The 142852-nt window shown below is 43.6% G+C and overlaps 2 protein-coding genes across 3 annotated transcripts; both read left to right on the top strand.

Annotated features, from left to right (window-relative positions):
* The first annotated feature begins 507 nt into the window (after window positions 1-507).
* LOC147452757 (chlorophyllide a oxygenase, chloroplastic-like) lies at window positions 508-4196 on the top strand. The gene is made up of 8 exons (XM_086518357.1): window positions 508-1418; window positions 2143-2247; window positions 2371-2655; window positions 2740-2887; window positions 2985-3169; window positions 3253-3365; window positions 3451-3745; window positions 3834-4196. The coding sequence occupies exons 1-8, from the start codon at window positions 903-905 to the stop codon at window positions 4017-4019; spliced, it is 1833 nt and encodes a 610-aa protein (XP_086374483.1). The 5' UTR covers window positions 508-902; the 3' UTR covers window positions 4020-4196.
* A 46585-nt stretch (window positions 4197-50781) lies between these two features.
* Window positions 50782-131984, top strand: LOC147452756 (mitochondrial import receptor subunit TOM20-like). Of its 2 annotated transcripts, XR_015188924.1 has the most exons (7): window positions 50782-50999; window positions 109841-109919; window positions 110035-110204; window positions 130401-130448; window positions 130526-130612; window positions 130967-131135; window positions 131638-131984. XR_015188924.1 is itself a non-coding variant. In XM_086518355.1 (6 exons), the coding sequence occupies exons 1-6, from the start codon at window positions 50901-50903 to the stop codon at window positions 131081-131083; spliced, it is 600 nt and encodes a 199-aa protein (XP_086374481.1). In that variant the 5' UTR covers window positions 50783-50900; the 3' UTR covers window positions 131084-131444. The 2 variants fall into 2 exon arrangements, 1 of the variants encoding a protein (XP_086374481.1); XM_086518355.1 differs by lacking the exon at window positions 131638-131984 and having other exon boundaries at window positions 50783-50999; window positions 130967-131444.
* The last annotated feature ends 10868 nt before the right edge of the window (window positions 131985-142852 follow it).

Here is a 142852-nt window from a genome sequence, read left to right as displayed (position 1 = left end):
GATCAAAGAGGATATTCTGACGGTATCTGGCTTTGAAATTGGATTTCTTTTGTAATTACATATAGGAAATTCCCAAACCACCCCCCGCCCCACGAGGCTCAGTCTTGTGTTGAGGAACTAAAAAAGGACATTAGCCTCACCAAGTAAATAGGGAATTTTAAGGGACAGAAATACCACGTGGCAATGTGAAAGCCACGCAAATGGAGCAACAAATGAGGGGGCTCTGCAAAGATCCGGCGGGGTCCAGGCAGGAAGCCTTGCGTGGCAGGCGCGAGTCGCAAGAAGGTGACCTCGTGGCATCCCTTTCCTGGCACAAGGAGAAAATCGTCATCCAAATATACTCCACGTGGCAGAAGCCCACAGGCTTGACACCTGCGTGGAACGCCCCTCATTGGTCATTCCCTGCTCCGTGCTTTGCCCCATTTTCCACGTCATTATCTCAATTACTTCGAAGTTTGATCCCCCTCCTAAACATGCTCTGCTTGAATTGACTCTCTCTCTCTCGCCCTCGCTCTCTCTTTCGTATTAGTGCTTTGGGCAGCTTGCTTTTTTTGAATAAAAAGCAGCCCATTTCTGTGTACTGCTCAATTAACAAAACCAGAGTTCTTTTAAGCAAGTGTTTAATACGCAGCCTTTACCTGCTCCTAAGGGGCTTTGGGACCCCTAACCTTATGGTATCAAGCGTTGAATGAAATGGACATCAATGCTGACCCTCACACAGAGGCATCGGAACCCATCACTCTGCCTTGATGCTCGACATCCTCTAGTTTGCAGTCCAATATATGTCAGTCCTCCAGGCTTGCTGTTTCTTTTCCTGAGCATTGAGAATTTTGCACCTACAGTTGCCTCACCTCCTGACCGGTGTCCGCAATGATCTGAGGATCACATTGCAATGCAGCTACATGTCATGTTGCTGGGCTCATGTGCCTAACATGGCAGCCCCACTCACTGGGTCGAGTCCCTCGACTGGCAGAGTAAAGGTGCACTGCCTCTCAACAGGCGAGCGCCAATGTGCCAAGAGAACTGCGATCGCCTCTGCTGAGTCTCCGCGTCTGTTAAGGAGTGACTGGAGTTTGATCTTGGAGAAACCTCAAGAGTCAGCATTCAATTCCATTAGTAATCGAGAACTAAGAGGCTACAGGTGGGATGAGCTTTACGCTCGGAAGTATGCAGGTTGGAGGAGTAGGAATGCCATGGCTCCGATTAATGCCATTGCTAGTGATGATTCGACCCACCCTCACAGTGACATGACAATAGACAGATGGTATGATGCACAAGATACTTTGGCCAAAGACTCAGCAATCAGAAGCAGGGCTTTAGAAGGCAATCTAGCATGGGACATTCTTCTTCAGGATATACAGTTTTGTGATTGGAGAGCCCGGCGAGATGTCTTAGCCATCAAGACATTACATGACAAGGTAGTGGGTGGTTTCTGTTTCTTTCATACCATGTTTGTTTTTATGTGGGAGTGAGTGAGGGTCTCTCGCCCGTCATAATGTACGGGTGCTGTGGAGGATAGGATGGTGCCTTCAGAATGTATAATGGGTTATGTCATTGTCATTTTTGATCTAGAGTTGTCAGTCGGCAGAAATTGTGGGGTGAGAATCCCTGGTTGCATTGTATGAGGATTCATGAATAATGCGATGTCCCTGTCACACACATATCCTCTGTAAGGGTAGAAGGGTGCCTGATTACCTCAGAAATGAGCTATTCCTGTGATGATACTCCGGGACTCTCAAGATCCTTTTCAGGTCAGTATTTCTGCCGATGGTCTTGTGTATTGGCTCCCTATGCTCTCTTGAAACGTACATGTCCCTTCATTTTGGATGTGCCCTGAGTGAGCTTGGAGGTGTTGGATCACTGTCGATTAAACCTGTTCTGAGATGTGGAGGACTCTCGTGGGTTATAATTTCATTGTGATTTCTTTGAGTGTCAATATCACAGTGGCAGTGATATTACCATGAGATAAACTGATGTGTAAGCGTGAGGTGACTTTTGTTCATGCACAGTTGTCGTCCGACTTGGTGGAATTTGTGTTGCACAGGGTAGTGCAGGGGCTCTGTGGGTAGGTTCATGTTATATTGTTGAGATGTATGTTGGTCAGGTTTCTTTTAAGTTTATAGACATGTATTTGTTGAACAGGTCGTTGATGTGTTGAATCCCATGGCAAGAGATTGGAAGTCTGTACAGGAATTGAGCAAGGAATTAGCAGATTTGCAATCCCAACTTGCAAATGCCCACGACCAGGTATGTGTGTGGACTTGGAATGTTTCTCTTTCCCTGCAGACAGGCTACTTTACCTCTGGGTCGGCATGAAAGAAATGAAGGAGGTTTCTTTTTAGTCATACCACTGATAGTATTGCTGATCAGGTTCATCTTTCTGAAGCCCGAGTGTCTCGAACTTTTGAAAAGTTGTCAGAGATGGAATCCTTGGTTAATAAGATGCTCCTCCAAGAACCTGGATGGGTCACCCATTCAAGTAGTCAATCTCACTCTGTAGCAACGACCGTAGCCATCGGCCCTAAATCTACAGCCTCCTCTTCCAAGAAGAGTCAGGGGTTAGTAGTTGCAGGCCCAGTAAAGGAGTTTTCTCCATCCCTCAAGAACTTTTGGTATCCAGTGGCTTTCACTGATGATATAAGTAAGGACACAATGGTAAGCTCGTGCGACGAGTGATTGTAGATTATGAAAAGACTGTTGGTTGGCCAATAAGTGAGATAATAGTGGCTTTTTATGCAGGTGCCATTTGAGTGTTTTGAAGAGCCTTGGGTCCTCTTTCGTGACCAGGATGGCAGGGTTGGATGTGTGCAAAACTCGTGTGCTCACCGGGCCTGTCCTCTTCATCTTGGGGAAGTGAAGGATGGCAGGATCCAATGTCCTTACCATGGTATTGCTTACTTTCTGGCTGCTTTACTCTTAATTTCCAAGGTGTGCTTCAGATTTTGCTGAAGAATATTCTGATGTTTAAAAGGATGTCTTCCCAGGATGGGAGTATGGTGCAGATGGGGTCTGTGAAAAGATGCCTTCAACCAAGCCAGTGAAGATTAGCATACAAGCATTGACCTGCGTAGAGCATGACGGCATGGTTTGGATTTGGCCGGGTGATGGAGTTCCTGACGAAAACTTTCCAGTGTTAAGTGCACCTCCGGGGTATACTACTCATGCACAGGTGAGTCGAATCTTGTCACTTCACGTAGCATCAAAGGCGGCAAGGTCAGTTATTGACTCTTTGTAATGATTTCCTTGTTCTAGATAGTAATAGAGCTACCTGTGGAGCATGGTCTGCTGATGGAGAACTTGCTGGACCTTGCACATGCTCCTTTCACACACACCAGTACCTTTGCAAAAGGCTGGCCAGTCCCAAGGTATGCATTGTGGCTGGCTCTGTTTCATCTTCTCTTTCTAACTATGGGTGCAAGTAAAGCTGCTGATCAATATTATGCTGTCTAGTCTTGTGAAGTTTTGTACTCCTGCGACTGCCCTACAAGGCTACTGGGACCCATACCCAATTGATATGGAGTTTCAGCCCCCATGCATGGTGCGCTCCACAATTGGCATTTCCAAGCCAGGCAAGCTGGAAGGAAATAGCACTCAAGATTGTGCAAAGCATCTTCACCAGCTACATGTCTGCCTTCCATCTTCTCGAGGAAAGACACGGTTACTGTACCGTTTGTCTTTGGATTTTCTCCCAATTTTGAAACATGTGCCATACATTCAATCTCTCTGGAAATACTTAGCCAACAAGGTGGGAGGGGTTGATCAGAACGTGACGCTCTACTTGTTTTATAATTTCCATGGTTTACAACTCCGTTTTAACAAGCTTTGGATGACAGGTGCTTGATGAGGATTTGAGACTTGTACGCGGGCAACAAGACAGGATGATCAGGGGAGCAAATGTGTGGAACTTGCCTGTGTCGTACGATAAGCTAGGTGTCCGCTATCGGAAATGGCGGATGTCTGTTGAGCAAAGGGATTTGATGCAGAAAGATATGCAGACACATAACTCATTGAACAACTGAACCAAGCTGATGTTGACAGTACCCAAACTACCTTGTGAGCTTGCTACATTTCAGTAGCTGTATTTGTCCATGCCTCAAGGCTTCTTTGTATTATTCTTGTTTGCTCATTGGAGTGTAATTGGAGTGTAAAAATCGCGGATTGTGTTTAAGAATTGAAGCAGAGATAAATTTGGGTTGTGTTTTTTTCTTTTCAAGAATCTAAGGTGTTTGGGAGTTATACAAAACATGTGCGCCGTGTGAGCCTTTGCAGGAGGTATGAAAATGTGGGCTCTATGTCCGGTCGATGTCAATTATGGAACAGATCTACCTTCTTCTAAACTGCCCATCTCCGTGTAGGTGTGATGTCAAGGTTTAACACCTTGCAACTCACACTAAAGCATGCTGAATTGGTATCTTATGAGTGTGAAGACCAGAAGAAGAAGGATATGATAGCTGAACATTTATGTGGAAGAGTTGGTAATGCAAATTCAAGTGCTAACCAAAAGAAAAGAAGCTCATGTCAAGGCTTGTGGAGGGGACTTTGCAGATGTGGAGTGTACATTTTGCTACCTAGTAAAAGATTTAAATGTGGGGAGCCTCCCTCTAAATGTGGGTGCTAAAATAAAATCGACCTTGTCGATCATCGACAAAGAATCAACCTTGTTGAGTTGTATATCATAGTGCAAGCATAAAAAGTGCATGCAACTAACGCGGCATAATTGAGCCCCTGACAAAGTGTACCTTAGATTGTCCATTGTCGAGAGTAGACGCATAGAATATGCTCTACAGACCTTGAAGACATAATGGGTCCTATCTCTACGGACCTTTGATGGCCTAATGGGTCCTATCTGCTCCCTGCAACCATGCGCTCAAAAATTAAACATAGTAGAAATCATGTGCGCTCGGAAAGCTTGCTCCTTGTGAAATTAATCTCGCAGTAAATGGCTGACATCTGCAAAAGCATAACAAATTAGAGAGTAGAGAGCTTCAGCCCGTGGCCCCCCTCCTGTAATAGCTTGGGATATGTAAAATGTGTCTGCGCTGCAGGAGTGGTAGAGCAATTCCCCATCAAGTAATGGTCGAAGAGCCGCTTGATTATCTTCCTCTATACGAAGAAAAATTCAGAGATTTAATGCATTTTGGCCATGTTTCTCACGGAGCGGAATTTCGCATGCGAGGCCTTCTGCATGTGGTTGCTTTTGTTTTTCTTTGCATGGGGCGGCGAGGTGACCATAGGGCACCCTTTGGGGAATGATTTAGTTTGAATGCTCTAGACCAAAGAGTGTTAGACGTATAGGTTAAAGGGCAATCCCTTGGGAGCCCAATGTTTAAAAAGCATATGAAAAGAAGCTTTGCCATGGTGTGCAAGGGAGGGAGAAGGAAATATCACTTGCCCTGCTTGGCCACGTTGGCTACAAAGCTGGGCGACCCCATTGATCCCATTTGATGCAGCTCCGATCATGACCTTGTGTGCAAGAATGCGGTCTAGCGTCTTGGCTTTCAATGAGACGTGCCATGGCCTTGTGTGTGTGTGTGTGTGTGTGTGTGTGTGTGTGTGTACATATACATACACACACACACACATATATATATATATATATATATGAGAGAGAGAGAGAGAGAGAGAGAAAGAGAGAGAAAACCCATGCTTGCTCCATCTCCACGCTTTTTCCCTGTCTCCCTTCTTTCTTGAGCTTTGATACTAGTCTAGGGCATGTTCTTCTTCTCCCAAGCTACACTTAGATAGCCCTTGGCTATAGAAGTCCCTTGAACTGCATGCCTAGTCCAAGGCCCTGCCAGTAATCTCAAAGCAACGGTAGAACCAGGGGAGCAATGCCTTAAACTAGGCATGCAACTCAAAGGACTTCTATACCCAAGGACTATATAAGTGTAGGTTGGGAGGAGAAGTACATGCCCTAGTTTAGGACCTTGTCCCCTAGTCCTACCTTTGCTATGACATTATTTGTCTTGAAAAGTGGCCTCTAGCAGCACCACAATGAGCTTGCAATAGCACTCCTTTTTTATCCCCTTTAGGCACATTTCTTGATGATTTGGTGTATATCTTTCCAATAGAGTGCCCCTACAATCACCAAGAATGGTTTCCTTTTGAGTGTAAACTTCCTTGTCTGATCTATGTTGAACTTGGGTCGTATGGTACCATTAGTAAGACATGGTAGCATTTGGTCACACCAAGAATCCAATGGTATTCCAATTAATGTAAACAAGTCAGCATTTGATAGTCGATCATTGATGCCTTTTGCTAGCTCACCATTTTAAATCCTACGTAAGAAATCTACAATGGCACGTTCTTTGCCTGCATTATGCACTATGACAAAATCAAACTCCTACAAGAGGAGCATCCATCTAGCTAACTTGCCCTGCAAGTGTGGTTTTTTTATCAGGAATAATAATGCTTGGTGATCTACATTAAAAAATGACGTTTCTCAACAAATAATGCCTAAATTTGGTTAATGTGGAAATCATGCCTAAATCTCTCTCTCTCTCTCTCTCTCTCTCTCTCTCTCTCTCTCTCTCTCTCTCTCTCTCTCTCTCTCTCGCAGAATAGTCTAGTTTTGTACCAACTTTGCTACGTTTCCTTCATCAATGCTACTCCAACAACAATCTCTACTGCATTAACATGAACATGAAATCGTAGTGTCCATTCTGGGGTTGTAAGTTGGGTGCAACTACCAACATCTTCTTGATTATGTCAAATGCCTTGGTTTGAGCTACTCCCCATATATACTCAATACCCTTCTTGGTTAGATGTGATAATGGAGCAGAAATATCACCTAGGTACCTATGATACATTTTGTGCCACGACTTGCCCATGCAATCTTTTCAATTCCTTCGGGTTTTTTGGTCGTGGTACATTTTGTATGGCATCAATTCTCTTTTAGAATCAATTGCTAATACTTCCTTTGAGATTACATAGCCCAACAACTTACCTCTTCACACCACTATGCCACACTTGAAGGGGTTGAGAAACATCCTGAATTGTTGGAATTAGGGTTGCAGGAAAACATACATCTTGGAGAAGACGAAGGAAGCTCAAGGCACACTACAGAGAGTATATTACTTAGTGTGCAATGGAAAGATAAGATAGCCCTAGAGTGATGGGCATATATACAATGCACGGGGGGAAAAACCTCCTAGTGAGGGAAAAAATGTCTCAGCGGTCCTAAGTGTGTTCACACACATCACTACCACGTGTATATGGTAACAAATCTCCCCTAGGAGTGATGCAGTGAACGAGAGCTAGCACATAGAGTATAGGGAAGTGCTATGCCTTGAGGACATGATCAGTCCACAAAGGGGAGTAAGCCCCAAGGCTTTGCTGAAGGCTTCAAACTTCTCACGAGACCATGCCTTTGTGAAAAGATCTGCAAGGTTGTCCTGTGTTGGCACATAAGCCAAGTTGATCTCTCCTGCTGAGATCCTTTCCCTGACGTAGTAGTAATGCACCTCAATGTGCTTTGTGCGAGCATGAAAAATTGGGTTCTTGGCAACCCAGTTTCCTCGCAACTATCAATGCGCTCTGACTGTCAGTGTAAACAGTGTTGGCAGTGTCCTGTCCAATACCCAAATCATCCATAAGGCGTTTGAGCCATAACACTCAATTGTAGCTGTGAAGATTACCTTGTACTCAACCTCACAACTAGAAATGGCCATAGTAGGTTGCTTCTTGCTAAACCATGATATGCATGAACTGCCGAGCATGAAACAAAAACCACTTATGAACACTTGTGTGTCAAAACAACCAACCCAATTTGAGTTCGAAAAAGCTTGCAAATCTGGAGGCAATGATCCCCCCTTGAGATAAAACAAGCCAAGATGTAAAGTGCCACTTGACTAGCGAAAAATCCTCTTGACAGCCTACCAATGCTTAGACCCTGGGCTATGCATGAGTTTGCTGACCTGTGAGACTGCAAACTGAATATCCAGCCCGGTGTTGCATACAATAAATGAGGCATCCAACATTAGTTTGGTAAAGAGTGACATCGACAGGATCACCAGCATCATGGAGACTCAATTTCAAACCTGTTTCCATGGAAGTGGAAATAGGTTTGCAATCCTCAAGTCCAAACTTACATAGCAATGTCTCTATGTAACTTGTCTGACACAAGGCAATACCACCATCACACTACTTAAATTGTATATCCAAGTAATGATGCAACATCCCAAAATCTATCATCTTGAAAGTAGCATTCAAATCAGCCTTAAAATTAGCAATATGTCTCTCGTTTGGTCCAGTGATCAGCAAATATTCTACATATAGAACGACAATGAGATGTACATCACCCTCACCCTTTACATACAGTGTGCTTTCTGTTGGATTGTTACGAAAGCTTCGTTTGAACAAATGAGTATCAACTTTCTCATACCAAGCACAAGGAGATTGCTTCAACCCATACAAAGATTTCTTACATTTGCACACTTTATCCTCCTGTCCTTTCTTCACAAAACCGCGAGGCTACGTTACATAAAATTCCTCAAATACGTCACCATTCAAGAAAGTAGTAACAATGTATGACTGATGTACATCCCAACCAAAATGAGCTTCCAATGCAAATAGAAAACGCACAGTAGTCATACGACAAGTGGGAGCAAAAGTCTCTTCATAATCTATGCCTTTTTGTTGTACATAACCCCTTGCAACAACAAATCGAGCCTCATAGCGATCAATCTCACCATTTAGCTTGCCTTTCAACTTGCAAATCCACTTTGTACCAATGCCTTTTTGCCAGGAGGCAAATCACATAAAGTCCATGTGTCATTTTCTATAAGTGCATCATAATTTGATTGCATGGCAGCCATCCAATTTTTTGAATTTTGTGCTTCATAAAAAGATAGAGGTTATTCAACATCACATAAACTAGACACAACCAAAGCATAACAATCTGATGCATAAGATGCATGGCGAGAATCTGAATGACTACGACTAGACAAAGGTGCATCCAATTTAGTGTCACGCAAAGTATGTACCAGCCATTTTGGCATACCTCTAGCCTGCTCATTCTCAGCCCTTTTCTCATCAAGTACATTATGTACATCTGCATCAGTAATAGGCTGATCTATAATACTTTTAGAAAAAACCCATAGGCTATACATTTGCCTCATTGGAATTTACATTCTAATTTCCACCACTAAAAAGAGGCAACAAAGTGTCATAAATGTCATGTGAGCTTACATTACTGTCTTTAGTACATGGCAGCAAGGGCTGAACAGAATCTTCCACAAACACAACATCTGTGAGACCAAGATACACTTTGTTCGCGTATGATACAACCTGTAACCTTTGCTTTCAGCACTATAACCAACAAAAATACATTTGACATCCTTATCATCCAATTTTTTGCGTTCCGTTTGTGGCACCAAAGCATATGCCATACAGCCAAAAACATGCCTTGCTTCATATGGAGTCATAGACTACAAAGCTTTTGTAGGACACCTTTAAGTACATAAGTGGCACACATGATGGCCTCAAGCCAACATGAATGCAATAAAGCTCGACCTTTGACTATACATCATGCCATTTTCGTAAGTGATCTATTTTCCCCCTCAGCAATGCTATTTTGTTGAGACATATATACGGTAGTTTACGTTGGTGTTTTATCCCATGACTAGCCAGAAATTTATGAGACATATACTCTCCCCCTTGATCTGAACGGAGGGTGCCCATAGTACATTTTGAGACATTTTCAGAAACAGCCAAAAACTGTTTGAAGCACAAACACTACGGACTTTGCTTTAAGCGGATATACCCATGCATTCCTGGAGTAATCATCAATGAAAGTCACGAAATAAAGGTAATTGCCCAAGAACGGAGTTTACATGGACCACAAACATCACTATGCACAAGCTGCAACCTGCATGTGGCCCTAGCTGAACCATCCTTTGAAAACACTGCATCTTACCCAGAATACAACCTTCACAAACATGTTTTTGACAAGTGCTTCAAGAGGCGGCAAAGAAGCAACCATATCAGATTTTTGCAAATGCATTAAATTGGCAAAATTCAGATGCCCAAAATATGCATGCCAAAGTTTTGCATTCGAAATAGCCTTAGAATCCACAACTGCATTTGCAAAATGCCCACACTTGTGTCATACAAAGTGAGCTGATACAACCCACGACATAAAATGCCATATGTAACAATTTCATCACCAAAGCTGAGTCATGTCTTGTACATCTGCCATCCACAAATTTGACTACAATTCCAAGTTTAGCAAGTGTCAATACAGACAAAAGATTCTTCTTGATCCCAGGTACATACACTGCATCAACAAGTGTGAAAGAACTACCATTTGTAATAGTAAGCACAATCTTTCCAACTCTAGTAATCGGATAAGCGACATTGTTGGCACAAGTGACAGTATTCCCATGAGGGACAATCTCAAGAGAGGTAAAAAAATCATGATGTGAGGTAATTTGCTTTGTAGCACCACTGTCAAAATACCACACATGTGAATCTACAGCAATTGACATGCATGCATCATGGACATTAGGATCACAAGTACACTTTGCACTAAAAGCCCACTCTACATCTACATCAACATCACAATCTGATTTCATAAAAGACCCTACAATAGCTGCACTTGTATTGGACCCTGTAGTTGATCCAGGCTCTTTCTTCTTAGCCTCTTTTGCCTTCAATTTCGGACATTTCTTGATCACGTGATCATTAGCTTTACAATAATGTCAACGCATCTTCTTTTTTCCCTTATCATCAGAATTCCCAAACGAAGTGTTGTTAGTAGAAGCATTAGGAACATAAGATTTTCAACTCACAAAAGAACCATGAAAAGTGGTTACACTGATGCTACCACCTTTTCTTTGAGTAGCAATAAAAGCTTGTTCAACTACACGCGGTTTAGCCCTGTTTTTTTTTTTAAGTGGCTCTTGCAACAGCAATGTGCATAACGCATCAAACTTGACAACTTCAGGATTTCCTTGGGTCATAAGTCTCCAAGCACTAGCAAAAGTCTGATAAGAATCAGGCAAAGCATCCAAAACAGTCTACACAAGGGAGTTGTCAGAAATGACCGCCTACAGAAATCAGTTGCTTACTTATATCCTTGACACCAGCAAGAAAAGTGTCCATCTCATCTTCCTCATGCATAATCTTTGACTCTAGCTCTTTACGCAGTAATACAATTTTAGCCTCATTGCGACTTGCATAAAGACCAACCAGAATATCCCAAGCGTGTTTTGCAAATTTTTTTGAATGAATAATAGTGCGCTTCATAGAAAATGCAATCAATGCATGAGCCTACACATCTTCTACATCTCAATGAGCTTGCCCATTTGTAGACAAAACAACTCTTGCAGCAACAATCCTTGCACCAAAACCTGCAACATTCTCAACATCGCCTATATCTTCAGAACCAAGGCGTACATCAATGCCCTACACAATATTCCAAATGCCCTTTGACACAAGAACATGTTGCATCATATAAGCCCACATAGGGTAATTGTCCCCATCCAATCTATCTTCAGTAGCAAACATCTTGAACACATTTGTGTTGTTGTCAGCCATGGCAAATGATGTACCTGATGTGAGAACGAGGAGAAACGAAGTGTAAACAACACATGCTATATAGCACAACTCGTAGAAGATTGTAAGGGACTTGTTATGCAAAAAACCACATTAACAAAAATTTTGCACAAAATGAAAAATTAGCATGTGTTTGGAAACGGAGGCTAACATTAGCCCGAATCAAAAATATGAGCAAGTGAGCAGACATGTGCCAGATCTGTTGGCGACTAAGCCCGGGAGGATGCAACCTGCTCTGATACCAATCGTTGGAATCAAAGTTGCAAGAAAACACACACAGCTTGGAGAAGATGAAGGAAGCTCAAGGCACACAACAGAGAGTATATTACTTAGTGTGCAATGGAAAGATAAGATAGCCCTAGAGTGATGGGCGTATATACAATGTACGAGGAAAAAACCTCCTAGTGAGGGAAAAAATGCCCCGGCGATCCGTGTGTTCACACACATCACTACCACATGTATATGGTGACATGAATTGCCTACATCTCTCAAAACAAAGCTTCAAATGCTTTAGGTGTTGGCTCTTATACACACTTAAGTCATCAATAAACACTTTCATAAAAACATTATAGGGCTCAAGTGTCTTGAAGGAAACCTCTGAGAAGGAAGCTCATCCATCAAGTGTCTTGAAGGAAACCTCTGAGAAGGAAGCTCATCCGTTTTTTAATCCAAAACTCATTACAGTGTACACAAATGCTCAACATTTGTGTACAGTTTCCTTCAAGTGTCTTGAAGGAAACCTCTGAGAAGGAAGCTCATCCGTTTTTTAATCCAAAACTCATTACAGTGTACACAAATGCTCAACATTTTGTAATGAAAGTTGTCTTATCAATATCTCGTAGGTTTGTATCTCGAAAACCCATCATGAAAGCTTTACATTTCATGCCTTATTACTGTATCTAACAATGTATCCATAAATGGTAGTAAGAGAAGATTACTTTGTGTTGCAACATTCGATTACCTGTAAGCAATACATACCCTTAGTTTCCCATTCTTCTTGGGAGCAATGAAAATGGGGTTAACCAAGCTACTTTGCTAATTGGTTTGATAAACCCAACTTTTAACAATTTGTCTCTTCCTTCGCTTGTTGGTCATAGGAAGAATTCATTATGGAGCCACTCAGCTTCTCTTCTATTACTTGGTTCTTCAGCGCGATGTATGCATTTTTGGTTTTATATTGTTCAATTGCTCATGGATCTTTCTTCTTATCTTCTCATGGTTTTCCCACTTTATGGGACCCTTTTATCTCAAGCTAATGCTCTTGCAACTGCTAGTACTGGTGCTACCTCCTCTTGCTTCTGTTGTTGTTTTGTCACACAATGAAAAATGACAACTCATCATTTCCTCTGCTTCTCCTTCTGGGGTTGTTGATTCTTAGGGAATTTGGTGTATACTTCTTGGTTTTCCTATACACTTTGTTTATGTTGGACTTGTTGTTCCTGCAATTGATGAATCATGACTACATTGCTCTGCACTGTTGGTTTTGGAGATACTTGGCTTTTGTTTGTAATTTTTGGGTGGAGGGTAGAACCTCTGAATGGACATGCTTCTCTCTTCCTTGTGTTTGTACCATAGTGCACAATCTGGACCAACATTGTGTCCATATTTGGCATAGTAGTTGCATCTTAATGAACTTGCATTTTGTTGTTGTACCCTTGCTAACACCATGGTCTGGGAAAGTTTATGGGTGGTCAATTGAGTGGTCTAGATTCTTGTGTGGGTAGTGCTATCCTTGGTGGCATATATCCCATCGTGGGGTTGGATATGTTCTTTGGATTGTACCAAAATGAGAGATTAGTGGCCATTGTTTTCACAAATTAAGCAGTGAGGTTTGTGTTTTTGGGAATGGGGTACTACACCTAGAGCTTTTAGCTTTTCTAGATATTGCTCTTGGTTCTTCTCCTTCCCTTTCTTAGACTTCTCCTTCTATGCTTGGATAGTTTTTCCTTCTTCCTCTTCTTCGTGGCTTCATCCACTGAGTTCGCCTCCTCATCTGAGCTATCTGTGTCATGGTCTGAGCTATCACTATCATCTAGTGCTACTGCCTTCTTGTCAGGACACCGGCAAGGCCAGACTAGACAAGGGCAAGGCTGAGCTAGTAGGCAGTGCGGAAAGGGAGTCCAACTAGGGCAACGGGCCAGGGGCCAATGCTATATAACGGTGGGTGGTTGGGTGGTGGACTCCTAGGTTCTAGTTCCCCTTGTCTTACACTGGTATCAGAGCTAGGGGAGAGGAAAGCCATGGAGGAGGGAAGGAGAAGGGTCCATTTGCTGTTTGCAGGTGATTGCATGACCTCTCTCTCTCTCTCTCTCTCTCTCTCTCTCTCTCTCTCTCTCTCTCTCTCTCTCTCTCTCTCTCTCTCTCTCTCTCTCTCTCTCTCTCTCTCTCTCTCTCTCTCTCTCTCTCTCTCTCTCTCTCTCTCTCTCTCTCTCTCTCTCTCTCTCTCTCTCCATGGATATGGGTCGTGGGCAAGTTCCCTTGGAGGGAGGAGCAACCGGGGAGGAGATGGCCGTGTGCAGGTCCGCTTGCGAAGGGTAGAGCCGAAGGGAGTCGATAACGGCATGGGCAAGGCCACTAAGCAAGGGAAGGGGCAAGCCGTCGACCAGAACAAAAGTAGGCGGTTGAAGCCTCATTGAACTCGCCACGCCGTGGAGACTCTTTCACGTCACCGGGACGGAGCCTGGTTTGGCCAAGATCGCGAAGGCAAGGCGGTTTTCTCCTCTGCGCAGACCACGCAGTCGGCCATGGGAGCTTCTCAACGTTTTTTTTAGTTTTTTTTTTGTTGATGTTCATACAGTAACACCCACGGCAACATTTGGGCTTGCCTTCAAGGGCGGATGCCCATAGGTAGGCTCTCTCCCCATCCTCTTCTTGCATGATTCAACGGGGTTGTCCAGGCACAGAGTTGTGAAATTCCTGCAACCTCAGCAAACTCAAAAAATTTCACAGATATGCAGCAATTGCTTCCTTTACAATTGTGCAAGATGAACAAAGTACCATGCCCCACAAGGCTTCGTGGACACTGATGATCAATCACCATGTCAATTGACCAAACTATGCAAGGATGGTGTAGGTCCTCAGGGCCGCATGCACGGACCATGCAACGAACACTCGAGATTTTGCACTGTGTCAAGCTCAAGAACAACATGTCGCATATGTGAAGATCACAAGGTTATAAGATGCAAAAAATGGCCCAAAGAACATTTTTTCCAACGGCATGCCAATATGACATAAGGAATACATAAGTGCATGTTCATTTGAGGTTACATTTAGTGGCAAGGGTACCACATCAATTCTTTGAACTCTGAAGGAGATCGGCCAGGCGGCCCCAACCACGCTACATGGACTTCTACGAGTCGGTAAGCTAGTCAACTTTAAATTTTTCAAGTCTGACTTCATTGAATCTCGCAGATTTCTCTACATTATAACCACGGCAAGCAAAGGCAAGCATAATCACTTTTTCTTGGGAGATATTGTCCTCAACATAGGGCAATTTGAGCAATGCTCGGGTCTTCCGCTATGGATGCCCAATTCCCAATTTTGGCTTGGAATTTTTTGGTCTTAGGCAATGTTGGCTCCTCTAGTGTAGCCAAGGCATGTGGCATGCTAGTTGCAAACCTGCATCAAGCACGGCTTGAGTACACACAGTCTTGATCAGTAGCATGGCTAAAACACAACTCGTCAGCAGTTCAATGGGATTATACGGGAGCAAGGCTCATCAAATATGCTCATGAGGATGGTTTGTGTAACACCACTAGAGCATGGAATTTTCTCACAAGCTTCCAAATTGCTTACAAATCGGGCAAGGCCCTTGGTAGCACGAAATCAAACAGCTGTGAACCTTAATTCCAACTCATTCGATTTTTACGACGGCCATTTCATCGACAGGTGTACTTCATGAGGTACGCAATTGGTATTTGTTTATGGCACATATAATTCTGCTTTTCCAGCAGATCTACAAGTAGACAAGGTCGATTTTTTGTGCATGATCGACAAGGTCGAGTCTCTTTGCTATGACATCTGTCGTCAATAGCATTTGTTGGCAATAAGGCCATACATAGTTCTATGAAGCAAAGCTTCAATTTATACATCTTGCATTGAGGCTGGCCCATTTGGCATATGCTATGAGCATACAAAATTGGGAAGGAATAGGCAATGTGTTTGCAGGTTATTTCCTATTACAGGTTATTTCATTGTGTACGAGACGGGTGTACAGGATATACAAGGGCATCTGTGCAGATATGGCTATGAGCCGTTTCGGAATGAGTTTTTCCATCCACATTTCATGACAACTGGTTGCAACACCAACTACCAGGTTAGCCAAGGTTAAGTTTTTCTTGTTTTTCCCTGTTTACACTTTACTTGCCAATTACTGCCATTGTGCAAAGCAAAGTGCTTTGGCAATTTTATATGAAGCAAGACTTCTCCCTTGTGCCAAGGTACTGCCCAATGACTTGGCATCACGGGCAGTGGCACACAAGTTTGGGGAACTACCAAAATGGGAATATCAGCTCACAGAATCCCTACCAGTCTAAACTGTGCAAGGCACTTATGGTTTTGGTTCTCACGGTTGAGGCCATCACTCTCCACAAGGGCATACAATTCCACCTGCAAGGCATGCTAGTGTGGTGGATTCAATTCTACCGCTTCATGCATTACGCTTCCGCTATCACACTTGCAACTTTGTCAACGATAGACTAAGGATGGATTGTTTAATATGATTGTTGGTTGCTATCAACACACAACAACACTAACAGGAACATAAATCGAGGACTTATTTTCCAGGAAAAGTGTCAATGCTAAGTCGTCCTAAATCACGACCCCTACATCGTAGGTGGGTCGCAATGAGTTTTCTGTTTTTTGGTTACCTCTCTCGATGCGCCAATCATATCGGAAAATTATAGAATGCTTATCCGATAAGCTGCAATTTAGGCATAAGATGCGTAAGAGCACACAGCCTGGGTACACACTCCAGAAACTTAAGGAAAGTTCGTTCGCCCAGCATGCTCTTGTTCTCTTTCTCTCTCTCTTTAAGGGAATAATGAAACTCTTCTAAGAAGCTTTTGATACATGTTTTGCTCATGAGTCAGCCTGAGCCAAGGTGCTTTACCTCTAAGCTAACACGTGACTAAGATGCTACTCAAATTAGTCTTCATCGGTTCGTCCACTGAACACTAATTTGCATAATGGATATGCGCCACACACGCTGGCTAAGAGCCATTGTTAAATCTCGGGTAAGACCCAATTGTTGATATTCCTTTGATGATTGTTCTCAAGATCAAACAGCTCTACAAGGAAGTACAGATCGACATTACAGGACAAGCAAGAACCTTGTCATTACGGATGTCTAGGGTGTCATTTTTGCACTACATGTTTTCAACACTCAAGTTGAGTTTTTGATAATCTTCAACTCACAACAGCTGATCTCTACCAGAAAGTATCGATGCAGCAATCAGTTGAGACAACATGGCTATCCATAAGAGCTAGGCATTTCACTTTTGTTGTTTTCTAGCTCCTTCTATAGCACTACGGAGTGTCTATGGACATACTGTTTTGGGATACAACCCCGCAGATGCTTACTAAGTCACCCCATAGGCATTGAGGATCACAATTTGATCTAATTCCGTTGTACTTTTAAGGAAAGAAGTCCGCAATCTACAAGGGGGTACTGGACAACTATAACTTTTCAAGTTGATGTTCATCATTCTGTACACGGTTAACTATGTTGGTTACTATTACTTGCTAGTTGAGCACTTTCAACAAAGGGTCTTACAAAGTGGTTGGACTACGTAGATTCTACCCAACGGGTTTCGATTGCAAAGGCAACACCCAGGGTTTCCAATACAATGTCGCTTGATTTTTTCACACATGGGAGATGTACTCCTGTGCATTTGAATACGGGTAACTGAACTTTCGGTTCAATCCCCAGGGCCATACCAAGGGCATGTCGAAACAAGTATTTTGGGCCGCAGTGTCCAATGTACGTTATGCTATTATGAATCCACTTGTAGGATTCGATTTGGCACATGATGTCACATGGGATACAACATGGTCTAAGGACTCAAGGAGTTCAGTTTATCCAGTGTGGAGCAAAGAATGAGGGTCCCTCTCACTCTTGTCGCGGCATGTTTAGAGTTACCTCCACACACAAGTACATCTTGTACTTGAAGGATGTTCTTTTTTACACATCCTTACATAAGACATATTCCACACGTGGAGAATATGAGTCCCTGGACTGACACTGGCGCCATTATTTCAATTATATGTCACGACAAAGTCCCTAGGTGCTGGTCAAATCTGTTTTCTAGACCATTTTTAGCACGATGTATCAGGAGCAATTTCAGTGGCCAGAAATTGTCGGATACTTAGAATGACTTGTTCAACTACAAGTATTGCTAAACAACATTACAGATGGTTGTTCATACACATAAAGGCTCTGAGTGGGTAATGTTTCATCTTCTATTATGGTTCAACCATTTCAGCAAGGCTTGAAAATGATTGCCACTGCAAGTATTTAGTTTCTTTTCGGAACTATTTACATTCCTCTTTACTGTGTGCTACGCACATCACATTCGCCATAAGTACTAGCAAGGAGGATCATGGATATACAGGTTCGGATTTGTTTTTTGCTAAATGCATGCACACTAGGTGTTATGGGCCCTAGTGTTTAGCAAAGCCTGATTTGGAATGGCATGCATATTCCTCAAGTTATTGCTTATGAAGCATTTTGCACTCTATGTGCAATATCTCTATGAGATTACTTTTGGGGTCTACTAATCACCAATAGAGGTCATGGCTCGGTTTGGGTGTTTGTGGATTTTTCAAGTTCACCACGATGGTTATTTGATTCCTCGACAATGTTATACGATATTGTAAATCCCCGTTTACCAGTCGTCTGGGAAGACTGTCTGTAAATCGTGGGGGAAACACACCTCAGTACTGTCAGTATCCAAGGGGATAAGCAGATTACAAAGTGTAATCTTGGGCTAAAGGATATGAAAAGTTAGTACATTAGCACCAAGAAATCCAATTAATAAGCATTTATTGCTCTTCTTGGAGTTTACTTACTATCAATTAACGCATGTTGCGACTAGGTAGTATAAGTCAGGTTCTCAACCTTGACACTCGTTAGGGTGGGGTTGTTTACTGATGAAATTTGAGAATAAGTCAAGGACTTACACGGTTGATAAGTTAGGTCAGCAAGTTACTTTCACAGAAAGTGAAAAGCGGTACTCTTTCAGGTACATCTTTGTCATGATAACTCGTTTAGCATGCTCGTGTGCGTTCTAAATGCAGTCTACACCCTAGATGGTTGCAAATGGACAACAATGTGGAAAATCAAGATGTTACTCTTGGTTTCATTGAACCTCCTACGGAACCGTGTTCCGGGAAACCAAACAGCTGGATCCATGAGGGATGCCACTTGGGAAAACATTAGTGTTCTTAAGAAGAAGTTCCCCACTTTTGTTTTCGAGGATGAAAAATCTTCTTTAAGGGGGGAGTAATGTTAGGACACCGGCAAGGCCGGTAAGGGCTAGGCAGTGCGGAAAGGGAGTCCAACTAGGGCAAAGGGCCATGGGCCAATGCTATATAGTGGGTGGTTGGGTGGTGGACTCCTAAGTTCTAGTTCCCCTTGTCTTACACTTCTATTCAATGGTACTAGACTTAGTATATCCTATACTTTTTTCTACCCCAATGGCTGATTCAACAAGATTGTATAGGCCACCATGCAAGTCTACATTGGCTACTACTGTCTAGATGGCGGCATGTAGTCCCTTCAAGAAGAACTACTCTACTAACATTTTAACTACTACTTTATCTGGTCCCTACAATCTCTCCATCAAGCTCCTAAACTTTTGGGCACAGTCCTCTACTAATTGGTCTTCTTGTTTGACCTTCTTGATCTTCTTCAAGACATCTCTAGATGTGTCCTCTATCCTGAACCTAGCAAAAATGCTTTGGGTAGTTGATCCTATGTAACAAAGTGTCCTTGTTGGATGTGGCTATGGGCCAATTTATGGCTGCTTTCATTGGTGAGGTAGAAAATTGCCTCATATTAATCATCTCTCTATATATAGCATCATATCCATTGGTTGTCCATCTAGCCTCAAATTGGGCTACATGACAATCCCGGTCTTCATCTTTCTCTCCTTCAAATTTTTCTACTTATATTTTTGGTTGTCTCTTCACTGGTGCGAATAATGCTAGTCCTGCCAATGGTCTTGGTGGACCCGTTGGTGATTGTTCTGGTGGATCTAATGGTGGTGATCCTATTGTAACTCATGGTGGTGGACTTATTATAGCTCTTGGTGGTGGACTTGCTATGAATGGTCCCACTTCGGTTCGTGATATGGGTCCTCTGGGTGATGCTATAGTGGAGTTATGTGTGGAAATATTGATATCTCTATGGGGCAAGTACTGGTGCAACATTTAGTTGGTTGAATTGTAATGGAATTGGCCTATTAACCTGAGAATAGTGGAAATTAATGAGAGTACTTTTGAGAAATTACTTTGTGAACATAGCGGGTGAACATAATTGAAGATAACAACATAGGCATAGCAATTAGTTAACTTGGCATGAACAATACTTTTGCAAGAAAGAGACTTTAGAGAACATGACAATAGTTGAGGACCAAATTTAGGTGGAACCGGTCCCCCCTCCAATAGGCATTTGTATTATGATTTCTCCCATTAAGAGAGACTTGTTACAATACAATCTTTGTGTTCCTTGTGACCTATGTGATGCAATGAAGATGGAAAGCTTCATGCATCACAAGCATAACATAAACTTTGAAGAAAGCTTTAACTATCCCAAGCCTCAGTCCCAAGACCTCAAACACCTTCGAAGGTGGAGAGAGCTAGCAGGGAATGAGGGTAGGGAAGAGGAAGAAGAAACATTTCATAGAAGAAAGAATTAACTCCTCACTTATCATAACTCTTCTTGCTAGCATACATAATAGCATAGTAATGAAGATGGAGAAGATGGCAAGCTTAAGCATTGAAGCATGGCTCTTGGTTGGATTTGCACTCCATAGCCAAGAGTGTTGGTGTAGGCTCTCAACCTCTACTTGCTTGGAGAAGGAGAGGGAGCTCTTGCACTTTGCACATTGCATAATGAGAGTGTGTGTGAGTGTGTGTGTGGGAGAGTATACCCCCTAAGCAACCCCCTAGGTTGCTTTGGTTGACCCCCCCTTGTAGCTCATGCTTGAAGTTCATTGGACCCCTTCAGGCCTAGCCAATCACAAGCAGGAGGCATTACAAGCAACAAGGGTAGCCTTGGGACAAGTGTCCCCCTTTTCCCTTTGAGAGAGAGGACTTGATAAATGCAAATATAATTAATTCATTCTTCTAAGTTATCATTGGACCCCTTGGGTAACCAATAGGCTTCAGGCACACCATGAGGGCAACATGAGGAGGAACTTGACAAGTGTCCCCTTTGCTTTCTTTGTACTAGGCATGCCTTGTGTGAGTGTGTGCGTGTTCTCTCTCATCCCCCCTCATGTAGGGCTCGCCCCCTCCTTGTAGGGATTAGATATTTGACTTTTGACACCTCAAGCCCCTCAAGCCTAAGCTTAGTTCCCACCACAAGCTTGGCCCTTAAGCACTTCAAGCTTGGGTTGGGTTCTCGCCTCAAGTACAGCCCTAGCATCCCAATCATGTCAAGCACCTCAAGCATCTCAATCATCAAGCACCTCAAGCACCTCAATCATCAAGCACCTCAAGCATCTCAATCATCAAGCACCTCAAGCACCTCAATCATCAAGCACCTCAAGCTTGGGCCGAGTTCTCACCTCAAGCTCAGCCCTAGCTTACCTAAGATCAAAGGACTTTTACACTAACTATTGGAGGTCTTCAATGAAGCTAACCCTAAGGTCTTATGCTCCATTGGTTAGCCTTGCTCTTTGATAGACCATCTCTCATTTGGGCCCCTTTACCATTGGACCCGTGTTGAGAGAGATCTATAAGCACATGTCTATATCTTAACCCTTGTTCCTATTTATTCTCCCACATTAAGTGATCAGTTTAACATGAGAAAATCATTTGGGTTGGTTAGATATTAGATTTTATGACATTACATCTCTCTTAAAATTATAGTCATCCTTGACTATGATGTAGAAGAGATAAAGCCTTAGTCATTAGTCAATCTTACTTAACGGGTAGAGGATCCCTTTTTACCCTACGACATCTTTTCAAGATGGATGACTAATCCATTTGGTGCTTGGGAGACATAGCTGTCGCAAGCATGTCTTCTCTTTAGTCCATTTCATTCTCCCAATGTAGAGTGACTAATTATACTTGGTGTTTGAGAGACATCGTCATCACAAACACGATTGTAAGCATGCATACTATTTAAATTTGTGCACAATTAAAAAGAGAACTAGTCTTATAAGACAAAAACATGGGTCATTTAAAAGAAATTTGTACATTTGCTTACTCTAATGTAGCATTGTAAGCATTGACAAGGTTCATACTATCCTTAAGTTGTATTCCTTGCATCCATCTAGCATCTTCAAAAGGATAATTTTTGAACTTAATAAGATATTTTCGGATAATCTTACCATGTCGTAGTACCTTGTCTTCATGCCGAAGGATAGCTGCGGGTTGTAGCACCTCTTCTTGGTCTTCAACTTCGGGAGGGTCTTCAATAATTGGTTCACTTGGTGGCTCTCCTTTGTAGGGATTAAGTAAGCTCACATGAAAAGCATTGTGTATTAGCCAATGGTTGGGCAACTTGAATTGGTAGGCCGTCTCATTGATAGGCTTCAAAATTTGGAAAGAACCATAGTATCTTTTTGCTAGCTTAGCATAATACTTTTGATGGCCCATAGGATTTTTGCCTATCGTTTGCCTTAATCGAGCAAGACCCAATCATTTTCTTTGAATGTTCAGTGCTTGTCAGCGGCAGCTTTTTGCCTTTGTTGAGAGATGGATATAACCTCCTTAATCTTTTGAGCAGATTCTTGTAGGTCACGCCTATACTCATCGGCTGCGAAGATCTTCCCATGTACTTTGAGTAGCAAGGGACTTTTAGGTCTTCCCTCAATGATCTCAAAAGGTTCTTTTCCCGTAGAAGTATGTACAATATTATTGTAGGCATACTCTACAAGAGGTAAGTACTTTTTCCATTGTGAGCATTGATCTACTGCGGTAACATAAATCTTGAGTAGATCGAGTATCGTAAGATTGGCTATCTCACTTTGGCCATCCGTTTGTGGATGATAGGCCGAAGAGAAATTCAATCTTGTTCCTAGATTTTCAAAGAGACCTTTCCAAAAATTACTGGTCATTCTAGGATCTCTATCTGACATGATGGATGTTGGTAATCCATGGTGTTTGAAAATCTGTGATATGAAGAGAGTTGCCATTTGGTGTGCCTTAATAGTCTTTTTAACAGGAATAAAGTGTGCTTGCTTGCTAAACCTGTCGACTATTGTCCATATTCCCGTATTCCCATGGATAGACTTGGACAATCCAAAGATGAAATCCATGGATATACTTGCTCATGGTGAATTTGGGATATGCAATGGCTGGAGTCATTCAGGTTGCTTCCCTCTATCATATTTGGTCTTTTGGCATACTACACATTTTGAAACATACTCTTGTATGTCCACTTTCATGGTAGGCCAATAGAAATACGTCTCTACTCCTCAAAGAGTAGGTTGAATACCTTTATGCCCTGCATCGGGAGGAGCATGGGATTCATACATAGCTTTGTCCTCACGAAGGGAATGGGTAACACATAGCCTATTGCCGTGGAGAAGATAACCATCCTGCAAGGTGAACGGTTCCTCTTTCTTCCCCAAAGCAAGGGCTAACATTATGTCTCTAAAGTCAGGGTCAATAGCATACTCATCTATCATAGAGGATAGATCATTGTGAGTAGCTATAGACATCGCATTAACTTTTGGTCTTTGTGGAAGTGCATCGGCCACTTGATTGTGCTTACCAGCAATGTGAGCAATATGGAAATTAAATTGCGAAAGAAAATTTGCCCACTCCATTTGTTTGTCGAAAAGCTTGGTTTGCGTCATGAAATACTTGAAACTTTGGTGGTCAGTGCGTAGAATGAATGGAGTCCCCAATAGGTATGTAGAACAGCTAAAAGCTCTTTCTCATAAATGCCCAAGACTCGTTTATCCGTATTGAGCCTTCGGCTCTCATATGTCGTGGCATGCCCTTCTTGAAGCAAAACTGCTCCAAGGAAATCACCACAAGCATCACATTGGACCTCAAATGGATTTGAGAGATTCGGAAGCATGAGGAATGGTTGGGAGGTAAGCTTCTCCTTGAGCTTATCAAAAGCATAAGTTGCTCTTTAGCAGTCCATACATACTTAACGTTCTTCTTACTTAAGTCATGGAGTGGTCCTGCTACTTGAGAGAATTTTGCTATGAAGCTTCTATAGTATGCACACATACCAATAAAGCTTCTTAGCTCATGTAGATTTCTTGGGTTAGGCCATGCTTTTATTACCTCTAACTTCGATGGATCCATACGGATACCATCTTGAGAGATAATATGACCTAGGTATTGAATCTCTTGAAGGGAAAATTTTGCTTTTCTTTTGGTTGAGAAAAAGCTTGTTCTCCCTCAATGCTTGAAAAATCACTTAGAGATGTTGCTTATGTTCCTCCAAAGACTTGGAGTAGATGATGATATCATCAAAGAACACTCCAGTGAATTTGCGATAAGGTCTAAAATTTTTCTCCATTAGACGATTGAACGTAGCTGGTGTATTAGTCAAGCCAAAAGGCATGACTAGATATTCATAAGACCAAACGTTGTGCGAAACGCGGTCTTTAAAATATCTTCATCCGCTATCCTTATTTGATGATAGCCACTTTTAAGGTCAATCCTACTAAAGTAGGTAGAGCCTTATAGCTTATCAAACAAATCTTCTACCCGAGGCACGGGAAATCTATTTTTGATAGTGATATGGTTTAATGCTCGATAGTCCACACACATACGGTATGTACCATTTTTCTTTTGCACTAAAAGGACTTGAGAACAAAAGGGAGAGGAACTAGGCCTCACCATCCCTTTGTCTACCAATTCCTGTACTTGCCTCATGATCTCCTCTTGTTGAGCTTGTGAGACTCGATAAGGAGGCTTGTTAGGCAGTGAGCTTCCTGGAAGGTTCTCAATGCGATGGTCAGCATCCCCTCGTTTTGGAGGTAAGTCCATAGGGATATCATCAATGAACACATCTTGGAATCCTTTGAGAAAATTAGACAAGTCTAACTCTTCTTGATTCCTACCATTTACATTTGATGAAACATTAGGATCTTTTAGAGACTCTTTGACAAAAATCATGTACGCAAAAACTGAGCTCTTCATTGACTTATCAAAAGCAGGAGGATTTACAAGTGGAATAGTGCGACTTCGCTCACTAGCATCTATATATATGTTCTCTTCCCCTGTGGATGAAATAGATTCTCCTTTCAAGGAACTTCATATTGGTAGCCATGCGATCAAATTATGGTGCCCCTAGGATAGAATCCTCATGTTGGAGAGGAGAGATGAAAATTTCTTCTTTGTCGACATAGCTTTGGACATGAAGCCTCAACTTGCCAAACAAGGGAGTAACGGAGGCTTGTTGTCCCTTGAAAGCTTTGTCAACCGTTACCTCAAAAGGCTTGTTGTCCCTTGAAAGCTTTGTCAACCATATCTCCCATCTCAAAAGCTTGAATGCCCAACTTGGTGGCCAACTCCGTTGATATGAAGTTGTGAGTAGAGCCATGGTCCAACAAGATGAAGGCATCATGCTCTCTTACCTTTCCCCAAGCATAGGAAAGTGATGATCCTTTGTAATGAACATCCTCTTTTGGAGCTTCAATGGTGGAAGCCCTAGGAGTCTCATTGTGAGCATTCTTCTTGGGGCAAGAACAATAACCATGTCCTTGCTCCCCACACTTGAAACACTTATGGTCTTTACGAAAAGCTTCAAGCTCTTCAGGAGAGAGTTTGTTTTTGCCTTTGTAAACTCCCTTCTCCTTGGACCGATTGTTGTTGTTGTTGTTGGAAGTGCCTTGGGAAGAATTTTGAACATTGGTTTTCCCCTTTGCATCATTTTTGTCTTTGTTTTCCATGGGCTTGACATTCTGTCTAGCCCTTTGATGGAAATTGATGCGTGAAGCAACCATGGTGTGATGGATTACTTCACTAATAGAACCAGGCCATTGAGAGTTGATGGATTCGGCCATCTCTTTAGGTAATCCCGCACAAAATTGATGCCTTTGCTCAGCAAAGTCTATCTTTTTAAAGACAGTAGCCTTGAGATGTAAATCCCAAAAATTTTCTACGTACTTGTGGATAGACTCATGAGAGAGAAGCTTCAAGCTGCACCATTTGGTAAACACTTTGTCCTTTGCATCGCTTGCAAGGAATTGATTCATGATGGAAACTCGTAGAGTTTTTCATGTCTTTGGTGCTTTGCCGTTGCCACAAAGGCTAGCCCACCATTGACGAGCTGATTTTTGGAAGTGCCTAGATACATGGCGTAGCTTGGAGGACTCCGTGAAGCCCTCATCTCCAAAGGCCGCATCAAATTGTTGGATGAAGGCCAACACTTTGTCATAGCACCAAAGGTGCCATCATAGGTGAGAAAAGAGATACTCTTTCCTCCCTCCTTGAACTTATTTAGCTCTTGTGACCTTCGCCATGCAGGGTATGATTTGTGATGTCCTCCCCTCCTGTATTCTCTAGGAGAATAGCCATAGCTTTCGTCGGAAGAGGAGGAAGGTAAAGAAGAAGAAGGAAAAGAGGGTGACCTCTTTCTAGCCCTTTTCTTCCTTTGTTTCCTCTTTTCCCTTTCAGAATGACGAGGAGAAGGACTGTGTGTTGATCTTTTCCTCTTGGGTGGAGTGGGCGATCGTCTAGATCGTCGTCTTCATGAAGCCACATCTTCAGAGGAAATTAATGTTTCATTGCTTTCTTGCTCTTTGGATTCCTCCTCTCGAATGGGAGAGAGTCTTGTTTTGGGGGTCTCTTCAAGAGGCCTCCTAAGCTCTCTCTCTCCTCTTGGGGAGGAAGGGAAATCCCATAAGCACGAATTTGTTGAGTAACTTCGGCTTGCAAAGCAGGGTTGCCCATAGCTTGCTGCAACTTGACGAGATAATTCACAAACATGGGGGCATCATCATTAGCACCTTCATGTGCAAAATCAAAGCTATCAATGTTCATTCTACTCTCTTGATTATTGTCAGCCATTTTAATAAAATTTATGTATGTACTTAATGTATGCTTTGGCAATTCAAGACCTTAGTTGCCACTCCTCTTAGCCTTTGAAAATTGGCTCTTAAGTATCTACACCCACGGCTCGAATTGGTTAATTATAGAGAGTATTGGAGTAGGTCTAACATAGCAGAGTTGCCGAGGGTTAGCTCCTTTTAGACTTCTTATGGCTCAATAATGGTAAAGCCATAGGCAAGTCTAAAAAGACTCCATTATTAAGTCCAAAGCTCCCAAGGTGTACACCATATCCCACATAGTGAGCTCAACAAAACCGATAATAGATCCCAGTTCCGCTTACCCTAATATAATCAACAAAATCAACCATTTATAGGCTACTTAAGGACCTCTCTTCTTAAGCAAGAAAAGAGAAACCAGATGCTTTGATACCAATGTAATGGAATTGGCCTATTAACTTGAGAGTAGCGGAAATTAATGAGAGTACTTTTGAGAAATTACTTTGTGAACATAGCGGGTGAACATAATTGAAGATAACAACATAGGCATAGCAATTAGTTAACTTGGCATGAACAATACTTTTGCAAGAGAGAGAATTTAGAGAACATGACAATAGTTGAGGACCAGATTTAGGTGGAGCCGGTCCCCCCTCCAATAGGCATTTGTATTATGATTTCTCCCATTAAGAGAGACTTGTTACAATACAATCTTTGTGTTCCTTGTGACCTATGTGATGCAATGAAGATGGAAAGCTTCATGCATCACAAGCATAACATAAACTTTGAAGAAAGCTTTAACTATCCCAAGCCTCAGTCCCAAGACCTCAAACACCTTCGAAGGTGGAGAGAGCTAGCAGGGAATGAGGGTAGGGAAGAGGAAGAAGAAACATTTCATAGAAGAAAGAATTAACTCCTCACTTATCATAACTCTTCTTGCTAGCATACATAATAGCATAGTAATGAAGATGGAGAAGATGGCAAGCTTAAGCATTGAAGCATGGCTCTTGGTTGGATTTGCACTCCATAGCCAAGAGTGTTGGTGTAGGCTCTCAACCTCTACTTGCTTGGAGAAGGAGAGGGAGCTCTTGCACTTTGCACATTGCATAATGAGAGTGTGTGTGAGTGTGTGTCGGAGAGTATACCCCCTAACCAACCCCCTAGGTTGCTTTGGTTGACCCCCCCTTGTAGCTCATGCTTGAAGCTCATTGGACCCCTCCAGGCCTAGCCAATCACAAGCAGGAGGCATTACAAGCAACAACGGTAGCCTTGGGACAAGTGTCCCCCTTTCCCCTTTGAGAGAGAGGACTTGATAAATGAAAATATAATTAATTAATTCTCCTAAGTTATCATTGGACCCCTTGGGTGGCCAACCAATAGGCTTCAAGCACACCATTAGGGCAACATGAGGAGGAACTTGACAAGTGTCCCCTTTGCTTTCTTTGTACTAGGCATGCCTTGTGTGAGTGTGTGAGTGTGTGTGTGTTCTCTCTCATCCCCCCTCATGTAGGGCTCGCCCCCTCCTTGTAGGGATTAGATATTTGACTTTTGACACCTCAAGCCCCTCAAGCCTAGGCCCAGTTCCCACCACAAGCTTGGCATTTAAGCAGTTCAAGCTTGGGTTGGGTTCTCACCTCAAGTACAGCCCTAGCATCCCAAGCATGTCAAGCACCTCAAGCTTGGGCCGAGCTCTCACCTCAAGCTCAGCCCTAGCTTACCTAAGATCAAAGGACTTTTACACTAACTATTGGAGGTCTTCAATGAAGCTAACCCTAAGGTCTTATGCTCCATTGGTTAGCCTTGCTCTTTGATAGACCATCTCTCATTTGGGCCCCTTTACCATTGGACCCGTGTTAAGATAGATCTATAAGCACATGTCTATATCTTAACCCTTGTTCTCGTTTATTCTCCCACATTAAGTGATTAGTTTAATAAGAGAAAATCATTTGGGTTGGATAGATATTAGATTTTATGACATGAATTATGTAATCAATGGTGCTATTGGTGGTTGATAATTTAGTGGCCTTCTCATTGGTTGAGCAACTTCTTTCTCTAATGTTGTTATATATATTAACTCATGAAATACCTATAATGGGCCTTGAGTGTTGGAGAGTGTTTGTGACTACGATGTATACTTTGCTTAACGTTCTCCTTCTTCTGCTGATTCACTATTTACCTTGATTATGTAGCATCGATTTGGAGAAAGGATTAAGGTTAGCTATGCCATGTGGCCACAAGTGATTGGCCCCTTCAAATAAAGGAGAGAGAAGATCGAAAAACTCAGAGAGAGCAATGGAGTTGAAAAAATAAGTGATCGAAAAAAGAAGCGGCTGCATATATGCATGTAGCCGGTGAGAGAGAGAGAGAGAGAGAGAGAGAGAGAGAGAGAGAGAGAGAGAGAGAGAGAGAGAGAGAGAGAGAGAGAGAGAGAATCGAGGTACTCTGTGTGTGTGTGTGTGTGTGTGTGAGAGAGAGAGAGAGAGAGAGAGTTGCAGCCCCTTCCGCCATTGCCATTGCCTATGTGTGGTCAATATGTATGCCAAATGTGGTGGACTTGTCTGAGCACACCAAGTCCTTGACGAGCTTTGGATTGTTTTCAGTAGATGGGAAACAAGGGCCTTTCTCCAAACGCTATCACCTTCACGTGCATCTTGAAGGGATGTGGCTCTATGCAAGGTGCTATTGAAAAGAAAAATCGTGCATGGCACTGCCTTCATCGATATGAATGTCAAATCTGGTGCACTTCAGAAAGTACAAAGGCTAGAGGAGCTTACTTTTCGGAACGGCGCGCACTGATAGCGGGATACACATAATAGGAGTAGGGCCAGAAAGCTCTAGGCTGATTTCAGCAAATGCAAGGTAACAGCCTCTGTCCCGATGCAATCACCTACGCGCATCTTGAAGGCATGTGACTCTATGCAAGATGCTGATATGGGCTTAAAATTTCATTCTGATATTGTTAGTCAGGGTTTTTGTTGTGCTTAGCAATGCCTCGCTCGATATGTATGCCAAATGTGGTGCACTTCAAAAGCACAAAAAGTTTTTAAGGAGCTTCCTGTCCGAAATGTCGTCTCTTGGAGTGCATTGATTGTGGGATACACGCAACAGGAGCACGGCCAGAATGCTCCAGGTTGTTTTCAGCATATGCAAAGCGAGGGCTTCTCTCCATGTGCAATTACATGCGCGTGCATCTTGAAGGCATGTGGCTCTATGCAAGATACTGATATAGGCATAAAAATCACGTTGATATTGTTAGTGAGGGGTTGTTGCAACATATTGGTGTGCTTAGAAATGCCTTCGTCGATATGTACGTCAAATGTGGTGCTCTTGTGCGGGATGTTGTCTCTTGGAACGCACTGATTGCACGATATGCCCAATAGGGTAGAGCCAAGAAGCTTGGGATTTTTTCCAATAAATGCGAAGCGAGAGAAGCTATCACCTACACATGCATCTTGCAGGCATGTGGCTCTACGCAAGATGCTCTTGAAAAGAGATGTCGTGCTTGGGCTTCGCGGGCTCCTGAGGGCTCTTGGGAATGACCCCGAGGCAGTTGTGGCCAACTAGAGCAGGGCCATAAAGCTAGTGCTTGAGAAGCTTTCTGTCTGGAACGTCGTCTCTTGGTGTGCATTGATTGAGGGATACACACAATAGAGCACGACCAGAAATCTCTAGGCTCTTTTCAGTGGATGCAAAGCAAGGACCTCTCCTGATGCAATCGCATGCACAACAGGAGCATGGCCAGAAAGCTCTAGGCAATCACATAATCTACAGCCCCTTCTGCCATCGCCATTGCTTGTGTGTGGTCGATATGTATGCCAAATGTGGTGCACTTCAAAAAGAACAGAAAGTGCTTGAGGAGCTTCCTGTCTAGAACTTCGTCTCTTGGAGTGCATTGATTGTGGGATACACACAACAGGAGTAGGGCAACAAATCTTACCAAGGCAGTAGGATACAATTGACAAGCTGCTGTGCTTGACACTGCTCGATATGTATGCCAAATGTGGTGCACTTCAAAAGCAGCTTGAGGAGCTTACTGTTTGAGACGGTGTCTCTTGGAATGCACTGATTGCAGGATACCCACAACAAGAGTAGAGACAAAAAGTTCTAGGCTATTTTTAGCAGATGCAAAGTGATGGCCTTTGTCCAGATGAAATCACCTACACGTGCATCTCGAAGGCATGCAGGGCCAGGTAGCTTTGGGTTGTTTTCAGCAGATGCAAAGAGAGCAAATGCAATCACCTACACATGCACCTTGAAGGCATTTGGCATCATGCAAGATGTTGGTATCAGCAAAAGAGTTCACAATGATATTGTTATTCAGGGGGCTATTGATAGAAAACTCCGTGCTTGGCATTGCCTTGGTCGACATGTATGCCAAAGGTGGTATACTTCATAAAGCACAAAAAGTGCTTGATATCTAGAATGTAGTCTATTGGAATGCAGTGATCGTGAAATATGCCCAACAGAGGCAGGGCCAAGAAACTATGGGCTGTTTTTAGCATATGCAAAGAGAGGGAAGCTATCCAAATGCAATCACGCACCTTGTATCTTGAAGGCATGTGGCATTAGGCAAGATGCTGATATGGGCAAAGGAATTCACAATGATATTGCTAGCCAGGGGCTGTACAAAAGAAACATTGTACTTGGCACTGCCTTGACATGTATGCCAAATGTGTTGTACTTCATAAAGCACTCTTTGTATATGCACGAACACTTACACACACACACACACGATTCTCTCTATGCAGCAATAGCCTTTGTTTTCACAGGGTAGAGCAATATCCACTACACAAGCAAACATGGAGAGGAAGAGACGAGTCTTTCTTTTGTGAGCTCACTTAAAGACTGTGCTAAGAACAAGGATTTGTGATGTTTGCGATAGTGGGTTACTTGAAAAAAACGCATGCTTAGCCAACACGTTATTCAGTATTTATGTCAAGAGTGGTGGACTTGTCTCAACACACCAAGTCCTTGACGACTTTGAGCTATTTTCAGCGGATGGGAAGCGAGGGCCTTTCTCCAAACGCTATCACCTAAACGTGCATTTTGAAGGCATGTGGCTCGATGCAAGATGCTATTCAAAAGAGAATCTTGCTTGGAATTGCCTTCGTCGATATGAATGTCAAATGTGGTGCACTTCAGAAAGTACAAAGGCTAGAGGAGCTTACTTTTCAAAACGGCATGCACGGATTGTGGGATACGCACAACATGAGCAGGCCCAGAAAGCTCTAGGTTGATTTCAACAAATGCAAGGTGAGGGCCTCTGTCTTGATGCAATCACCTACTCATGCATCTTGAAGGCGTGTGACTCTATGATGCAAGATGTCGATATGGGCTTAAAAATTCATTCTGATATTATTGGTCAAGGGCTGCATCTAATGTCGTCTTTTAGAGTGCATTGATTTTGGGATACGTGCAACGAGAGCGGGCCAGAAAGCTTCAAGCTGTTTTCAACGGATGTAAAGTGAGGGCCTCTCTCTAGATGCAATCATGCGTCTTTAAGGCATATGGCTCTACATGAGATGCTTGTATGAGCATAAAAATTCATGTTGATATTGTTAGCTAGAGGCAATTGAAAAAAGATGTGCTTGGCAATGCCTTGGTTGACATGTTCGCTAAATGTGGTGTTCAGATAGCACAAAAAGTGCTCGAGGAGCTTCCTCTCTGAAGTATGGACTCTTGGAATGCACTGATTGCAGGAATCGTCCCAGAGGGGTAGGGCACAAAGCTTTCGTCTGTTTTCAACAGATGCGAAGTGAGGGTCTCTCTCAATATGCAAGCATGCATCTTGAAGGCATGTGGTTGTTAATACGGGCATAAAAATTCATGTTAAAGATGTTGTGCTTGGCACTACCTTGGTCAATATGTATGCTAAATGTGGTGCACTTTAGAAATCACTCTAATATTGTTAGTCCAGGGTTCCTACAAAAAAAATCCGTCCTTGGCAATGCCTTGATCGTTATGTATGTCAAATGTGGTGCACTTCAAAAAGCACAGAGAGTACTTTAGGAGCTTCTTTTCTGGAATGTCCTCTCTTGGAGTGTATTGATTTGTGGGATGCACAATAGGAGCAAGTCCAGAAATCTCTAGGTTGTTTTCAATGAATGAAAATGAGGGCCTCTCTCTGATGCAATCAATTACGCGCCTCTCTCCAGCTGCAATCACATACGCGTGCATCCTAAAGGCATGTGTCTCTACGCAACATGCTAATATGGGCATAAAAATTCACGTTGATATTGTTAGTTAGGGGCTGTGAAAAAAAATTACGTGAGAGAGCTTATTGTTTGGAGTAGCGTCTCTTGGAATGCACTGATTGCAGGTTACTTGAAAATAACGCATGCTTGGGGAACGTGTTGGTCAATATGTATGTCAAGTGCGATGCACTTGTCATGGGGCAACAAGTCTTTGAGGAGCTTCGTGTGCGGGAGGTTCTCTGATTATAGGATATACCCAACAGGGACAGGGCCAGGAAACGAGTATTTCTTTTGTGAGATCACTTAAAGAATGTGCTGAGAAGAAGGATTTGTACCAAGAAAGTCAAACTCATGTTGATATTCGCGATAATGGATTACTTGAAAAGAACGCATACCTGGGGAACATGTTGGTCAATATTCCTGTCAAGTGCAGTGCACCTGCCATGGCACAACAAGTCTTTGACGAGATTCTTGTGCGCGATGTTGTCTCTAATTGTAGGATATGCCCAACAAGGGCAGGCCAGGAAACGAGTGTTTCTTTTGTAAGCTCACTTAAAGACTATGCTGAGAATGAAGATTTGTACCAAGGTAGTAGGATTCATGTTGATATTTGTGATAGTGGGTTACTTGAAAAGAACGCATACTTGTTGGGGAACATGTTGGTCAGTATGTATGTCAAGTGTGTGCACCTATCATGGAACAACAAGTCTTTGACGAGCTTCCTTTGCGGGATGTTGTCCCTCATTGAGGGATATACCCAACAAGGGCAAGGCCAGGAAATGAGTATTTATTTTGTGAGATCACTTAAAGACTGTGCTGAGAAGAAGGATTTCTACCAAGGCAGTAAAATTCATGCTGATATTTGCTATAGTGGATTACTTGAAAGGAACACATACCTGGGGAACATGTCGGTCGATGCACCTGTCATGGTGTAAGAAGTCTTTGACGAGATTCCTATGCGAGATGTCGTCTCTGATTGTAGGATATGCCCAATAGAGGCAGGGCCAAGAAACAAGTATTTCTTTGTGAGCTCACTTAAAGACTATGCTGAGAAGAAGGATTTGTACCAAGGCACTAGGATTCATGCTGATATTCATGATAGTGAGTTACTTGAAACGAACGTATACTTGGGGAGCACGTTGGTCACTATGTATGTCAAGTGCGGTGCATTTTTCATGGTGCAATAAGTCTTTGACGAGCTTCTTGTGCGGGATTTCGTGTCTGATTGCTAGATATGCCCAACAAGGGCAGGGCTAGGAAAATCTGGGCTGTTTTCAATAGATGCGAAGAAAGGCCTCTCTCCAAACTCAATCACATGCATTTTGAAGGCATGTGGATTTACGCAAGATGCTGATATGGGCATAAAAATTCATGTTGATATTGTTAGTCAGGGGTTGTTGAAAAAGATGTTGTGCTTGGCAATGCCTTGGTTGACATGCTTGGTAAATGTGGTGCACTCCAAAGAGCACCAAAACTTCTCAAAAAGCTTCCTTTCTGAAGTGTGGACTCTTGGAATATAGTGATTGCAAGATTTGCCCCACAAGGACAGGGGTAGAAAGCTCTAGTCTATTTTCAATAGATACGAAGAGATGACCTCTCTCTTAATTGCAGGATTTTCTCCAAAAGGGTAGCGCTAGAAAGCTCTAGGTTGTTTTCAACACATGTGAAGCGAGGGCCCTTGGAGAAAGATGTCGTTCTTGGGCGTGTTTTGATCAATATGTATGCCAGATGGGGTGCCCCAAAGACTGCGACTTTGTGTATGTGTGTAAGTGTGAGCCTACGAATGGACAATAAGGCAGATTCAACATAACCTTGAACCAAGAATATCAGAAGTAGTGCAGGTAATGGTAGGCATGATAGCAAAAGTGAATGTAAAAGTCAACATGTTTGTAGAAGTCACAGAATGGATGACGATGGTAGAACGTATACTGGTGGGGAGGTGGCGAAACAACATAAGGAAGGTCTAGTAGTGGATCCGTCCAAAATTGTGCATTGATCCACACGACCAATACCAAAGGTACACTTATATTTTGTATTTTGATTTCCGTTATGTGATCCCAAAAGTAATTGGATTGCATCAGTACACATCAAAGCAATGAATTTACACCATTTTCATTCAAAAGATTGTAGACGAAGGTGACAAGGTTTGAAATTTTTTTGTGATGCCCAGCAAAGGGACACATGGACGATACACCACAGCATGGCAACATGGAATGATACATGTTTTCATAAAGCATCGGTAATGAGTTCTTCCTTGTACAATTGTAGTATATTTACAATAAGAAAGTCCCTCCAACACTGGAGGAGAAGCATAAGTCCCCCTTCAACACTGGAGGGTATAAAAGTGGCGGGGGAAGGGCACTTTTCTTACGGTATTATTATAAATGTGGAGAATACGTTTGGTTTTTTCTTTTCTTTTTTTATGGACACAAGCATTGCAAATGCACGAAATGTATCTCCCTCCATTTTTATTCTAATGTGAAAATTTTCACATCCACACATCTTTTAATGCAAAATCTTGTTTGTGATGGGAGGTCATAGAGTTTTTGGTGAAAGCTTCGAGGAGAGATGCTATGGAGTCTTCAAAATAAGAGACAATATGAGGTGAAAGGTACAACATTGCTCCTCTTGTTTAATTCACAGCATTTCCACAACGAATCAATGAAGGCATACTAGTTGCTTCATTTGTTTGAGCTGTAGGTTTCTCTCCTCCTTCATAGTGGAAGGGATTGGGTTCCAAACACTTGGTGGTTCATTAGTTTGTTGTGCCCTACTCCTTGTAAAGTATACACAGAATCTCTTGATGGTATCTCTTTTGACATGCATTACAAATATACGCTGGGTCTATTTGCATCCATCAACAGACATGGTCTCAAGCTTGTCAAGCTTGCATGATCATTAATGTGTATCTAGTGCACATTCTAGGTACTTATTGCATACTAGAATGTAGATACACTAACAATATGAAGATGACAATGGACATTCTACATAATCAACATAATCCACAAGGGATAGCTATATCCTGGTGCACCTACAATCAGTACCTCATAAGAACTTGTTGTTGCCACTGCCTGCTGCTGACTCAATAGGCGCTACAAACTCGACATGCTTAAGGCTCAAAATAGTCTTTCTAAACTAAGTGTAGCTAAACTAGGGTTAACAATTTCTATTATCATAAAAGGATAAAGTATCTAGATATTGGACCAATCCATCAAAAAATGATACAAGGGTATTTTGTAAATTTTTGAAATTTTAGGGGTATTTTAAAAGTTTCCACAAAATACAAGGGTATTGTGGTAACTTTCCCTCACTTCAATGATTACTTATCAAAAGGTGTTGTTGTTAGGTATGCAAAGACTTTTTTGATGAAATGGAAGGTTGGTATGCTGACGTGAAGGATGAATTAGGGATTGATGTAAGAAAAATTTTTGCAAAAGAAAATATAGGTACGTAGTCATAGGTTTTGAACATGAAACAATGATCACCTAGTGCAAGTTATGGTGAAAAGCCATGTAGTGGTAGGTTGCATAATAAATCGAGTCCTGCAGCTTTGAATGTATTACAAAATGGGAAGGAAATGTTAAGTATGGAGCCTAATTCACCCCTTGTAATTTTCATTCTCAAAAACACACATTTGTAAGGCCCCCGTTATGAGAAGAAGCCAATTGCATGAGAAAAATCACTCACCAAAAGACCAAAAATTCATACTCTTTTTCACCGGAATATCTTGGCCGGACAACGGCCAGAAAGTGACTAGAAAGTGGCTGGTTGATCGATTGACCGATGGTCAATGATCTGTTGGTCGGTGGTCAATAGTCAATGGTCGGTTGGTCGATGGTCAATAGTCAATGGGACGATGATCAACGGTCAACGGCGGTCGGTGGGGCCAAAAGTCAATGGTCGATGGTGAAAAGTCTCTGGCTGATGGCCAAATTCAATGGCCGGTGGTGGCTGGCGTTTAACGATTGGTGTCTAATTTCTACTTGGACTTTTCTACACAAGGGTGGCTACACATGGGCACATGGATGGCTCTCTCTCATGAGAGAGGACAACCCATGGAGGCTCTTTTGACTATAAAAGTAGGACTCTTCTACACACAAATTTGTGAAGGAAGCTTGTAAAGTGTAAAGCGATGGAAGGTGTGAAGTGGTGGTTAAAGAGAGTAAAGTAAGGCCGGAGTTTCATTAAGGGTAATCCCTTTGCTAATTTGAAGTGCAAAGTCATTTAGTGGCCGTGGAAACATAGCCCACATTGGATGAACCACATATATCATGTGTGCTCTCTCTCTCTTCTCTATTATCTCTCTTGTGTTGTGAAAATCATCTCTGTCCATGAAGTAAACCACTCTAATCTCTACTTAGCTACGCCTTTATTCCTAACAACTGGTATCAAAGCAGGGTTAAACATGAGAATCATGTAGCGAGCACAAAGCATGCAGCTACATGTCAAACACTAAACCTTACAATACATAAGAGCTCGATTGAATATATCGATAAACGTCGAACAAACCCTATTCTTTAATTCATCGAGTCCATACTACATATAGAGCTCCACCCCTTGTATATGTTGCTAGCTATTATATTGTGAATGATGTTGTCATAGTGTGGTTTATTCTTAAAGCAATATTCCATCATCCCATGAAACATGTGCATAATCATTGCCTATAAGATGCCAAATAGTAAACCTTATAATACATAAGAGCTCGATTGAATATATTGATAAACGTCAAACAAACCCTATTCTTTAATTCATCGGCTCCATACTACATATAGAGCTCCACCCCCTTGTTTATATTGTTAGCTATTATATTGTGAATGATGTTGTCCTAGTGGGGTTTATTCTTAAAGAAGTATCCTATCATCCCATGAAACATGTGCATATTCTTTTGCTTAAGTGCCCTACAAACGATATTTGTGTGTATAAGACTCTCTATGTCCCAACCTAAGTATGTCTTGATTTTTTTCATTCAATGATGCTATAATAGATGATGACATAATTCTAACTACCATATGAAGATGAAAGTGACATACCACTCCACCTCTTTATATAGAGCACAAGACAACTACACATTCCTTCTGTAAGAGGTCCTTACCGTCGGGCATCAATATTATATCTACATCATTCCCAGACATTGAGATTCTGATGCTTAGTTTGAGCATACTAGCTACCTATTGTGGTTCACATTAGGCTTTTTCATTTGATGTCAACTTAGGTCTCCTAATAAAAGTTTCATCACACTCTACACTAGAAAATTAGTGTGCACGTTTCATCACACTTTACATTGGACGGTTTGGCAAGCTCTTAATTGAGGAATACAGAATCGCCTAAATCACAATCAATTTGACAATTGATCGATAAGTCTACAAAAAACGATAAAGCCTCCTTTCAATACATTAAAACTTCATGTTCGAGGTTGAACAGTGTTGCTCAACAAGACCGAGCGCATGTACAAACCTTTTGCCTTGTGTGTTTATGTGTGTGTGTGTGTGTGTGTGTGTGAGAGAGAGAGAGAGAGATAGAGAGAGAGAGAATTTGTTGCCAAAAGTGCACAAAATAGGCGCAACAATTAAACAAGCCATGCCTAAGTACCCGACTATCATGGCCTCTGTGTGTGTGTGTGTGTGTGTGTGTAAGAGAGAGAGAGAGAGAGAGAGAGAGAGAGAGAGGGGGGGGGGGACGACGTGCGCGAGCTAGGGCACATTTGCCTACTGATTTGTTGTCGAGCTGTGCCGTCTCTCTTTTGCCTCTGCCCCACACCTCCATGCACCCCTACCTCGCACCTCCTCACACCCCTGCCCCGCGCCTGTGGTCTGATTCCCCTCTTCTTCTGCGACCTGGCTCTCCCCTTCTCCCTTGTGGCATGACATCCCTCTCTGCTACGTCGGGAGGAATCCTTTGCAGATCACGGCTTTGTGATGTCCTTGACCTGCAGCACCACCGTTGGTCTCTACATAGGTTCGCTTTGTGGTCTCCCCTTTCGCCTTCCGTCTTCATGCCTGATTCTCAAGCTACCGCCCTACCTCCTTCAACACACAGCCCGTCAGAATAACCGTCTCTACTTGGAGAAGATTGTTTCCAAGCCCTTGCTCCCATATCAGCTTCCCCTCCTGGTCCTATGTGTTGTTATGCTGGTTTGTCGATGCCCTATTAGTTTTGGGGTTTGTTTTTCCTTTTTGGTTCTTGTTTTGTTTTGCTTTTGTGTTTGTGTTGGCGTGTGTGTCTGAGTGTGTGCGGGCGTGTGTGTGCATGGAAGCTTGCCTTTAGTGTGTGTGTCCTTAAGGTTTGCTTTCAATGTGTGTGCGTGGAAGCTTGTCCTTAAGGTTTGTTTTTGTGTTTTTGTTTCTTTTTCTTTCTTTCCTTATCTTTTGGTTGGCTTTGGTTGTTTGTTTGGGGTTTTGGTTTTGGTGATTTCTTGTTTGTGGTTGGTTTGCTATGGGTTTGCCAGCTTATGTGCCAGCTGTGCTGATCTCAGCTCTTTCTACCAAGCTTCTTTAGTCAGTTTCCACCTGGATGTTGTGTTAAAGCCTCCCACATTGCCTCCAAGAAATTCCCTGTCTAGCTATGGTCTTCAAGAGCCACCTTGTAGCACGGATAATGTGTCGTGCTCTATACAGTGGGTAGTCTTCAATGCAACGTGTGTGACAATCTCACTCAGTGCAATGTGCGTGACAATCTCACTCAAACCGACTGAATCTCCCTCAAACAGACTGAACAAGAAGGAACAATAGACGTCAACAGAGCTTGCAAAGACACAACAGCAGACCAGAACATATGACTCGACTATCTCAAAGACTAATACAGACTCTGGCATGGCAGCACACTCAGCTCGAGCCTAGGACTCACAGGTACAATGGGGGTGTCGAGGCTCAGATGTGCCACGATGGTGAAGACGTGCTCTGTGTAAAGACTCACTGCTCTCGAGGACGATGCTGGACCAAAGGTGAAGAAGATCATGCGGATGACCAACCGCTACTACTCATATGTAACACCATAAAGGGCCACCAACGGCTCATAAATGTCAGCCATGTGGTGACCTGGCCACGATGTCCACTAGACCACCATCGGTACCCTGCCACTGCCACGTGTCACTCCCAGCCCAGAGGGTCCGTCCAGTGTGAAACAACCTAGACCACTGTACTAACTGTGTCCTGTGAAAGTGACACTGTAGCATGCTACAGGTTGCCCGCCACAAGACCGCTCACCGTCTCGGTGAGAGGAAATACTGAAAAAATTGTGAAAGAAATCCATTAGGTACTGCATCTGTACATCTTTCTTTAAGCAGGTTCTAGGCCCAAAAGTGGAGTTTAGACAGACTGCACTGCTTGCAAACGTTTTAAGCCTTTGGATAGGCGGGATCCAGTATGATTTCATAATCCACGAATCCAAATTGGCTAGACAGAATAAAGCTCCACAGCAAAGAGATATGCTCGGTTTGGAGTACGAGCGGAAGTGCGACGCGAGAGAGAGTGCGAGAAGAAGAGCACGACAATATGGTGAACTCGCTCTACTGTAATGTGTAGAGCATAGTGAGTTCTTATTAGGTTTTTACAAAAGAATATGTGTACATACCTGGCGGCCCGCCCACTTACCTGGGCGACCACATTGGGCTTTATACCCCAACAACCTCCCACTTAAAGTCCAATGTGGTACTTCAAGTGTGAGAGAAGCTACTATACAAGCTAATATACAAGAGCTGTAGAGAAGTGATGTACTACCCTACACCTAACTGCTTGCGAAAATGTGCAAAGCTCTCTAAGGGAAGTCCTTTTGTAAGTAGATCAACAAGATTTTCCGTGGTGTGAACTTTGACAAGCTGAAGTTGCTTATCCTCAAGCATTTCCCTGATGAAATGATACTTCACATCCACATGCTTTTTCTTTGAGTGATAAACTGGATTGCGAGCCAATTGTATAGCACTTTGACTATCACAATATAACACAGGCATCTCTTCTTTGATTCCCAAATCTGTTACTAGTCGATTAAGCCAAATTGATTCTTTGCATGCCTTTGATGCTGCAACATATTCAGCCTCTGTAGTAGACTGAGTAACACAATCTTGTAATCTAGAACGCCATGATACTGCTCCACCAACCAATGTAAAGACATACCCTGACGTAGACCTTCGGTTGTCTAAGTCACCTGCATAATCTGAGTCTATCAAACCCTTTACACTTAGCTCCTGACTCCCATAGCATATACGCATACTCTTTGTAGCTTTCAGGTATCTCAATATTCCTTTCACTGCCTCCCAATGTTTCTTGCCTGGGTTTGACATGTATCGACTTACTACTCCCACTGCAAATGCAATGTCTGGGCGAGTAGCGATCATTGCATACATCAAACTACCCACTACAAATGCATATGGAATCTTATCCATTTCAGCCTTTTCTTCCTCAGACACAGGACAATCTTGTTTGCTAAGTTTCACATATGGTGGCAATGGAACACTCAGTGCCTTTCCCTTCTCCATATTGAAACGTTGCAAAACCTTGTCAATATACTCTGTTTGAGATAACCAAATCAACTTCTTTGATCTGTCTCTCTCAATGCGCATACCAAGTATATGACTTGCCTCACCCATGTCTTTCATGTCAAACGATTTTGCCATCTTTGACTTCAAAGCTGAAATTTCTTCCAAGTGCTTGCCAGCAATCAACATGTCATCCACATACAAAATAAGGATCAGCCAACTACCATCCTTAGCCTTCTTTGTATATAGACAGTGATCGAACTCACTACGTTTGTAGCCTTGAGAAAGCATATACTTGTGGAATTTATGGTACCATGCCCTCGGTGATTGTTTTAAGCCATAAAGACTCTTTAACAACTGGGATACCCAATCTTCCTTGCCTTTCTCAACAAACCCTTCTGGCTGCTGCATGTAAATTTCCACATCTAAATCACCATGCAAGAACGCTGTCTTGACATCCATTTGGTGCAACACCAAATCTAATATGGAAACCAATGCAAGAAAGCATCTCAATGTAGTCATCTTGACCACCGGAGAGAAGACTTCATCAAAGTCAATGCCTTGTTCTTGCTTAAAGCCCTTGGCAACGAGCCTTGCTTTGTACTTTAGCTGACTATCATGAGCGGTGATCTTATACCTGTAAACCCATTTACAAGGTAGAGCCTTTTTGCCCCGTGGTAATTGAACTAGCTTCCATGTCTTGTTTTTATGCAGAGCTGTCATCTCTGACTGCATGGCCAATTGCCAATTCCCGGAGTCCTTCATTTGCACTGCTTCCTTGTAACATGAACGCTCATTGCAATCAGTCAACACGACATAGTTCATAGATGGAACAAACCTATCAGGAGGTCGCGTGACACGTCCAGATCTACGCACAATAGGTGGCTCAGGCTCAACCACAACCTGGGGTTCCACTCTATCCTGTCCTTGCTCCTCTTGAGCCCTGACATTTTGTCTTGCACGTGCAGGTACATCTTCTTGGAAGACAACTCTTCTAATCTCCTCAACCCTCTCTGGTTTAGAATGATATTTGGATTCAGTAAAGTGAACATCATTGCTATGGACAACCTTTCTGGATTCGGGATCCCAAAGTCTGTACCCCATCTCACCAAAATTACCATAGCCTAGAAAGATGCACTTTCTACTCTTTGGCTCAAGTTTGTTCCTAAATTCCTTTGGAACGTGAGTATATGCCTCACAGCCAAAGACTCTGAGATGCTTGTATGAGGGCATTTTGTCTGGCCATACCATCTCTGGCATTGAATCCTTCTGCAAAACCTTGCTAGGAGATCTATTTACAAGATGAACAGCTGTGGATACAGCTTCAGCCCAAAACCCATTTGGCAGCTGTACATTAGACAACATACTTCTGACCTTCTCTTGTATGGTCCTATTCATCCTCTCAGCAACACCATTTGGAGGAGGATTGTAAGGAGCAGTAAGTTCACGTTTTATACCTTTTGACTCACAAAAGTCCTGAAAGGCCTTTGAAACATACTCTCCACCATTGTCAGTGCGTAAGCATTTAAGCTTCTTGCCACTCTGATTCTCCACAAGTGTCACAAACGTTTTGAAAACACTAAACGCTTCATCCTTGTGCTTGAGAAAGTAAACCCATACTTTCCTCGAGTAATCATCTATAAATGTCATGAAGTAAGAAGCTCCCCCTAGAGATAGGTTAGGCATAGGTCCACACAAATCACTATGAACAAGTGCCAATTGTGTATCTCTTCTACTGCTTCTATGCTTATGTGGCTGCTGTGTTTGCTTACCATACAGACAATGTTCACAGAATTCAAAATCATTAAATGAAAATCTAGGCAAATAACCAGAATGAGACAAGATTTCCATTCCCTTCTTGGACATATGTCCTAACCGGCTATGCCACAAAGAAACGTTCGGCTGCTCGGTTACATTGATTACATTTTTAGAGACATTTGATACATAAATCATGTAAAGTCCTCCAGACTTTACTCCATGTGCTACTGTCATAGAACCCTTGGATATCTTCCACATGTTCTGTCCAAAAGTGGTGACGTAGCCAGCATCATCAAGTAAACACGTGCTGATCAAGCTCTTTGTAATTGCGGGAACGTGTCTCACATTCTTCAACGTGAAAGAAGAGCCATTCTGAAACTTCAATTGAACATCTCCAACACCTAAGATCTCACATGTCTGCCCATTGCCTAGGTGAACATGATCTTTAGTGTTCAAATAAGAGGTAAACCACTCCTTGTTTGGAGACACATGAAGTGATGCCCCTGAGTCTATAATCCAGTCACTCAGTGCATTTCCATCAGATGCTGTAAGAAGAGCTGAGTCCATTGTATTCTTCAAGAAGTAGATGTCTCCTGACACTAGACTGTCATCCTCTGCAACAGTGTTTGTCACATTTATTTCTTGAATCTTCACTGAGGATTTGTTCTTCTCACCATGGTCTTCAGCTTTCTCTTTGGCTTTTTCTGCTTTCCATTCTCTGCAGTCTCTTTTCATGTGACCCTTCTTGCCACAATGGTAGCATTCTATGTCACTCTTGCCTTTAGCACTGCGGGACTTGCTACGAGACTAATTCCTCTTTCCACCTTTGTACTTTTCTTTGGTCCTTCCCCTGACAACTAAGGCTGTTCCTTTGCCTTTGTCCATTGTCTTTCTATTGGTTTCTTCAGTAAGCAGAATTCCTTCTACACCTGCTATGTTCAAACCATCTAGAAGTGCAAAATTACTCAAAGCTGTGCGAAAAGTGTCCCAACTTTCCGGCAATGTGATCGACAGGAACATAGCTCTAACAGGTTCATCAAACTTGACACCTTGAGCTGACAACTGACTGTAGATGGTGTTGAATTCATTTAGATGATTGGACATAGGTGTCCCTTCTTTCATCTTCAAGTCAACAAGCTTCTTAAGCCAGTATACCTGTGAAGCTGCACTCTGCTTCTCATAAAGATCACTCAGCTTTAACCATGCTTGATAAGCCGACATCTCGTCTGCTACATTGAAGTAAACGCTCTCTGCCAAAGTCAGCATAATGGTAGAAAGTGCCAATTCATCCATTTCGCTCCATTCATCTTCGTCCATATCTTTTGGTTTTATCCCCTTGAGATTTATAGGTTTTATCTGCTTCTTTTGTACCAACACGTGCCAAATCTGCTGCTTCCACAATGGGAAATTGGTTCCATGGAGCTTCTTGATATTGTAAAGAGCAGTGTGATGTGATCCAGCCATAGCTACGCTTCACAGTAGTTTACTTTTCTGGGAAAAATTCTGCAGAGTTTCCCCTGTAAACTGACCTCTGAACCAATATCAACCTGTCAAATGAACCAAGAAAGCTTCAGATTCTGCATAAATTTCGGCAGAGTCTCCTTTGTAAAATGGCTCTGGTGTACTAAAAACAGACCAAAAAACAGCTCAAAAAACACTGTCTCTCTGACACTGTAAGCTGCGGGTAAACCTGTCCTGCACCTGTACTGTCTTTGACTGTCCTGTCACTATCTTGTAAGCATAGACTGCGACAATGCCTCAACGGCAATAAAGCAAAGATGCAATCCCAACTGTCTAACTCACAGTCAATACATCCTAGCTGCCTATCTAAGGGTGCTCGAGGGATCGCTCCAAGACCTGTATCACCGAAAGGATCTCAACATTCGAGAATCCCCCAGCTCAATAAAACCTCACTCGACCCTCAACAAAGGCTGCAGTAAATCTGACAGTACATAGACTTCCGACAAAGTCATACATCCACAAATTTCTCACTATATGCTGTAACCGCTGCGGCGGTTGTTTGCTGCGTGACTCACAGCCAGCAAACCCTCAACAGACATACATCATCTCTGACAATACATCCCATGTGGAAGTACCTGCAATGTCAGGATGAAATCTGGAATATCAAGCAGCAAACACAAGCTACCTGATGAACTAGTGGATGTCGCCTACAGTCTGTGTGTAGATGCGCCCGTGTCGTATATGACACGCCTCCAAGAACTGTGAGCCGTCCTTCGATGTGTAGCCAGCCACAAATCAACACTCTGGGAGTGTCGATATCCTCAGCACCTGCAGTCGTAGGCCGAAAAACCCAAATTTGCCGAGTCGGATGTGCACCCGTCGAGACCACGTAGTCGAAAATGGCCTGCGCAGACCTTTGTCGAAGCCGAACGGTGGCCGAGATGAGCTCAGAATGAAATTCTGAGCACACCAAGCCCTTCCTGCTTTCCCATGAGATTTTGGGGCCGTGTCTTCGCCTGTCGAATTTCACTCCAATCTGAGTTGGTGACTCTAGCCTCCTGCAGTGCTGCCCCGAGCCTCGATCTGAGCTCTGATACCAGTTGAAGGAGTACGAGCAGAAGTGCGACGCGAGAGAGAGTGTGAGAAGAAGAGCACGATGATATGGTGAACTCGCTCTACTGTAATGTGTAGAGCATAGTGAGTTCTTATTAGGTTTTTACAAAAGAATATGTGTACATACCTGGCGGCCCGCCCACTTATCTGGGCGACCACATTGGGCTTTATACCCCAACATGAACCCTAAGGATGTGGGCATTCTGATTGTGTATAGGATCGAGGGGATAGGGGTAGATAGGTGCAAATAAGGAGCACACAGCTATCATGAGCAAGACAGCTATCATGATCTTGGAATTCATCTTGCAGGGCTGGCTCTGTAAAGGGAGTTTGCTAGACACAGAGGAGAGCTTGTTCTGGTCGGAGAAGCAGACACCAAAGGGGTTGATGTTTGAGGGGGGGTGAACTCCTGCAGAGGAGATTTCGTACTGCTTCTATGCTTCTTCATAGGCTCAGGTGGCACATTAGATTTAGCTACTGTGGAATCATTTGAAGAGGGTGTTTCTTCAGGCAAAGAGTGAATAGAGACTCCATAACAAGGCATAGATTTGGTAGCCTCCAACCACTCCAGCAGATCTTTGTCTGACCCTTCAGGTGTAGTAGGCTGTTCCTTTTCAGGGTTGGTTTCCATTGACAAAGAAACTTGCTGCACCACTGGATCCATACCTCCTTCTAAGAGGATGGGTTGCATCGGGGAGCCAGAAGTTTGTATCCACATTGCGTCGTTTCCCCAATCATGAAGTGCTTTAGTGTGTCGCAGCCATGGTCTTCCAATGAGCAAAGGAAATCCGCCCTCAACCTGGGGAAGACGAACGACAACAAAATCCAAGTTAAAAGTAAAGTCTTGTACCTGCAGAGGCACATTGCCCACTGGGTAGATTGTCCGCTGGTCGGCCAACGTAACTGTGAAGGGAGCAAGGCGAGTAGGCTGTAGACCTAGAGCGAACATAGTGAACTCGAGCATCAGGTTGATGCCAGATCCACCATCCACTATCACTCCTGAGAATTTCCGACCCAAAACGGACACTGTCAGGCGAGGGCTTCTATAATCAGTGAGTGGAGCAGCGGGATTGGATATCATATAGGACTCTAATGGTCACACTGGGAGGTGCCCGCCACTAGGACCTGCTCCAGGATAAAGTGATTGAATAACAGCAAGGGTGTCACTTCTAAAATTTGCATCTAGCTGCAACATGTCATAAAGGGACACTTGTTGGAAAGTGTTCTTCAAGAATGTCTCTGCTGTAAGCTTCTCTTTTTCTACCTATTGTTCTTCTGGTATCTTGATCTTCTGCAGATCGGAAAGTGCTTCCAAGAAAGCTTCATCAATATCGGAGAGCAAAGATTTGGATTCTTTCATGGCACTAGGGGGATGGCTTGTTAACAGCTGCAGGCAGGGTATCCACTGGTGTGTGAATGGGTGGGGGAGTTGAACTTGATGGAATGCTAAGACCGAGAGCGGCTCTCTGGGCTTGGGTGAGGATGCCCGATGGCTCCTCTGCCAACTGCGGCGGCTTATTTTGAGGGGTAACCATGTGGGTAGAAGGGGGCAGTTGAGAAACGGTGCTCACTGCTATCAAGTTGAGCTTGGGAAAGGCAAACTCATTCTGGCTTTGACTTGGGTTCGAAGCCGTGGATGCACGAATTTTATGGCAATCCTTACTGTAGTAATCCTTCGTTTTGGGGCAATGACGACAGGGAGGGGACCCTTCTGGCAGGGGGCATTTGCTTTGGTAATGCCCATATTCCCCGCATCTGTAGCACAAAATGGGCCGATTCAAAGGGCGAGTCGAAGTACGAGGTGATCCTTGCTCCTGGTGCATTGAGTTGGAGGTGGAGGCATAGAAGCTTTGAGGAGATGAGGGAGCATGGGTATTATAAAAGCTCTGAGAGGGAAAAGTGCTCTGCATACCTTGCATATGAGGGGCTGTCAGCAAGGGTGGCATATGGTGTGGATGGCCACAGGGAGAAACCATGTTGGATGTAGGTGCTGGCCCTTGCTGAAGAGAAGGACCAAGACTTTGCTGTATTTGTCGCAATCCCTTGAGGTAGTAACAATCCTTGTCCTCATGTCTAGATTTTTCACAGAAGTGGCAGTAAACCCGAAGGGGGCATTCCTGTGGAGGGTGCCCTAGAGAGCGGCATGAGCTACACCAAACCGTAGCCTTAGTCTCTTGCTGACACTTGAGCTCTTCTAGCTCGCGCTTAATCTGTTCCAATGCCTCGTGATGTGTAGGCTTCTCTTGTCTAAGAGAGAAGGACCTCTCCTCTTGAAGAGCTTGCTGTAACTTTAGGGCTTCTAGTTCCCTGCGTAAAGAAGATAAAGGATCAGAAGGACTGTCCAAAAACACAGAGGGGGTCTCTATGTGAGGGGGGTTGGTGAACAGCTTCCTAGCCCCCTCTATCTACGTAGCAGCTGCGATGAACTCCTCCAGAGTGGCGTCGGGTCGGAGACTCTCTCGTAGTTTTTGCTGAGAACTTTTGGGAAGCGCCTTCTCTACCCACTTCTCAACCATAAATTCACCTGGTTGCTGGGGAAGCTTGGCAACCAGAGACTTGGTTTTGGTCATAAGTTCTGCAAAAGTCTCCTCTGGTTGGAGCACCATGTTGGCCAACTCATCCAACACCTTCTCCTGGTAGTCACCTGGCCTGAAAGCTGCACAGAACTGTTGTCTTAAGGCTACCCAAGTTGCAAAATGGTTCTCTGCAAACTGGCTGTACCATTTGTCTGCTAAGCCATCCAAGGTGGATGGAAAGAGTACCAAATAAGCATCTTCCCTGTTAAGACCACGACCCCTACAAAGAGATACAAACCTCCTTGCATGGTCGTCAGCATCTTATAAAGAGAGACCTTTGAATGTAGGGAACTTGATGTTTACCTTAGCCAAAACGCTAGCCAATGGCTCCATGGCCCCTTGCTGAGCCTGTTGCTCAGTAGCCTGCTGTAGCAAAATAGGAGAGAGCTTCACTGGAGAAGGTGATCTGGAAGATGTGGAACCGGAGGGAGGAATGGGTGATGCCGTATGGGGAGGTATGGGTGATGAGGTTGATGGACTTCTAACAAGTTCCAAAGGTCGTCTTCTGTTGTAGTACTTCAGAGGACTCAGGAGTGCGCTTTGACGCTCGACTGACCGCCTTGTATAGGTCATGCAGCGACCACCAAACCAACCAAGCTTTGGGCAAGAAAACCTTGAACTGGCTGAAGACTGGTCTAGACTCTACTAGACCAGGCAAGTGACTAGACCAGGCTGGACCAAGGACGAGGAGGACTAGACCAGGGTCAAGGAGGTCTAGACCAGAGACAAGGGCAGGTTGGACCAGGGCGAGAGAGGACTACCAGTTGGACCAGGCGAGAGGAGAATAGTGCAAGGCAAGGTAGGCGAAGCTGGATAGACCCAACTAGTTTCAAGATTTGTACCTCACAGAGTGAGATTTCAGTTGAGGTCCCACTGTGATCGCCAAAATGAGAGCACCTGTAGCGCGGATAATGTGTCGTGCTCTCTACAATGGGTAGTCCTCAGTGCAATGTGCATGACAATCTCACTCAAACCGACTGAATCTCCCTTAAACAGACTGAACAGGAAGGAACAATAGACGTCAACAGAGCTCGCAAAGACACAACAGCAGACCAAAACATATGACTCGACTATCTCAAAGACTGATACAGACTCTGGCGTGGCAGCACACTCAGCTCCAGCCCAGGACTCACAGGTACAATGGGGGTGTCGAGGCTCAGATGTGCCGGGATGGTGAAGACGTGCTCTGTGTAAAGACTCACTGCTCTCGAGGACGATGCTGGACCAAAGGTGAAGAAGATCATGCGGATGACCAACCACTACTACTCATATGTAACACCATAAAGGGCCACCAACGGCTCATAAATGTCATCCATGTGGTGACCTAGCCACGATGTCCACTAGACCACCGTCGGTACCCTACCACTGCCACGTGTCACTCCCAGCCCAAAGGGTCCGTCCAGTGTGAAACAGCCTAGACCACTGTACTAACTGTGTCCTGTGAAAGTGACACTGTAGCCTGCTACACACCTTCAACAAGTGGATTGCTCGCTCTTCTGGATGAAAGCTCCTTGTCAGCTCTGGTGCAATGCTTTGTTACCCACCTCGTGCCATACTCCTGAAGTATCTTGGTGATGTGAGCTGCCTCTTCTTTGCCACCAACAACTGCTCTCTCCCTTCTGTTCTCCATTACGTCTTGTTGTCAGATTTCACCAACCGGCGAGCATTTGCTCCACACTGAGATTCTTGTAGCTGCTCACTGTCATCTTCACCACTGGTGGCGTTTGGTGGCTTAGGTTCTTGATTTACAGTTGGCTGACTAGGCTTTTGGTCGAAGTGCATACCTTTCAAAGGCTACTAACAACCTCTCTCCACTTAGCGTGCCAAGGCACTTTTACTCTCTTTAGGAGAGGTTTTTTACCCTAGTCTTCAATCTTTTCCGTTTGGTCATGTGCCTAGTTGTATCTAGTTTTTCATTTTTCCGTTTGATGCCTACGGGCGTGCTATGTAAACAATGATTTACTTGCTCTTAGAATAGACACCATTTGGGCGTTCTGGGAGATTTCAAGTAATAGAATCAACCTCCTTTCCTTTGTCTCTCTCTCTCTCTCTCTCACACACACACACACACACACACACACACACACACACACACACACTGAGAGAGAGAGAGAGAGAGAGAGAGAGAGAGAGAGAGAGAGAGAGAGAGAGAGAGAGAGAGAGAGAGAGAGCACATGTTGTCGAGTCCCAACTCTGCTTCGCTGCTAGCTGCTACCAATTCTAGTTCCTGTTGTGTCTTTTTGCTCTTGCCGGCTTTATATTAGAGCAAGTGGCTACTTCTCTTAATAGCGGCTACAACAAAAAATAGCCCCAAAAGCCGGATCTATTTTAAGCATCGCTAGCTGACGACAAAAACCTAAATCTAAATACTTTCATCTACTTTTTTACTTCGCTAATTTTTTTTTGTGTATTTAGATCATATGTAGCTAACGAAGCACTCCTTCGAGTTAGCTTTGCTCATCCTAAAATTAAAATTTAAAGGAGAGACCTGCTAAGGAAAGCTTGCGTGTTTACTTTACATGCTGCAGAGTTCAGACATAGAGCAGAGTTAATACACTGAAAGAGTAGTAGAAGGAAGAAGGCAAGCATGGAGATGGGGCATGAAGAATACGAGCGCCTCGTCTTTTTCGAGACTGCACGTGAGAAGGCTGCCGAGGACTATCAGCGCAACCCTCTTGATGCAGAGGTGTGCCCTACTACCCCCCCCCCCCCCCCCCCCCCCCCCCCCCCCCACACCACCACCACCCAACACACACACACACACACACACACACACACTCTCTTATTTATAGTGTACCCAGTGATTCATATGCAAATTTGAAGTCTGGAAAGACCAGAAAAAGGGCATCTAGAGTCTGGAAAGTCCAAAAAGCAGAGTCTCTACGTTACAGACCTTGACTATTACATAGGATTTCAGTAGGATGGAACGCAGGTGCATTGGTACTGCGTGGTGTATGTTTTTTCAACATCATGACATGAATAATTTCTTCAATTCTACTTAGAGAAAATAACTTGATATTAGTTTGATGATGTTAAAGGTGTTGCATCTTTGTGGTACTTGGCTCATTTACGTGTTATTGCAGTGCTGTGCATTTTGAACTCATTCTTTTTTATGCTCGAGTTTGCCACATACGGTTATGTTTTATTTGGAAGTCCTTTTCCTTTTGAATTACAAGTTTGGCTTATGTGGGTCCCTTTTCATGTATGTTTGCTCCATCTCTGTGAGGCTGCCATGCTGCATGAATCTACACGGTAGCATCATGTGGTATGCCTGGCCTCAGTTTGTTAGTCTCAAGGCTTTCCCATGTGTTAGTATGTTTTCCACCATTACTAGACGAATGTGTTTGTGACATTGGAGTCTGGATGATAACACACATCTCACATACTTTTGCCAATGTTACTCGAGGAATGTTGCTTAACTCTTAATATTGAACAGCAAGAATTTCAAGATCTTGGGAGGGAGAGTGTGGGTGTTGAAGTGGCGAGTTCCTTTACTACAATCATGTGGTCTTTTGAGTTGCATGGTTCCCTATTTTTTAGGCATGGTTAATGCCATTGCTTCTTTTGGTCAACCTACATTATTTAGAAAGGAGAGTAGCAATCATGGTGGTGAGAGATTGCCTTTTTGGATTTTGGAAGAACTGGGTTTCTCTTAGTGATTGTGAGTGGCTCTCGTGCCTATCTACATGTTGTGACTTGGAGTTTGGCATGGACCACCTTTATAGAGAGTCTCTATGATAACCGACTAGTACTTGAACAGGCAGTGGATCACTGCAACAACATTGAACTAAACTAAAAACAACAAACTAAACTTGAAAATAAGACATAAGAGTCAAAATGCAGGTCGATCAGGTGTAGACAATCGGGCCTTGGGCAAGCAAACCAAGTAGTTGGGGATTTTCAGTAGCGCTAAGCAAGGAATTGCAAGGGCAACTTGGAGAATTTAACCAAGGAAGCAATTGGGGCTTGCTGTGGCGTTGGCTCGTTAGCGGCCTAGAAGAGCTTGTGAGAGACCTCTGCACAGAGCAAGGCAATAGGGAGTAGGAGAGAAGAACCTTGCTATAGAGCAAGCAGAGTGCAGGGAGAAGGAAGCAAGGGTGTAAGAGTGTGTTCACACACACTCTCTCTCTCTCTCTCACACACACACACACACACAATCTCGGTCGACAACGAGGAGATAGAGCATGTAGCTGTGCAGGACATGCCAATAGACTTTGTAGAGACAGAGTTAGAGTGGCAGTGCTCTAGTGAGAAGTCTGTGCAGACATAGGTAGAGCGGGTCTGCTCCCTAGAGACACAGACAGAGATGACGGACATAGGTTCTTTGATATGCTCATGCTAGAGGGTGATGAGTTGATGCCAGGACACAGAGTTCCGCCTATGGATGAGAAGAACGTAGCCATTCCAGTGTCAGCGATGACACATCCATATGTGATGAGTAGTCTTGACGATGCAGTATATGCAGATAGCGTTGAGGAGACTAGTACATCTAGGTTTGCGCAAATTTTATAAGCGTTCGGGCGTCTCATGACCTTCTAGTGTCGATGCCCGACCTAGCAGTTGCAGTGGGAGCATTTGCAGCAGGATTGCCAGTCATACGGTGACTGGCACTAGCATGATGCATTGTGGAGCTATGCAAACTAGACACAGATGTCTACGGGATTTACATGCAGGCTCTAGCGTGGATATGCACGCTTGTTATCACTGGAGTCGATACGGCTGCATGTAGATCGGTGGGTGTAGGTTGAGAGAGTCTCTTACTTGTTTTTGTACATACTAGTAGTTTAGCTAGTAGGACCCACTTATTGGCACATTCGCCTTTTAAGTGGGAGGTCGTTGGGGTTAAAGTCTTTACTCGGGGCCGGACATCGAACCCAGTGTCGACGATGATACATTTATACGTGATGAGTAGTCATGATGATGCAATATATGCAGATAGCGCTGAGGAGGCTGGTACATCGAGGTTTTTATAGATTTCGTCAGCATTTGGGCGTCTCATGTACGACCTACTAGTGTCGAGGCGCGACCCGACAGCTACATTGGGAGCATTTGCAACAGGGTTTGTCAGTCGTACAGTGACTGACACTAGCATGATGCATTGTGGAGCTATGCAGACCATACAGAGATGTCTGCGAGATTTACATGCATGCTCTAGCGTTGATACACATGCCCGCCTATCACTAGAGCCGATACTGCTGCATGTAGGATCAAGAGAGAGAGGCAGTGGGCATAGGTTGAGAGAGTCTCATTGCCACGAGTTGGAATCCTAGCAGTAAAAGGGTGTCTAGGCTCAGTTCAAAGTCATTTAGGTCCCCTCGCTACACTTATCAATCAGTGGGTACTAGGAAAATTAACTCTAAGAGGCATAGTGGACATTTGGTAGCACCAGAGCCTGCAGAAAGTCAAACTCAGCCACCTCAGCCAAGAATTGGTGCAAAAAGCAATTTGGGGCTGCCTCTCTCTCTCACTGTGACCAGATTGTGCGGGGCAGCTCGTAGGAAATCATAGGTTTTATTCCCTCTTTGAACCCTCTTTGAATACAATAAAGAAATACCGAAAGGGATGCCAGTTTTTGGGGCCAACGTGTGTTGGCGTTTGCTTGGTAGCGCTCTAGCTTCCAAGCCATGTGTGTTTGAAGTGTCAATTCCCATTACAGGTTTTTAGTTGCAAAGTTTCTCTGTGTCCTAAAGTCTAAAGTAAAGTTTTGGGTGCAAGCCTACGTCTGTGAGGATTACTGGTGCTAACCCTATAATTAAGACTTAAAACTTCATACTTAAGATCAAACTGAGACTCACTAAACTGAATGTGTGTTTGATTGCTTGAATGAATGCTTGAAAACTGAGTACAATAGGCTCCTTATATAGGAGACGAAGAGACACAAATGAAAAGACATGTCTCATGGTGAAGACACGTGACTTTAGACGTAAAGACACATCCTTTCGGCGAAGGGTTGCAACCATTGGACGAAGAGTCGCAACTGTAGAGGGAAGGGGTGTGAATAATCATCAAAGGAGTGTGGCTTTTGGCAAAGAGGCACGTCTTTTGGGCGAAGGGTCGCAACCATCCAAGCATAGGGGTCCTCCTTGGCATGGCACTTTGCGTATCTGCAACTAGGAGTAGATATAATACTGCAACATAGTCACAATCGTGACATTCTCTCCCATTTAAAACGAAATTCAGGGTAGTTGTAGAAACTTCGGGAGAAGGAAATGTATTGTTGTAGTGCTTTTGCATCCAAAGCTCTTTTTGGTAAGTCTCACATCATGGCACTGTTATTGACTGTTGGGGTATAAAGCCCAATGTGGTCGCCGAGGTAAGTGGGCGGGCTGCCAGGTATGTACACATTCTTTTGTTAAAACCTAATAAGAACTCACTATGCTCTACACATTACAGTAGAGCGAGTTCACCATATCGTCGTGCTCTTCTTCTCGCACTCTCTCTCGCGTCGCACTTCCGCTCGTACTCCTTCAACTGGTATCAGAGCTCAGATCGAGGCTCGGGGCAGCACTGCAAGAGGCTAGAGTCACCAGCTCAGATTGAAGTGAAATTCGACAGGCGAAGACACGGCCCCGAGGTCATCTCGGCCACCGTTCGGCTTCGACAAAGGTCTGCGCAGGCCATTTTTGACTACGTGGTCTCGGCGGGTGCAGATCCGACTCTGCAAATTTGGGGTTTTCGGCCTACGACTGCAGGTGCTGAGGATATCGACACTCCCAGAGTGTTGATTTGTGGCTGTCTACACATCGAAGGATAGCTCACAGTTCTTGGAGGCGTGTCATATACGACACGGGCGCATCTACACACAGATTGTAGGCGACATCCACTAGTTCATCAGGTAGCTTGTGTTTGCTGCTTGATATTCGAGATTTCATCTTGACATTGCAGGTACTTCCACATGGGATGTATTGTCAGAGATGATGTATGTTTGTTGAGGGTTTGCTGGCTGTGAGTCACGCAGCAAACAACCGCTGCAACTGTTACAGCATATAGTGGGAAATTTGTGGATGTATGACTTTGTGGGAAGTCTATGTACTGTCAGATTTACTGCATCCTTTGTTGAGAGTCGAGTGAGGTTTTATTGAGCTGGGGGATTCTCGAATGTTGAGATCCTTTCGGTGATACAGGTTTTGGAGCGATCCCTCGAGCACCCTTAGATAGGCAGCTAGGATGTATTGACTGTGAGTTAGACAGTTGGGATTGCATCTTTGCTTTACTGCCGTTGAGGCATTGTCACAGTCTATGCTTACAGGACAGTGACAGGACAGTGAGAGACAGTACAGGTGCAGGACAGGTTTACCCGCAGCTTACAGTGTTAGAGAGACAATGTTTTTTGAGTTGTTTTTTGGTCTGTTTTTTGAGTACACTAGAGCCATTTTACAAAGGAGACTCTGCCGAAATTTATGCAGAATTTGAAGCTTTCTTGGTTCATTTGACAGGTTGATATTGGTTCAGAGGTCAGTTTACAGGGGAAACTCTGCCGAATTTTTCCCAGGAAAGTAAACCATTGTGAAGCGTAGCTATGGTTGGATCACAGGACACTGCTCTTTACAATATCAAGAAGCTGGATGAAACCAATTTCCCATTGTGGAAGAAGCAGATTTGGCACGTGTTGGTACAAAAGAAGCAGATAAAACCTATAAAGCTCAAGGGGTTAAAACCTGAAGATATGGACGAAGATGAATGGAGCGAAATGGATGAATTGACACTTTCTACCATTATGCTGACTTTGGCAGAAAGCGTTTACTTCAATGTAGCAGATGAGATGTCGGCTTATCAAGCATGGTTAAAGCTGAGTGATCTTTATGAGAAGCAGAGTGCAGCTTCACAGGTATACTGGCTTAAGAAGCTTGTTGACTTGAAGATGAAAGAAGGGACACCTATGTTCAATCATCTGAATGAATTCAACACAATCTACAGTCAGTTGTCAGCTCAAGGTGTCAAGTTTGATGAACCTGTTAGAGCTATGTTCCTGTTGATCACATTGCCGGAAAGTTGGGACACTTTTCGCACAGCTTTGAGTAATTCTGCATCTCCAGATGGTTTGAACATAGCAGGTGTAGAAGGAAGTCTGCTTACTGAAGAAACCAATAGAAAGACAATGGACAAAGGCAAAGGAACAGCCTTAGTTGTCAGGGGAAGGACCAAAGAAAAGTACAAAGGTGGAAAGAGGAATCAGTCTCGTAGCAAGTCCCGCAGTGCTTAAGGCAAGAGTGACATAGAATGCTACCATTGTGGCAAGAAGGGTCACATGAAAAGAGACTGCAGAGAATGGAAAGCAGAAAAAGGCAAAGAGAAAGCTGAAGACCATGGTGAGAAGAACAAGTCCTCAGTGAAGATTCAAGAAATAAATGTGACAAACACTGTTGCAGAGGATGACAGTCTAGTGTCAGGAGACATCTACTTCTTGAAGAATACAATGGACTCAGCTCTTCTTACAGCATCTGATGGAAATACACTGAGTGACTAGATTATAGACTCAGGGGCATCACTTCATGTGTCTCCAAACAAGGAGTGGTTTGCCTCTTATGTGAACACTAAAGATCATGTTCGCCTAGGCAATGGGCAGACATGTGAGATCTTAGGTGTTGGAGATGTTCAATTGAAGTTTCAGAATGGCTCTTCTTTCACGTTGAAGAATGTGAGACACGTTCCCGCAATTACAAAGAGCTTGATCAGCACATGTTTACTTGATGATGTTGGCTACGTCACCACTTTTGGACAGAACATGTGGAAGATATCCAAGGGTTCTATGACAGTAGCACATGGAGTAAAGTCTGGAGGACTTTACATGATTTATGTATCAAATGTCTCTAAAAATGTAATCAATGTAACCGAGCAGCCGAACGTTTCTTTGTGGCATAGCCGGTTAGGACATATGTCCAAGAAGGGAATGGAAATCTTGTCTCATTCTGGTTATTTGCCTAGATTTTCATTTAATGATTTTGAATTCTGTGAACATTGTCTGTATGGTAAGCAAACACAACAGCCACATAAGCATAGAAGCAGTAGAAGAGATACACAATTGGCACTTGTTCATAGTGATTTGTGTGGACCTATGCCTAACCTATCTCTAGGGGGAGCTTCTTACTTCATGACATTTATAGATGATTACTCGAGGAAAGTATGGGTTTACTTTCTCAAGCACAAGGATTAATCGTTTAGTGTTTTCAAAACGTTTGTGACACTTGCGGAGAATCAGAGTGGCAAGAAGCTTAAATGCTTACGCACTGACAATGGTGGAGAGTATGTTTCAAAGGCCTTTCAGGACTTTTGTGAGTCAAAAGGTATAAAACGTGAACTTACTGCTCCTTACAATCCTCCTCAAAATGGTGTTGCTGAGAGGATGAATAGGACCATACAAGAGAAGGTCAGAAGTATGTTGTCTAATGCACAACTGCCAAATGGGTTTTGGGCTGAAGCTGTATCAACAGCTGTTCATCTTGTAAATAGATCTCCTAGCAAGGTTTTGCAGAAGGATTCAGTGCCAGAGATGGTATGGTCAGGCAAGGTGCCCTCATACAAGCATCTCAGAGTCTTTGGCTGTGAGGCATATACTCACGTTGCAAAGGAATTTAGGAACAAACTTGAGCCAAAGAGTAGAAAGTGCATCTTTCTAGGCTATGGTAATTCTGGTGAGATGGGGTACAGACTTTGGGATCCCGAATCCAGAAAGGTTATCCGCAGCAATGATGTTCACTTTAATGAAGCCAAATATCATTCTAAACCAGAGAAAGTTGAGGAGATTAGAAGAGTTGTCTTCCAAGAAGATGGACCTGCACGTGCAAGACAAAATGTCAGGGCTCAAGAGGAGCAAGGGCAGGATAGATTGGAACCACAGGTTGTGGCTGAGCCTGAGCCACCTATTGTGCGTAGATTTGGACGTGTCACGCGACCTCCTCATAGGTTTGTTCCATCTATGAACTATGTCATGTTGACTGATTGCAATGAGCCTTCATGTTACAAGGAAGCAGTGCAAATGAAGGACTCCGGGAATTGGCAATTGGCCATGCAGTCAGAGATGACAGCTCTGCATAAAAACCAGACATGGAAGCTAGTTAAATTACCACGGGGCAAAAAGGCTCTACCCTGTAAATGGGTTTACAGGTATAAGATCACCGCTCATGATAGTCAGCCCAAGTACAAAGCAAGGCTTGTTGCCATGGGCTTTAAGCAAGAACAAGGCATTGACTTTGATGAAGTCTTCTCTCCGGTGGTCAAAATGACTACATTGAGATGCTTTCTTGCATTGGTTGCCATATTAGATTTGGTGTTGCACCAAATGGATGTCAAGACAGCGTTCTTGCATGGTGATTTAGATGTGGAAATTTACATGTAGCAGCCAGAAGGGTTTGTTGAGAAAGGCAAGGAAGATTGGGTATCCCAGTTGTTAAAGAGTCTTTATGGCTTAAAACAATCACCGAGGGCATGGTACCATAAATTCCACAAGTATATGCTTTCTCAAGGCTACAAACGTAGTGAGTTCGATCACTGTCTATATACAAAGAAGGCTAAGGATGGTAGTTGGTTGATCCTTATTTTGTATGTGGATGACATGTTGATTGCTGGCAAGCACTTGGAAGAAATTTCAGCTTTGAAGTCAAAGGTGGCAAAATCGTTTGACATGAAAGACATGGGTGAGGCAAGTCATATACTTGGTATGCGCATTGAGAGAGACAGATCAAAGAAGTTGATTTGGTTATCTCAAACAGAGTATATTGACAAGGTTTTGCAACGTTTTAATATGGAGAAGGGAAAGGCATTGAGTGTTCCATTGCCACCATATGTGAAACTTAGCAAACAAGATTGTCCTGTGTCTGAGGAAGAACAGGCTGAAATGGATAAGATTCCATATGCGTCTGCAGTGGGTAGTTTGATGTATGCAATGATTGCTACTCGCCCAGACATTGCATTTGCAGTGGGAGTAGTAAGTCGATACATGTCAAACCCAGGCAAGAAACATTGGGAGGCAGTGAAAGGAATATTGAGATACCTGAAAGCTACAAAGAGTATGCGTATATGCTATGGGAGTCAGGAGCTATGTGTAAAGGGTTTTATAGACTCAGATTATGCAGGTGACTTAGACAACCGAAGGTCTACGTCAGGGTATGTCTTTACATTGGTTGGTGGAGAAGTATCATGGCGTTCTAGATTACAAGATTGTGTTACTCAGTCTACTACAGAGGCTGAATATGTTGCAGCATTAGAGGCATGCAAAGAATCAATTTGGCTTAATCGACTAGTAACAGATTTGGGAATCAAAGAAGAGATGCCTGTGTTATATTGTGATAGTCAAAGTGCTATACAATTGGCTCGCAATCCAGTTTATCACTCAAAGAAAAAGCATGTGGATGTGAAGTATCATTTCATCAGGGAAATGCTCGAGGATAAGCAACTTCAGCTTGTCAAAGTTCACACCACAGAAAATCCTGCCGATCTACTTACAAAAGGACTTCCCTCAGAGAGCTTTGCGCATTTTCGCAAGGAGTTAGGTGTAGGGTAGTACATCACTTCTCTACATCTCTTGTATATTAGCTTGTATAGTAGCTTCTCTCACACTTAAAGTACCACATTGGACTTTAAGTGGGAGGTTGTTGGGGTATAAAGCCCAATGTGGTCGCCCAGGTCAGTGGGCGGGCCGCCAGGTATGTACACATATTCTTTTGTTAAAACCTAATAAGAACTCACTATGCTCTACACATTACAGTAGAGCAAGTTTACCATATCGTCGTGCTCTTCTTCTCGCACTCTCTCTCGCGTCGCACTTCGGCTCGTACTCCTTCATTGACCATGACTATTTTTGTAAGGTGCAGCGAAAGTGAATGTTGAACTTTGCTCAAGATGAGTGCTCCGAATTGTGCTCAAGGGTGCAATGGACACGAACAAAGTGGATAAACACTGTGAATGAAGGTGCATGAGACTGAGAGATAGAGAGAGAAGAATACGACACCAGAATGTTGTCAAACCCTCCTCCGAAGGCCCCACTCTCTATGGTGAGAGCGGTCTACTTATGATTGCACAAATCTCTACAATGCTTTGAACTTTCCGACAATGTCGACGACGATGAGGACGACGACGAGACAGGCTGAAATCTGAAAACACTAATGGCTGAAATCTGCAAATCTTTATTTGCTGAATTCTGACTCTATGTCGGTGACGATGTCGACGACGACGACGCGCTGAAAACGCAGATGCTGAAATCTGCGTTTACCAGGCTGAAACTGTAAACTTCGCAGGATCGGACCGTGCGGCGAGGATCTGCTGCGGGAAGGTGAGATCTGCGAGGTTTGGGGGTTCTACTGTGGAAACCGACTGCTGAAAACTGAAAATGCTGAGTCTAGGACTGATTCTGTCGCAAAGATCTGCAAAAACACTGAGTGTCTTGCAGATGCAAAAACGTTAGGGCTGAAAATGATTGAGGGGGAGTCTGCTATTTGCTGAGGGAATCTGCTAACGCCGTGCTGATCTGCTGTTCTTGTGATCGCCGAGGCTGATCTGCCATGCAAAAACGCGAGGGCTGGTCTATGGTGCAAGAACGCCAATGTTGATGCTGTGTTGCAAAAACGCTAGGCCTTGCTGGGGGGAATCTTGTTGAGAAGGTGCTTGTTGAGCAAGTGCTCCTGCTGCTTCTTTTGCCAGAAAGTGCTAGCGCTAGGTTTCTATGTATACAAACTTAGCAAAATTGCCCTACCTAGTTTCTAACAAAAGTCACTTAAAAATAATAAGTGAAAAATGTCAAAAATAGGAAAAATAGGTCTATGCACTGTAAAACTGCTCTTGAGGGGTTGTCATGTGACACATCCAACCCTATGTGTCCGTGGACAAGCTACACCATGATCAGGGTTCAGTTAGTCGAGTCAAGTCTAGATTAGAAGTGATCTGGCACTTTTGTGAGTCTATTCGTAGACCGTGCATGCCCAGTCACTTAGTATAGATGCATATCCTCTGGTTGCACACAACATGATCATCAGTATTCCCTTCAGAATCCATCAGATTCAGTCAGGGGAATTTTCCAGTGCATGTAGCCTATTTTCCCTATTTTTGGTATTTTCACTTATTATTTTTAAGTGACTTTCCAACAAAAGTAGGTAGGGCAATTTTGTTAAGTTAATATATAAGCAAACCCAAGTTAGCACTTTTTGGCAGAAGAGGCAGCAGGAGCTCCAGCTCAACAGGCACCTTCTCAACAGGAACCTTCAAGAACTCATCAAGCACCCCTCAGCACTCACCCTAGCCCTAGCGTTTTGGTTTCCCCCAGATCCTTGGCGTTTTCTCAGTTGCATCATCTCCATCACCACAGATTGTGTAGCGTTTTGCAGATCATCGCCAGCATCACAAACAAGTCAGCAATTTGCTAATGCTAGGACAACAGCCCAGCGTTTTTCATTTTCAGCCTTAGCGACAGCAGAGCAGCAACGTTTTTCAGTAGTATCCATAGCAGCAGATCCACCCCCTAGTTGGATCCAGAAGATCCCCCATTTTCAGCCATAAAAACGCAGCCAAAACAGTCATTTTCAGCCACCGAAACAGCCCCGAAATTCAACATTTAGAAGACCATAGATTTCAGCCCTAAAGTTGTCGTCGTCATCACCGTCGTCGTCACCGCATAGTCCCAGATTGCATCAATCCATTGCATAGTCATTGTACCACTTTGTGCAATCAAAAAGTAGACCACTCTCGCCGACGAGAGTGGGGCTGTTAGGTGCAACGGAGTTTCGAAACGTTTCGTTTGAAACGAGTTTCAAAAGTTTCGAAACGGTTTCGTCCGAGAAAGAAACGCCAAAACAGAAGTTTCGTGCAAACTAAAGATATATACGTAAGTTTAAGTGATATAAGCTGACATCTTAGACATGAAAAAGAGGGAGAATAGGACTAACTTTCATCATTAGAAGCAAGACAGAAGCTACATTCATGACATTGAGGATTTCATGACATAAAAAAATCAACGCTACAGCCTGACGTGCGAAAACTTACGAGCCTTGACTTTTACCTTTGAAACGTCCAAACTCATACAGAAACGTTTCTGAAACGTTTCGTAGGTTTCATGAGTGAAGAAACGCGTTTCTTGGCAACACTGGGTGTAGCTTGTCTACGGACACATAGGGTTGGGATGTGTCACGTGACATCCACTCCTTTTCAAAGTGAGGTACTGGTACCGAACTGTATGGCGTCGAGGGAGATCGCCAACAGCATCCGGAATCCTGGAAGGGACTCTTCGCGGCTCACTCTGATGTGTGGGTCGTGCGGTACTTGAACTTCATAAAGGTCTGCATCGCTTGCTTCTTTGGGCCGCGCCGAAAGCGACACAAAGTCTTCTGAATCTCCTTTCTTGCTTCAACTTCGTCTAGAGTCCTGCTTCTTTCGTCTTCAAGAATCTCGATGGCTGAAAATTCCTGAAACAATCTCCAACACAAAACCATGAACATACCCATTCCATGTAAAGTGAAGGAAAAAAATCTTGTCTTCTCTAAAGACTGTGCATGCAATGTAGATGAACAAATAGACGGAGTGACAACCCGTTCATCAAACACATGCAAACAATGAGGTCGAATCTTTTCTGTTTGATCGAAATCAATCAACTGTGGCAACTCGTAATGAAAATGCCCATGCTTGGTGCTCATACTATCATGTGCTCTTTCGGAAACTGTGTCATGCCAAGGAAGAGACATGGAATGTGACTTCCTTACATACATACCTTTCAGATTTTCATGAAATAACCGCATACATTCGTGCTCATCCATGAAAGAAACGTGCTCAACATACAATATGTCATGCCTAGGAAAAGGGATCACATAACGATGTTGACTAAAATACAGGAAACCGTCATGAATGAAACACTCGAACAATGCGTGCGTATCAATCATGCGAACACATAATACTTCCTGTGATGGTTCTTGAGACCCAGGCACGAGAGCCAAGATGTGTTCTTCCTGACGGGGTTCTTCTTGAGTGGGTTCTTTTTGAGGGGGTTCTGTTGACCTAGGCTCGAGAGCCAAGATCGCTCGTTCGTGATTGATCGAATCTACAACGAGGTTAGCTTCGCTACAAAAAGAATCTACTAACACATCATCCATGTGAACAATCACGTCATCTTCATGTAACTCATCATGCTTGTGAGCAATCACATCTTGATCATGCAAATCATCATGCTTGTCATTGGCATCCAAATCATCATGCTTAGCAATATCATTCAAATCATCATGCTTATCTTTGTCATCCAAATCATCATGCTTCACACAATCATGCAAATCCTGTGTATCCTGCTTTGGAGAAGAAGAGACTGAGAGAGTCTCCTTTCCCCAAATCTCTTGCATCTGTGCCTGAGCTTGAGAATAGAGTCGCCAAAACTCTTTGTTTTGTCGGTCGCTTTGTTCTTGTATTGCTTTTCTTTCTGCTTTGTCTTTTGCGTGTCTGCGATCCATTTCTGCTTCTCTTGCTTTGGCTTCCAAGCGTGCTTGCTCGCTCTTACGCGCTATGGCTGCCATTCTTTCTTGGTACTGACGCTCTATGGCTGCCATCTTTTTTTCGTGGTCACGCTCTATTTCTGCTTTTGGTTTGGCATCTCTTGCTTTATCTTCTAACTTCTTGTCGAAAGCCTCCATAGGAGTTAGTGCAATCGGTGTCGTAGATGGGGAAGGGTCGGAAAAACCTCCTGGTGGGGAAAATTCTTCTTCTCATCACTTCCAAGTGAAGTATCCAATCCGCTTCGAGTGATGATCATTCTGCAATTGTGGGTTCTTGTGGGTTCTTGGATTCTTAAATTCACGAGGAACTTGGGTTCTTAAGTTCACGAAGAACTTTGTTCTTGGGTTCTTGAGGTTCTTGAGTCTTGAGGGTCTTGGGTTCTTGGGGTTCTTGAGGTTTTCTTTCGCTTGCAAATCGCGTTGGAGAAGGATCTTCTCTTCACCCGAGTTCTACCCTTTTCTGCGGGCGCACCCCTTGGCAGCCTTGCGCTCACACCAAGGTTGCTTTTTCCCACCTCACGTCGATTGGCCGGCCGCTAAGTGCACGGTCTGCTCTCAATGAGTGAAAAGAGACACAAGGGGAGGCTGGACAAGCCCTTCTTTCTTGGGATTCCTGTCACTCTTCAACAAAACACGATTAGGAATCGACACGCCCAAGCGAACTTGGGTTCGTGCGATCGCAACAAGCAAAAAAATTATTGTGGTTCTTTCCTTGAGTAATGCAGAACACTTCCAAAGCTCTGATACCAATGTTAGGTGCAGCGGAATGAATGTTGTATTTTCTCAAGATTAGTTATCTCTATTGCTCAAGGTTCCTTTTAGTTCTTTAGGGAAAGAGAGAGCTTTCCATTTGTAGAGTGCTGTGGTCACGAACAAAGTGAGTGGATATTGTGCGTGCAAGTGAATGAGATTGAGAGAAGGAGAGAGAAGAGATACGACACCCGAGAGGTTGTAAAACCCTCCTCCGAAGGCCCCACTCTCGTCGGCGAGAGTGGTCTATTCTTTGATTGCACAAAGGTGTACAATGCGTATGCAATGGACTATGCAACTTGGTCTATGCCGACGACGACGACGACGATGGCTGAAATCTGAGATCTTCTAATGGCTGAATTTCGGGACTGTTTCGGTGGTTGAAAATGACTGTTTTGGCTGCGTTTTCTTGGCTGAAAAATGAGGTTTCTTAGGGCTGAAAACTGATGGTCTTTACGGGCTGAAACTGCTACACTTTAGGTGAATAATGCCGGTCTTAATTTGCTGCTGAAATCCAAAAACGCCAGGGGCTGAAATTGGTCCTTCTGTCGCCGGGGTTTTGTAAATGCAAAAACGCTAGGCTGATCTGTTGTGTCGTGATGATGCCGGGGCTGATCTGCTGTGCACAAATCGCCAAGGCTGATTTGATGCAAAAACGCTAGGTCTTCTGTGGAGAAAACGCCAAAGTAGTCGCGGGGGTTGGTCTTGCTGAGGAGTTGCCTGTTGAGCAAGGTGCTCCTGCTGCCTCTTCTGCCAGAAAGTGCTAACTTGGGTTTGCTTATATATTAACTTAGCAAAATTGCCCTACCTACTTTTGTTGGAAAGTCACTTAAAAATAATAAGTGAAAATCCCAATAAATAGGAAAATAGGCTAAATGCACTGGAAAATTCCCCTAACTGATGTTAATGGATTCTGATGGGAATTCTGATGATCATGTTGTGTGCAACCGGAGGATATGCATCTATGCTTAGTGACTGGGCATGCACGGTCTACGAATAGACTCACAAAAGTGCCATATCACTGCTAATCTAACTTGATCGGACTGACTGAACCCTGCTGTGGTGTAGCTTGTCCACGGACACATAGGGTTGGGATGTGTCACGTGACAGGGGTCTTCGGAGGAGGGTTTTACGTCGTCTCTGGTGTCGTATCTCTCTTCTCTCTCTATCTCTCAGTCTCATACACTTCCACGCACAGTGTCCATTCACTTTGTTGTGATCATAGCACTTTGCATTAAGAACGGAAGGCTCTACCTTCCATAAGAACTAAAAGGAACCTTGAGCACAGTTCGGAGCACTCATCTTGAGCAAAGCGCAAACAATCATTCCGCTGCACCTAAATTGGTATCAGAGCTTTGGCAGTGTTCTGTATCACTCAAGGAAAGAACCACAAGATTTTTTTTTGCTTGTTGAGGTCGCACGAACCCAAGTTTGCTTGAGCGTGTCGATTCCTAATCGTGTTTTGTTGAAGAGTGACTGGAATTCCAAGAAAGAAGGGCTTGTCTAGCCTCCCCTTGTGTCTCTTTTCACTCATTGAGAGCGGATTGTGCACTTAGCGGCCGGCCAATCGACGTGAGGTGGGAAAAAGCAACCTTGGTGTGAGCGCAAGGCCGCCAAGGGGTGCGCTTGCAGAAAGGAGTAGAACTCGGGTGAAGAGAAGATCCTTCTCAAACACGGTTTGCAAGCGGAAGAAACCCTCAAGAACCTCAAGAACTCAAGAACCTCAAGAACCAAGACCCCCAAGAACCCAAGTTCCTCGTGAACTTAAGAACCCAAGATCCCCAAGAGGCCAAGTTCCTCGTGAACTTAAGAACCCAAGACCACCAGAACCCAAGACTTCAGAATGGTCATCACTCGAAGCGGAATGGATACTTCGCTTGGAGGTGATGGGCATGAGAGAAGAGGAGAAGAATTTTTCCCCACCAGGAGGTTTTTCTGACCGTTCCCCATCTACGACACCGATTGCACTAACTCCTATGGAGGTTTTCGACAAGAGGATGATGGACAGGAAGTTAGAAAGCGATGAAAGAATCGCAGCGATCGAGCGTAAGTACCAAGAAAGAATGGCAGCCATAGCGCGTGAGAGCGAGCAAGCACGCTTGGAAGCCAAAGCAAGAGAAGCAGAAATGGATCGTAGGCACGGAGAAGACAAAGCAGAAAGAAAAGCAATACAAGAACAGAGCGACCGACAAAACAAAGAGTTCTGGCGACTCTATTCTCAAGTTCAGGCACAGATGCAAGAGATTTGGGGAAAGGAGACTGTCTCAGTCTCTTCTTCTCCAAAGCATGACACACAAGATTTGCATGATTGTGTGAAGCATGATGATGATTTGATTGACAATGATTTGCATGATGATTTGAATGACAATGATAAGCATGATGATTTGGATGCCAATGATTTGCATAATGATTTGGATGACAATGACAAGTATGATGATTTGCATGATCAAGATGTGATTTCTCACAAGCATGATGAGTTGCATGAAGATGATATGATTGTTCACAAGAAGGATGATGTGTTAGTTGATGCTTTTTCTAGCAAAGCTCACCTCGTTGTAGATTCGATCAATCACGAAGAACCGATCTTGGCTTTCGAGTCGAGGTCCAAAGAACCCCCATAGGACGATTGGATCATTCAGGAAGAAGTGATCTTGGCTCTCGAGCCCAGGTCCAAAGAACCCTCACAAAAAGTATTATGTGTTCGCTTGATGGATACGCATGCATTGTTCGAGTGTTTCATTCGTGATCGTTTCCTGTATTTTAGTCAACGTCTTTATGTGATCCCTTTTACTAGGCATGACATATTGTACATTGAGCACGTTTCACTCATGAATGAGCATGAATGTATGCGGATTTTTCATGAAAAGCTGAAAAGTATGTATGTAAGGAAGTCACATTCCGTGTCTCTTCCTTGGCATGACACAGTTTCCGAACGAGCACATGAAAGTATGAGCACCAAGCATGGGCATTTCCATTGTGAATTGCCACAGTCGATTGCTTTAGATCATCAGAGAAAGATTCGATCTCATTATTTGCGTGTGCGTGGTGAACGGTTTAGCACTCCGTCTCTTTGTTCATCTACATTGCATGCACAGTCTTTGAGGAAGACAAGATTTTTTCCAGTCACTTTACATGGAATAGGTATGTTCATGTTTTTGTGTCGGAAATGGTTTCAGGAATTTTCAGCCATGGAGATTCTTGAAGAAGAAGGAAGCATGACTCTCAACGAAGTTGAAGCATCGAAGGAGCCACAGAAGACTTTCTGTCGCTTTTGGCGCGGCCCAAAGAAGCAAGCGTTGCAGACCTTTATGAAGTTCAAGTACCGCACGACCCACACATCAGAGTGGGCCGGCGAAGAGTCCCTTCCAGGATTCCGGATGCTATTGGCGATCTCCCTCGACGCCATACAGTTCGGTACCAGTACCTCACTTTGAAAAGGAGGGGATGTCACGTGACACATCCAACCCTGTGTGTCTGTGGACAAGCTACACCATGATCAGGGTTCAGTCAGTCGAGTCAAGTCTAGATTAGAAGTAATTTGGCACTTTTGTGAGTCTATTCGTAGACCGTGCACACCCAGTCACTTAGTATAGATGCATATCCTCTGGTTGCACACAGCATGATCATCAGTATTCCCTTCAGAATCCATCAGATTCAGTTAGGGGAATTTTCCAGTGCATTTAGCCTATTTTCCCTATTTTTGGTATTTTCACTTATTATTTTTAAGCGACTTTCCAACAAAAGTAGGTAGGGCAATTTTGCTAAGTTAATATATAAGCAAACCCAAGTTAGCACTTTCTGGCAGAAGAGGCAGCGGGAGCTCCCCGCTCAACAGGCACCTTCTCAGCAGGAACCTTCAAGAACTCATCAAGCACCCTCAGCACTCACCCTAGCCCTAGCGTTTTGGGTTTTCCCCCAGATCCTTGGCGTTTTCTCAGTTGCATCATCGCCATCACCACAGATTGTGTAGCGTTTTTGCAGATCATCGCCAGCATCACAAACAGGTCAGCAATTTGCTAACGCTAGGACAGCAGCCTAGTGTTTTTCATTTTCAGCCTTAGCGACAGCAGAGCAGCAGCGTTTTTCAGCAGTATCCATAGCAGCAGATCCACCCCTAGTTGGATCCAGAAGATCCCCCATTTTCAGCCATAAAAACACAGCCAAAACAGTCATTTTCAGCCACCGAACAGCCCCGAAATTCAGCAGTTAGAAGATCATAGATTTCAGCCCTAAAGTTGTCGTCGTCATCACCGTCGTCGTCACCGCATAGTCCCAGATTGCATCAATCCATTGCATAGTCATTGTACCACTTTGTGCAATCAAAAAGTAGACCACTCTCGCCGACGAGAGTGGGGCCTTCGGAGGAGGGTTTTACAACGTCTCTGGTGTCGTATCTCTCTTCTCTCTCTGTCTCTCAGTCTCATACACTTGCACGCACAGTGTCCATTCACTTTGTTGTGATCATAGCACTTTCCATTAAGAACGGAACGCTCTACCTTCCATAAGAACTAAAAGGAACCTTGAGCACAGTTCGGAGCACTCATCTTGAGCAAAGCGCAAACAATCATTCCGCTGCACCTAACATGGGTTCTGATGGAAATCTGATGGTCATGCTGTGTGCAACCAGAGGATATGCATCTATTCTAAGTGTCTGGATATGCACGGTCTGCGAACAGACTCACAAAAGTTCCAGATCACTTCCTATTCTAGATTGACTTGATTGAACTGAACCCTGGTCATGCTGTAGCTTGTCCACGGACACATAGGGTTGGATGTGTCACGTGACATCCCCTCCTTTTCAAAGTGAGGTACTGGTACCGAACTGTATGGCGTCAAGGGAGATCGCCAACAGGGTCTGGAATCCTGGAAAGGACTCTTCGTTGACCCACTCCGATGCGTGGATCATGCGATACTTAAACTTCATAATGGTTTGGAGCGCTTGCTTCTATGGGCCGCGCCAAAAGTGACACAAAGTCATGTGTGGCTCCTTCAATGGTTCAACTTTGTTGATAGTCATGCGTCTACCTTCTTCAAGAATCTCCGAGGCTGAAAATTCTTGAAACCACTTCCAACACAAAAACATGAACATACTTATTCCATGTAAAGTGATTGGAAAAATACTACTCCTTCGAAAAAACTGTGCATGCAATGCAGATGAACAAAGAGACGGAGTCCCAAACCGTTCATCAAACACATGCAAACAATGAGATTGAATCTTTTCTTTCGGATCTAAATCAATCAACTGTGGCAAATCATAATGGAAATGCCAATGCTTGATGCTCAATCCTTCTTGTGCTCTCTCTACGACTGTGTCATGCCAAGGAAAAGGGATCACATAAAGACGTTGACTAAAATACAGAAAACGATCAAAAAGGGATCACATAAAGACGCTGACTAAAATATAGAAAACGATCAGGAATGAAACACTTGCACAATGCGTGCTGACTAATCATTCAAACACATAATACTTCCTGTGGGAGTTCTTTGGACCTCGACTCGAGAGCCAAGATCGGTTCTTCGTGAGGGATCAAAACTTCCTGTGGGGGTTCTTTGGACCTGGACTCAAGAGCCAAGATCGGTTCTTGGTGATTAATCGAATCTGCAATGAGGTTAGCTTCACTAGAAAAAGTATCAACCAACCCATCATTCTTGTGAACAATCACATCATCTTCATGCAAATCATCATGCTTGTGAGAAATTACATCTTGATCAGGCAAATCATCATGCTCATCATTATCATGCAATTCATCATGCTTGTCATTATCATTCAAATTCATTATGCAAATCATGTAATTCCTGTGTGTCTTGCTTTGGAAAAGAAGAGACTGAGAGAGTCTCCTTTTCCTAATCCTTCGCAATCTGTGCCTGCACACTAGGAAAGAGTCGGAACAACTCTTGCATCTGTTCGGCTCTCTGTTTGGCCTCCAAATGCGCTTGCTCACGCTTATGCCCAAAGTCGGCCTTTCTTTCTGCTTGTCTTGCTTCACGTTCTAACTTCATGTCCATCATCATCATGTCGAAAGCTTCCATAGGAGTTAGTGCAATCCTTGGCGTAGATGGTGAAGGGGGAGGGTCGGAAAACCTCTTGGTGGGGAAAACTCTTCTTCGCCACTCCCATGCTCACCACCTCCATGCGAAGTATCCATTCCGCTTCGGGTGATGACCATCCACTGAAGTCATGGGTTCTTGTGGGTTCTTGTGGTCTTGGGTTCTTAAGTTCACGAGGAACTTGGGTTCTTGAGGGTCTTGAGGTTCTTGGGTTTTGGAGGTTCTTGGGGGTCTTGAGTTCTTGCAGTTCTTCTTTCGCTTGCAATCTGTGTTAGAGAAGGATCTTCTCTTCACCCGAGTTCTTCTCTTTTCCGCGGGGGCACCCCTTGGTGGCCTTGCGCTCACATTAAGGTTGCTTTTTCCCACCTCACGTCGATTGGCTGGCCGCTAAGTGCACGGTCCGTTCTCAATGAGTGAAAAGAGGCACAAGGGGAGGCTGGACCAGCCCTTCTTTCTTGGGTTTCCTGTCACTCTTCAAAAACACGATTAGGAATCGACATGCCCAAGAGGACTTGGGTTACGTGCGACCTCAACAAGCAAAAAAATTTTCTGTGGTTCTTTCCTTGAGTGATACAGAACACTGCCAAAGCTCTGATACCAAGGTAAGGTGAATCGGAAGTGAATGTTGAACTTTGCTCAAGATGAGTGCTCCGAACTGTGCTCAAGGGTTCCTTTTACTTACGGAAGGGAGAACCTTCCGTTCCTTTAATGAGAGAGTGCAATGGACACGAACAAAGTGGATAAACACTCTGAATGAAGGTGCATGAGACTGAGAGATAGAGAGAGAAGAATACAACACCAGAATGTTGTCAACCCTCCTCTTAAGGCCCCACTCTCTGTGGCGAGAGCGGTCTACTTATGATTGCACAAATCTCTACAATGCTTTGAACTTGCCGACAATGTCGACGACGACCAGACGGGCTGAAATCTGAAAACGCTAATGGCTGAAATCTGCAAATCTTTATCTGCTGAATTCTGACTCTATGTCGGTGACGATGTCGGTGATGACGATGCGACGACGACGCGCTGAAAAGGCAGATGCTGAAATCTGCGTTTTCTGGGCTGAAACTGTAAACTTCGCGGGATCTGACCGTGCGGCGAGGATCTGTTGCGGGAAGGTGAGATCTGCGAGGTTCGGGGGTTCTACTACGGAAAATGACTGCTGAAAACTGAAAACGCTGAGTCTAGGGTTGATTCCGTCGCGAAGATCTGCAAAAACGTTGAGGTGTCTTGCAGATGCAAAAACGCTAGGGCTGAAAATGATTGAGGGGGAATCTGCTATCTGCTGAGGGAATCTGCTACCGCCGGGTTGATCTGCTGTTCTTGTGATCGCCGAGGCTGATCTGCCATGCAAAAACTCTAGGGCTGGTCTATGGTGCAAGAACGCCAATGTTGATGCTGTGTTGCAAAAACGCTAGGCCTTGCTGGGGGGAATCTTGCTGAGAAGGTGCCTGTTGAGCAAGTGCTCTTGCTGCCTCTTTTGCCAGAAAGTGCTAGCACTAGGTTTCTATATATACAAACTTAGCAAAATTGCCCTACCTAGTTTCCAACAAAACTCACTTAAAAATAATAAGTGAAAAATGTCAAAAATAGGGAAAATAGGTCTATGCATTGTAAAAATGCTCTTGATGGGTTCTGATGGAAATCTGATGGTCATGCTGTGTGCAACCAGAGGATATGCATCTATTCTAAGTGTCTGGACATGCACGGTCTGCGAACAGACTCACAAAAGTTCCAGATCACTTCCTATTCTAGACTGACTCGACTGAACCGAACCTTGGTCATACTGTAGCTTGTCCACGGACACATAGGGTTGGATGTGTCACATGACAATTTTGCCAAACTGAGAACTGATCATACGTGCAACTTGATAAGTGTCTTTGTCAAAGTCATTTGTAACGTCGAGCTTTGTCCAAGAAAAGATTAAATCTTTATCTGCTTCAAGTGAAACTATCGGTAAACTGACTTGAGTTTTCTGTTCAGTGATGACCACTGGTTGAAAATCTATAAGGTATTCCATTGGTTTATTACGAACAAAAAAAATCCTCTTGAAGGGATGTCGTAGAATGAGACAGAGTAGTATTTAGAGGTATTTCCATTTGTAAAGGTTTATCTGTGAAACAAGTTGTGTCCAAATATTCAATTGTAGCGACTGAAGTCGTGCTGCAAGATTCTGCATCTGTTTTAATCCTTTGCACCATTGAAGTCAAGGACTGGTATCTTCAAGTTTAAAAAATTATCATTCACCATTGCATTTGGTATCAGTCCAGAAACAAAGACTCTATTCTTCAAGGGCGGTGACGAGGCGAGTTTTTCTGCCTGGATCACGGCCAAGAAGGGGTTTTGTGATTGTCCATTATCGCACAAGAACGGGACTCTTTTGAATCTTCAGCTTTCTCAATGGGTATTAAGGCTTCCAATTGAGAAGGGGGAGGTCAAGCCTCAAGGGAGTTGTTGCCTCTTAGATCTCTGAAGGATCCTCTTGCACAATGAAAGGATCAATAATTCTTCAATTTTACCACCATTAGACAAGAAAGACTTAAATGTAGGGCATGGCTCGCGAGAGGAAACTTGTCTAGCGTCGCGGCATTCACGATCGAGTACTCGACTAGGGTCGAATATATGTGCCACTAATTAAGCTCATCTTGATATCGTTGATGATCCTTTGGAAGCTTCATGTTGCTGCTTCTGTTGCTGATGATTCCAATAAGAAGTTGGTTGCTTAAAACTGTAGCATTTCCAAAAATATTCATGCTGAGACTTTTGTTGCTCGCACAAAGGTACTTTGTGTCTGGTTGTCTCTGAGAAACCATGCTTTGGGTGTGAAAATTTGGGTTTCGAAGCCTTTGATTTGAGTGGTTCTTCCTGGTCGACCACTGAAGCGTTGGAAGAAGATGTCGAAGCATGTGTAGTCCGAGAAACAGTTGAGTGACTCCGGGAAGAGGTTTGCGTCTGCATCTGATCCAAGCGAATATGAAGCGAGGCTTGTTGAAAGTGCTGCCATCTGCTCTTTGAAAACCGCTATCGAATCCTTGGGTAAAATGTTGTCGTCGCCATCTTGTGATTCGGCATGGGGGTAAAATGTTGTCGTCGCCATCTTGTGATTTGGCCATGCCGACTGTTCAACGGAAACTGATACTTCGGGGGCGAAAATTGCATCTGGAATGGGTTTCGGCTTTGGAGTCGGGGAATCGGGAATTATAACGACCTTCGGCTCGGGTAGGGGTGATTTCAGAATGAGAATAATCTCCTGGGAAGGAAGAGGATTTTCTGGCAAGTCTGGAATTTTATCTGAGGTATCTTCGGCCTCCGACCCCGGACTTATTAGCCACTCCCACCCTTCAAAACTTTTGAGTTTTGAAGGCTTTTCACTGTAACTGCTTTTCAGGCCAAGGGCCTTTAAATATGAGGTTAGGGCTCATTCTCTGGCATGCTTCCTGGAGAAGGTGCAGAGTTTGGAGTACCGGCTTGTATTGTGCTAATGCAATATAAAGAAATATTGAAAGGGGCGCCAAAGTTTGGGGCTAATACTCTCTGGGGTAGAATTCCGCCACTCCATGTCGTGTGTCGTCTCTCTCTTTCAGTTCAGTTGTTATTGAAGTGTTAAAAGTCTGTTCAGTCTATTCTTTTCTATTGGCACGTGGTGCCCGTCTTGTGACAATGGTATCAGAGCATCAGGCATGTGCTTTTCTGAAAGCATACCGGTCCTACAAAAGAGCAGACAAAGCTATTGGAATTTTATCTGAGGTATCTTCGACCTCCGACCCCGGACTTATTAGGATTTTATGTGAGGTATCTTTGGCCTCCGACCCCGGACTTATTAGCCACTCCCACTCTTACTTCATCGCGCATCGGGCGCGCTCCTGTCTTCATCGCTTTGTCTTACAGGGCATAAGCCATAAAGAACCCAAGACTTGGAATTCATGGATTCAACAGAATATTTGCAGTTTCTGCTCAACGAATTTCACGACATTCTTTCGCGGCATCCTCGGCAGAATCTTCCGATGCTGCAAAGTTTTCAACAATTTTTGAACTACATGTTACCCCCTCTGATGCCCTAGGTAATACCTCCTCCTCCGGCATCAGAAAGCACGAGAGCTTCCAACCGGCAACCTTCTTAGCCGTTTGTTCCAATCGGGGGAGTTTTGAGGAATATGGTGCAGCCATTTGACCTTGATCGAGTAAACAATGCTTTCACAACACTTCCCAGGCGTCGCTGGATGCAATCACATGCACAGTTGCAATGCAGACATAGACTTCCTCGCGGGAAAGCATCTGCTTTCCCGAAAAGCAGTCCCGCTTTCTCAAAAAGCATATGTTCCTCTGAACCCATCTGTTCCTCAAAGTTTCCTCTGAATCCATCTTCATTCAAGTGCTTGCGTTTCCTTGTGCACAATTCCAACACTGTTCGGAATTTCCTCTCGACTATGGATATCCCCTTTCCGATACACCTGTCACCCACCTTGTGACGCATCAGGACTACCGAACTTACGGTACAATCTCCTTTGCGATGCTCTATGTCACTTATCCTATGGCGCATCAGCGATGTCCGTTCCCGGATGGTCGGATACTTCTTCCCGATGCTCCCTGGCACCTATCCGATCTGACACACAGAAGTATCCGGTCCTGGTGGCCTCATAGATATTCCCGTTTTGAGTGCTCCCGTCATTACTTTGAATGACGCACTAGGAATACTCTGTACTGGGATGTCTCCAGTGAGAAAAACCTTCTCACTTAAAATTCCAATAATTCATTTAGAATTATTTTTCTTGGTGTTCCAAGCGAGAAAACCCTCTCACTTATAAATCCAATAATTCATTTAGAATTATTTTCCTGTCAGATAAAGCCAATTTAGCAACAATAGGCATGCCGCCTAATAGCCTATGTGCATGCTTTGGAGAGTAGCAAACTTTTATTGTGTTTCATTATTTTGTTTCAGTTTGTATGGCATATACAGTGTCGGCTTGTGGCTGATGCCATAGAAATTATGCTTGTAGTTGAGTTTGGACGGTTGTACCTGTATTTCATTGTTTTGTTTTAGTTTGTATGGATTTACAGTGCTGGCTTTTGGCTGACGCCAGAGACAGTATGCTTATAGTTGAACTTCGTTTTATGTTTAACATTGAGGCTTGAGGCATTTGAGTTTTATGTCCAATTGTCAATATGTTCGTTTTCAGCATTGTAATTTGTAATGTAAATTTGTTTATGAGTCTATGGGTTTTTCACTAAAACATGAGTTTTTTTACAAATGGTACGTACCTATTACGTACCTGAAAGGTGGTTCAATACGGTAGTAAGTTCCGTATGTACCTAAAACATGCCGTACACTACGTACCTTTCCACCTTGATTGAAAGATTATCCAGACATCCTGCATAGTTATCATAAAGCCCTACAATTGAGGACATCTGTTTAGAAGCGAGAGGGATGTAATATTTTTAGCTAAGGCTATAAATAAATAAAAATGATTCCTGTGCACACATAACTAATTTTTAAATTTATTGGTACCAATTAATAAGTTCACAGACGAGTAAATTTTTCGATGCAATGTGTGTCATCTGGATAATTTACTGGTGTTAGGATAGTAAGATAAGTAGAGCAATAACCAGACGTAGTACATAACACGTCTGTAAGGTGTAGTAGAAGTGAATGTTGAACTTTGCTCAAGATGAGTGCTCCGAACTGTGCTCAAGGGTTTCTTTTACTTACGGAAGGGAGAGCCTTCCGTTCCTTTAGTGAGAGAGTGCAATGGACACAAACAAAGTGAATGGACACTGTGAGTGAAGGTGCTGAGACTGAGAGATAGAGGGAGAAGAGAATACGACACCGGGACGTTGTAAAACCCTCCTCCAAGGGCCCCACTCTCGATGGCGAGAGTGGTCTGCTATTGATTGCACAATCCAATACAAGATGCTGATGCAAATCTAATGGGGCTATGTCGAGGCCGACGGTGTTGCCGACGATGACAAGTCTAGGGCTGAAAATGGAATACTTTGGGATGCTTCTTGTCGGGCTGTCCTTTATCCGCTAAATCCGATGGTCCTTCGGCTGAATATGCTATTGCAAACTGCTGGTTCCTGTTCCTACAAACGCTGATTGGCTGGTTTAAAAAACGCTGACTGGCTATCCTTTTTGTCGCTGTCGAAATGCTGCTCTGCTGTCCCCTTGCTGGCTGAAACACCCTGCTGCTGAAAACGCTGGAATGGCTGCATGTAAAACATTGGCAGAAATACCAAAAACGTTGCTGTAGAACCTTGCTAATAGAAGCGCCACATGCAGGCTGAAATCGCCTATGGAAACGAAATCGCCTATGGAAACGCTGCTGGAAAACGCCCAAGGGCAGGGCTGAAAACGCAGGAGTCCTTTGCTGAAAACGCCAGGCTGAGGTGGTTCTTGTTCTTGCTGAGAATTGGCTTGTTGAGCAATGCTCCTGCTACCTCTTTTGCCAGAAAGTGCTAACTCTGGTTTGCTTGTATATTATCTTAGCAAAATTGCCCTACCTAGTTCCCAACAAAAGTCACTTAATAAACAAGTCAAAAATAGGGAAAATAGGTTTAATGCACTGGAAAATTCCCCTGATGGATTCTGATGGTAATGCTGATGATCATGCTGTGTGCAACCGGAAGATATGCATCTAATCTAAGTGACTGGTCATGCACGGTCTGCGAACAGACTCACAAAAGTGCTAGATCACTTCCTATTCTAGACTGACTCGACCGACTGAACCCTAGTCATGCTGTAGCTTGTCCACGCACACATAGGGTTTCATGTGTCACGTGACATCCCCTCCTTTTCAAAGTGAGGTACTGGTACCGAACTGTATGGTGTCGAGGGAGATCGCCAACAGTGTCCGGAATCCTGTAAAAGACTCTTCGTCGGCCCACTCTGATGCGTGGGTCGTGCGATACTTGAAGTTCATAAAGGTCTGCAATGCTTGCTTCTTTGGGCCGCGCCAAAAGCGACACAAAATCATGAGGCTGCTTCAAAGGTCTGACTGCATCTATGGACGTAGATCCACCTTCTTCAAGAATCTCCGATGAGGAAAATTCCTGAAACCACTTCCAGCACAAAAACATGAACATACCCAGTCCATATAAAGTGAGTGGAAAAAATCGCGTCTTCCTCAAAGACTTTGCATGCAATGTAGATGAACAAATAGACGAAGTGCCAAAAGGTTCACCACACACACGCCAACAATAAGATTGAATCTTGTGTTTCTGATCTAAATCAATCAACTGTGGAAAATCACAATGGAAATGCCTATGCTTGATGCTCAATCCTTCTTGTGCTCTTTCTACGACTGTGTCGTGCAAAGGAATAAAATAGAATGTGAATTCCTTGGGTGCAAACATTTCATCTTTTCATGAATCATCCGCATACATCTGTGGTCATTCATGAGTGAAATGTGCTCAACGTACAATATGTCATGCCTAGGAAAAGGGATCACATAAAGACGCTGACTAAAATACAGGAAACGATCACGAATAAAACACTCGTACAATGCGTGTTGACTAATCATTTGAACACATAGTACTTCCTGTAAGGGTTCTTTGGACCTAGTCTCGAGAGCCAAGATCGGTTTGTCGCGCGTGATCGAATCTGCCTGGGGGTTTGCTGTGGACCTCGACTCGAAAGTCAAGATCGATTCTTCGTGATTGATTGAATCTGCAACGAGGTTAGCTTTGCTAGAAAAAGCATCAACTAAATCATCATCCTTGTGAACAATCATGTCTTGATCATACAAATCATCATGCTTGTGAGAAATCACATCTTGATCATTCAAATCATCATGCTTGTCATTGTCATCCAAACCATCATGCTCATCATTATCATTCAAATCATCATGCTTATCATCATGCAAATCCTATGTGTCATGCTTTGGAGAAGAAGAGACTGAGAGAGTCTCTTTCTCTTGAATCCTTTCAATCTTCGCCTGCACATTAGAAATGAGAGATGGAGAATGAACAACTTGCTCTCCACGAATGACAATGGGAGAGTCACTTTTGGCATTGAAAGTGAATGTATTTTCCGCCCAATCAATGAGAGGGTTATGCTCACGAAACCATAAAATGCCCAAAATCATATCACATCTTGAGAGAGGAGAGGCTAAAATTTTTCTACGGAAAGCAGCTTGTTGAACTGTAAACAACACATCAAGTCACTCCTTCGTGATGAGAGAATCCATACCGGGAGCGAAGCCAGAGACCTTGAGAGGAGATTTCTGACTAACCTCTAGGCGGGCTCTCTCAACAAGAGAGGGACTAATCACATCATGCATGCTACATGGGTCAAACAATATGAGAAAACGTTGCCCCGTCATATGACCATAACATTTAATGAGAGACTCATCAATGGGAGGGTCATGAGAAACTTGGGGCACACTCGTGTTCTCATTTATTGCATTGACAGAGGAAGTGGGTTCTGTGGATTCTTTAGATTCATTAGAGTCAAGCTTAGGACATGTTCTTTTTATGTAACCCTTAATGTGACAATGAAAACAACGACCTTCCTTAGAATAAGTGCTTTGCTCTTCCGATGTGGTGTATCCTCCTAAAATTCCTTGTGCTACCTTTTCATCTGGAGTGAGCTTAGGTTTAGCAATTGTGTTAGCTTTACCCTTAGATTCACTTTGAGAGTTCTTTTCTGAGAGACTATTGAAAGATTGGTTAGAAGAGTTACCATTCTTATCATTCTTACTGTTCTTATCATGCCGAGGGTTCTGAGAAGTTTGAGAGGTACTTGTTGAAGTCTTGTTTTCCTTAGGCTTTCCCTTGTTGTGCTTCATCTCCTGTGCGAGAGCAATCGCTACCGCCTTGTTGAGATCGATTGGATCGAGCACCTCGACATCATACTTGATGTACTCGTCCAATCCATAAAGGAATGCCTCCTTGCGCTCCGCATCCGATTTGCGTAATTGAGTGACGAGCTGCAAAACACGATTAGAGAAAGACATAATTGGCATACCATTTTGCTTGAGACCGCGCCAATCGTCCTTCAATCGTGCGAGGTACTGAGGTGGCATAAACCGCGCCTTGAGCTTGTCTTGGAAATCGGCCCAATTGAAGGAAAGGGGCGTGAATTCGTCGGCTTCCTCTAGGTGCATGGCTAACTGTGCCTCTTGCCATTCGTGGTACCAATTGATGGCATCACCGGCAAGATACATAGCTGCCGTCAAAACCTTGCTATTTCCTGTCTTCTTAGTTGTCGCAAAATAAGCATTAAATTGATGCAACCAAGAATGAATAACCGTAGCATCTATCTTACCATCATACTTACTGAACTGGATCTTGTCTGTGACTGGGTTGTTGGAGTCCGAATCTTAGCTTGCGCCACTTGATGAACTACCAATATCTTTGGCTGGCTCGGACTTCGAGGCGAGAACCTATCGAATCAATTTTTGCGTGCGTAGGTCTCTCTGAACCTCACGATCGGCCTCCAAGGACGCTCGTCTTTCTTCGGCTGCCTTCTTTCTTTGTGCTTTTCTTTCTTTTTTTGCATCGCGCTCGCTTTCCAAGGCAATGCGAGTCGCTTCTTGTTGTGCCATCATGTCCATCATTGATTTCACCAAAGCCTCCATACGATTTGGTGCAATCCCTGGTGTAGATGGCGAAGGGGGAGGGTCAGGAAAACCTCCATGGTGAGGAAATTCTTCTTCACTACTTTCATGCTCATCACCTCCATGCGATGTATCCATTCCGCTTCGGGTGATGACCATATACTGTGATCTTTGGTTCTTAAGTTCACGAGGAACTTGGGTTCTTGTGGGTCTTGGGTTCTTGGGTTCTTGGGGGTCTTGAGTTCTTGAGGGTCTGGAGGTTCTTGAAGTACTTCTTTCGCTTGCAATCTGTGTTAGAGAAGGATCTTCTCTTCACCCGAGTTCTGTTCTTTTCCGCGTTGCACCCCTTGGCGGCATTGCGCTCACACCAAGGTTGCTTTTTCCCACCTCACGTCGATTGGCCGGCCGCTAAGTGCACGGTCTGCTCTCAATGAGTGAAAAGAGGCACAAGGGGAGGCTGGACAAGCCCTTCTTGCTTGGGTTTCCTGTCACTCTTCAAAAACACGATTAGGAATCGACACGCCCAAGAGGACTTAGGTTACGTGCGACGGCAACAAGCAAAAAGGAAAAATTCTGTGGTTCTTGTGGTTCTTTCCTTGAGTGATACAGAACACTGCCAAAGCTCTGATACCAATGTAAGGTGCAACGGAAGTGAATGTTGAACTTTGCTCAAGATGAGTGCTCCGGACTGTGCTCAAGGGTTCCTTTTACTTACGGAAGGGAGAGCCTTCTGTTCCTTTAGTGAGAGTGCAATGGACACAAACAAAGTGAATGGACACTGTGAATGAAGGTGCTGAGAGAGAGAGAGAGAGAGAGAGAGAGAGAGAGAGAGAGAGAGAGAGAAGAGAATACGACACCAAGACGTTGTAAAACCTCCTCCAAGGGCCCCTCTCGATGACGAGAGTGGTCTACTATTGATTTCACAATCTGGTACAGGATGCTGATGCAAATCTAATGGGGCTATGTCGAGGCCGACGGTGGTGCCGATGATGACAAGTCTAGGGCTGAAAACTGAATACTTTGGGATGCTTCTTGTCGGGCTGTCCTTTATCCGCTAAATCCGATGGTCCTTCGGTTGAATATGCTATTGCAAAATGCTGGTTCCTGTTGCTACAAACGTTGATTGGCTGGATCAAAAAACGTTGAATGTCTGTCCTTTTTGTCACTGCCGAAATGCTGCTCTGTTGTCCCCTTGCTGGCTGAAACACCCTGCTGAAAACGCTTGAATGGCTGCATGTAAAACGCTGGCAGAATTACCAAAAACACTGCTGCAGAACCTTGCTAATGGAAGCGCCACATGCAGGTTGAAATCGCCTATGGAAACTTTGCTGAAAAACTCCCAAGGGCAGGGCTGAAAACGCAGGAGTCCTTTGTTGAAAACGCCAAGCTGAGGTGGTTCTTGTTCTTGCTGAGAATTGTCCTGTTGAGCAATGCTCCTGCTGCCTCTTCTGCCAGAAAGTGCTAACTCTGGTTTGCTTATATATTATCTTAGCAAAATTGCCCTACCTAGTTCCCAACAAAAGTCACTTAATAAATAAGTCAAAAATAGGGAAAATAGGTTTAATGCACTGGAAAATTCCCCTGATGGATTCTGATGGTAATGTTGATGATCATGCTGTGTGCAACTGGAGGATATGCATCTAATCTAAGTGATTGGTCATGCATGGTCTGCGAACAGACTCACAAAAGTGCCAGATCACTTCCTATTCTAGATTGACTCGATTGATTGAACCCTGGTCCCAAGGTTGTACGAATACGTACGTGTGGAACCGTACTGTACGGTACGTCTACGGATCGTACAGTACGGTGATTTTTTTTTTCAAAATTTAAAGCCCTTTTAGGCTATTGGACTCTGGATATCAATTTGCGTGAGTTTTTCGCTGCCAGTGCCGCTGTCGAGCGTTACAGAAAGGCTTTTGCAGACTGTGCAGAACCAGGTACCTACTACCTACCCCCCCCCCCCCCCCCCAAAAAACTCTCTCTCTCTCCCCCTCTCCCTCTCTCTCTCATCTCTCTGTGTGAGAGAATACACCAGTCAAAGCATCCACTAAATCCTCGATTCCTTTGAGCTCTCTGAGTCTCGACTCTCACCTGTGACCTTATTATTTGCATGTTTTCAGCAGGTTGTTTTCATCATGCCGAAACCTACGAACCCTTTGTGGAAAGAGCACACCAATGTAATTGAAGTTGTGAATACTGCTGGGCAGGCTGGATCAGGTTGTCGCAAGTGGTCATGCAAGTACTGTGGTCATTATTTTGGTTCCATCCTTATTAGCAGTTTGTGCCATGTGGGCTACTTGAGTCTTGAAGCAATGTTTGTACAGTTCTGAGTTTATTGTCAGCAACTTACCTTTTGTTCAATTGCTTCATGCTTGAAGGTTTGTCATTGTTCTGAGTTCTCTTGTCAGCAGGTAGAAATGTTTTTACGTTGTTCAATGTATATTGTTTCTTGAAGGTTGGTACTTGTTTTGAAGTTAGGTGAATCTCTAGTGGATAATGTGTGTAGTAATGTGTCCCCAAGTACTTTGCATGATATAGATTGGTTAACCTCTAACGAGGAAAATAAAATTTTCTTAAATTTCCTCTCATTTATTGTTTTTTTACAAAGGTACGTGTTTTTATGTACCTAAAAAATTTATCCATACGGAACGACGTACAGTACGTACAGTCACGACCCGTACAGTACGTATGGTACAACCTTGCCCTGGTCATGGTGTAGCTTGTCCACAGACACATACGGTTAGATGTGTCACGTAACAACGTCAAAACAAGCACATGAATTAGATGGTGTCCCCAGTTTTTTCAGAAAAGTCACGATTTAACATTCTTATTGTAGCTGTCCAAGAAAGTGGCCGGCCAGACACAATCTAAATACGTTTCGGCGGGAGCAGGCAGATTGAGTCGAGAGGGACATAGAAACAACAAGATTGAAATGCTTTAGATTGGCCAGAAACCCCCGTTTTAAGCCTAAGGTTTAAAAACCTTTAAAAATGAGTGGCCGAGCCAGTTTGAAAAGGGCCAAATCTTATAACATTTAGCATGGAATTTTGGAAAGAGCCATCGTTGCGAATCTATATGAGCCTACTCTCCCTCACATGCAGCGCCACCTGGCCAAAAAATTCACTTGGCTATAAGTGAAGTAGTGTTACTACCGGAGGCTCTCTAAGCAACACACACACACACACATACACACACACTTGTACAAAGTTCTCTCTCTCTCTCTCTCTCTCTCTCTCTCGCTCGATTTGATGCTTTGGCTCTCGTAAAGGCCGTGCAGAGGCTACGAAGCGCGCTTAGAGGTGAATGGCAGCTGAAACCGGCCTGTTCAATCCAAAAAGGGCGGTAGACTTTACTTCAAACCTTGATTTATCTTTCACCCATAATTAGTCGTCTATTCTACCTGTGCTATAATGACACAAGAGAGGGGAATGGGATACAGGTGCTAGAATGCACCTGTATGAGAAGACCGACACCAGATTGGCCCCTAACTTAGGCGCCCCTTTCGGTATTTCTTTATTGTTTAAAAGAGGGAATAAACGTAGTGGTTCTTTCCAAGCTGCCCCGCACAACCTTGGCTGAATTTTGATTGTTCTGGCCTGATTTCGGCAGCATAACTGTACTAGAACCCTTCGCGGTCAGTATCCCCACGCATTAAATGACTTTCCCGACGCATACGAGCACTTTGCAAAACCTGGCAAGAATCTGCAGCACGCTGAATTCTCTGTTTTCAGCCCTGAAAATGCGCCAGATCGCCTGTACAGCGGTCCCCTTGCGTCCCCGACCCTCCTGGGGGTATTAGGGTCCGTTTAGGGCCAAAACCCTAAACCTGCAAAAATACACAGCAGGCTGTAATTTACTGTTTCGGGCTCCGTTTCGCGTGCCGGTCCCATCCGTAGCAAGTCCTCGAGCTCCCGCACCTGGAGGGCTACTTGCCCTTTGAATCGGACGAGATTTCGAGCGTGAAACCTCTCCGAATCACCTGTACCTGCGGGGGATTAGCCGCTAGCTAATCCAGTACCTGTGCAAGAGGCTCTTGCCTCGGCAATCGCGCATGAACCCACACAACTGTACATTGGTCAAATGAAGAGCCCACTAGTGGGGCATAACATACTGCCATAGGGGAGAGAGAGGGCAGTGCGTAGCGTGCAGGGCATCACTCTTGGCACCGCACTGTGCATAAGAGAGAAAGCAAGCACTCCATAGCTCTTAACCTATGACAAAAATCAGCAAATGAGCCCTTCTTCCCTTCAAATTCAGCGCCAACTCCTTCTTGCATCGGAAACTGCACCAAAATGTGCCACTTGGCACATTTACAAGCATTTTCCCGTTTCGGGGTTGCCGCCTAAAAATCTCCCAACCGGTTGCCCAGTTGACTTCACGGCAGAGTAAGGAAATGTTCCCCTTGTCATTCCAAAGGTAATGACGCAAACACATTTTCAGGTCCCAAAATAGCAGTTCCCTAAATTTTAGGAGATGCTGCCATTGTATCTTTCTAGGTCATCCGACCCTCTTTGTACACTGCGGCCACATCCAGAATTGAAATGTAGCCTCTGTAGCAAAGGATTCCACTTTGGCTAGTCAATGACCCCCTTTGGCTAACCATAGTCCTTGTCCAACCTTAGTGCTCTCTTGCCCTCAGGCATGGACTCCCTCTGGACAGTTCCACACTAGCTATGCAATGCAGGGCAGTTAGATTTCCCGAGGGGTGTTTCCAAAAAGTGAAAGTAAATAGATAATAAGAAAGAAATCAACAAAAAGGATAGATAGCAGTCACACGCTGGTGACATACCCCCCTCTTGAAATCTCAAACGTCCTCGTTTGCATCTATGTCGTACATGCTCATAGTCAACACTGTATTCAACACCTGTCGACACATATACGACACATACATGCTCATTGTCAACCCTCGTGTATTCAACACCTCGTCGACACATGTGTTGTCTGCGTGTGAACCGTGTCCCAAATGACATAGTGGTAGCTGCGCACTCTGCCATTGCTCTGAGTCACTAACTTTCCAATGACAAAATGGTAGCTGCACTTTTTGCCACTGTCTTATAGTACACGTTGGATCTCGTAACACTTTCGAGCATATCCAAACCGACAGTTTAAGAATGCAGTTACACATGTACTCTTCAATAGAAGCAATTACTGTATCCTTGACAAACTGACAAGAAATACTCACTTCTATAGCACTAAGCACACTTTTGGACATTCCATAAGAGCAATTGCCAAACTGACAATCTGTACAACTCTAACATTCATGTAACGGGTATTTCATTTGAGCTCACTTTAATACCATGTACATCATTTCTTTCAGAAGCCATTGTCATACTGACAATCCATGTAGCTTTGAAACTCAAGGGGTCAAGGTAGGTTGCAAATCGAAGGCTTCAAGGTACAGTGATAACACAGTTGGTGACTTTGCAAGTTCACCTTCTTCCATCCACTTAGCATCCATTGGTGGATAGTTTCTGAACTTCACCAAGTAACGCCTAGCAACCTTGCCTTTCACTTTTCTTTCCTTATGTGCCAAAATCTGTTCGGGGACCAAGATCTCGTCAAGTTCCTCGACTTCTGGCTGATCTTCAACTAGCATATCTTCTGGCACATCACCCACATAGGGTCTGAGAAGACTCACATGAAACGCATTGTGAATCTTCCAACTGTCAGGCAATTTCAGCCTATATGCAACATCACTGATTACGTCGCACACTTGAAAAGGCCCATAGTAACGCATACTGAGCTTTGGAAACAGTCTTTCCTTGCCCTTCATCTTCTTTAACCTTGCCTTTTCAAAGTGTAAAAGCACCCAATCACCAAGTGAATATACCACTTCACGACGGTGACGATCAGTTGCTTTCTTTTGCTTTGCCTGAGTCTTTTCTAAGGCCATTTTGACCTACTTGTACATTTCATCCATGTCTTGAACATACTTGTCTGCTTCGAATATCTTGTCCTTTGTATGCAGTATGGGAGGAACTTTCTTGCCACCTTCAACTATCTCAAAAGGTGCCTTGCCAGTTGATGAATGCACAGTATTATTGTATGCATACTCCACCAATGGCAAATACTGCTCCCACTTTCCTTTATGCTCTGACACATAACACTTCAGCAGATCTAGGACAGTAGAATTTGCCTCTTCTGAGTGCCCATCTGTTTGAGGATGAAATGATGAAGAGAATTTGAGCGTGGTGTCCATATTCTCAAACAAGCCTCTCCAGAACAAACTTGTCATGCGTGGATCACGGTCGCTAACAATCGACTGTGGCATGCCATGATACTTGAAAATATTGCTCATAAACAAGCGTGCCATCTGATCTGGTTTTATCTTCTTCCTGACAGGAATAAAATGAGCCTGTTTGCTAAATCTGCAAATAATGGTCCAAATACCATCGTTTCCTGTCTGCGTTCTCGGAAGATCAAAGATAAAATCCATAGCAATACTTTCCCATGGTTTATCTGGAATAGGTAGTGGTTGCAATAACCCTGGTGCCTTTTGCCTGTCAAACTTGACCTTCTGGCAAATTAGGCATTCTCGCACAAAGGCATCCACATCTCTTCTCAATGTAGGCCAATAGAAGAATGTCTCAACCGCTTTAACTGTAGCATCGATACCACGATGCCCTGCATACGGTGGGACATGACTCTCTTCCATAACTTTGCGTCGCAATGGTTTTGTGATACACAATCTGCCATGCATCATCATGAACCCATCTTTGAGAAGATAGTGTTCATGACGTTGTCCTTGCATTAGCTGCTCGAAGACCCTTGCAAAATCTTCATCATTTTCACACTGTTCTCTCATATCATCAAGTTCATGATGATAAGGAATTGACACAGCTGAAATTTGTGGCTTCCTTGACAAGGCATCAGCCACAACGTTCTTCTTGCCTTCCACATGCACAATCTGACAATGGAACATGGACAAGATATTTGCCCATCGCATATGCTTCTCAGATAACTTTGTCTGTGTCAAGAAGTATCGCAAGGTCTGATGGTCCGTTTGGTCAACGAAATCTGCACCTAGCAGATAGTGTTTCCAACTTAAGAGCGCATGAATCACAGCCAGTAAATCTTTCTCATAGACCTGCATGGTCATCTCTGGCCCTTGCAAAATTCTACTCTCATAGGCTACTACCCTGCCATCTTGCATTAGCACTGCACCAATGCTACTACCACAGGCGTCGCACTCGACCACAAATGACTTCCTAAGATCTGGCAACACAATGACTGGATCTGAAGTCATCTTTTCCTTTAAGAGATTAAAAGCTGAAAACTCTTTCTGTGTCCATCTAAAGGTGACTGCCTTCTTTTGAAGAGCATGTAAAGGTGAAGCAATCTCAACGAAATTTCGGATAAACCTTCTGTAATAGGAGCATAGTCCCAAGAAGCTTCGGACATCATGCACCGTCTTCAAATCTGGCCATGACTTGATCGCTTCAACTTTTGCAGGATCCATTCTGACACCATCCTTTGAGACAATGTGTCCCAGAAAATGAATCTCTTCCAGAAAAAATTCACTTTTCTTTGCATTGATGAGCAACCTATGACTGTGTAGCTCTTTGAACACAATGGCCAAGTGATGCCTATGCTCCTCTTCATTCTTTGAGTAGACTATCATGTCATCAAAGAATGTACCAACAAACTGCTGTTGTGGACGGAAAATTCTGTCCATCATCCTATTGAACGTAGCAGGAGCATTTGTGAGACCAAAGGGCATCACTAAAAATTCGTAAAGGCCAAACGTTGTTCTAAAAGCAGTCTTGTGCACATGCTCTGGTCTAATGCGGATCTGATGGTACCCACTCTTTAGATCTATCCTGCTAAACATAGCTGTTCCTTCTAATTTGTCCATAATATCATCAATTCTAGGTATAGGGAACCTATTCTTGATGGTATTCTTGTTCAGTGCACGGTAGTCGATGCACATACGCCATGAGCCATCCTTTTTCTGCACCAACAACACTGGGGAACAGAATGGAGATGAACTGGGTTGAATCAGCCCCTTTTCTAACAGCTCCTGTATTTGGCCCATTATCTCTTTCTGCTGAGCCGCACTAACCCTGTACGGAGGCTTATTTGGTGGGCTACTGCCTAGCACCAAATCTATCGCATGGTCCTCGGGTCTCTCTGGCGGTAATTGAGACAGTAATGAATCGGAAAAACAGTCACTATACTGTTGTAAAAACATTGACCTTTCTTTATCTAGCACATATAAATTTGATTCATCACAATCTGACACTTCACGTGCAAAAACCAAGTACGCAGAAAGATGCTTTTTCATTACAGAAGTAATAGCAGAAGTTGATACAGTGGGAATAGACTCCTGAAACCGGCCCGTAGGGCGGTAGGCGTTGGCTTTCACCCGAAAATCTTTACTTAAACACACACACAGAGCACTTTGCAAAGGAGACCTGTAACGAGAATTAACACTTCATCACACACACGGCTCGGAAGCTAGAATGCTCCGAGCAGACGCCGACAACCTGTAGGCCCCAAAATTGGCGCCCCTTTCGGTATTTCTTTATTCTTTAGGAGGGTAAATTACAAGGTAAGGTCCTGGGAATCCTTCACGTGTATCCACCTAGATACCATTTGATTTGGCCAAATTTCGGCAGCATAACAGCCCCAAAACTTGCGCGAAACCAATTCCCCTGCTGGAACTCGCTTGCACTGTCGTATACCCTCTGATTCCTGTCCAAAAACAGTAAATTCAGCACACTGTATTTACTGGTTTTTGCCCTGTTTTCAGCCCCAAACAGTCCCCTAACTGTCCTTTGCCAGTGGGGCACGATTCCCAATGATCCTGGCGTCCGTATGGCTGAAAAACAGTCAAATTACAGCGCATACACAGCGCTGATTTTGCACCTGTACGGTGAGGTTATGACCCTCACCAGTGCCTGCTTTGGAGCAGCAGTTAGCTACCCCTGTTCTTGCTCAAGGAGGCTCTTGCCTCAGCACAAAAGCATGAACCCACACAACTGTACATCAGTCAAATGAGTAGCCCTCTTGTGGGGCATCACATAACTGCACGTAGGGGAGAAAGAGAGCAGTATGTAGCGTGCGGGGCATCACTCCCGTCACCATACTGTGCATAGAGGGCAAGGTAAGCATTCCATAGCTTCTGTACCTGTTGCAATCCGCTTGTGGCTGAAAATGGCGCCCCCTTTGTTGATATGCAGCTCGTTTTTGCCTCCCAGAGTGGCAGAATCGCTCACAAGCTGACACGTCGCCCAGTTTCCGACTTTGCGCTGTCCTTCCCTGCTAAAAATATCTCAACTGGTGCGTCAGTTGACTTCGCGGCAGAGTTGTAAAGTGTTCCCCTAGTCATACCGAAGGTAATGACGCGAACACATTTCGTGGCCCAAAATAGCAGTTCCCTAAATTTTAGGAGATGCTTCCGTTGGGCTCCCACTGGTCTTCTGACCATCTATCCTCATTGGGACCGCATCCAAAAATGCAATGTGGCCCAACTGTCGGATACTTTTTGTTGGTAGTCCCACCTTGACTTTACGCCTTAATTGAGTTCACTTCCTAGTATCCACCAACTTGCTAAGTACGACGGGGGGACCTATATGATCTTGCTCTGAGCCTAGACATCCTCTTACCATACGAATTCCAGTGCTGACCACTTCCCGTCTGCGGGTGAATCTACCGTTCACATTGGCCATACAATGTCCGACCGTTTGCTACTTCAAAAAGAGGGTCTTAAACAAATAAAATAAACCCCATTGGAAAGAAACCAACAACCAAGGTTAGCAGTTGCCACATCTCTGTGACATGGTTAATAACTGCCACGTCCTCGTGACATACCCCCCTCTTGAAATCGCAAACGTCCTCGATTGCATACCATAAATACACGCCACTGATGATCTTGTGCTATTAACACTCTTTTATCATCGCATGTATCCGCAAGAAAGGTCGTAACATACATAGATACAAATGACTTAATGAGGCCTTCATACTTTTGCCATTTCCATCTATGGCACTGAATTCATATGTACATTTGATGTACTAGCTCTATCATTACCCCTCCTTTGCACACGTTGGGTTGGGGCATAAGTAGGCTGTAACCCAAAGGCTTCAAGGTAAAGCTGCAATACCTTTGGTGACTCTGACAGTTCATGCTCTTCCATCCACTTTGCATCCATAGGCGGATAGTTCTTGAACTTTACCAAATAACGTCTTGCAACTTGTCCTTTAACTTTTCTGTCCTTATGTGCCAAAACTTGCTCAGGTACTAGGATCTCATCAAGTTCCTCAACTTCTGGCTGATCCTCAACTGACATATCTTCTGGCACATCACCCACGAAGGGTCTTAGAAGACTCACGTGAAACGCATTATGAATCTTCCACGCATCACGCAATTTCAGCCTGTAAGCCACATCGCTAATCTTGTCAAGCACTTGAAAAGGCCCATAGTAACGCATGCTGAGCTTAGGAAACAGCCGTTCCTTGCCCTTCATCTTCTTTAACCTTGCCTTTTCGAACCTTAAGAGAACCCAATCACCAGGTGATAGTAGCAATTCACGACGGTGACGATCAGCAGCCTTTTTCTGTTTTGCCTGAGTCTTCTCCAAGGCAACTTTAATCTTCTTATACATCTCATCCATGTTCTCAACATATCGATCTGCCTCAAAGATCCTGTCCTTGGTGTGCAAAATGGGAGGAACCTTTTTGCCGCCTTTAACAATCTCAAAAGGTGCTTTGCCAGTAGACGAATGCACCGTATTATTGTACGCATACTCAAGCATAGGCAAATACTGTTCCCACTTGCCCTTATTATCTGACACATAGCATTTCAGCAGATCTAAGACAGTAGAATTGGCCTCTTATGACTGTCCATCAGTTTGTGGATGAAACGAAGACGAGAACTTGAGCGTAGTACCCATGTTCTCAAACAATCCTCTCCAGAACAAACTGGTCATGCGAGGATCACGATCACTGATAATCGATTGTGGCATACCATGGTACTTAAACACATTGTACATGAACAAGCGTGCCATCTGATCAGATTTTATCTTCTTCCTGACAGGGATAAAATGGGCCTGCTTGCTGCACCTGCAGATAATGGTCCATATACCATCATTCCCTGTTGGCGTCCTTGGAAGATCAAAGATAAAGTCCATAGCAATGCTTTCCCATGGCTTATCCGGAATCGGCAGTGGTTGTAACAACCCTGGTGCCTTTTGCCTGTCAAACTTGACCTTTTGGCAAACTATGCATGCTCGCACAAAGGCATCCACATCTCTCCTCAAGGTAGGCCAATAGAAGAACGTCTCTACCGCTTTAACTGTTGCATCAATGCCACGATGCCCTGCATACGGTGGGACATGACTCTCTTCCATGACCTTATGTCGCAGTGGCCTAGTGACACAAAGTCTGCCATGCATCATCATAAAACCATCTCTGAGGAGGTAGTGCTCGTGATGTTGCCCCTCTTGTAACTGTTCAAAGATCCTTGCAAAATCTTCATCAGCAGTATACTGTTCCTTCATGTCATCTAACTCATGATGATAAGGAATTGACACAGCTGAAATTTGTGGCTTTCTTGATAACGCATCAGCCACAACATTCTTCTTGCCTTCCACATGCATAATCTGGAAGTGGAACATGGAAAGAATGTTTGCCCATCGCATATGCTTTTCGGATAACTTTGACTGTGTCAAGAAGTATCGCAAGGTCTGATGATCTGTTTGGACAACAAAATCAGCACCTAAGAGCTAGTGCTTCCAGCTAGAAAGCGCATGAATCACGGCCAAGAGCTCTTTCTCATAGACTTGCATAGTCCTCTCTGGCCCTTGCAAAATTCGGCTTTCATAGGCTACTACCCGTCCATCTTGCATTAGCACTGCTCAGATGCTACTGCCACACGCGTCACACTGGACCACAAATGACTTCCTGAGATCTGGCAAAACAATAACTGGATCTGAAGTCAACTTTTCCTTTAAGAGACTAAAAGCTGAAATCTCTTTTTGGGTCCATCTGAAAGTGACCTCTTTCTTTTGCAATGCGTGAAGAGGCGATGCTATCTCTGCAAAATTTCTGATAAACCTTCTATAGTAGGAACACAATCCCAAGAAGCTTCTGACATCGTGCACAGTCTTCAAGTCTGGCCATGTCTTGATAGCTTCGACCTTTGCGGGATCCATTCTTACACCATCCTTTGAGACTATGTGGCCCAGAAAGTGGATCTCTTCAAGGAAGAATTCACTTTTCTTAGGATTGACAAGTAACCTGTGACTGCGCAGCTCTTCGAACACAATGGTCAAGTGACGCCTATGCTCCTCTTCATTCTTCGAATACACTATCATGTCATCGAAGAATGTTCTAACAAACTGTTGATGCGAGCGGAAAATCCGGTCCATCATTCTGTTGAACGTGGCTGGAGCATTTGTTAGCCCAAACGGCATCACTAGAAACTCATAAAGACCAAATGTCGTTCTAAACGCAGTCTTGTGCACATCCTCTGGGCTTATACGAATCTGATGGTACCCACTCTTCAGGTCTATCCTGCTGAAAATTGCAGCACCCTCTAAACGATCGAGAATATCATCAATGCGAGGAATAGGAAACCTATTCTTGATGGTATTCTTATTCAACGCACGGTAATCAATACACATGCGCCATGAGCCATCCTTCTTCTGCACTAGGAGCACTGGGGAGCAAAAGGGTGAAGAACTAGGCTGAATCAGCCCCTTCTCTAATAACTCCTCAACCTGGCCCATAATCTCTTTCTGCTGCGCCGCACTAACCCTGTAGGGAGGTCTATTTGGTGGGCTACACCCTGGCACCAAATCTATCCGATGGTCCTCAGGTCTCTCTGGCGGTAATTGCGACGGTAATGAATCAGAAAAACAGTCACTAAACTTTTGCAAAAATGTTGACCTTTCTTTATCTAACACAGATAAATTTGACTGATCCCTATCTGAGACATCACGTGCAAAAATCAAGTACACAGAAAGATGATTCTTTATTACAGAAGTGATAGCAGAAGCAGATACAATAGGGACTGACTCTCCTTTAAGCTTTACATCCAAGATGTGAGTTTTGCCCCTATGCTGTACAGTGATCTTTTTGTTGTAGGCATCCAAGACTCCATGCACTCGGAACATCCACGGGATCCCCAACAAGGCGTCACAACCTTCCAGCGGCATGATGTAAAACTCTTCAGTGTCCACATACGACTGAATATGCAGACGCAGTTTTCCAATGATGGGAGTAACACACTCTGAGTGGCCAGGACATGCCAACCCTGCCTCTGCTGTGTACCCCATCTCTTCAGCTTTGATGCCGAGCTTCATAGCTAACTCTGGTGAGATAAAGTTGGCTTTGGCACCTGGATCAAAGAAGATGAGTGCCGTCTGATCCCTAACTTTACCCCATGCCCTGCATAACTCACTGGCATCTGTGTTGGGCCTGTCACCCACCATGTCTGGCACTAAACCTGCCGTGGGTTTAGGCTTCTTGCCTTTCTGGTCTTCTTTATCCTCTGAGTCAGCTGGCCTTTTCCTTTGTGGACAATTGATAGAAAGATGACCAGGCTGCTCGCATATAAAGCATTTGTTCTTAGCCATTAGGATCTTCTTTTCCTCGAGCGACTTGCGCACAAAAGGCTTCCTTTTCTGTTTCTTTGCCTGCGCTCCAGAAGTCCCAGCTGAATCCTTGTCCTTGGTGGCGTTTTCTGACCCCTGTGACGCATCAGGAGCCGTCTTCACAAAGGGCTTCTTCGCTGAATTTTTCTTCTGCTGCCCTCCTTTATCACTGCTCGGAAATCCACTGTCCTCTCCTTTCAACAGGGCAAGACCAGTGTTCGCAACTTCCATAAGCTGAGTAAGGGTAGCCACTCTATTCTTTGTACAGTAATCGCGAAGCCCTTTAGGCAACCCACAACAATACTTCTCTATCTGCTCTGTCAGTGGCACAAATCTGTAGGAGGTCACTGAGAGTAATGCTTTACAAAACCTCCTATTGTACTCCAGCAAGCTCTTGCACGAAGCTGTCGTAAGCTGGTGCCAATCTGTCAAGACATCGGCTTCAAATTCATTTGATAGCCAAGCAGATGCAAACATTTGCTTGAAGTAAACCCAAGTGGCGGGTGCCTGTCCTTGCATTAACAATGTCGTCCACCATGTAAGCGCATTGTCCTTTAAGAAAGTGGCAGCTTTCCTGACCTTCGAGGCCTCTGTAAAATTCCCTCCCGCATAAGCTGTATCAAACTGTTGGAGGAAAGTGAGTGCCTTTGTCTTGTCCTCGAAACCACTGAAGGTACTGAACTTTACCGCTGCACCACCTTCTTTGTAAGCCTTCGGCTTCTCTAGTGCCCCCAAGTTGTCATACGGAATGGTCTGCAACATGGGCACTGTACTAGGCATGATCGGCACGTGTTGGCCATTCACATTTTGCGTCAGAGGTGCGATATCTGGCTGCTGTCCAGAAAAACCAGCCATGCCAAAATGACCCTGTGGCACCCCAAACTGGCCCTGGTTGCCGTGGAAACCTTGCTGCATGCCGATAGTACCATACATGGGGTTTGGCATGATGCCTTGCATACCCCCAAACACTGTTCCTGGCATGTACGGCTGACTTCCAGACGCATAACCAGCCATACTTTGGAACACTGATCCACCCCCGAAATACCCAGGATGTACCGTGGGTGGTGGAAAAACTGAGTGCATAGCCTGGTATCCAGCTCCCTGTCCATTCAAGACAGCATGCTGGCTCTGAAAGGTGGCGGGCTGAACTGGCATAACCTGTGGAATAGGCGTTCTAGCCACCTGTTCAAGCACGGGAGGAACCTGCTTTGGAGCCCCCGACTCCGCAACATGCGAGTGTTCCCTTTCCTCCTGCGCCTCATGAAGTACCTGGGCTTGAGCTTCAACAAGCTCTATACGCGGCGTAGGTTGCCTTTTTGCTGTTGCACTGGTGGCGCTTGCAAGAATTCCATAAACCTCGGATTCTGCACCAGCTGCGAAAAGACATTCACCGCGGCAACTAACTGAGTCTTAAACGCATCATCCTCAAGTTGCCCTGTCATAAAGCCCTGTACTACTGGAGGGACATTCACGTTGACAGGAGGTACAGACTGACGTGGCCGTGAGCTCTCGCCAATCTCAAAAACCATAGGAATCTCCTGCCTGTCCTTTGGAGAGGAACCCTCTTCCATAATTCCCTTCCCCTTGTCGGCCATAGTGTAATCCCCGCGTTCTTGGACTGTGTGTCTTTACCCTGAACAATCCAGGCTCACTCTTTGAGGAAAAAGTGATTGATATCCCGGCAATGGAACCATGAAACCGGCCCGTAGGGCGGTAGGCGTTGGCTTTCACCCGAAAATCTTTACTTAAACACACACACACAGCACTTTGCAAAGGAGACCTGTAACGAGAATTAACACTTCATCACACACACGGCTCGGAAGCTAGAATGCTCCGAGCAGACGCCGACAACCTGTAGGCCCCAAAATTGGCGCCCCTTTCGGTATTTCTTTATTCTTTAGGAGGGTAAATTACAAGGTAAGGTCCTGGGAATCCTTCACGTGTATCCACCTAGATACCATTTGATTTGGCCAAATTTCGGCAGCATAACAGCCCCAAAACTTGCGCGAAACCAATTCCCCTGCTGGAACTCGCTTGCACTGTCGTATACCCTCTGATTCCTGTCCAAAAACAGTAAATTCAGCACACTGTATTTACTGGTTTTTGCCCTGTTTTCAGCCCCAAACAGTCCCCTAACTGTCCTTTGCTAGTGGGGCACGATTCCCAATGATCCTGGCGTCCGTATGGCTGAAAAACAGTCAAATTACAGCGCATACACAGCGCTGATTTTGCACCTGTACGGTGAGGTTATGACCCTCACCAGTGCCTGCTTTGGAGCAGCAGTTAGCTACCCCTGTTCTTGCTCAAGGAGGCTCTTGCCTCAGCACAAAAGCATGAACCCACACAACTGTACATCAGTCAAATGAGTAGCCCTCTTGTGGGGCATCACATAACTGCACGTAGGGGAGAAAGAGAGCAGTATGTAGCGTGCGGGGCATCACTCCCGTCACCATACTGTGCATAGAGGGCAAGGTAAGCATTCCATAGCTTCTGTACCTATTGCAATCCGCCTGTGGCTGAAAATGGCGCCCCCTTTGTTGATATGCAGCTCGTTTTTGCCTCCCAGAGTGGCAGAATCGCTCACAAGCTGACACGTCGCCCAGTTTCCGACTTTGCGCTGTCCTTCCCTGCTAAAAATATCTCAACTGGTGCGTCAGTTGACTTCGCGGCAGAGTTGTAAAGTGTTCCCCTAGTCATACCGAAGGTAATGACGCGCACACATTTCGTGGCCCAAAACAGTTCCCTAAATTTTAGGAGATGCTTCCGTTGGGCTCCCACTGGTCTTCTGACCATCTATCCTCATTGGGACCGCATCCAAAAATGCAATGTGGCCCAACTGTCGGATACTTTTTGTTGGTAGTCCCACCTTGACTTTACGCCTTAATTGAGTTCACTTCCTAGTATCCACCAACTTGCTAAGTACGACGGGGGGACCTATATGATCTTGCTCTGAGCCTAGACATCCTCTTACCATACGAATTCCAGTGCCGACCACTTCCCGTCTGCGGGTGAATCTACCGTTCACATTGGCCATACAATGTCCGACCGTTTGCTACTTCAAAAAGAGGGTCTTAAACAAATAAAATAAACCCCATTGGAAAGAAACCAACAACCAAGGTTAGCAGTTGCCACATCTCTGTGACATGGTTAATAACTGCCACGTCCTCGTGACATACTCCCCTTTAAGCTTTACATCCAGAATGTGAGTCTTTCCCCTGCTCTGTACAGTGATCTTTTTGTTGTAGGCATCCATGATTCCCTGTACACGAAACATCCAAGGAATATCTAACAACACATCACATCCATCCAGTGGCATGATGTAAAATTCTTCAGCATCTACATAGGACTGGATATGTAGACCCAACTTTCCGATGATGGGTGTCACAACCTCTGTATGGCCAGGACATGCCAAACCTGCCTCTGCTGTATACCCCATCTCTTCAGGTTTGATTCCCAACTTCGAAGCCAATTCTAGGGAAATGAAGTTGGCTTTGGCACCTGAATCAAAGAAGATAAGCACTGTTTGATCCCTGACCTTTCCCCATGCTCTGCAAAGCTCACTTGCATCTGAATTTGGCTTGTCGCCCACCATATCTGGCACTAGACCAGCCCTGGGCTTCTTTCCTTTCCTGTCCTCCTTGTCTTCAGAATCAGCTGGCCTTTTCTTTGTAGGACAATTGTAAGCAATGTGGCCAGGCCGCTCACATATAAAGCATTTGTTCTCTGTCCTCAGGACCTTCTTTTGCTCTTCTGACTTGCGAGGAAAACGTCTTTTCCATTTCTTTGCTGGTCCCTTTTCTGATTCAGCCGTAGCTTTATCTTTCCCTGCGTTGGCTGACTCCTGAGTCCCTTTAGGAGCCTCATTGCGAACGTGCTTCTTGGTTGAATTTTTCTTGCCTGATCCTGCCTTGACGCCAGTGTTAAATTCACAATCTTCTCCCTTGAGCAAACCATTGCCAGTGTTTGCTACCTCGATGAGCTGTGTCAAAGTAGTGACTTTTGTCTTCGTACAGTACTTTCTCAATCCTTTAGGTAGGCCACAACAGTATTTTTCAATCTGTTCTGTCAATGGCACAAACCTATAGGAAGTTACTGAAAGTAGAGCTTTCCAAAACTTCCGATTGTAATCATCCAGATTTCTGCAAGTGGCAGCATTAAGCTGGTGCCATTCTGTCATGACATCTGCTTCAAAGTCATCAAATAACCATGCTGCTGCAAAAATCTGCTTGAAGTAAATCCATGTGGACGGAGCTTGCCCTTGAAGCAATAAAGTTGTCCACCATTGTCCCGCATTCCCTGTCAAGAAAGTGGCTGCCTTGCGGACCTTTGAAGCCTCTGTAAAGTTTCCCCTGCATAGGCCTTATCAAACTGCTGGAGGAATGAGAGGGCCTTCTTCCTGTCATCAAATCCTGTAAAGGTCGTGAAAGACACACCTTTGCCACCTTCTTTGTACGGAGTTGGCCTCTCCAACGGCGTTAAATTGTCATATGGAAGTGACTGAAACATGGGAACACTATTAGGGTTCATCTGTGTTCCTTGGCCGCTATTAATTTGACCTGGAAATGCCATATTTGGCTGCTGATTTGTAATTCCAGCCATACCAAAATTTGCCTGTGGCATCCCAAATTGGCCCTGAGTGCTCTGAAACCCTGGTTGCATACCCATGACATTGTACATGGGGTTAGGCATCATCGTTTGAGCACCCCCAAACACTGTTCCTGGCGTGTAAAACTGATTTCCAGGTGCATGACCAACCATGCTCTGGAATACCGATCCACCTCCAAAATAGCCAGGGTGTACTGAAGGTGGTGGGAAGACCTGTTACATAGCCTGTAGGTTGCTTCCCTGCCCATTAGAACCAGCTATAGGCTGCTGAAAGGTGGCGGGCTGAACTGGTACAGCTTGAAAGACTGGCATCTCAGCAGCCTGTTCTTGCACCTTAGGCATAGGTTGTGGAGACTGCATGTTCTCCGTCAAGTGTACAGGTGTTTCCATTGACTGTGCAGTATGAATCACCTGTGCTCGAGCCTTAACAGGCTTTTGAATATGATCCAGTGACCCAACTTGCTGAGACGGAACAGGAGGTTGCAGAAAGGCTAAAAACCTCGGGTTCTGCATTACTTGTGTGAACATAGCCACAACAGTAACCAACTGGGTCCTGAATATATCATCATCCGTCTGTGGTGGTCTTGAGGACTCACCCACTTCATATGTCTGTTGACCCTGTGAAGAGGAAACCTCTTCAGTCACATCATCTGGTCTCTCAGCCATAATTGCAATTTCGTGTGTCTGGCCTATGATCCCCTGTGTCTTCAAGCACAAATTGACCAAGGCTCACTTCTATGGGAAAAAGTGATTTAATCCCGTCGATGGAACCTTGAAACCGGCCTGTTCAATCCAAAAAGGGCGGTAGACTTTACTTCAATCCTTGATTTAGCTTTCACCCATAATTAGTCGTCTATTCTACCTGTGCTATAATGACACAAGCGAGGGGAATGGGATACAGGTGCTAGAATGCACTTGTATGAGAAGACCGACACCAGATTGGCCCCTAACTTAGGCGCCCCTTTCGGTATTTCTTTATTGTTTAAAAGAGGGAATAAACGTAGTGGTTCTTTCCAAGCTGCCCCACACAACCTTGGCTGAATTTTGATTGTTCTGGCCTGATTTCGGCAGCATAACTGTACTAGAACCCTTCACGGTCAGTATTCCCACGCATTAAATGACTTTCCCGACGTATACGAGCACTTTGCAAAACCTGGCGAGAATCTGCAGCACGCTGAATTCTCTGTTTTCAGCCCTGAAAATGCGCCAGATCGCCTGTACAACGGTCCCCTTGCGTCCCCGAACCTCCTGGGGGTATTAGGGTCCGTTTAGGGCCAAAACCCTAAACCTGCAAAAATACACAGCAGGCTGTAATTTACTGTTTCGGGCTCCGTTTCGCGTGCCGGTCGTATCCGTAGCAAGTCCTTGAGCTCCCGCACTTGTAGGGCTACTTGCCCTATGAATCGGACGAGATTTCGAGCGTGAAACCTCTCCGAATCACCTGTACCTGCGGGGGATTAGCCGCTAGCTAATCCAGTACCTGTGCAAGAGGCTCTTGCCTCGGCAATCGCGCATGAACCCACCCAACTGTACATTGGTCAAATGAAGAGCCCACTAATGGGGCATAACATACTGCCATAGGGGAGAGAGAGGGCAGTGCGTAGCGTGCAGGGCATCACTCCTAGCACCGCACTGTGCATAAGAGGGAAAACAAGCACTCCATAGCTCTTAACCTGTGACAAAAATCAGCAAATGAGCCCTTCTTCCCTTCAAATTCCGCGCCAACTCCTTCTTGCATTGGAAACTGCACCAGAATGTGCCACTTGGCACATTTACAAGCACTTTCCCGTTTCAGGGTTGCCGCCTAAAAATCTCCCAACCGGTTGCCCAGTTGACTTCACGGCAGAGTAAGGAAATGTTCCCCTTGTCATTCCAAAGGTAATGACGCAAACACATTTTCAGGTCCCAAAATAGCAGTTCCCTAAATTTTAGGAGATGCTGCCATTGTATCTTTCTAGGTCATCCGACCCTCTTTGTACACTGCGGCCACATCCAGAATTGAAATGTAGTCTCTGTAGCAAAGGATTCCACTTTGGCTAGTCAATGACCCCCTTTGGCTAACCATAGTCCTTGTCCAACCTTAGTGCTCTCTTGCCCTCAGGCCTGGACTCCCTCTGGACAGTTCCACACTAGCTCTGCAATGCAGGGCAGTTAGATTTCCCGAGGGGTGTTTCCAAAAAGTGAAAGTAAATAGATAATAAGAAAGAAATCAACAAAAAGGATAGATAGTAGTCACACGCTGGTGACAGCAACCCATAGAAGCTTGTGTGCATCCTTGTGGGAATAGTTGCACTCAGACAAGCGCTTTACCGATTGGCCACACAGATTTTCAGCGCTCGACGCTTAATTTCAGCCAAGGTGTCCTCGCTTGGGAACTCCATAAGCAAGGAGTTAATAGAGGTGATCGCTGTCACAAACGGGAGCGCATAACAATATAATATATACTCGGATAAATAGAATTTATCACTTAATACTGAAGCCAAAGGATATAGAGAGCAATAGATAAAGAGAGAGAGAGAGTGAGAAGATCGACATAGTCCTGGGGAACAGAAGATGGGCTGGTCCCCCCCCATAATAGTATCTTTATTATTGAGGAGAAGTTTATACAAGCACTTGAACCGAACGTGTTACCACTTCGTTCTAGAATAAGACTTGATGGTTCCTGGAAGCCTTGGCTTCCTATTCCTAGGGCAAAACCCTATTCCAAGGAACTTCCGTTCCTTATTCCAAATCCTCGAGAATCAAGGTTCTCGCCTCTGGATCTCACCTTCTAAACTTAGGGCATGACATCCCTGCAACTCTTTTCTAACTCTGTTTCCAGAGTCCTCTTCCACTCCGCTTTCCTGGACACGAAGTCCTTCCCTTGGGAATTTCAACTTCCGGATCACATCTCGAGAGTCTACCTCTCTTCGATCCGTGGATCTGCTTCCCAAACTTGGGTACGAAACCCTTGGGCTGATCTGGCTCTAGTTCCTCAGAGCGCTTTTCTCCTGCAGAGGCTCATGCCGTCCTCTGCTCCTACTCCCTCACGAAGAGGAAATACACTTGCAATCAAATACTCAGAGATCATAACATGAAAATCGTCACCTTCACAATCTCGACGCTCGAAACGCAGCTCAGTTCTCGAAAAGCAATTCCCCGGAAGAGATCTCTGCATAGAAAATACTCTCTTCCAATCCTACACACAAAAGAGGTGTGTTCTCGGGTTCCTTCTCGTAAATCAGCCCCGTTTACAATGTTTATGGGCTGAAAACAGAGAAAAACAGCAACTTGTCGCGATGGAAACACGCTCTGTAGGCACTTCTTCGCGAGGAAACTCGTGTACTAGGTCTTGGCGACATCGGGTACACTTGGGACAGTCATGGGCATAACCGGCAAACGTCTTCTTTGCGGGTGAACTCTGCAGCAGCATCTCCTTCTTGCGAACACTGATCCTCCCCTCTGAGTGAGGGCATGTGATGCTTTTATAGCTCCTAGCCATGGGCACGAATAGTTGCTCGCATAGAGATCGCAGCTGTTCTGCTAGAAAGAGAGAGAGAGAGAGAAAACGCTGGCTGATCTGTTGCCTTAGTTATCAGATGGCTGCCCACTTATTAAATGGGCGGCCGGTGTATTTTAAAAATAGTCTGAATCTGCCCAAAAGCTCAATAAAACCTTATAAGTTAAAAACAATGCTTTCACAGCACTTCCCAGGTGTCCCTGGATGCAATCACACGCACAATTGCAATGCAGACATAGACTTCCTCACGGGAAAGCATCTGCTTTTTCGAAAAGCAATCCCGCTTTCTCAGAAAGCATCTGTTTTTCCTCTAAGTTTCCTTTGAACCCATCTTCATTCAAGTGCTTGCTTTTCCTTGTGCACAATTCTAACACAGTTCGGAATTTCCTCTTGACTATGGATATCCCCTTTCCGATGCACCCGTCACCCACCTTGTGACGCATTAGGAATACCCATCACCTAGTCCTTTCCTACCGAACTTACGGTACAATCTGCTTCACGATGCTCTATGTCACCCATCCTATGACGGATCAGAGATGTCCGTTCCCGGATGGTCGGATACTTCTTTCCGATGCTCCCTGTCACTTATCCGATGTGACGCATCAGAAGTACCCGTTCCTGGTGGCCTTACAGATTTTCCCGTTCTGAGTGCTCCCGTCATTACTTTGAATGACGCACTAGGAATACTTTGTTCTCGGATGTCTCCAGTGAGAAAAACCCTCTCACTTAAAATTCCAATAATTCATTTAGAATTATTTTTCCTTGGGGTTCCAAGCGAGAAAACCCTCTCACTTATAAATCCAATAATTCATTTAGAATTATTTTTATGTTAGATAAAGCCAATTTAGCAACATGTCTCTCACTTATAAACAGTTGTCCTCAACTGTAGAGGTCCAATTGAATTGCTGGGGAGAAACCGGAAAGATTCCAAATCTTGCTCAACAGTGAGTTGAGCTAGTCCTTTCTCAAAAGAGAACTTAAACATTAAATTAAACAAAAAATCAAAAATTCAATAATTCAATACTTACCTTACATGTTCATGTCTTTCCTCTAGTACCTCGAGGATATGCTTCACCTTTCATTAAAGTTACGAGCCATGTAAGAACTCGGCATTCGCGTCTTTCCAACAGATTGGAAGTTTCCTCATCCGAGAATCTGTTAACTCAATTCCACCTTCTCAATTCCGAGAAGAATAATCCTCCTAGAAATCAATCTAGGGCTATGTCCTTGCGCATAACCTTGCGCTATTAGTCCTGAGGATATTAAACCTCTTGTGTCCTCCCACATAGGGAATGCCCAAGTCATAGAGCATTACGCTCGATGTCTTTCTTTCACAATTTGCGATCACCTTAAAGAAGGTTCTCGTTCCGGGCCGTCGCTCAACGTAGGTGGACGATTCCAATCCGAAGATTCCTTGTGCACGGCGGCACTTCCTTCCAATTTTTCCTCCTGTGAGTTATTACCACCAGCAGTGTTTTCCAGACGCCCATTAGAGTCTCTTCCTTACAGAATCATAAAAAATGATTCACCTTGCGAGCATCGATGACGCCTTGCAAAATCTCAGGCAGATAGGATTCTAGCCATAGCATTTTCTGAACGTACATTCAAACCCGTTCACAATAGAGCGAACCCTCTTTGATTCTTAGGGATGTTCTCCCATATGTAATTCTTACCATTTTGAAACGGTTGGCGAATTATATTCTTACGAACAGAATAGTTCGAATTTATTCCAGCAGCGTGTAAATGCTACTTGACCTGCTCATGGAGAAACATATACCGCAACCAAAAGTTTCTACTGTAATTGTAAAAGCACATAGCGTACTCCATGATCAACGACCATCAGAAAACGTCTTCTCCGTAGAGAAACTCAAATTCCTTCTACCGAACACATCTCAAATAGAGATTCTCGTGTCGGAATATCCTTGCGCGCAAAAAGGCGCTCAAAAGAGTATAACAAACTCTCGTCCAGTTCCTTGGGATAGGTCTGCATCTTCGTGTGTTATCCGTGTACTCAAAAGTGTACATAATTCTTAAGCTGTGTTAGAGTTTCAATGAACCTGGGAATTACCTTCTCTTCGTAAGATCCTTAGAGCAAAGACGCTCAACTTGACAATCCCTTGGCTCGATCTTAGAGCAAAACCCGCTCATCAAATAATCTAGGATTTCAATCCTTGGATTCCTCGAGCACAGGCCATAGTCGTCGCTTGTTCCTTCCCTCGTAAAGAGTGTTCATTCACTTGTGCGTAAAGCACTACCATATCTTCCCTTACCGGGTAGGGGGTGTTGGTTCATAAGATACTCAAGCTTAGTGAAAGCTTTTCTTGGTTGAAATCTCGGAATGGTTCCTTCCTTTCTGCCATCCTACTCTCAATAGCAGGTAATTTGCTGGTGAACTATTGGATACGAGATCAATAGTTGACCTTCCGGATGGTTGAGCAAACCAATTCATTGCATAAAGCAATGTTTCAATTCAATTCTACTCTCATAAACACTCGAGAGTGATTGTCCTGGTTAGACACATGCATATCTCGTGCATAAAAGCAATACGCAATTTATGGTTCCTCAAAGATTTAACTTTGATCAAAGACCTACCCTCTTACTTAAAGTTTGAGGGTCTTCCTTTCAAAAACTCAAGAGTTGGATTGAATTCCCTTACTCCAAACTTTCTCCGGATAGCAACGTATCCTTCGAGGAGAGGTAACAAAAGTTCGTTGTTTTTGTGTACAATGGTTCCCGTCTCACTACGGGGATTAGATTCTATGTACACTGAGGTGTACACTTTCAACTTTTATTGCTGACCCTACCATCTGCTGCGAAGTATTTTGCAGATGCGTCTACAAAATTCGGGCAAAAGTCCTTTGTTGAATTTCATCATCTTTCCTTCCTCAGAGAGGGTCGAGAGTGGAGCTACCTTGGCAAGAGTGAACCACTACTTGCTTTGACTCACTCGTGTTCCTATTGGGCAAACCGATCCCAATCTTCTTGGATGCCTTCCTCAAAGCGTAGAGGAAAAAAATTTGTCGGAAAATTCAGCCTTGATGTAAGTTCCTTGTAGAGCTTTGGTATACCACCAAGTACTTGCAATCCCCTTGAGGTGTTTGGTCACATGCCTCACCTTCGACGCTTCTAAGAAATTGCCATTTGCAAAACTTCAAACTGTTGAATTAATGCGGCAGGTTTCGGGACGTCTTCCCTTCTGTCAAAGGTATCAAACTTGACTGGTCACTAGAGAGTTCCCAGGTCTAGAGACCTTCCTCATATCCTTCCCGAAATGACCTGATTTCTTGGCTATGGTTCTGGGTTGATGTTCATGGATATCTTCCAGGTTTTGAAGGATCTTGAGCTTTCTGCTCCTTGGATTCTCTAGGTTCTTAAGCATCATGCTCTGGTCGCCTTCTCGGAGAATCCCAAGTCTTGTGTCGACTTCTTGCAGAGAGAAATTTTTTTCCAACACTGCAAGCTTTTCCTTGCAGGACTTAGGGTTCCACCTGCTTACTTCTCTCTTGGCTTTTCATGGCTTCTCCCCGTATCATCCCAGAGTCATCCTCCTTTACAGACAAAGAGAGAGACCATGCTCTGATACCACTGTCACAAACGGGAGTGCATAACAATATAATATATACTCGGATAAATAGAATTTATCACTTTATACTGAAGCCAAAGGATATAGAGAGCAATAGATAAAGAGAGATAGAGAGTGAGAAGATCGACATAGTACTGGGGACCAGAAGATGGGCTGGTCCCCCCCCCGTAATAGTATCTTTATTATTGAGGAGAAGTTTATACAAGCACTTGAACCGAACGTGTTACCACTTCGTTCTAGAATAAGACTTGATGGTTCCTGGAAGCCTCGGCTTCCTATTCCTAGGGCAAAACCCTATTCCAAGGAACTTCCGTTCCTTATTCCAAATCCTCGAGAATCAAGGTTCTCGCCTCTGGATCTCACCTTCTAGACTTAGGGCATGACATCCCTGCAACTCTTTTCTAACTCTGTTTCCAGAGTCCTCTTCCACTCCGCTTTCCTGGACACGAAGTCCTTCCCTTGGGAATTTCAACTTCCGGATCACATCTCGAGAGTCTACCTCTCTTCGATCCGTGGATCTGCTTCCCAAACTTGGGTACGAAACCCTTGGGCTGATCTGGCTCTAGTTCCTCAGAGCGCTTTTCTCCTGCAGAGGCTCATGCCGTCCTCTGCTCCTACTCCCTCACGAAGAGGAAGTACACCTGCAATCAAATACTCGGAGATCATAACATGAAAATCGTTACCTTCACAATCTCGACGCTCGAAACGCAGCTCAGTTCTCGAAAAGCAATTCCCCGGAAGAGATCTCTGCATAGAAAATACTCTCTTCCAATCCTACACACAAAAGAGGTGTGTTCTCGGGTTCCTTCTCGTAAATCAGCCCCGTTTACAACGTTCATGGGCTGAAAACAGAGAAAAACAGCAACTTGTCGCGATGGAAACACGCTCTGTAGGCACTTCTTCACGAGGGAACTTGCGTACTAGGTCTTGGCGACATCGGGTACACTTGGGACAGTCATGGGCATAACCGGCAAACGTCTTCTTTGCGGGTGAACTCTGCAGCAGCATCTCCTTCTTGCAAACATTCATCCTCCCCTCTGAGTGAGGGCATGTGATACTTTTATAGCTCCTAGCCACGGGCACGAATAGCTGCTCGCGTAGAGATCGCAGCCGGTTTTTTTTTTTTTCTGTTGTTCTGCCAGAGAAAGAGAGAGAAAACGCTGGCTGATCTGTTGCCTTAGTTATCAGATGGCTGCCCACTTATTAAATGGGCGGCCGGTGTATTTTAAAAATAGTATGAATCTGCCCAAAAACTCAATAAAACCTTATAAGTTAAAACAATGCTTTCACAGCACTTCCCAGGCGTCCCTGGATGCAATCACACGCACAATTGCAATGCAGACATAGACTTCCTCACGGGAAAGCATCTGCTTTCCCGAAAAGCAATCCCGCTTTCTCAGAAGCATGTGTTTTTCCTCTGAACCCATCTTCATTCAAGTGCTTGCTTTTCCTTGTGCACAATTCTAACACAGTTCGGAATTTCCTCTTGACTATGGATATCCCCTTTCCGATGCACCCGTCACCCACCTTGTGACGCATTAGGAATACCCATCACCTAGTCCTTTCCTACCGAACTTACGGTACAATCTGCTTCACGATGCTCTATGTCACCCATCCTATGATGGATCAGAGATGTCCGTTCCCGGATGGTCGGATACTTCTTTCCGATGCTCCTTGTCACCCATCCGATGTGACGCATCAGAAGTACCCGCTCCCGGTGGCCTTATAGATATTCGTGTTCTCAGTGCTCCCGTGATTACTTTGAATGACGCACTAGGAATACTCTGTACTCGGATGTCTCCAGTGAGAAAAACCCTCTCACTTAAAATTCCAATAATTCATTTAGAATTATTTTTCCTTGGGGTTCCAAGCGAGAAAACCCTCTCACTTATAAATCCAATAATTCATTTAGAATTATTTTTATGTCAGATAAAGCCAATTTAGCAACAATCGCTCCCGCATAGAGGAATTCCGGCTACAGGTTTATCAAATTTCAGCCATTAGGCTAATGATTTACATGCATTTTTTGCATCAGATAATTCTGGAATGGAGAATAGTGCAAGATGCTCCGGTTCATGTGTTCGTAAGAATCAAGTTGATAATCAATAGAAAATCTCCTCAAGGAGGGGGGGGGGGGACAACCGATCTATTAGTCCCAGTGTTGTGTTTCCTTTGCATTATTTCTAAGTATTATTCAGTGTGGATCCTTAAATGATATAATTGAGTAGTTTTGAAAGTGTGTTAAGTTTACGCTTCTGTATCTTTGACACAAGAGTGAGTGAAATTTTTGGGGCTTGCACACCCACTTCATTGGCTCTTGCTCTAAGGGTGCTTTCTCAAGAGACATGTGCCTTGACTTGTGAGAGAAATTGGAATTTGGAGCACCTTCTCTCTCATTAATACAAAGAGAAGAAAATTGAAATAGGCTACTTCTGTCTCATATGGATTTGCTTGTGTACATACACACACCAACTTGAGGCTCATATCCAGGTCACGTTGGACATGTTTAATAAAGAAAAAGATGAGCATTGCTTATTTGCCTTGCAAGAAGTTCAAGAGGCCATTGCAGAGGGTACAAATGATGTTAAGATCCAAACAAGATGCAAGAGGGAGTCGAATGGTGGGAACTTGCCGTGTGAGAGAAATTGGAGCACCCTCTCTCTTATTTATACAAAGAGAAGAAATAGGCTACTCCCATCTCATACGGAGAAGCTTGTATACATACACACCAAATTGAGGCTCATTTCCAAAATCAAAGAGTGTGGCTATGAGAGAACGGAGGTCACATTGGACATGCTTAATAAAGAAAAAGATGAGGATTGCTTGCTTGCCTTGCTATGCACACCGGAGAGGGAAGGAGTAGCATCACTTGGTATGCACGTTAGCATGAAAGTGTGGGGTCTTTGTGCTATGCTTCTCCAATTGTGGGGCAAGTGGGATTTGTGTAGAGGCTACATAAGAGAGTATTTTTTTGTCTTCAAGTTCCACATCTTTCTTCTGCTTCCATCAATTCGAGGCGAGAAGGATGGGTGAAGTCTAAGAGGGCAATGGAAAGGGTGATGAACACCATAACCCATGTGAAGGAAAAAATAGCACGCAAGTGTGAGGTCTTTGTGTTGTGCTTCTCGAATTGCGGGGCGAGTGGGATTTGTGTAGGGGCTACATAAAGGAATAAATTTATGTCTGCAAGCTCCACCATCTTTCTTCGATTTTAAGTGGGAAGGGTGGATGAAGTCTCAAGAGGGCAACCTGGAGGGCAAGGAACACCACAACCCATGCGAAGGTTAATTTTTCCTATCTATGTGAGGATTTAGGGTAAATCCTATGTTTTATTATTACGTCATGACTTGAACTCCTAACTTCAAGAACAAAACTTAAGGCTAAGAGACTTGGACACTGAGAACTGAGATGAAGTGCAAGATTGAATAGGAGAGGAAGAGACACATATGAAGAGACACATTTGTTCATGAATAGACGTATCTTTAGGCTAATAGACACATCTTTTCGGTTAAGAATTTGATGAAGACACACAACCGATTGGCGAAGGGACGTAGCTGGTGGTCGAAGGAGTGTGGCTATTCAAAGTAGAGGCACATCCTTTGGGGAAGAGTCTTAACCATTTGATGATAGGGGTCTCTTTGGTTAGTCATTCTCCGAATCTGCACGAGGAACTAAGACGGTAATGTGATAATAGTCATGAAATCATGACATTTTCCTATTTATGTTTTGAGTTTGTTCTCATGTTTGTTTTGTTTCCTTGCTAGCAGGTTGGGTGGGGGGGCCTCAAGACTCTCTCACGCGGGCATGTTCAAATGGGATCTAGGGTGGAGGTGAAAAATGCGATGCACATCAATCTTGGGCCATCTGATCGCGTGGTCCGAATTTACAAAAATGCCCAAAGATTGACTCGAAATTATCGAAATTGTCCCAAATTTACAACATTATGAACCCGAATACCATATAGCTCAATAATCGCATACAGGCGTAGTGGTTAGAGCACACAGATCACAAGGGAGAGGTCCTGGGTTCGAGGCTCAGAGGCGAGGAGAGCCGACCCAAATTTACCTGGCGACCTGAATTTACCTTTTCGTCCCAAATTTACCAAATCTCCTGAATTTACCAAAATTCATCGGATGGCCCTCGTGGTCCCAACCGTGGATCCATATGAAGTTTGCCCGTGTAAGGTTGTGTGGAGGGTGGGGGGGTGGGTGGGTGCGAGAGAGTCTCTTTTTTGGGTTGTTGCTTGTGCTTGCCATATCTGGGCCAGGGGGGTAGTGATTTTGGGCGCTCCAATTGGGGTATATATATATATATATATATAGAGAGAGAGAGAGAGAGAGAGAGAGAGAGAGAGAGAGAGAGAGAGAGAGAGAGAGAGAGAGAGAGAGAGAGAGAGAGAGAGAGAGAGAGAGAGATAATTCCTTGTTCACAGAATCTACTAAGGTGGGGAGGAGCCCTGTTGGAGCTCGCTCAATTTCAACCTGGGGCCGGGTCAATCGACATGGTACAAGGTGAGTATATGGTCAATTGGTTTCTAACTTTCTGTGAATCCGTTTCTTTTGATCTTTTGTACAATCTGTGATTGCTAACATGATACAGCTGTTCTTCTTTTGTGGTGTTGACAAGATGCTGAGGCAAAGCTGGAAGAGGCTCTAACGATCAACCCAAAACTGGCTAGTGCACTGTGGTGCTTGGGCAACGCCCACACCTCTCATGGATTTCTATTGCCTGAGCATGATCAAGCCAACACATATTTTCAAAAAGCCTCAAGTTGTTTTCAACGAGCCCTCGAGGAGGTAATCTTCTTTGGCCTGTTTGCCGATTTGCGAGCGCTAATGTCAAAGTTTTCACGTGTACAAACGAACGCTTAGTTGCATGAATTTATTTACTGATTCCTGATCTGCCTTGAAGTTATAGTTCAGAGCTAAGCCGTCTGCAAAATACACTAGCACCACTTCGAATCTGTCATGCCTTATTCATTGTATGCTGACTGAAAGAAGTTTGCGGGTGAAGTCTGGAAAAGGCTGCTTGTTGTTATTGTTAATACATACAAAGAGGGAGAGATTTGTGCAACAATGCGTGAAAATGTTTGAGAATAGTGTTCAGTATGTGTGTGCTATTTTCACACATTGGAGCAGGATGAAAATGACCATCTAATCTGAACCAAGATTGACACTACTATTCAAGGTCTGAAAATTTGTTTTTCTTACGTCACTTGGTCAAGTAATTGGAGCTTGATTCAAAATTCCTTTCAGTTGTGTGCATGGACATAGACTATAGTACAGCCCTGACCAAGGGTAGTATTTTGCAAACCCTATGGCAAGCATCAACCCATAGTCTAAAAACATTTAATCCAAACCTCAGCTGCTCTTACCTCACTGTAGCTAACTAGCTAATCATTCATAATGTACAGTTTTGATATGTCAGTCAGTCAATTGCAGAAAACTTGGGGGTGCTACATCAGAAATATGGGGAGACTGTTACAGACTTGGGCACCCCAAGTCGGAAATCTGGTACGACACAAGAGAATCACTTAAAATACTTTACAACTTTAAAATTTGAGTCGACACGGCCCGGCGTAGTTCCGTGCCCAGAGGTGTTGGCCCCAAAATCTGGCGCCCGAAAAGCAGAGTCCCTAAAAGCAGTAATCTCAAAAGCAAACTGTCCCAAAAGCATCTGGTCCCAAAATCTGCCATAAAAAACAGTCAGCGCAAATTACGGAATTCCGTACAGCAGCCACGTCTACATGTCAACACATTATGCGAAAATCCGTACTGCTACCATGTGGCACCTGTCAATGTGAATTGCGGGTCTGCTTGCCACGTCATCTATCCGTACTGTTGTCACCTGCCACGTCATCAATTTGCGGCAGAGACTCTCCGAGTAAAAAGACGAGATATGTACAATGAGGGCTAAATCACGAGATGGGAGGAGAAAACAACAACACTAGTGGCCAGTAATGCCATCTAGGCACTCCCCGAACCAAGGTGAAGAAAGGCCCTGGGTGCCAAAGTCGCAAGAAAGCCGGCGCTCCAGCATGCAGTCAGAGCTGCCTTGAAGTCTCTCAAACTGGCACTTGAGTGTGTGGATCAGCTCCAGCCAAATGTCACGAACAATCTCTGTTGGTGGGACAGGACGAGCCTCAAAGATGCGAAAGCAGTGGGCCCGCCAAATGAACTAGAGTGTCAGGTCGTAGATGAGCTCCCAACACCAATCTCTTATCACTGCACCACTCCTGGGGGACATTGAGTCTGCAATGGGTGGCCACAAGCTGAGAAGCCGCTATGTACCAACCAACTCCCAAGCGTTGTAGCTCTATGCGTAACTATCCATGAAACATGGTAACTCTCCTCGATTGTCTGCTGTCCCATAAACGTTCCCAAAACCCTGACAAGAACTCGGCTGTGAGGCCCTCCTCCTGCCAGTGAAGTGCTGCAGGCAGCAGCAGGGCGAGCCTCGCCCCATGCTGCTGGTATGTGGCGCTCCAAACGAGCTGTGTACTCGAAGAAAGAGGTCCCTGGGTGATCGGCTGAAGAGAAAGGATCTCGCCAAAACCACTCTCTCAGGTCCACTGCATTGGTACCAAAGGGCGGCTCTCCCAAGCCCAAAGCTGCCAGTGTCCTGACTCAAAATCTGCTGGGCCAGGGTTTATGACACAAGTCCTCCCATAGGTGCCCACAACTCGAATCCTTTGAAAACAACACTCTGCAACGTGTGGTGCCTCTACTGAGACTCTCCGCACCCCCTCATGCCTCATAGCTGAATGCTCTGAATCTCCTTGGGAAGGCCCGAAAACTGTAGCCAGTTACCAAAAGTACGGGCTAGACCCTCTGCCATGGGACCCCAAGAAACATGAGGTGTGCTACCAACCAAGTGGCCTCACTGTGTGCTGGCCATGAGGTTCCAAACAAGAGGCTGCCTCAAGTGCTCGTCAATGCATGTGGACTTGTGCTGCTCAATGCCACTCCGCAGTTGCTCCCAGGACCTAAGTAGGTTTACAGCAAAGCGGTCCTTCCAACTCCTGCTCAGGCCATTTTGCGCATCTTTGTGAAAATCCACCTGACGAACGGGCTTCAAGGGCTGCCTGTATGAGGGACTCGGGCCCGAATCCGGTGTAGCAACAACTCCTTCCAGGGCTTCTCCCCTGGAAGAAGTCCTCTGACCACAAGCTCCCCTAGGAGGGCTTTGACCATAAGCTTCCCTAGGATGGCTCTACTTTGTCGTGTTGGGTCAACAATCCCCAACCCTCCCTGAGAACATGGTAAAGTGATGACTTGCCAAGACACTTTGGCCCGAGCCGACTGGGCGTCACCCCTGACCACCAAAAGTTCTTCATCAGTCTCTCCAATTGGCCAATGCAAGAGCTCGAGAAGATCCAGCAAGACGTGATGTACCACATAGTAGCCAAAAGCACCTGGTTTGCCACTACAACCCTGCCAGCCAAAGAGAGCTGTACTGAGCTCCAATGTAACAGTTTCGTCCTGATGGAAAGGAGGAGAGGAGCAATCTGTTGCTGTGCAAACAGATTCAAACCAACATGACAGCCCAATTAACGTAAAGAAGTCCCTAGGGGGATCCACCTGAAGCCCTCTCCAGGCAACCAAGCTAGCGTAGCACCAACCCAAAAAGCCACTGTCGCGCTCCAATTGATCCGTGCTCCCGACGCACAACAAAACACCTCAACGTCAGCAAACTCTGCATCTAGCAACTCGGCTCTCTTGATAGGAAGCTCTAAACCACGCAAACCAACCTCCTGTGAAGTCAAAAATCTGCTCATCGCCTCAACATAGAAGAGAAAAAGGAAGTGGGCAACCCTATCTAACTGAACGCGTGAGCATGAAGCGTTCCTCTCTTCCCCTTGCCAAGAGCACGTGACTGTTTGCACATCTATAGAGAGCTGACACCAAGCATCCGAAAACCCCATCCTGCGTAGAGTGCCCTCCAGGAAATCCTAGTCAACTCTATCGTATGCCTTCTCAAAATTGAGGAGTATCACAAGATCCTCTCCTTGGAGAGGTGTGAGGGCAGACGCCTCCCAAAAGGTGAAGATGTTGTCAAGGATACTATGCTCCTTGACAAAACTTGTCTGGGTCATATGTATAATGCTCTTGAGACTATGTATAATGTATAATTGCCGAGTACACTATGAATGAAGGTGCCAATGATGAAGGTGCTGAGAATGAAGAGAATACTATGAATGAAACACTGTGAATGAAGGTGCTGAGACTGAGAGATAGAGAAAATAATACGACACCAGGATGTTGTCAAACCCTCCTCCGAAGGCCCCACTCTCTATGGCGAGAGCGGTCTACTATTGATTGCACAAATCTCTACAATGCAATGGACCTACTGACGTGATCTGCAATTCGTGGAAACGCCAGGCTGTTTTTGATGGCTGAAAACGCTAGGTGTTCCGCTTGGGGGGGGGGATCTTGCTGAGAAGGTGCACTGTCAGACTTGTGCTCTCTACTGCCTCTTTTGCCAGAAAGTGATAGCGCTAGCTTTTTATATATAGATCCTTAGCCAGATTGCCCTACCCAGTTTCCCAACAAAGTCACTTAAATAGGAAAAATAGGTTTTCTGCACTGTAAAATGCTCCTGATGGATTCTGATGGTACTGTTGATGATCATGCTATGTGCAACCAGAGGATATGCATCTACTCTAAGTGCCTAGATATGCACGATCTACAAACAGACTCACAAAAGTGCCAGAACACTTCCTAAGCAAACTGAACCCTTGTCATGAAGTAGCTTGTCACGTACACATAGGGTTAGATGTGCACGTGACACTTTGATTCTCTCTCTCAAAGTATCTAAAAGAACCATCAATATTGCAAAGTTGCATTCAGTAATACAAGAAAAGAACAAAGGATTGTGGAAGTGTTAAACCTCGATTCTACCTAGTCTCTCAATTCCGCTACATTTGACATCCCAGCATGGTCTAGAGGGCTCGAGGAGGGTAGATCTTTGTGTGCATAGTCGTCAAAGGGCTAAAAACACAAAAAAACTGCACCTTTATACTTGGCAAAAAAGTGCAAAAAACATGCGATCTATCGGTAGCTTGGGTATGAGAAAAGCCTTCTTAAACGCAGATTGCAAGCAATACCAAGTACCAAGAATCCCAAGAACCCAAGTACCCAAGAATCCCAAGTACCCTAAGTACCCAAGAACCTAGAGGTCGGTTCACAGAACACTCCAGGGGGGACATTTTACTTGAAAGGAATTGCACATAAATGGTGGTCTACTCTGTTGTTACGCAGAGAAGCACCTCTGTCGTGGTTAAAATTCAAGAAAAATTTGGATATCATATGAATATGAAAGAGATATCATCATGGCTTGGCATCACTTGAGAATGACGAAGAAAGATACATTGGATGACTACTGCCAGAGCTTTTGGGATACTTATTTGCCAGTGTCTTCGTTTCGAAAGATTACTTTGAGAGATCAAATCGAGTGGTTTTGTTGTGGATTAGAAAAAGAGATTCGAGAATATTGTGTAAACCAGAAGTCCGACTTTGTTCAGAGAATTATGGAACATGCTAAACAATGATTTGGAATGCATTCCGGCTCATTGACTTATCCTACGGACATGATAGTATCCACCTCAACATGCCAAGAGTCTACCAGTGAAGAGAAGGAATCGGATGGTAGCACATCCGAAGGTTCCGATGAACTAAGGGAACCAGATGCAAGTAATCCGAGGATTTCAGAGAAGAAAGGGGATTAGATGATAGTGCGTCTCAGGGTTCTGATGATTGAGACTGACGTGCCAATGGACAGGGGAAGCTAGCGAAGCTACCCATAGGTCCCAGGGCACAAGGAAAGAAAGGAAAAGGGAATTGGTTGGTAGATCAGAGAATTTCCTACCCCAGGATAAGATTTTTGATGCAGATTAGTATGATCTATGTCAGGTGCAACGCACACTGAGCTCTGATACCAATGTCAGGTGTAGCAGAAGAGAATAAGGATTTGGTCGGATCTAGTATTGCGCACACAAGCACAAGGGACACTTTACTTCACTTGAAAGAACTGAACTGAGTTGAAGGAAAGAGAGAGACGAGAGAGAGAAAAGAGAAGACACAGGGATGCCAGGTCCCAACCCTCAAGGGCCCCCCTGCGCTATTGCCAGAGCAAGTACTTTCTTTTTTCTTGCACAAATGCGACTACAATGATGCTGATGCTAAATGGTACTGATGCTGGGTATTGAGGTACCGATGATCTATGTTGAGGACGACGATGTCGACGACAACAAGGTATTGTTAGGGATTATGTCGAAGATAGAGATGTCGACAACAGGTTCTATATCGACGACGAGGTCTATGTCGAAGACGATGAAGTCAACGACGGTTCTGTTGCCGAAGACTGGGAGGTCGACGACGGTCCTATTGCCGAAAACTAGGAGGTCGACGACAGTGTTGTGTCGAAGATCGGGAAGTCGACGACGGTTCTGTTGCCGAAGACCGGGAGATCGACGACGAGGTACTGCGACGAGGACAACATAAGAAGGCAGCAGACAAGCATTGGTGCGACTTGCAGTTGAAGGAAGATGATTGGGTGCTCTTATGGTTTGAGAAGACACGCCTAAAGAAACGAAAGGGAAAGGAGCAGCTTTTTCCAAAGCTAAGTATGCCGTATTATGGCCCTTTCCATATTCAAGAGAAGATCAATGATGTATTCTTCAGATTGAAGTTGCCAGATACCTGAAAGATTCACAATGCTTTTATGTGAGTCTTTTGAAACCTTTCAAGGATGAGGTGCCATTCGATAGGGAGCCCGAGGAGCAACTTGAAGTGAAAGAGAGTGAGGAGATACTTGTTCCGGAACTGATACTAGCTCACAAAGAAAGGAAAGTGAAAGGTAAAGTGATACGGCAATTCTTAGTGAAATTCAAGAACTATTCAGCATTCGATGCGAAGTGGATGGAGGAGGAGGACCTAGCAGATACTCCTCAGATAGTAGAACTTTACCTTGAGGCTTTCGGTCTAACTTCGAGAGATCTCGTGGAGCAGCAGGGTTGAATCTGGTGCAAACGGGACTTCACAAGAGGGGAGTCACTCCGTTCCTTTGTCATAGATTACCCAGATGGAATAGAGTCACTGATTTTCCTTTGGATTTCAGGCATGCTAACGGGCTAACAATAGTCTGCTCTATGACTTCATGAAAGAAGTACTTCGAACTTGGAATTCCCGAAATTAATTTGATTTATGTGTGCTCTCTCATGTGAGTTGTGTTTGAGTGCATGTTTGAAAGACGAAATGACTGCAACATTTTGATCTTGTGAATCTAGACATTAATGATATCTGGGATAGATCTAGATGCGATTGCTAAACACGTTGTCGATAGATCATGATCCGATATCTCGATGGATTTTATGTGATTTGATTTGAATGTTCAGAGATTGTCGTCTGAAACCGGCCCGTAGGGTGGTAGACTTTAGCTTTGTAAGGTGCAGCGGAAGTGAATGTTGAACTTTGCTCAAGATGAGTGCTCCGAACTGTGCTCAAGGGTTCCTTTTACTTACGGAAGGGAGAGCCTTCCGTTCCTTTAGTGAGAGAGTGCCATGGACACAAACAAAGTGGATAAACATTGTGAATAAGGGTACTAAGACTTAGAGATAGAGAGAGAAGAAAACGACACTAGACAAGTTGTCAAACCCTCGTCTGAAGGCCCCACTCTCTATGGCGAGAGCGGTCTACTTATGATTGCACAATCTCTACAATGCTTGGACTTGCCGACGATGTCGATGACGATGAGGTCGACGACGAGACGGGCTGAAATCTGAAAATGCTAATGGCTGAAATCTGCAAATCTTTATCTGCTGAATTTTGACTCTATGCCGGTGATGATGTCGATGACGACGCACTGAAAACGCAGATGCTGAAATCTGCGTTTTCCGGGCTGAAATTGCAAACTTCGCGGGATCTGACCGTGCGGCGAGGATCTGTTGCGGGAAGGTGAGATCTGCGAGGTTCAGGGGTCGTTGTGCTGTGCCTAAGTGCTGAAAACTGAAAACGCTGATGCTTCCAACTGTTCCGTCGCGAAGGATCTACAAAACGCTAGGATGGTATGCTGATCCAAAAACGCTAGGGCTGAAAATGGGTCCTGCTGCAAAAACGCTGTGAATTTGCTGGTGCAAACCACTAACGCTAGTGTTGATCTATCCTCTGCTGTTGCCGGTTGATCTGCAATGCAAAAACGCCAGGCTGCTGGTCTTATCCAAAAATGCTAGCTTTGCAGATGGCTGAAAACGCTAGGTCTTGGGGGTCTTGCTGAGAAGGTGCCTGTTGAACCGGAGTTCCTGTTGCCTCTTCTGCCAGAAAGTGCTAGCGCTAGGTTTCTATATATACAAACTTAGCAAAATTGCCCTACCTAGTTTCTAACAAAATTCACTTAATAATAAGTGAAAAGTGTCAAAAATAGAGAAAATAGGTCTATGCAATGTAAAAATGCTCCTGATGGTTTCTGATGGAAATCTGATGATCATTCTGTGTGCAACCAGAGGATATGCATATATTCTAAGTGTCTGGACATGCACGGTCTGTGAACAGACTCACAAAAGTGCCAGATCACTTTCTATTCTAGACTGACTTGACTGAACTGGACCCTGGTCATACTGTAGCTTGTCCACGGACACATAGGGTTGGATGTGTCACGTGACATCCCCTCCTTTTCAAAGTGAGGTACTGGTACCGAACTGTATGGCGTCGAGTTTGGATGGATCATGGGAAGGACTCTTTGCCAGTCCACTCTGATGCGTGGGTCATGCGATACTTGACCTTCATAAAGGTCTGCAACGCTTGCTTCTTTGGGCCGCGCCGAAAGCGACACAAAGTCATCTGTGGCTCCTTCAATCCTTCAACTTCGTCTATAGTCATGCGTCTACCTTCTCCAAGAATCTCTGAGGATGAAAATTCCTGAAACCACTTTCAACGCAAAAACATGAACATACCCATTCCATGTAAAGTGAATGGAAAAATACTATTCCTTCGAAAAAATTGTGCATGCAATGCAGATGAACATATAGACGGAGTGCCAAACCGTTCATCCAACACACGCAAACAATGGGGTCGAATCTGGACTTTTTGATCTAAATCAATCAACTGTGGCAAATCATAATGGAAATGCCGATGCTTGATGCTCAATACTTCTTGTGCTCTTTCTACGACTGTGTCATGCCAAGGAAGAGACATGGAATGTGACTTCCTTGAATGCATACTTTTCAGCTTTTCATGAGAAATCCGCATACATCCGTGCTCATTCATGAGTAAATCGTGCTCAACGTACAATATGGCATGCCTATATCTCATAAGGACGGTGACTAAAATACAGGAAAGCATCACGAATGAAACACTCGAACAATGTGTGCTGACTAATCATTCGAACATAAAATACTTCTTGTGAGGGTTCTTTGGACCTAGGCTGGAGAGCCAAGATCTGTTCTTCCTGAGGGGGTTCTTTGGACCTAGGCTCGAGAGCCAAGATCGGTTCTTCCTGAGGGGGTTCTTTGGACCTTGACTTGAGAGCCAAGATCGGTTTTTCGTGATTGATCGAATCTGCAATGAGGTTAGCTTACTAGAAACAGTATCAACTAACCCATCATTCTTGTGAACAATCACATCGTGGTCATACAAATCATTGCACTCGTGAGAAATCACATCTTGATCATGCAAATCATCATGCTTGTCATTATCATTCAAATCAACATGCTTATCATCATGCAAATCCTGTGCGTCATGCTTTGGAGAAGAAGAGACTGAGACAGTCTCCTTTTCCTAAATCTCTTGCATGTGTGGCTGCACTTGAGAAAAGAATCGGAACAAAGCGGCTTTCCTTTCGTTGTGCTCAGGCTCTATGGTTGCCATTCTTTCTTCGTGTTCACGCTCATTTCTGCTTTTCTTGCTTCGCGTTCTAACTTGCTGTCCATAAACATCTGCTCCAGCTCCTCCATAGGAGTTAGTGCAATCCTTGGTGTAGATTGGGAAGGGGGAGGGTCGGAAAAACCTCCTGGTGGGGAAAATTCTTCTTCGCCTCTCTCATGCTCATCACGTCCAAGCAAAGTATCCATTCCGCTTCGAGTGATGACCATCCATTGAAGTCAAGTTCACGAGGAACTTGGGTTCTTGTGGGTCTTGTTTCTTGGGTTCTTGACGTTCTTGAGTTCTTGAGGGTCTTGGGGTTCTTGAGGTTCTTCCGGTTCTTGAGGTTCTTCTTTCGCTTGCAATCTGTGTTAGAGAAGGATCTTCTCTTCACCCGAGCTCTGCTCTTTTGCGCGGGCGCACCCCTTGGCGGCCTTGCGCTCACACTAAGATTTCTTTTTCCCACCTCACGTCAATTGGCCGGTCGCTAAGTGCACCGTCCGCTCTCGATGAGTGAAATAAGGCACAAGGGGAGGCTGGACAAGCCCTTCTTTCTTGGGTTTCTAGTCACTCTTCAAAAACACGATTAGGAATCGACACGCCCAAGTGGACTTGGGTTACGCGCGACCGCAACAAGCAAAAAAAGTTATGTGGTTCTTTCCTTGAGTGATACAGAACACTGCCAAAGCTCTGATACCAATGTAAGGTGATGCGGAAGTGAATGTTGAACTTTGCTCAAGATGAGTGCTCCGAACTGTGCTCAAGGGTTCCTTTTACTTACGGAGGGAGAGCCTTCCGTTCCTTTAGTGAGAGAGTGCAATGGACACAAACAAAGTGGATAAACATTGTAAATGAAGGTATTGAGACTGAGAGATAGAGAGAGAAGAATACAACACCAGACAAGTTGGTCAAACCCTCCTCCGAAGGCCCCACTCTCTATGGCGAGAGCGGTCTACTTATGATTGCACAATCTCTACAATGCTTGGACTTGCCGACGAAGTCGACGACGATGAGGACGACGACGAGACGGGCTGAAATCTGAAAATGCTAATGGCTGAAATCTGCAAATCTTTATCTGCTGAATTCTGACTCTATGTCGGTGATGATGTCGATGACCACGATGCGACGACGACGCACTGAAAACGCAGATGCCGAAATCTGCGTTTTCCGGGCTGAAACTGCAAACTTTGCAGGATCTGACCGTGCGGCAAGGATCTATTGCGGGAAGGTGAGATCTGCGAGGTTCGGGGGTCGTTGTGCTGTGCCTAGGTGCTGAAAACTGAAAACGCTGATGCTTTCGACTGTTCTATCGTGAAGGATCTGCAAAATGCTAGGGTGGTATGCTGATCCAAAAACGCTAGGGCTGAAAATGGATCCTGTTGCAAAAACGTTGTGAATCTGCTGGTGTAAATCACTAACGCTAGTGCTGATCTGTCCTCTGCTGTTGCCGGCTGATTGGAATGCAAAAACGCTAGCTTTGTAGATAGCTGAAAATGCTAGGTCTTGGGGGTCCTGCTGAGAAGGTGCCGAGTTCCTGCTGCCTCTTTGCCAGAAAGTGCTAGCGCTAGGTTTCTATATATACAAACTTAGCAAAACTGCCCTACCCAGTTCCCAACAAGTCACTTAAAAATAATAAGTGAAAAATGTCAAAAATAGGGAAAATAGGTGTATGCACTGTAAAAATGCTCCTGATGGGTTCTGATGGAAATCTGATGATCATGCTTTGTGTAACCAGAGGATATGCATCTATTCTAAGTGTCTGGACATGCACGGTCTGCGAACAGACTCACAAAAGTGCTAGAACACTTCCTATTCTTGATTGACTTGACTTAATTGAACCCTGGTCATGCTATAGCTTGTCCACGGACACATAGGGTTGGATGTGTCATGTGACAAGCTTTCACTCGATCTTTACAATGTGAACTTTATGACACAAAGAAACTTCACGAATAAGCTTGTGGTTTGATTTGAATGTTCAGGGACTGTCGTCGAAACGGGCGGTAGACTTTAGCTTTCACCCAATCTTTACAATGTGAACTTTATGACACAAAGAAACTTCACGAATAAGCCTGTGACTGGAATGAACACTTCAAACCACGGCCTGGCAACTAGAGTGCTACCAAGCAGACAACGACACCCTGTAGGTCCCAAAGACTCGCGTCCCTTTCGGTATTTCTTTATTCTTATTGCAAATAGACGATCTTCACCTAACCCTCACCAAGCTGTCCAAACGTGTCTATTGCTGTAATTGTAGATTTTTGACCCAATTTCTCCAGCATAACGGCGCAAAAACATTTGTAGGTTAAAAGTACATGTCAAGGACACTTTCCCTTGCGATCTGGAAGCTTTCCATTGAGCTGCAGGTCAATTTCAGCATGCTGTAATTCCCTGTTTTTGTCACTGTCAGGTGTCCAAAGCCCTGTTTAAGCATCCCAAGGCTTTCTCGAGGCTCCCTTGGCGATGTCTTGGAGTCTAGGTGCGAAACCCTAGACCTGCAGAAAAACACAGCAGGCTGTAATTTTTCGTTTTGGGCGGAGCGAACACGTCGACGTGTGTCTCAGGTGTTCCTGCATGCAATGGGACAATTCCCCTTTGAAAGGGACGAGTTTTCACGCGAGAAAACTCTGCGTTTTCGCAATCCTTCGAGATGAAACTGTGCGTACCTGTGGAGGATTAGCAATCAGCTAATCCACACACACTGTAGTCACTTCACTTCAAAAATCAGCCTCCTCTCAATTTGGGCGCCCCCTCTTGATGCAGGCTTGGAAATTTCATGAGGAGCTGCCAAGTGTCCACTTTGCCTCTTTTGAGTTAATTCCTAGTACCCACCGACTTATAAAGCGTAGTGAGGGGTCTAAATGACTTTGAACCGAGCCTAGACACCCTTTTACTGCTTGGATTCCAGTGCCGACCTGGCCGACCATCTCGTGGCGACCTGCCTTCCCGATTGCGGTCGGCTGTTGGCCGTTTCACATATGTCCGACCATTTGTGACTTCAAAAAGAGGGACCCAAAAATCAAATAAAAATCAAGGGAAAGAAACCAACAACTAAGGTTAGTGGTTGCCACAGCCCCGTGACATCGTCTTTGTGCAAGTGCTGGATATGTGTTTGTCTATTGTGTCAGTGCTTAGAGTGAGTGTCTACTTTGAATTGGTTTCTGGCTTATGATTAATTTTGTAGGTGTAATTGAGGGCGATCACAATTCTTTCAAGAGGGGGGTATGTCACAAAGTGATGACGTGGCATGTGGTCAGACAAACCCCAAAGAAACTGAATGGATGAAGCACGGGCTGTGGGGCTCGAAACCCTAAAGGACGGAAGCTTGAATCCTGAAGGAGATTTTTGAATTTTGTACTGCTGTGTTGATGTGACAGGCTTGTACGGATTTTCGAAAATTATGTTGGCTGCTCTTGGGAGTCCCCAGCGCTAGCTTTTGAGAGCATATGCTTTTGGGGGGAAGTGCTTTTAACCTAATTGCTTTTGGGGCCCTGCTTTTTGCGCATCCCTTGTACTGTTTATAAGAGCCCTTGGGGCCTCATCTTGTAGAGCATCTAGATGCAGAGTCTTAGAGCAGAGGACCCTCGGGAGTTGTACCTTGTTGTGTTCAATAAATAAAGAAATACTGAAAGGGGCACTAGTCTTTGGGGCCAATGTTTCTCGGCGCGTAACTCCGCTGTGCCGTGTCGACTCTCTCTCTCTCTCTCTCTCTCTCTCTCTCTATTAAAGTTCAGTGATTTTGAAGTTTTTGTTCGTGTGTTGCTATTGATTTCTCGCTTCGAGTGTCCAAGCCTGTTACACGACATCCCACTTTTACAGATCTTGTGAAGAAGAGGGTCCTAAAAGGAAACACGGCTGCCGGGTTCACTTTGAGGATCATGATCGATGATCCAATTCTAGTCCTAGTTCTAGTTCCAATTCTAGTTATGATGAAAAGCGGAGATCAAGGAAAAGAAAGCAGAGCTCGAAAGCATCACATGCGATGTAGCAGTTCAAATGGGGATGATTCTACGTCTCTGGAGAGTTCAAATGACAAACCCTCTAATAGTTTTGATGATCGATCTTCCACTTTTGGTTCGACTTTTGGAGAGAGGAGAAACTATCTGATTAAAAAGACTTAAGTATGATAATCTGGAGCCTAGGAAGACAAAGTGTCAAGTTTGATACTTTCTCAGTTCTCGGGGACGCAAGTAAAGGACTATCTTTTATTCAGTAGTTTGACACTGCCTCTCTGGGAGGCAACTTTATAGAAGCTTCCAAGACTCGCAAAGCGACATCTCACCTCAATGGGAATACCCAAACTTGGTGGTCAACGCTTTTAGGGCACGGAAAAGCATATCGTAAAACGGCGAAGTTCAAAAGGTTGTGTTTATCTCTTTGGTTGACACCACAATACGAGGCATATGTTTTGATTGTGTGGAACCATCTTCAGATGAAGGAAGAAGACACTCTTACGACGTGCAGTCAGAGATATTGGGATACTTTTCTTCGTGTAGCTTCTTTCAGAAAGGTTTCTTTCAAGGGATTGATGCAAAGATATTGTGGAGGTCTATTGAAGGAACTTCAAAGGTACTGTTTAAAGCAAAAGTCCTCTAAAATTTAGCCACTCATGGACCATGCTTTGGATGGATACTCAATGTTGATGGGCTCCTTCACATATCCTATTGATGATCTAGTATTAAAAGCTTCAGAGAAAGAATCTTAGAAGGGCAATTTTATCTCGCCAAAGATGGCGGCTCAATTGGAAATCAAGCCTCAAGAGATGATGGATGCAATGTTAGCAGCACAAAAAATGAAGCTTTTTAACACTTGTCATAGGCAAACTTCGGTTGCACTGTAAGGGTTACATTGGGCATGTGAGGATTCTAGGTACTAATCCTTTATTAAGTACTTAAACTCATGATTAAGACTTAAGAAACTTGAACTATACTCTAGACAAGACTTAGAAGACTTTGTGTTTGATTGATTGAATGTGTGATACAAGGGCTCCTTATATAAGAGACGAAGAGACATAAATGAAAAGACACGTCTCTTGGTGAAGAGACATGATTTTAGACGTAAAGACACATCCTTTCGGCAAAGAGCTGCAACCATTGGGCGAAGAGTCGCACCCGTAGAGCGAAGGGGCGTGACCAATCGTCGAAGGAGTGTGGCTTTTGGCGAAGAGACACGTCCTTTGGGCGAAGGGGTGTGACCATATCCAAGCGCAGGGGTCCTCCTTGGCATGGCACTTCGGGTATCTGCAACTAGGAGTAGATGTATTGTTGTTAACATAGTCACAATCGTGACATTCCCTCCCATTTAAAATGAGAGCCCGTGTCAAAGAAATGACTTCTGATGTTGATAGAACTCTGGAAAAGCATTGAATCTTTGAAAATCTTCAATCTTTGAGTTATTGGAAACCCTGTCTTGAACCTTTGCTTCTTGCGAAACCTTTTTGCTTTGACTACTAAATCCCATGTCATTGCATTATTCAAAGACTTTTTAGAGGAATCTGGTATAATCAGGTTGACTGCAACAAGAGATTGATCTTCAAAATTCTTCATGCGATGTAAGATTTCTGGTTCAAAATCTTCCAGTAACTGCGAAATATTTGGGGAAGAGGAAATCTTCTCAAGGTACACTTCAGATGGGGTGACTTCAACTTTAGTAATCACTGGAGAGGACTTTGGCTTGAGACTGTAATCATCTTCCAAGAATGAATCCCAAAATTCTTCAGAATCATCTTCAGGAACTCACTTCATGACTTGCAATTGGCATATCATCATCATCCAGTAAAGAATTAAAGAAAGCATAGTCGCCTTCAGACTAGGAATCTGCAACTATATCTTTATCTTTGTCTTCATTAATTAATTCAGGAGAAGTTAATGAATTCAAAAATTCATCAATAATAGTATCCATATCTGCATCGGGGATCATATTCGTTTCATAATCCACTGTATCATGCTGTTTGACTTGTACACGTGAGGCTTGAATCACTCTTTCCACATGAGAAAGCCCGTGTAAAGTCAATTCACGTCCATCTTTGAACAAATTGATAGTATGTCCTTGAAAGCTAATTGCTGGATCATATTGGAATAACCAATGCTGACCAAGAATCATGTCGTAACATGCCTTCAAAATCCAGTTGATCTGCGTAATTTTGAATCTCGAACTGCAACTGTCGAACTGTCTGATCACAAGTCAAAATTGATCCATCTGCTAATTCCACATCATATAAGTGAGATATCTTCTGAGTTGGTAAGCCAAGCTGTTGAACTATCTGAGTGCTGACGAAATTATTCGAGCATCCGCTGTCCACCAAAATATTGATGGAGCGACCATTGAGTGTTCCAAAAAGGCTCAAGACTTGCTTTGAGAGAGACTCCAAAACTGAAGAATGGCACTGAGCATGCTTCATAAGAATAGTCGTATCCTCTGAGACACGAATCGTATTGACCACAGATTTTTCTTTATCCTTAGCAGAATCTGGTTGTTCAAAATTCGATGATGTTTCCGCGTTGGAATTTCTTTTCGAATTAGACGGATTTGGTCTCTTTGGACATTGATACTATCTATGGTCATCATTGCAAATTGTACATAATCCCTCCTTCTTTGAAGTCGAAGATCCATTTGACGAAGAGCCTTGCTGAGTATTGGAATGCCGATCTTGAGAAAAATCATGTCCTTTACCACAATCAAGTGGAGGAACATGTGAAGAAGGTCTGCTTTCAGATTGTCGATCTTGAGAATAGAACCTTGAAGTTGAATAAGGTTGCGTTGCTTGCTGTCTGAACTGAGACTCATGTTGCTGACTTTGGCTATGATTGTCTTTGTGATCGCGTTGTGAAAAGCGAGCGCTGTTTGAAGATCTCTCACCAGGGAGAAAATTCCGTGTAGGGCGCCGATTGTCGCCAAGACGCTCCACATAGGCAATTGCAGCATCCAAGGTGGTAGGGTTGTATTTGTGCACATCATCCTTCAGGTTGAGTTCGAGTCCGTCGATAAAGGTGTGAAGTTTATCAGAGGAACTAAGGGTCTCTATCTCCAGAGTTAGCCTTTGGAACTCTGTGATGTATGCGGCCAAGGAACCTGTCTGGCTCAGGCGGTGAAGAGAGGACCGGGCATGAAAATCCACATTGGCAGGTTCGAACGCCTTGCGAATAGCACGCCGGAATTTATCCCAAGAAGGTGTGTGTTTACCATCAGCAACCCGTCGTTGCCACCAAAGAAATGCTGTGTCTTTGAGCATAGAACTAGCAAGTGCAACTTTTTTACTCTCGACCAATGTGTTTGATAAGTAAACCTCCATTTTGAACAGCCAATGGTCCAGCACGCGCTTGTCGCGGCAACCATTGTACGGTTCCGGCAGTTTAACATCAAGCTTCTTCTTCTGTGCAGCATTAAAAATTTTATGAAGTAATTGAAGTTCGCGATTGTCTACCTCTCCAGTTGGATTTGGTTCGTTGGGTTCATCCACTGAAGCTTCTGAAGAAGGTGTCGAATCAGCATGTGTAGTCCGAGAAGCAACAGGTCGACTTCGAGAAGTGTTTTCCGTGTGCATCTCATCCAAGCGAGTGTGAAGTGATGCGAGGCTTATGGAAAGTGTGGCCATCTGCTCCTTAATAAGAGTAAGGGCATCGTTAGATTGACCACCTCCATCCTGAGAATTTGGCATGGTTACGCCTCAAAAGGAATTCGAACACGTGCAAGTTATGTGAACAGGTTCTGGGACGGTTTCTGGAACGGGTTCTCTGGTGCCGGGAGCGGGTGCGCCAGCAAAATTGCGTCGGGAATCTCTTCTATGTACGAGAGATAGGGCACGGGAATCCAAAATTGATCGCCATCCATCGTGTGTGTGAAGCCGATGCGAGCAAATTGCCAGTGCCAGAAGGGGAATTCCACCACGTAGGAGAGAGAGGAGGGGTTGAATGCGTAAGTTTCGCCATCTGTTCTTTTACGCTGCTGGTCTTTTAGTTTGTGTTTATTTTTTAAACGTTTGGTACCCAATGGGTGCCCACTTAAATTATTTGGGCAGCCGGCCAATGCCCTTAAAATTTTTTAAAGGGTAGTAGGCCCAATTCAATAACCTCAGCGCTGGGCTTTAAAAAAACATACGCTGGCTGGACAGTAAATTCAACGCAGCGCTGCTTATTGCCTTGCGTAGCATTTTTTTAATGAAAAGTTGCCATCTTGGCTTGCTGCGCTGATTATGCCCCTTGAGAAGGGTGCCCTTTGGGTGGGGTGTACCATGCGGAGGGCCACCAACGAAGAGACACCGGCGAAGGGGTGCAAAGCAGCCCGCATAAAATTCAGCCCGTCGGAGCAGGAAGTTCGCCAAGGGGTACTCACAGGTACACCTTATCACTTGGAAAGGCACACACTTCCGCTCTTGTCCATGCAGCTGTTTCTGGTTGATTGTATTATGTTTTTTTATACGAGAACATAAGTGATTTATGTTACCTCATGTCGAGATGTGTGCGTAGGCCACCGTTGTTCCGAGTCCATACAACGCCGGGAAGGGGGGGGGTGGGGAGGTAGAGTGTAGCGTCAAGGGTGAGAGGCTCACAACCGTAGGGTCCAGGGAAATTTTTTTTCTCTGATACCACTGTGAGGATTCTAGGTACTAATCCTTTATTAAGTACTTAAACTCATGATTAAGACTTAAGAAACTTGAACTATACTCGAGAAAAGACTTAGAAGACTCTGTGTTTGATTGATTGAATGTGTGATACAAGGGCTTCTTATATAGGAGACGAAGAGACATAAATGAAAAGACACATCTTTTGGTGAAGAAACGTGATTTTAGACGTAAAGACACATCCTTTCGGCGAAGAGCTGCAACCATTGGGCGAAGAGTCGCACCCGTAGAGCGAAGGGGTGTGACCAATCGTCGAAGGAGTGTGGCTTTTGGCGAAGAGACACGTCCTTTGGGCGAAGGGGTGTGACCATCCAAGCGTAGGGGTCCTCCTCGGCATGGCAGTTCGCGTATCTGCAACTAGGAGTAGATGTATTGTTGTTAACATAGTCACAATCGTGACAGGGCATGAGGGCTTCTACATCATGCCTCAAGGTGTGATGTACTGTTGAGGATGCCTTGACACCAAAAGAACAGTGTTGTCGCGGATTATTGGGGTAGGAAATTCCTGTTGAAGAATAGTAAGGTTAGAGATGTGTCATTGATATATAACTTAAAGGCGAGTTAGTCCCTCTTCTATCAGCTTAGGCCATTTCAAAATTAATGAATCAAGTCTTTTTGTTCACTCGATCTTTCTAAATAATATGGAGGAAGATAAGGTTGACGTTTTTGACAGAGCTAGAGCTACAGGGCCAAAGTTTCCTTAAGCTCATGCCAATTGTTTTTCGGAGGGTTTGCGTGGCAAATTACCTCCTTAAGATCATACCATATAGTTGATACTCAGCAGTACTCCAAGCCAACCACCTGGCAGAGGGAGCAAAGCTCAATAGGAAGTACTTCACCTTTTTGTTCTCCAACATACTTGTGGAAAAGAAATTCAGGTCTTGGAGGATGTGTATTGACTACAGGGGCTCTTAATAAGTTTACTATCAGGAATAGGTTTCCACTACCCAGAATCGATGATATACTTCATAGATTATATGTTTCAGCAGGATCGATCTCAAAAGTGGTTATCATTAGCTCAAGATCGTTCTTGGAAACGTTTACAAGGCTACTTTCAAGACACCCTTCAGATTGTACGAGTATTTGGTGATGTCTTTTGGTGGCAAATGCCCTTGTAGCGTTCCATAGGATGATGGATAGGATCTTTCGAGGGTATAGACCAGTTGTGGGCACATTCTTTGATGAAATCATTGTTGCCTCCAAACCTGAAGCAAAACATCGAGAGCATTTGTTGCATGTGTTCAAAGTGTTGAGAGAACCTAGAGCTTGGCATTAGAGGATTGCAACCTATTTGACTTTTTGGTAGTCGTATGGCTAATACAAATCACTCCTTGCAAGAATGAGGCAAATATTGTGATCATATGCATCTATGTGGATGTTTCGAGAATCGATTGTTTGTGCCAATCATGAGGCTGAAGTTGAGCACATTGAGTCTATACCTTGCACTTTCCTTCAAGGGGCTCATCCTAGATTCATTTAGGTATACATGTTGTATTTCCCACTTATGTTTTGTAGACCTTATCATCATTTTGATTTTGAGAAGTGAAGAGAAAGAAGCAGCTTTCAGCCTCCACCTACATTGTGTGCTCTCTTGCTTATGTGTGCACGCGTCCTTGCAAGAGCTCTCTCTCTCTCTCTCTCTCTCTCTCTCTCTCTCTCTCTCTCTCTCTCTCTCTCTCTCTCTCTCTCTGTGCGCGATAAAAGTGAGGCTGTCCATATACAAGAAATGTGGAAAAACCCCTAAAAGAAATACAATGACATCATGGGGAAAAATCCCATAACAAACCACAGGGTACATCTTGGGGTAAAATTACTCTAATCAGGTAGTGAAATGTAGCTATCTGGATAGTGATCAAGCCTACACAAATCTACCCAAAGCTCTGTCCACCTCTGGCGATGTAGAGAAAACCACAAAGTCTAGTGCTGTGTATCTGACTGATATAAAACATCCGCTGTAAAGACCTCCTGTAGCAGCTCTCTCTCTCTCTCTCTCTCTCTCTTTTTTTTGAGGAAAGACAAGTCTGTATCACTGAGAACTGTGGGTTCTTGAGGATGCTTGGGTGAGCATGTCCTTAAATCAAAACATATTTACAAGGACTCCAAGATCAAGGTGGTTTGTAGGAGCCATAAGACTATGAACCAGGGCGGTGGAGAATAATGCCAAGTAATAGGGCCTCTGAAACTGTAAGGAACGTAGTGGTGTGTACCTATCCTATGAGGCTCGAGTGATACATCTAAACTGATAAAGGGGCAGCACAGATGGGAACGCTTTTGTGGTCATTCCATCTATTACTGATGCTTGTTTCTATATTGTGCTTGTATCATTGCATCTAGTGCATTTGGTTCATTATAATAAGATATGTTTCTCGATATTTAAGAAGAAATGTCGTGTTGAGCTTTGGTAGGTTATTTGTTCTGTAATTTGAGTGAATTTCAGGCAGCCCATTATGGGCTTCGTCTGTCAATTTCGTCACACGGTAAGCTTTGACCAGAGCAATGTTGTGTGTCTTTATTTCCAGGAACCTAACAATGAACTTTTCAAAAAGGCTATTGAGATGTCAGGAAAGGTATGCAACAAGGCAATGTCATTTTAATAAACTGAACTCTTAATTTTGACTTTGTAGATGACGCTTTCTTATTTTAGGCACCAGAGTTGCACCGAGACCTTCATAAACAGTTGAGCCAACAGGTTTCAACTGGCTCTAGCTCTGGACGCTCAGCAGCACCCAAGGCAAGTGAGATCTAAATCCCCCCCCCTCAAAAAAAAAAAAACCCTTCTCTCTCTATCATTCTGTGTGTGTGTGTGAGAGAGAGAGAGAATATGCACATACATGTGAATTTCAATATGCGCACGCGTACGCACATAGACACACATGTAAATATATATTTAACTGGAGTGACAAGTGGTATTTTTCTAGTTAATTAATGTACACATGTGTGTATCATTCCATAGCGCGCACGTGTGTGTGCGTGTGAATATGTACACGTGTATTAATATGCACACACAGATGCACATATGTGTAAATATAATTAATAGGAGAGATTTTTCTAGTTAATTGGTGTGACAAATGGTATTGCTTTCCAGGGATCACAAAAGAAAGGTAGCAGTGATCTCAAATATGATGTCTTAGGTTGGATTATTCTCGCATTTGGCTTGTCCTTGTGGATGAAAATTGGACTGCCAAGTCCGCCTCCAAGCTAAGTTGCCAGGTGACAGGGCATGGCATAATGTACTACACCTCAGAGAATCCAAGGTTTGTATATTCATAGTTTTGCGGAGCAAGATGCACTACAGTTTCTCAAAGCTTTGATCCATTGATGTGATGTAATAATTAGCCTTTGATTTTGGCGTAAATTCAGAGTGTACCGTGTTCGAGCCTCGTAAGTGGTTCTCTGAATCTTTTCCCTCTATCCTGACCTCTTTAGAGTAGGATTTTAATGAAAACGTGTTGGATGGAAATCTTCAGGTGGAATTTTTTAAAGCCGATTTTCCCCCTCGGCCTGCCTTAGAATGAATTAAAAGGAAAAAAAAACAGAAAGCAGCAAAGTTTTTGTTTCTTAAAGCCTTCACTTTTTGTGAGCTTTTATGAGCATTAATATTTCTGGGCAAAATTCTGCTGCATAATCGTGTGGTGTTACGTTAATCAAGAATGTAGGTTTTAATGTCTTCAGTATATGTCAGATGCATTTGGCCTGTTATGGTTGTAATGAGTCTTTTATGGATCCATTCTAAAGAAACATTGGTCAATGTACCAGGTGAAACGTATTACATACAGCACTCCGAGACTCCGGGCCATGAAGGTGTCCCAATTTCTCTCGATGTGATAATTGGTTGTCATGGCTGCCTTGCTCTGATTATCTCATGCCATACACAAATTTTATTGCAAATTCTGTGAATATCATGATGGCAAGGGGTCCCTCTTGTGGGCTGTCATTTGTAGTACCTATTCATGCTTGGCTCCTATGTTACCAATTAGAGTGATTAGTGTATAAATATTTATAGCTCCATTTTGGGTAATGAAACTATTCCTGTAAAACATTGAATCCCCTTCCCTTCTTGAGCTAGTTGATTATATTTTATGTGTATTTCTCTCTCATAAACAATTCCCTCTTGAATAAAGGTCTCATTTTAACACTTGTCGGTTAGATCTTCTAGGTCTCTTGGGATTGTTCGTATGATCTCTCTCTCTCTCTCTCTCTCTCTTCTCTCTCTCTCTCTCTCTCTCTCACACACACACACACACACACACACACGGTCTTGTGTTTTAAGGCTTGTCAAAGAGATTTCTGAGGTCTCTTGAGATGTGCCTTTGACATTTAAAATTTTCATCTTCTCTCTCATGGACTTGCAATAGCAAGATATTGTACAAAAGAAAACTTAAATGTCCACATTTCTTTCCGGGACCTTAATTTAGCTGATTGGAACATGCATCTCCCTTGCATATTTCTCATTTTGGGACCATAGCTCATGTCCTATGGTTTTGAAAATTTGTCAATCCTATAACTTTGTTCTTTGCAATATGTTTAGTGCTTTTTGACCTTGCAATCCTAATTACACGATGCTTCTTTACTATTAACATTGGCCTCTTTTGCATTCAAGCAGCCCAGACCCATCGCGATGTTGATTTGAAAGGCGGTGGACCTATATGGTCAGTGGCAATTGTGTGGTGCAGCAGTTTTTTTGTTATTGTTATATATCGGGATAAAAATTACCAAAAATGTTATTACTATGGGGAAACTGATATATTTCCTTTCTCGGACATCCTTTAGCTTGAAGGTAACTATGCTATCAATAACAAAGTAGCTCCTACATTAGGTAATGATAATAGCCTCCCTCATTCTTTGTGAGCGCAAATTGCTCCGAGGAGAAATCTTTTGTAACAATATGGTAATAATTGTCACTTGTATGCACCTTTTGACAAGTTGGAAACGCTCTTCCTCGAGCACCTTTCAAATGAATAGATACTTGGAATTGATGTATGTTCATTTGAACATTGAACTCCTTATGCCAATTGTATAGTGCAATGTCGATTGGAACCTTTTGTAATGCCAAAGTCTTTTGCTTCTTGAGCCTACACTTTTCTAGCTTATGGGGCTCCAATATACTAGGCTTCTATGTGGACATAAGTATGGATTGCTATAACCAAGAAATATATGAGTTGTATCACCAAGGAATGTAAAGACAGACTCATCCAGGTCTTTTGTTGTCACATTCCTTGCATGTTTGCTTCTAGACATTACAACGGGAAAGATGGTAGCCAAGCTTCTTTTGCTACCAAATCTACTACAATACATGAAAAGCATGCAATGGATTAATGTATAAATATATGACTTTTATGAGTAGCAAATTGTTGCTTATTGGTTGAATATGCTCATTGATCTTCGATGTAGTAAGCCATGCCTATTTTTTATCATTTGCTCAAAGATCAAGATTCATGATTTAGCCAAAGCAGTGCCATTACTTGTTTAAAAATTTTGCTCAAATGTCATTGCATGTTACTTTGCCTTAAAGTTTGAAAGATTTTCATACCGCTAGAAGTAAACACCTATTGGTGGTTTCAAGGTTGAAATTGTTTCAAGCACTCTCCTCTAGGAAATTACCAAGAAGAATCTTGATTGAATTTGGAGGGAAAATTTTCTATTTGTTCAAGAAGGGTTATTTGAGGTAGAAAATAGAAGCAAGTTTGAAGGTCAAAAGTACAATGATGTTACCATTTTGGCAAGAAAGGCAATCTAAGAAAAAGTTGTTTCAAATTTGAAACATATACTAGATGTATGCATTGTGAATGTAGGCCATTTTTATAACCTAGTGATTAATTGTTTTTTTGTAGGATTGTTGGTAGACCATTCGAGTATATAAAAAAGGAGATTTTTCTCCACCTTCTAATTTCTCTATTGTAATAAGAAGTGCAATTTTCTTAGATATTGCAATATGGCAAGATATTGCAATAAGGGAGCTAGAGGCTAAAGAAATTCTTGATGTTATGTTTAACAAAGGCAAGATGAATAACAAGCATGCACCTACTATTGAAATACATCAGGAAAACGTTTTTAATGAAACAGAGTTGAGAGAGTGCCTTATGTATAAAATGTTGCCTAACAGGTATAATGATTGTAATAATATAGATGTAGTGTTTAAGGTTTACAAACATTTCACATCCTTGAGAAATGTTTTGGGTTTTGTGTCATCCCTAACTCTTTCAAGTTTGATCAATGCATTCTTCTTGATCACTTGTTTTACGATCCAGTCATCTCTAAACAAAATAAGAAGGTAATAATTTTGCTTTTTCTTGGCTCATACAATTTGCATTAGAAGAGGATTGCTTTCAAAATCAAACCTTTTCAAAAAACTATCTGTAGGTATCGAACTCGTGGTGTTTGCTTTGAGCAATCCAAATCCTTTTTCACTCTGTAAACCTTATCTTTTGAACGGGGAAATTCAAGCCTTAGTGGGTAAGCTACATATACCTCCTCCCTAAGATTAGTGGGAGGGAGGATATAAGGCAGAATAAGAAGATTTCTTGTAGATATAGTAGAAATAAGTGAAAAGGATCATGTAGACACCACTAAGGAGGTAATTCTAGCTTATAAGATTGATCGTTAGTTTTGCAAATTTTCATATTTTCATCATCTTGCGACAAGTGAAGTTCAAGAGAGGACGTGTTGGCTAGATAGCTCATCTAGAGAAAAACCACCACTTTACATTGGATGTCAATAATCAATGCTTCCTGGCCCAATGCCCTATCCGTATCGCATATATCATGCCATTAATGAACTCCAAGAAAACACATCCCTAAAAAAGGAACAATCTCTATAATTCTCACTCATGAAAATTTCTTGCACAATTCCACATCCCTTCAAAATTCAAACATAGGTGAATGCGTTTGGAGAGGGGCCCTCAATTTTTACCAGGTGAAAATAACCTAGAGAATCTTTGTGCAGCCAAAGCTACATGTCCTCCAAATAGTGACACATAAGAGACGACATCTTGAATGAAAATATAATCTAAAGAAAAGTTGTAACTATGTAATCTTCAACTAGTGCTTCTTGACCTTGCAAACAAATGCTCCTATTGAGCAGCATCTTGTATCAATGATTTAAAAAAGAACCACATGCAAAATAGGGTTCACATCATAAAATAATTGCCCTAGAACGTCTTTATACTACTCATGTTAGACATACCATGGAATTTGGCGCAATCCAAGAGACAACATCTCGAACCAAAATCCCAACTAGAGAAACCTTTACTTTGCACACAGTGTAAACAACCCATTGCTTCCTAGATTTTCCCCTATAGAAGATATCTTGCAATTAGTTACAAACATTTTGAAAGGTTGTGAAGTAGGCCACATGAAAGGGTACAGTTCAACACCTCTATATGTAGTGAGTTCACAACATCCATATTTCTTGGTCATAGTATACAGATGAGTGGCCATGCATTGCGCGGTTGATTGAGCCCTTAAACATCAATTAACAACAAGACAAAGAAGGTAACAACAAGAGCAACAGACCAAGCAACTACAATAACAAGAGGCTGCAATTGACCACGTGGTTGCAAAGGCTATAGACATTTGATGCATTTAAGCCAGCACCATAGTGAAAGGGAACCATAAAATCCAATAGTTAGTCTAGTAACATATGCAAATCAAGCTTTCTTGATTCTAAAATTATCATCATAAACTTTGGATCTTATTATAAAGGGAACAATGGTAGAAAGGAGAGAAAATTTATGTTAAGCAAGCACCCATCCACATAGACACAATTTTTAGTGTAGATCACCCATACTAATAAACTATGGTGATGGCCTCATTAATGGTAGATCGAATGAGTTGGTCTTCTTTGCTACAACTTGCAACCAGAAAGATGTCACCGTAGGATCTATGGTGGGTGCAATAGTGCGGAATTCATAGTCTGTGTTTTTGTATCAAACTAGATACATATACACAAAACAACATAACATTCAAAAGACAACCACCAAGTCAACACTAAATCCAGTCAATATCTAAGTTTTAGTGTCTACAATAGAGTATAATAGAACCAAATCATTCAATGTTTGTATGAAAAAACCAATAAATCAACAGAACCAGTAACCCAAACCAAGAACAAGCATCCTCCTTTTCAGATTTTCAGAACACAAGCCACAGCCTTGCGAATGTAACCTATGAGAATGAGTAATACCATAAGATATCATCTGAACCATGGGGTTAATGAATGCCAGACCTAATTTAAGAAAAATGCCAATATATAATAGCTTACAAACCAATACATATCAAAAAGTATCAAGTCGCAACTACTGCTCAGAAATTCATTAAACACCAGTAACCCCCAAGAGCGTGAACCATGCTAGTAGGTCTTAGCAAATCATACCAAGGATACAGAACATCAATCTTCCTGAGGCCGTCCAAATAAAGTAAGCAAGTAGAAGGCCAACACATATTTAGGTCATGGCAAGCCCCCCATCACAAGTCTTATTATTAGACAAGTTCTTCCTAGATTTTAAGTAAAAACACTATACCCCAAGTAATGCACACATTTAGCAGTTACCAATATTAGCAATAAGAAAGGTCAGTAGAACAAAACACCATTCAACGTGCAGTCTAGCACCCAAAAGGGTAAAAAAAACCTTACTTTAGTATCAATGTTCTAAGGAAAAACCAAGCCCTAGCATACTCCAAGTCTCCACATAATAAGTGAGCCATAAGAATTCTACCAAGAATTTCACTGTGCATTATCCATCTTTTAATAATTTTCATTCTGTTGTATGGATATATGAACTGTTTATTACCCAGGCTAAAAACCAAAAGGCACATATGAGGAGAACCAGTGTGTTTAGAAAATCTGGCAGAGCCCTTTTTAGTTCAAGTCAGATAATCATTTAAGAAGTAACCCTTCTAGCCCAAGCTAATGATCATGAATCCAACCTTATCTCATTTCATCATTCACAAGAGTATCAAGAAAATATATTTAGTCAGATCAATCGAACCAGCTGCCAGTACCCACCCGATCATATATCCTAAGCACAAAAAATTCCAAAAGCACCATAAAAACTCAGTAGCACATTGGTTTAAACAACTGCGAACCAAGAACTAAGTGTTTCTTAATATTGAATTAGGTTTTAGACGTCAACCTATAAGAATAAGCATTCGCCACACAATCTATGTGGAAAATAGAGTGGTAAAGTTGAATGTCTCTGAACATAATCACCATACCTTCAAATTACTCAAACTATCTCTCTTTCCCTCTCTCTTTCTTTTTGTTTAAAGCAAGACAAAAAGTTTAAGTAACCAAAGTTTAAGTGAGGGGTTGAATCCCTCACCTTGAAATTGAAAGGGGAAATAGGAAAATTCACCATCCTTGTGCTTCCATAGCTAGTGATTAGGTCAAAGGAGTAAACCCTCTGCTTGAGTAAATTCACCTGTAAGAATATTTCGGGCAGGATACCAGGCAATAAGTGCTACCAACCAAAGGATCTGCGACAAAATCTATTGCTATGTACTTACTACATGAGAGTGGGTGCAAAATCCATCAAGGCAAAGACTATATTAGACCAGCACCATGTATGCAGTATTGAGCCATGCACTAGAAGCAAAGCTTAATTGTATAATGCAAGAGGACATCCCATAGAAGATAAGAGCAAGGGAGACAAGGCTATTTTTATTATGAAAACAGTCCAGAATGACGATAGTAAAGCATCAGAGGCCATAAAAATTTACTTTTCATATTGGTGTTAGAAGTCCATCGTAGAGGGGAAGGTGGGTATTAAAGTTGTGATGCTCCTGTAGTGTAGGGAAAGAAGGGTGATAGATAGGTTGTAAAGCCTCACTGTGAGGGAGGGGCAAATTAAACTAAGTGGCAGGGCCAGTAGAGATTCCCCAATCACATTATAAATGAAGTGAAAAGGGATCCCTATTAATGTAGTGATATTTTTAATAAGGGGCTAATCCCATTGGCCAAGCAACCCTTAGGGGTTAGAGTGTGAAGCAAGACGACCTGGTTAAGAGGGCAAAAATCTTAAAGCTTTAAAATAATGATCAAAGCATTTCAAAGCCACTCCATCTAGAGGTAGAAAGTGTCAGGTAGAGACTTATGGTAATCACCGACCATTACATCCAAAGAGGAGATTACAAGGCAAGGGATTATGGTGAACATCCCAAGACATTACATTAATCACCTTCATCATGCATATCATGATCCAGAATCGATCATTGAGGAAGTGCAAAGTAACTACCCAAAGTAATCATCCATCTTACAATAAATCTATCAACTACATAGTGTCTGTATCTAGATGTATCAATCACAGGAAGATGAAGTGACCGACTGTGTGTGTGTGTGTGTGTGTGTGTGTGTGTGTGTGTGTGTGTGTGTGTGTGTGTGTGTGTGTGTGTGTCCACCCTTACCCAAGCACCATACTCAATGTTAAGGCAATAGGCCAATTGAGTATGGGCCTACTGCCTCATCAAGTCGATAAGAGTAAAATAGTCAAGAATGAAGCTTAGCGGAGATGTGCCACATCAAAGTGCCTCTGAAGAAAGTAAAGCTGGTCCTATCAACACAATTTTTGATAATGTCTTCAAGGAAGGCTGTACTCTAGTAGGAGTTTTAAGGCTTTGACAGCCATTAGAAAAAAGTGTGGCTGTCATTCGTAGTCTTTAGAGGATGTTTTCCATGATTTTTGCTCAAGATCACGGAAAAACCTCATATGTGCAGTCTGTTTAAAAGTAGCATGTTTCTGAAAGCATTAGAATTAATTTAATTAAACATGGGTGAGTAAACTTGAATTAACTTGAACCTAAAGCTAGTTGAGCAAAAAGAATGCAATAGTGTTAGCAGGAACCCATTCTATAGTTAAGGAAAGACCACCTAACACCTACCAACCTAACTAGGAATTATAGATAGTGGATCAGTCAAAGCCTATAGACAAAGAATAATCTAAATCTAGTGTCCTAATACACCCAGCTGTTTCGAAGGGCCTTGTGTTTAGGATGTGTGTGTTGCTGTATCAGATTGGATACATATACACAAAAGAACATAACGGTCAAAAGGAAACTAGCTTTACATAACTGGACAAAGATTTGTATAAAATTGGCTCAATCTTTGATTCATTTATGTACAACATAATAAGAATGAGGCATCATAATAATGACTTTATACAAAAGTAGTAGAGTTGTTGAGGTCATCCCGATTGAATCATTAGGGATCTTTAGAGTCACACTGCAGCACACTAAACCTTTTTAAGTCAAGATAGAATTCTCACGTGCATCCATATAGTCAAGACAATAAATTTGTTAGACTTGGCTACATATGGTAGGCTTCAAAGAACCCATCCATTGTTATCCATGTCAAACATTCAAGGTCTGACACAATTTGTCAGTAAAAGATTTTGATGTCCCAAGTTATACTCACAGAGTAGAGTCCCTTTGATCATCTCTATTATTGTATTGCTTCATGTAAATTACTTTTATATTATCATTTTTGAAAGCCAATGTATAGTTTACAACTTAGGTTCTCCAATGAGTTAAAGCCAATCAAGTAGTATTAAGTCAATAAATAGTCAACAACTCAAGAGTGCCAAAGCCTTCACATAAAGTCAATATTTTGTAAGTCATTTAGTATGAGAGCAACCTACCCTAGCCAAGAAATCTTGGAAGAAGATCCTATTAGATCAAGTACTCAAGCGCTGGTAAAAGAAGTTTATGCCAAAAATTCATATGCCAGCACACATCAATGCCAGTGACAACCATAAAAAAGAAATCATATTTTATTAAGAGTTGTAGTCAAAAGATCAAATAGATTAGTATCCAATTAATAGATAGAAGCTAGTCCTTCTAGGGATTTAAGCTAGTCAATCCAATTCGGGGATGAATCTTCCCAAGTTATGTCCAACACATCAGATTGCTGCCAACCACCAAGTCATCACTAAATCCAAGCAGTATCTAAGTTTTAGTGTCAGCAAAATAATATACTAGTACCAAATCATTCACTGTTTGTATGAAAAAACTAGTAAATCAATAGAACTAATAACCCAAACCAAGAACAAGCATCCTCCTTTTCATATTTTCTAAACAAGCCACAGCTCGATGACTGTAACCTACCAGAATGAGTAATACCATAAGATATCATCTGAACCATTGGGTTAATAATGTCGTACCTAGTTTAAGAAAAAAGCCAGTATATACTAGCTTACAAACCTATACATATTAGCAAGTATCAAGCCGTGACTACTACTCAAAATTCACTAAACACCTGTAACCACTTGAGAGGGTAAACCATGCTAGTAGGTCTCAACAATTCATACCAAGGCTAGAGAACATCAATCTTCCCGAGGCCATCCAAATAAAGTAGGAAAGTAGAAGGTTAGCACATATGTAGGTCATGGAAATCCCCCCAATACACGAATTAGTATTAGAGAATTTCTCCCTCGATTTTCAATAAAAATACTACACCCCAAGAATGCACACATTTAGCAGCTACCAATGCCAGCAATAAGCAATGTAGTAAAACAAAACACTATTCAGGTCTGCATTCCAGCACCCAAAAGTGTTTTAAAAAACCTCAATTTAGTATCAGTGTTCTAAGGAAAGAACCAAGCCCTAGAATAGTCCAAGTCTCCACATAATGAGTGAGTAGTAATAATTTTACCAAGACTTTCATTGTACACTATCCATCTTTTAATAATTTCTGTTCTGATTTATTAATATAACACATGTTTATCACCCAAGCTAAAAACCAAAAAGCACATATGAGGAGAACCAATGTGTTTAGACGATATGGCAAAGCCCTTTTGCGTTCAAGCCAGATAGTCAGTTAGGGAGTAAGACTCCAGGGTAATGACCATGAATCCACCCTTATCTCATTTCATCATTCATAGGACTATCAAGTAAAGACATTCAATAAAATCAATCAAACCAGCTAGTTAAAGTACCCACCCAATCATATAACTTGGGCCAGAAAAAATCCAAAAGCACCAAGCCAGGTTCTCAAAATGCAAGCCTAAAATTTCAACAAGTAAGAGTCGATTTTGACAATCTTCTGGTAGGGTTTAGTTAAATCAAAACATTATCAACTACAGCATTTGAATTGAGTATCATTTATCAATGGATGATGCCATTCTGATTATCTTTTCACAACAATAAATCCAAGCATAGCTTGGTGAAAGTATGAAGTACATGTAATATGAAAGAAAACCATACCAAGCATCATAAAGGCACAAAAATCTGATGGATTTCAAGGCCCAATAAACATATTAAACATTAAGCTACATTGTTTGTATTATCCCATATGAATTTATAGTTGTAGAACCAAGGATTATATATGCCTTTTTAATCCCCAACCAACCCCATTAGTGAGGTCCACTCCCGGTTAATAACCAAAAGGAATGCCAACCAACTCTTGATAGGTTTAGGCAATAGTTCAGGTTACCAATACGACAAAAAAGCCTTATCGTCACATGGGGTAAACGTATCAAGGTGAGTTGAGAGAGACCGGCTAAATATTTCCACATTCAAAAAATGAAGGAGACCCAAAGTAAATTTTGCGAAGTGCTACTGGTTAACAATATATAATCATTTTACATTACCACCAGATGCTACCACCAGATTTCTAATGCAATTAGGGTGCGTCTTGAAACATCAACTAGATGAAAAACTCCAGCAAAAAAAGGAACTAGTACATCCTTTTGACAGTCCAAAAAAGTAAGCCCGCAAAGTAGTATCAAAGAGAGATCAAAGATGGGATTGTTTATATCCAGAGTCAGTTTGGCCCTTACCCGCGGAGCACCAATTTTCTCAACCAAATCCATATCGAGGTAGTGTTCCTAACAGCCTATATGCGAGGCCTATCAGATCAGCAATTATAGCAAAATCCAAAACCAATTAACATAGAGGTAATGTTTAGAATAATCACTGGCATAGTATAACAACAAATCTACACCCATAGTTTAGGCCTTTCCAATGTGGTACCAACACATCTATACCAAATACTAAGCTATGCCAAAGATATTGCAGTAGAATATATGAGATAATCGTTCATTTACATCATCAAAACCGTAAATCTCACAGCGCTCTTCAGAGGATTACAACTAAAAAATTATCAAACTAAAATATGCAAGTTATCACAAAAGTTAGAGATTAAAATTGATATTGTATCTCAATATTTTTTCAAACATAGTAGTCATCAGATTTACATCATTCCAAAATCTTTTAATAAATTAACAATGCTGCAACCATTCATGGAAAAATGAAGAAAAGAAACAAGTTATATATGTTTTGATAAACAACACTAGTACAACACCAACTTGAGCAATCGTGTTTAGCTCAGTAAGCTCCATAATGTAACACTTTAGGATAGGAAACTCAATAATACCCAATCCACACAAACAGAAGTGATCGGTAAAAATATAAGCATTCACATCACACACCAACACAAGGCTAAGTGATTTCCATATTGTAGATAGCCAGGCACTAAACATACCACAACTCTTTTTCATTGAATGCAATAGAAAAACAATTTCAAGGTTGAGAGAGAGAGAGAGAGAGAGAGAGAGAGAGAGAGAGAGTTTTGAAAGAGAAAAGAGAGAAATGTAGACTCAAAGTGAACTAAAACTGCATTAACTGAACTCTTGAATTGAAGAAGCACAAAACTCTTATATAGGCCTACAAAGGCTGACCTCATGGGTGACATCAGCCTAGATACATCACATACTGTGTCGTCAATCCTAGGTGGAAAGTAGCACATGCTACCACATGGGTTACACACCCTTCATGCAAAAATGCGTCCTAGTAGACTAGAGTAGGTTCTTACAAAGGAGCACAAGCATGGGACAAAGCCCCACCCCAACAACCCTTCCTTTGGTGTTTGGACCACACTAAAGACATAATTCAATATCCACTTAGGATGACAATACATTATCCACTAAGGATGACAACATCCACACATGATGACACTATCCACAAAGGATAACATTATCCACACA

The sequence above is a fragment of the Adiantum capillus-veneris genome, chromosome 8 (genome assembly GCF_014529385.1).
Source record: "Adiantum capillus-veneris isolate H3 chromosome 8, ASM1452938v2, whole genome shotgun sequence".
NCBI lineage: Eukaryota > Viridiplantae > Streptophyta > Polypodiopsida > Polypodiales > Pteridaceae > Adiantum > Adiantum capillus-veneris.
The sequence above is the reverse complement of the archived record's forward strand: the minus strand, read 5'-3'. Positions and strand labels throughout refer to the sequence as shown.

Excerpts from the sequence above, each read along its gene's own strand:
- LOC147452756 (XM_086518355.1), top strand. The coding sequence starts at position 50,901 with ATGGAGATGGGGCATGAAGAATACGAGCGCCTCGTCTTTTTCGAGACT. Across the intron at positions 109,920-110,034 it reads GTCAATCGACATGGTACAAG|ATGCTGAGGCAAAGCTGGAA; the intron begins GTGAGTATATGG and ends GGTGTTGACAAG. Across the intron at positions 130,449-130,525 it reads CTATTGAGATGTCAGGAAAG|GCACCAGAGTTGCACCGAGA; the intron begins GTATGCAACAAG and ends TTCTTATTTTAG.
- LOC147452757 (XM_086518357.1), top strand. The coding sequence starts at position 903 with ATGTCATGTTGCTGGGCTCATGTGCCTAACATGGCAGCCCCACTCACT. Across the intron at positions 2,656-2,739 it reads ATATAAGTAAGGACACAATG|GTGCCATTTGAGTGTTTTGA; the intron begins GTAAGCTCGTGC and ends CTTTTTATGCAG. Across the intron at positions 3,366-3,450 it reads AAAGGCTGGCCAGTCCCAAG|TCTTGTGAAGTTTTGTACTC; the intron begins GTATGCATTGTG and ends TATGCTGTCTAG.